The 144179-nt window shown below is 43.7% G+C and overlaps 4 protein-coding genes and 1 long non-coding RNA gene across 5 annotated transcripts; 4 read left to right on the top strand and 1 right to left on the bottom strand.

The window, feature by feature from the left end:
* The first annotated feature begins 15010 nt into the window (after positions 1 to 15010).
* On the top strand, positions 15011 to 16087 carry LOC124279693. Its single transcript, XM_046715526.1, has 2 exons — positions 15011 to 15622; positions 15844 to 16087. The coding sequence occupies exons 1-2, from the start codon at positions 15319 to 15321 to the stop codon at positions 15945 to 15947; spliced, it is 408 nt and encodes a 135-aa protein (XP_046571482.1). The 5' UTR covers positions 15011 to 15318; the 3' UTR covers positions 15948 to 16087.
* Positions 16088 to 32876: 16789 nt separating this feature from the next.
* On the top strand, positions 32877 to 55992 carry LOC124279692 (solute carrier family 12 member 9-like). The gene is given in 13 exon segments (XM_046715525.1): positions 32877 to 33460; positions 43684 to 43818; positions 44159 to 44293; positions 45479 to 45627; positions 47207 to 47272; positions 47275 to 47386; positions 47728 to 47835; positions 51185 to 51296; positions 51708 to 51865; positions 52289 to 52371; positions 53673 to 53797; positions 54519 to 55203; positions 55205 to 55992. Coding segments are annotated over 13 exon segments (2889 nt in total). The 5' UTR covers positions 32877 to 33102; the 3' UTR covers positions 55868 to 55992.
* Positions 55993 to 56670: 678 nt separating this feature from the next.
* On the top strand, positions 56671 to 60212 carry LOC124279694. The gene is made up of 2 exons (XR_006899451.1): positions 56671 to 58776; positions 58896 to 60212. It is a non-coding gene; the product is annotated as an uncharacterized LOC124279694 (long non-coding RNA).
* Positions 60213 to 62406: 2194 nt separating this feature from the next.
* On the bottom strand, positions 62407 to 135715 carry LOC124279723 (serine/threonine-protein kinase mTOR-like). The gene is given in 59 exon segments (XM_046715586.1): positions 62407 to 63364; positions 66741 to 66846; positions 67334 to 67411; positions 67564 to 67644; positions 68184 to 68246; positions 68342 to 68477; positions 70259 to 70406; positions 70827 to 70909; positions 71096 to 71218; positions 71485 to 71632; positions 79688 to 79823; positions 80038 to 80212; positions 80458 to 80592; positions 80715 to 80897; positions 81149 to 81271; positions 81364 to 81462; positions 82291 to 82387; positions 82517 to 82614; positions 87992 to 88052; positions 88054 to 88142; positions 89863 to 89980; positions 90530 to 90648; positions 90965 to 91102; positions 91567 to 91692; positions 92349 to 92456; positions 92644 to 92721; positions 94713 to 94828; positions 96887 to 96987; positions 97378 to 97448; positions 98743 to 98955; positions 99305 to 99467; positions 102902 to 103044; positions 103927 to 104070; positions 105170 to 105425; positions 105586 to 105698; positions 105844 to 106011; positions 106729 to 106815; positions 107393 to 107643; positions 111834 to 111969; positions 112406 to 112426; positions 112429 to 112542; positions 113269 to 113361; positions 115310 to 115393; positions 123402 to 123490; positions 123736 to 123832; positions 124434 to 124552; positions 124703 to 124786; positions 125179 to 125342; positions 125583 to 125711; positions 126057 to 126236; positions 126511 to 126623; positions 128188 to 128358; positions 128736 to 128798; positions 129523 to 129657; positions 129770 to 129868; positions 132009 to 132110; positions 133010 to 133245; positions 134090 to 134339; positions 135579 to 135715. Coding segments are annotated over 58 exon segments (7146 nt in total). The 5' UTR covers positions 134316 to 134339; positions 135579 to 135715; the 3' UTR covers positions 62407 to 63348.
* A 102-nt stretch (positions 135716 to 135817) lies between these two features.
* LOC124279691 (ubiA prenyltransferase domain-containing protein 1-like) lies at positions 135818 to 139393 on the top strand. Its single transcript, XM_046715524.1, has one exon. It carries the CDS (start codon positions 136109 to 136111, stop codon positions 137075 to 137077), a length of 969 nt encoding a protein of 322 aa, XP_046571480.1. The 5' UTR covers positions 135818 to 136108; the 3' UTR covers positions 137078 to 139393.
* The last annotated feature ends 4786 nt before the right edge of the window (positions 139394 to 144179 follow it).

Here is a 144179-nt window from a genome sequence, read left to right as displayed (position 1 = left end):
CCCTCGGTCTGGTATTTTATTTATTGTTCGGTATTATAGGGCACCCTGTAATCATAATCTGTTAATTGTTTCTGTTTGAGATAAATAGTTAGGAAATCAAAATGTTAGTCAGTTGGGTTTAGACTATCCAACTCAGGTTAGCTCTAGCCCTCAGCCCAGAGGCTTGTACTGACTCTCTGTGCCACCCAATGTTATTCTGTATTTGGTAATAAAATTGTAATTAGCCCTGACATGACTTGTGACCTAATCCCTTTGGAGTTGCACGCTTTGTTCTGGTGCCATCTCCTTTTACACCGACAAGCCCTGTCATGTTCTGGTGCCCACTTTTACATTACAGCATAGACCCTGTCATCTGCTCTTAGGAGCTTTACAGTTGCATAGCCCTGTCATGTTCTAGCTCACCCTTTTGTCCCTTTACAGTTGACATAGCCCTGTCATGTTCTGGTGCCCATCCCTTTACAGTTACATAGCCCTGTCATGTTCTGGTGCCCATCCCTTTACAGTTACATAGCCCTGTCATGTTCTGGTGCCCATCCCTTTTACAGTTACATAGCCCTGTCATGTTCTGGTGCCCATCCCTTTACAGTTGCATAGCCCTGTCATGTTCTGTGCCCATCCCTTTACAGTTACATAGCCCTGTCATGTTCTGGTGCCCATCCCTTTACAGTTACATAGCCCTGTCATGTTCTGGTGCCCATCCCTTTACAGTTGTACATAGCCCTGTCATGTTCTGGTGCCCATCCCTTTACAGTTACATAGCCCTGTCATGTTCTGGTGCCCATCCCTTTACAGTTACATAGCCCTGTCATGTTCTGGTGCCCATCCCTTTACAGTTACATAGCCCTGTCATGTTCTGGTGCCCATCCCTTTACAGTTACATAGCCCTGTCATGTTCTGGTGCCCATCCCTTTACAGTTGTATAGCCCTGTCATGTTCTGGTGCCCATCCCTTTACAGTTACATAGCCCTGTCATGTTCTGGTGCCCATCCCTTTACAGTAACATAGCCCTGTCATGTTCTGGTGCCCATCCCTTTACAGTAACATAGCCCTGTCATGTTCTGGTGCCCATCCCTTTACAGTTGTATAGCCCTGTCATGTTCTGGTGCCCATCCCTTTACAGTAACATAGCCCTGTCATGTTCTGGTGCCCATCCCTTTACAGTAACATAGCCCTGTCATGTTCTGGTGCCCATCCCTTTACAGTAACATAGCCCTGTCATGTTCTGGTGCCCATCCCTTTACAGTTACATAGCCCTGTCATGTTCTGGTGCCCATCCCTTTACAGTTACATAGCCCTGTCATGTTCTGGTGCCCATCCCTTTACAGTAACATAGCCCTGTCATGTTCTGGTGCCCATCCCTTTACAGTAACATAGCCCTGTCATGTTCTGGTGCCCATCCCTTTACAGTTACATAGCCCTGTCATGTTCTGGTGCCCATCCCTTTACAGTAAACATAGCCCTGTCATGTTCTGGTGCCCATCCCTTTACAGTAACATAGCCCTGTCATGTTCTGGTGCCCATCCCTTTACAGTTACATAGCCCCTGTCATGTTCTGGTGCCCATCCCTTTACAGTTACATAGCCCTGTCATGTTCTGGTGCCCATCCCTTTACAGTTACATAGCCCTGTCATGTTCTGGTGCCCATCCCTTTACAGTAACATAGCCCTGTCATGTTCTGGTGCCCATCCTTTACAGTAACATAGCCCTGTCATGTTCTGGTGCCCATCCCTTTACAGTTGCATAGCCCTGTCATGTTCTGGTGCCCATCCCTTTACAGTTGCATAGCCCTGTCATGTTCTGGTGCCCATCCCTTTACAGTTACATAGCCCTGTCATGTTCTGGTGCCCATCCCTTTACAGTTACATAGCTGTCATGTTCTGTCATGTTCTGGTGCCCATCCCTTTACAGTTGCATAGCCCTGTCATGTTCTGGTGCCCATCCCTTTACAGTTGCATAGCCCTGTCATGTTCTGGTGCCCATCCCTTTACAGTAACATAGCCCTGTCATGTTCTGGTGCCCATCCCTTTACAGTAACATAGCCCCTGTCATGTTCTGGTGCCCATCCCTTTACAGTTACATAGCCCTGTCATGTTCTGGTGCCCATCCCTTTACAGTTGCATAGCCCTGTCATGTTCTGGTGCCCATCCCTTTACAGTTACATAGCCCTGTCATGTTCTGGTGCCCATCCCTTTACAGTTGCATAGCCCTGTCATGTTCTGGTGCCCATCCCTTTACAGTTGTATAGCCCTGTCATGTTCTGGTGCCCATCCCTTTACAGTTGCATAGCCCTGTCATGTTCTGGTGCCCATCCCTTTACAGTAACATAGCCCTGTCATGTTCTGGTGCCCATCCCTTTACAGTAACATAGCCCTGTCATGTTCTGGTGCCCATCCCTTTACAGTTGCATAGCCCTGTCATGTTCTGGTGCCCATCCCTTTACAGTTGCATAGCCCTGTCATGTTCTGGTGCCCATCCTTTACAGTTGCATAGCCCTGTCATGTTCTGGTGCCCATCCCTTTACAGTAACATAGCCCTGTCATGTTCTGGTGCCCATCCCTTTACAGTTGTATAGCCCTGTCATGTTCTGGTGCCCATCCCTTTACAGTTGCATAGCCCTGTCATGTTCTGGTGCCCATCCCTTTACAGTTGTATAGCCCTGTCATGTTCTGGTGCCCATCCCTTTACAGTAACATAGCCCTGTCATGTTCTGGTGCCCATCCCTTTACAGTTGCATAGCCCTGTCATGTTCTGGTGCCCATCCCTTTACAGTTGCATAGCCCTGTCATGTTCTGGTGCCCATCCCTTTACAGTTGCATAGTCCCTGTCATGTTCTGGTGCCCATCCCTTTACAGTTGCATAGCCCTGTCATGTTCTGGTGCCCATCCCTTTACAGTAACATAGCCCTGTCATGTTCTGGTGCCCATCCCTTTACAGTTGTATAGCCCTGTCATGTTCTGGTGCCCATCCCTTTACAGTTGTATAGCCCTGTCATGTTCTGGTGCCCATCCCTTTACAGTTGCATAGCCCTGTCATGTTCTGGTGCCCATCCCTTTACAGTTGCATAGCCCTGTCATGTTCTGGTGCCCATCCCTTTACAGTTACATAGCCCTGTCATGTTCTGGTGCCCATCCCTTTACAGTTGCATAGCCCTGTCATGTTCTGGTGCCCATCCCTTTACAGTTACATAGCCCTGTCATGTTCTGGTGCCCATCCCTTTACAGTTGCATAGCCCTGTCATGTTCTGGTGCCCATCCTTTTACAGTTGCATAGCCCTGTCATGTTCTGGTGCCCATCCCTTTACAGTTACATAGCCCTGTCATGTTCTGGTGCCCATCCCTTTACAGTTGCATAGCCCTGTCATGTTCTGGTGCCCATCCCTTTACAGTTACATAGCCCTGTCATGTTCTGGTGCCCATCCCTTTACAGTTACATAGCCCTGTCATGTTCTGGTGCCCATCCCTTTACAGTTGCATAGCCCTGTCATGTTCTGGTGCCCATCCCTTTACAGTTGTATAGCCCTGTCATGTTCTGGTGCCCATCCCTTTACAGTTCCATAGCCCTGTCATGTTCTGGTGCCCATCCCTTTACAGTTGCATAGCCCTGTCATGTTCTGGTGCCCATCCCTTTACAGTTGCATAGCCCTGTCATGTTCTGGTGCCCATCCCTTTACAGTTGCATAGCCCTGTCATGTTCTGGTGCCCATCCCTTTACAGTTGCATAGCCCTGTCATGTTCTGGTGCCCATCCCTTTACAGTTGTATAGCCCTGTCATGTTCTGGTGCCCATCCCTTTACAGTTGCATAGCCCTGTCATGTTCTGGTGCCCATCCCTTTACAGTTGTATAGCCCTGTCATGTTCTGGTGCCCATCCCTTTACAGTTGCATAGCCCTGTCATGTTCTGGTGCCCATCCCTTTACAGTTGCATAGCCCTGTCATGTTCTGGTGCCCATCCCTTTACAGTTGCATAGCCCTGTCATGTTCTGGTGCCCATCCCTTTACAGTTGCATAGCCCTGTCATGTTCTGGTGCCCATCCCTTTACAGTTGCATAGCCCTGTCATGTTCTGGTGCCCATCCCTTTACAGTTGCATAGCCCTGTCATGTTCTGGTGCCCATCCCTTTACAGTTGCATAGCCCTGTCATGTTCTGGTGCCCATCCCTTTACAGTTACATAGCCCTGTCATGTTCTGGTGCCCATCCCTTTACAGTTGCATAGCCCTGTCATGTTCTGGTGCCCATCCCTTTACAGTTGCATAGCCCTGTCATGTTCTGGTGCCCATCCCTTTACAGTTGCATAGCCCTGTCATGTTCTGGTGCCCATCCCTTTACAGTTGCATAGCCCTGTCATGTTCTGGTGCCCATCCCTTTACAGTTACATAGCCCTGTCATGTTCTGTGTGTGCCCATCCCTTTACAGTTGCATAGCCCTGTCATGTTCTGGTGCCCATCCCTTTACAGTTACATAGCCCTGTCATGTTCTGGTGCCCATCCCTTTACAGTTACATAGCCCTGTCATGTTCTGGTGCCCATCCCTTTACAGTTGCATAGCCCTGTCATGTTCTGGTGCCCATCCCTTTACAGTTACATAGCCCTGTCATGTTCTGGTGCCCATCCCTTTACAGTTGCATAGCCCTGTCATGTTCTGGTGCCCATCCCTTTACAGTAACATAGCCCTGTCATGTTCTGGTGCCCATCCCTTTACAGTTGCATAGCCCTGTCATGTTCTGGTGCCCATCCCTTTACAGTTACATAGCCCTGTCATGTTCTGGTGCCCATCCCTTTACAGTTACATAGCCCTGTCATGTTCTGGTGCCCATCCCTTTACAGTTGCATAGCCCTGTCATGTTCTGGTGCCCATCCCTTTACAGTTACATAGCCCTGTCATGTTCTGGTGCCCATCCCTTTACAGTTACATAGCCCTGTCATGTTCTGGTGCCCATCCCTTTACAGTTGCATAGCCCTGTCATGTTCTGGTGCCCATCCCTTTACAGTTACATAGCCCTGTCATGTTCTGGTGCCCATCCCTTTACAGTTACATAGCCCTGTCATGTTCTGGTGCCCATCCCTTTACAGTTACATAGCCCTGTCATGTTCTGGTGCCCATCCCTTTACAGTTGTATAGCCCTGTCATGTTCTGGTGCCCATCCCTTTACAGTAACATAGCCCTGTCATGTTCTGGTGCCCATCCCTTTACAGTAACATAGCCCTGTCATGTTCTGGTGCCCATCCTTTACAGTTGCATAGCCCTGTCATGTTCTGGTGCCCATCCCTTTACAGTAACATAGCCCTGTCATGTTCTGGTGCCCATCCCTTTACAGTTGCATAGCCCTGTCATGTTCTGGTGCCCATCCCTTTACAGTTACATAGCCCTGTCATGTTCTGGTGCCCATCCCTTTACAGTTACATAGCCCTGTCATGTTCTGGTGCCCATCCCTTTACAGTTGCATAGCCCTGTCATGTTCTGGTGCCCATCCCTTTACAGTTACATAGCCCTGTCATGTTCTGGTGCCCATCCCTTTACAGTTACATAGCCCTGTCATGTTCTGGTGCCCATCCCTTTACAGTAACATAGCCCTGTCATGTTCTGGTGCCCATCCCTTTACAGTTACATAGCCCTGTCATGTTCTGGTGCCCATCCCTTTACAGTAACATAGCCCTGTCATGTTCTGGTGCCCATCCCTTTACAGTTACATAGCCCTGTCATGTTCTGGTGCCCATCCCTTTACAGTAACATAGCCCTGTCATGTTCTGGTGCCCATCCCTTTACAGTTACATAGCCCTGTCATGTTCTGGTGCCCATCCCTTTACAGTAACATAGCCCTGTCATGTTCTGGTGCCCATCCCTTTACAGTAACATAGCCCTGTCATGTTCTGGTGCCCATCCCTTTACAGTTGTATAGCCCTGTCATGTTCTGGTGCCCATCCCTTTACAGTTGTATAGCCCTGTCATGTTCTGGTGCCCATCCCTTTACAGTAACATAGCCCTGTCATGTTCTGGTGCCCATCCCTTTACAGTAACATAGCCCTGTCATGTTCTGGTGCCCATCCCTTTACAGTTTACATAGCCCTGTCATGTTCTGGTGCCCATCCCTTTACAGTTACATAGCCCTGTCATGTTCTGGTGCCCATCCCTTTACAGTTACATAGCCCTGTCATGTTCTGGTGCCCATCCCTTTACAGTTGTATAGCCCTGTCATGTTCTGGTGCCCATTCCTTTACAGATACATAGCCCTGTCATGTTCTTGAGCCCATTCCTTTACAGTAACATAGCCCTGTCATGTTCTGGTGCCCATCTCTTTACAGTTACATAGCCCTGTCATGTTCTGGTGCCCATCCCTTTACAGTTGGAGAGCCCTGTCATGTTCTGGTGCCCATCCCTTGACAATTACATAGCCCTGTCATGTTCTGGTGACCATCCCTTTACAGTTACATAGCCCTGTCATGTTCTGGTGCCCATCCGTTTACAATTACTCAGCCCGGTCATGTTCTGGTGCCCATCCCTTTACAGTTACATAGCCCTGTCATGTTCTTGTGCCCATCCCTTTACAGTTGCAGAGCCCTGTCATGTTCTGGTGCCGATCCCTTTACAGTAACATAGCCCTGTCATGTTCTGGTGCCCATCCCTTTACAGTAACATAGCCCTGTCATGTTCTGGTGCCAATCCCTTTACAGTAACATAGCCCTGTCATGTTCTGGTGCCCATTCCTTTACAAATACATAGCCCTGTCGTGTTCTGGTGCCCATCCCTTTACAGATACATAGCCCTGTCATGTTCTGGTGCCCATCCCTTTACAGATACATAGCCCTGCTATGTTCTGGTGCCCATCCCTTTACAGTTGTATACCCCTGTCATGTTCTGGTGCCCATTCCTTTACAGATACATACCCCTGTCATGTTCTGGTGCCCATCCCTTTACAGTAACATAGCCCTGTATGGGCGATAGCCCATCGCATTAAGTTGCACACACGCATGCGCGCGTGCACGCACGCACACACACAAATATACACACTTAAATGTGCGACCTTCAATGGGTACACATCGTCTCGGTTGACCACATCGTCACGTCAGTTAGCTGAGACTTGTCCATGGATACAAGTAAACCATCTAACTATTGGCCTGACCAGGCCTCTGATAACGACACTGTCTAATCTTATATACATACTTGATGAGTACAGCTTTCTGAAGGAGACTATTGATGAAGATTGCCCCGATCTGCACAGCTGCTGTTTTGAAAATGTACTTCAACTGTTTTGAGGGATATGTTACTATTGATTTCAGCAGCATTTAGTAACATACATCGAATTGATTTTTATATTGATTTTAATAGTTTTATTAACATAACCGGTCGAACAATGCAGCCTACTTGACAGTATGTGTTAGGTACATAGTGTAGGAGTCAGATTGTACAGTATACATTTGTAAGAAACATGTGTGAACTAAAATCCAACAGTTTAAAAACATTTTCAAACATTTCAAAAACATGAACCTCAAATCTCTCCCTTGTTATCAATCTTCGAATGTCGATAACTCTGAAAAGGACGAAGGGTCCGTTGTGCGCAGCTAAGGTCATCGTAACAGACTTACGACAGTTCGTAGCGGTGGAATCATTTTGAGAAACGGGGAGTTGTCAGTTTTCGCTAAGAACTTGAAGATGCTACCAATAAGGGGGTCAGCCATTTGAGTACGTCCGAGCGTGCGCGTTTTGGGTGCGTACGTGCGTGTATACACGTACAACGACACTCATACTATCGGTGGCAGGGTTCGTAAAACTAAACTAACTAACCCACTCACTCACTCACTCTAAAGGTGGGGTTAATTAGTTAAATGTTGGTACACAAATACATGAAGTAGAGCGTGGCACCACGCCGGCATAAACAGACTGAACAATGTCAGGATATCACATCCAATAAAGGATATTATAAACACAGGCACACTTTTTCAATACCGATATTGGTTTCATAATGTGTGAATACAAACATTGAATACAGTTAACAATGAAAGCACACTGTATTGAATCAGCGACCTCGGATGTGTGCATAACTGCTGGATATTGGACTGTGACTGATATATAATTGATTATTTCCCTTTGCTTGCAGTGTTCAAGGGTGCCTCCGGACGGTGGGGTAGTCCTGTGGTTAAAGCGTTTGCTCGTCAAGTCACTCATTCACTCAGGGGTGCCTCAGTCTTCAGAAGCCCCAATCGCTGTTCAGAGTTGCGTCCCTTGGACACACCTTTGAAAGTGGGTTCTTCCCGGTTCACCACGATTCTGTTTTATGGCAGCACCAAATCCGTGTTCACAGGTTTCATCAAAGTGGAACCGCCTATATGTACAAAATTGCTCAAACCCCCCGCCCCCACCCCCCAGTACATGTGTACAAATTACTGACCCCCATTTCTCCAGAACAAAATGGGTGACACCCCCCCACCCACCCCTAAAAATCATCATCACCAAACCCAACCAAACTACTACATGCGGATGACCTCAGGTCACATTATGACGGACTACTTTCCTGATTATTGATAGCTTACTGGCGCCTCGGTCTAACTCACTCCGATCTATGTCGGGACTTTATGGTTGTGAGTTAATAAATGTCCTTGGGTTTTATCTGACGTCTGTGTGTCTACAGGGCTACACTAAGGCTGAAGTGGTCGTTGTCGGCATGGGTACTACAGATGTGTTCCCCAGGTATACAGAAACGTACTCTAGACAATATCCAAATACAGAAGGGCGGTAGGATAGCCTAGTGGTTAAAGCGTTCGCCGTTACGCCGAAGACCCGGGTTTGATTCCTCACATGGGTACAATGTGTGAAGCCAATTTCGGATGTCCCCCGTCGTGATATTGCTGGAATATTGCTAAAAGCGGCTTAAAACCAAACTCACTCACTCCAAATACAGAAAACGTACCCTAGGACGAGTCCATTCCGCACCGTTTTGTTGATGGGAACTGTCATACAGTTATATGATATGTTTTCGATTGCATTATGTCAGAGGCGAACTACACACAATGACCAAAATCAAGCGAACGGGAGCTTTAAGATGAACCATCTTCGATTTGGGGTTGAGCAATATAATCTCGTCTGCCGTTCAGGGTACCGATTACGTTTCTGTATTTTGAGTTTGGTTAAGGTACATTTCTGTTTACAGTATCCGTGCTCACAACGACCCCTTCAGTCACACTAAGTTTGAGTATACGCAGCAGGTCGCATGACGTCACAAATGGCCGTGGTGTTAAGTGGTACTGTGATCATGGTAATAGACAAAATGTATGTCGATTCGGTGCCAAAGCTTCGTGATTTTAGGTTATGTAAGAAACAGATAATTGCACTCGTTGTTCGAAACGTATCAAACTCCCTTTCGTTCGTTACATGGGGTGGTGGGGTAGCCAAGAGGTTAAAGCGTTCGCTCGTCCCGCCAAAGACCCGAGTTCGATTCCCTACATTGGTACAATGTGTGAAGCCCATTTCAGGTGTCCGCCGCCGTGATATTGCTGGAATATTGCTAAAAGCGGCGAAAAACTAAACTCACTCACTCGTTCGTTACATACGTTTTAAAACACTCATTGTAAGAAAAATGGTACCCGACAAACACTTCATATAACTGATGTATCCTGATACAATTTCCTAGTTCAGGCTGACCCGACTTGCGCAATACCTTCACTGTTACCATGAAGACATTAAGATATTTGTCACACTGATCTGTATCACAACAGGTCGTCTATTTATGTTGATGATATTCTAAAATTACACTTATCATGAAGTTTAATTGTGAGGAAGGGACACAGATGACCTTGTCACCGCCATTGGCTCTGCTGTGTTGAGTCCATAAGGCGAGCATCATAGCTTAGCAGGGGCGGTGGCCTAGTGGTTAAAGCGTTCGCTCGTACGCCGAAGACCCGGGTTCGATTCCCCACATGGGTACAATGTGTGAAGCCCTTTTCTGGTGTCCCCAGTCGTGATATTGCCGGTATATTGCTAAAAGTGGCGTAAAACCAAACTCACTCAGTCATAGCTAATATTAATTAAGGTCGTTGGTTCGAATCCTAGATTCGCCTTGATTATGTTTCTACGTTTATAAGCACTATGCCCGTTCTCGTAGCTTTCATTAAAGTTATAGTGGTTAAACACCTGCGTTACCTCAAGTTTTCCTACAATATTAAGCTGACTCGCATTGACATATTTAAATACTCTTCAAAATATCGTTATATTCAACTCTCGCTTAAATGTCTTTGTGCAAACAACTCAAGAACTAAGGGAAATAAGAGACAGGTTGATAGTTTATCATGGCATTCCGACTGTACCCGGAAGGTGTCTGGTAGACTATACAGATACCTGCTAACAAGGACCTGTGGGTCTGGGTTGAAAATGTGACAGCCCCGAGGACTGTTCCCAAACACCATGTTTTACAGGAATCGTCAGAAATGCAATACAATATCAAGACGAATAAGAAACATCGGGATACTTATATATACTAAACAATTCAGTAGTCACCGTCTCCATGACGACTGGCGAGAGACAGACCACATGTTACATGCAGACAGTATACATGACACATAAGATTGAGCATGCTGTCATCACCTGCCCCAGTGTCTCCGTGGTGATACACCGGAATACAACTCAAAGGGAACGTTCATAATTTATGGCTAGGGGGTTGATGATGATTTTTATGGAGAATCATATACAATGTCAATGAGCCATCCCAACCCCGCCCTCCATAAGTTTAAGCATATTTTTTAAATATCAATATGTACAGAATTGCTGACCCGCCAACCTCCTCAGAACAAACATGGGTGCCCCCACCCCCCACCCTTCTTTTAAAAGCAATAACGTTTCCTCTTCCCTTTATGAACGGTCCCTAAACATGATATGTGAGGTTGTAAGTTCAATTCACGTCATGGTATTTTCGTGTGAAATGAATTGTGACGTGTAAATCAGTCAAAAACACAAGATCTTGCAATATAAATAAATAGATGAGAGTTAAAATGTAACGTGGAATTGGCAACATTTAATCTATAAACCGACAAGCAAACGGAAAACGTCTCAGCAGGTCTGCCTTGAAGTGATCGATTGATTGATTGACTGATTGATCCTTACCTCAGCAACATTCCAGCTATATGATATAGACAAGTCTGGACCAGACAATCCTGTGATCAACTGCATGAGCATCGATATACGAAACTGGGACACGATGACATGTGTCAACCAAGTCAGCGAGCCTGACCACCCGACCCCGTTAGTCGCCTCTTACGACAAGCATGGGTTACTGAAGACCAATTCTTACCCGGATATTCACTTGAAAGTAATACCTCTTATATGCATGGTTACTATTAGACAGCAAGGTACCTACAATACCATAGGCAGTAGATGGTAGATATTTTGAGCTGTAAAACTATCTCTGCATATGTGTATGGTCCCTGATGTTTTTGTCCGTGATCAAACTGAAACCGAAGATTAAAAATCACTTCAAAGTAAAAAAAAGAAACTGTCTAACATCACATTAAACTGACACATAAACTTATATCTAGGTTGATGAGTACACTGCCTAAACAGTTACAAAGGCCTTGATTGACAGGTCCGTGACAGCTATATGACGTGACGCGCTGAAGACGGCGTAAAACGCCGCCGGGTTCCTCCACTGGGAAGTGGGGGAGTGTAAAGTAACAGCCCCAGGCTTAATCACGATACAGCTAATGGAGTCGTCATAAATGTGTCATCACTTTTTTGTCATATCCTGATTTGGGGCTAGACATGTCGATTACTATCGTCGTATAGTGGATGATCAATAAGTTTTAACTGTTTTCCCTTTGCACGTCTAATCCGTCACTGGTGCACAGCTAAAACAGAGGCGTCTTCGTCTCGTCTTCAGTCGTTGACAGACAATGCGTGGATACGGTTCGTATTTCGAACAATGGTGATTACTAATATTTGAAAAGGCAATGCTGGTTTGGTTTACGTCCGAACATATAAAATCCAAGCACTTCAGCATTAGATAAAAGGTTCAGACTAAGAATCTATTTTCATCTATAAAACGACTTGTAAAAATACAGCCTGCGTCGTGAGTGACTTAATCTTCGTCGTTGACGTCGAAAATGAAGGAAGTATATAAGATCCCCCGCAACAACGTTTCTAAACACGTGCCTGATCTGGGACTGAGGAAAAAACAGGATTATTCCAGTTACATCAGCTTGGAGAATTTTATTCTGGATAATGAACGCAACGAAGACGACGACGACCTGCCGACTCCGCCGCACAAACGATTTCTACGCTGGATGAAAACTTTCTTCTGTGGAGCTTATGAGACGCTGTTAGACCCAAGGTCTAACAAGACCATATTCAAACAACGCGTTGGGACATTGTCTGGGGTGGTAGCACCTGTGGCGCTGGGACAGTTTGGTACCATGCTGTTTCTCAGAACAGGTAAGGTACTAAGCTTTATTCCAACATTCCAACGTGTTTTATACCGAATCAATATACATTACAATTGTGGCAGCGGCGAATCACTGCTATTTGTCCAATTGTTTATAGGTACGGGATTCTTTTTCAGCTATCGTGTTTGGATTTTCTGAGGCATATAAGTTTCCTTGACCAAGACATACAAAACATACAATACGCGTTGTACACTTAAAAGACGGAAAGATGCTGTCCAGAGTTGCGCCCCTTTGTGGAGCCATGATTCGCTGGATAAAAGCCTCATCCTGATAATGATCTGCGGTCTGTCAACAGACTGGTGGCTTGCACCAATATAGTAAACTTGTCTATTCTTTTCTGTTTTCCTCCAACAGCACGGCGTCACGTGATAAAACACACACATAGTCTTCCACTCGCTAACTGATGGGATGAAACTGTTTTCGTATCTAAACTTTCTACCACTGTACAACCCAGATGGAACTGTACATTAAGGATGGAGGCATATATACTACCCATCAAAAGTTTAGACTCACTTAAAGCACTCACTCTATGTTATGTATATATATGTGGTTACATCGAAGATGAATTTCTCCACTAACTGAGGGGAACCAACTGCAAACCTTATGCAGATGAATTGCACGAGGATCATGCATCAAATTGCTGAAAAGCATGTGCACTTATCGTGCATGTCAACAGCTGCGTTTTGGTGTAACGTTTTGTTAAGAATTCGCTAATTTTCACTGAGTTTCATCATTTATTGAACTTATGACAATAAACTTTTCAACATTACTAATTTGTTTTACAATACATCAGTTCATGTGTAAACAGTACCTTTAAACAGTATGGAATATTTTGCAAAATCTAGTTTAGAACAGTTGACTGAAGTAAGTTGCTACATTTACACTAGTGAGTCTAAACTTTTGATGGGTAGTATACAGGAAGAGTCTTCTTTTATAACATGTCAATACTAACACGTAGACACCGTATACTTTAAAAATGCACAGAGTTAATTTTATATTGAAATATCAGTTTAAAACACAGCAGTTAAATTTTAAAAAGCAGTTTTACCGTCAGTGCACCTTTTATATTAAATGTAGATCATGCTTGTATCTTTATAAGACCTTTTGAACCCTGTCAATATTTATTGAGAAAAATGTCACCTGGCTTGTGTGCTCTAAGACCAGAGCCCTAATACGAGCCCTCTAGTCATACACCGCAAACACGTGTTAGATTTGTGTGAACTTACATATGGAGTTATGTAGTGATAATTCTATTGCTACTCACACACACTTAAAGCACACATAAATCTTGCACCGACTACTCAACCAAGCCGTTTATTCCCCATTTATACTTGATACTTAAACTCAACTGAAATCAGTCCCCAAATAGTTCCGATGTGAAATGGGGGCGGTGGGGTATCCTTGTGGTGGTTAAAGCGTTCGCCCGTCACGCCGAAGACCCGGGCTCGATTCCCCAAATGGGTACAACGTGTGAAGCCCATTTCTGGTGTCCCCCGCCGTGATATTGCTGAACTATTGCTAAAAGCGGCGTAAAACCATACTCACTCACTCAGATGTGAAAAGACAACCGCAGCTTCAGCAGCGACACATACTTCGACACAAGTTGTGGGAAAGGTCATATATGTACAGTGTGGTCTACCAGACCGTTGCTCTCATCCCAGCATTTATCACTACATAAAACCAATGAATACCGACGTTGCATGGATATCTTGCAATGGGGTTACAGTGATAAAAGTACTGCAACCCACCCCGCCCCTACCCCCTCACCACCCCGTGACGTCTGTGAAGTTAACTGGGTGAGCTGTGCCGAAATGTATCTGTGTGAAAACCATGTCGGGCTCTAAGGGGTCTCTGTTCACCACAGTTGGCCTTAGCCGTTAAAATCGTGCTGCAAATAGAACCTTGATTTCATAACGAATGTCTTTTATTCGCGTCGTTGGTGTCGTTGGCTTGACGTCATCGTTACCGTGGTTGCCGTTTTAAGGAGAAATATCGCATGCAGTTTTAACTTGGTAATCGATGGATGACAACGAAATGGAAATGAATTATTATCGGCTCATAATTTGGAAACATAGATACGCAAACTAATTAATTTAATGATTCGCCCTAATTAAAACAAATAGATATATTCTACTAACATCACATCATTTAAACCATTTAATACCGTATCAATGAAAGTATCACAGAAATGAAAGTATCATCTTTCGAGCGTACACACCACGGATCCTTTATATAGATACACAGATAGATATCTTTGGGCCTCAATTGGTCATAATAGGAATCCATGGCCTCGTCCATGCGCTCATCAAACAAACGAATTCTGTCAATCGTTCGCCTTATAACTAGAGAATATTTACCCTCGGTATAACGTATTTGTTATAACGAAGTATGAATGGCGCAGAGGTCGTTGTACAATATACCGACGTGATGGGAGACCATACACCGGTATAGTGTCTCTTTCGTGATACTGTGTACTGTATACTAGGAAAAAATAAAAATGTAATCTTTTGAGGAAACAGTGAAATACCCTACTGAAGTTTCACAAACGATAATCCTCCATTAAATATGGTAAATCCCAGGCCTAAATCCAGGAACAGCTGTGTCTACTGCACGGCGCTGTACGCGAACAGCTGATGCTAGTAGAGACCGAGCGACAGCGCTAGTGCTATGATTCATGGGGCGGTCTTTCTATACAGCATATATGTACACACATACATGCTTCGGAGTAGCGCCGAAGTTCCACGAGCCAGTGTCGGACAGTTATACACAGGCTGCTGATAAGTAACTACACATTAGCACAGTGCCACGCTAGCTGTTGTTTAAGTTACCGCGACAGCTTGTCGGAGTTCTGCCTGTAACTACACATGAGAGCGTTGTCTGGCAACTGCAATCCTAAATGATGAGGAATGGATATGGTTCTGGAGGAACTCTTGGAGAGGATACCCCAAACAGGAACTTTATTCACTTGGAAAGTCTACAGATGAATGGGGTGCCGGCTGACGGGGGGAACGAAAACGCACCCCTGATACCCCCTAGACGCTGGTATAAACGAGTGTTTTCCACGCTGTTCGGCGTCTATGACGATGATTGCGAGGCCAAGTACAACATGTTTGGATTTCGACGGAACCTCAATACAATAGCCGGGGTGTTCGCTCCAGTGGCACTCGGCCAGTTTGCCAATAACGTCTTCCTGCGAACAGGTAAATATAGCCCGAATATGCAGGACTGTTATTGCTCTGTGAACCTATCCAGCTTGAATCGTAAGAGTAACTTTCAGTGTAAGCTGCCAGTTAATGTGCTGGAATGTAAACCAATCCTGTGCAATTGTAGTGTATTTAATTACATGTATATGTCAAGGGGAAATGTCAAGCGGAGGCCTGACATTTCGGGCTTTCTCTGAATGAAATACTGTCAATTATAGGTCCACAAGAAGGCTCTGCACTTTCGTCCTTCAAGCGTGACGTGCACTCAGACATATGTATACACCTCGGCATGTATGGAGGAATTTCACGTTGGTCTGATTAATCCTGAGCCCGTGTACCACGCGGTTGTTTGTGTATAGAAATGCAATATACAGAGACCCCGATCCCCAACTCTTCCTGCACACACACATTGTATGTTTACAGGAGCTAATCAGCCAGCGGAACGGGTTGATCTTGGTGAGAATTGTGAATATATGACTTGATTCTTTGTGAAGAAAGTTACCATAAAGCGTCTATTGATATATCCTTAAGCCTTATATACAACAGCACCACCGGTTCGGTTTAAGTCATGGGTCTGGCCGTATGTCGAGTTAAGACTTGGGTTTTAGTCTGATGTAAACTACAGTTGAACAATCCCGATAAAAGATGGATATTGCACGTGTGTTTCCGGGTTTCAGATAGTTTATGTATTTTGTTCAAAAGAGGTGTCCTGGAAGGTAAAGTTTCCGGTATGTAGAGGTTAAACTCATCAGACAGATGGCACAATTATCGTTCATACAGGGCCGATCACACTTTGGCCAAAACACTGACACACAGTCATGTAATTAACGTATAGACTGGCGTTTAGTCTCAGAAATATAGATATCGTATCTAAAATACTTACCTTATACATACCATAGTAAATTCAAAAGGACCAGACCAATGTTACGTTTCATGATGTAGCAATTTAGACTTGTCCAATCATTCTTGACTTGATGGTTTATTTTTGCCATTTGTTCTCTTGCTACTGGGAGAGACTTAGTCACTTCTCAAAACTGTTTGGTCACTGAACCCTGGATTTACACTCATCACTCATGTATGTTTTTAACGAATATGTTCATTCCTTGAGCAAAAAGAGTGTACAATGTACCCTTGAAAGGGCGATTTGTATATTTGGTCTTTCGTTTGGTACATTGTGAACAGCGATTCTGATATACACAGTATATAGTTATGTGTACTAGTTTAACCATTAGGCTGACAAGAAACCCGTCCGAAACAAAAACATAAAAAATGATGAAATGATGGTGAAGGTATAATAATGCTAAATGTCTGGGAAGGTACTTTGAGAATAACTATCTAATGTTTCCACCATCATGTTGGGCGATATATGCACGGCCCCTGCATAGCGTACTGTTCATTAACTTGCGTATGGCAGGTCTTGGTATTACCCGCCATTCTGTCTGAAGAACTGACCCAAACTGGACCAGGATGATGATGCTAGATCTCTGGCTTACGCTCCTCCCAGAAACATCCTACACATGTTCTGATGGGGACATGGAAGAGAACATAGGGAGCAAGCCCTATGGCTGTACGTCCAATTGTCGCAGATAATGGGTGACGACTTGGGTACATTTGGCATTGTCATCTTACAGTTCAAAATGTCTGCCGATGATTCCAGTGAATGGAACAACGACAGGGCGCAAAATGTCGTCAACATATCGCTGGCCTGCCACAATAACCAAATCAGTATTTTTGTATTGTCACGTGATCCGCCCCACGCCAAGAAACAACCGCCACCGTACCGAGCATGGTGAAGAATTGTTACCCTGGCATACCACTCTCCGCTACGTCGTCAATAATGATTTCTGCCATCTCTGAATCGGAGGCAAAACCAGGAGTTGTCTGTGAACATGGTGTGGAGAAACTGTCGCCCCAAGTGTTATCTTGCCACACCCAGGTCTCATTGCAATCCAACGACTGCACTTGCTCCACATTCGAGACATTACACGTTTTTATTTACCAAGCATTCGGACAACTTGGGACGTTGACTTTACCTTCTGAGTCCACCACGAGCTGATGTGAAATTTCACTGTGAACAGATGCAATATGATGTTATTGTAAACCTCATCGGTAGGTACATTCAAACCGTTACTTCGATAGAACGTGATATGACAATACGTGTTGTGGAACATACAGAATCTCTTGGGTATATATAATCGTTCTGACTGATAGGTGTCCGCTGTGATAAGTAGATTATGTCCTCTGTGGGCAGTATCCAGAATTAAGAGGGTTGGACTACGGAGGTTTTGCTATTTATCATGCTATAATTGAAAAAAATGGCACTAAGTGATTACGTGTCAGTTTACGTGATCCATTTTGAAACGCAGGATATGTTGTCCTCTTACCTTAGATATACTGATTCACTTACATATCCTGATTGGATATGGCGATCAGATAACTATCCTATCTCTCCATGCCATAATTCCATGATTAACAAACACTATCGTATTTCAAGTCAGAGATCTGTTCAACAATACAAATGTATGTATAGGATCGAGTCTACGTAGCTTATATTATCTTATATACACTGTTGGGGTGGTGGGGTAGCCTAGTGGTTAAAGCGTTCGCTCGTCATACCGAAGGCCCGGGTTTGATTCCCCACATGGGTACAATGTGTGAAGCCCATTGCTGAAATATTGCTAGAAGCGGCGTAAAACTAAACTCACTCACTCACTATATACACTGTTAATAGTCTACGCAACGATCCGAATACATGAATCTGAAATAGAATAATAACAAAGTTATGGATGATATATATTCTCTCAGTAATAATATATAACATGATATGACAGTTGCACCTGTTGTTTGGTAAATTATATTCATTTAAACATACAAGTGACTTCATCGATTATTCACGATGAAATAATAAATACATATGTTCCTGACGTGCACGTTAGATTTCCTGATCAGCAAAACATATAATGTATAAACCATCAAATATGTTCGGAAATTGATACTCTTTTTCAACACTGAAAACGGTAATATAAACGGTATGAGCACTATTGCAAATAACGGTGTATCGTTTACGTCATGGGGATGGCAGTGTTGCCGGCATTTAGATCTCGTGACTTTATGTGAGAATAACGCCACCTTCGAGATTGTTGACGTCATTCGATAGTTGTGGTATTTCAAATGATATAGACAGTTGTGCATTCGTATGTTACTCGTGAAGATCCGGGTTAGAATTGGTCCTCAGCAACCCATGCTTGTCGTAAGCGGCGACTAACGGGATCGGGTAGTCAGGCTTCCTGACTTGGTTGATACAGGTCATCGTATCCCAGTTGAGTAAATCGATGCTCATGTAGTCAATCACTGGGTTGAATGGTCCCGACTCGATTATTCAGATAAGTTATTCAGACCTATTTGTTCCTATGGGGATAGACCCGTGAAGATCCGGGTTAGAATTGGTCTTCAGCAACCCATGCTTGTCGTAAGAGGCGACTAACGGGATCGGGTGGTCTTTTTCTCGATGACTTGGTTGATACATGTCATTGTATCTGAGTTGTGTAGATCGATGTTCATGCTGTTGATCACTAGACCGGTGCCATATGGCTGGAATATTGGTAAGTGGGGGTTAGTACAACAAACTATTCGTATGTGTGTCATACTGATTTTACGAAACGTATAAGAATCCTTCATTTCCGTCGCTCTCGCAGTACAATAAGTCTGACACTCATTTCGTAAACTCTTCTGGATATAGGTGCTCGTATTATAATCCCCTTGTATACAATGATTAAAGTCACTAGCCAATTGAATGTTCATATACAATGATATATCTCTGCAGCTTATGGTATAGCGTGGTGGGATTTCAATATTCCCTTCATGTACCAGATGTTGTGCGAGGCAAACATTCCATCAAATTGGTGAATTTATGAAAGGCATTAATATATTCGGCAAATAGATAGTGTATATGAATATGTGCAATAAAAACACGCAATAATGTATTTAAAAAATATTTATTAATTCTGAAATATGTGCATTAGTCACTAGACGACACAAGTGAGGCTTTGCAACAGGACAACGGATTAACGAGTCACAGTATAAGTTATCGTGTAGTTACTATAGTAACTATGTTTATACCTGCAATATTTCTATAGTATTTGTACAGTTACGTACACAGTACTGTCGTTGTATGACGCCGCGTTCATTTTAAGAGTGAGTGAGTTTAGTTTTACGCCGCACTCAGCAATATTCCAGCATATGGCGGCGGTTTGTAAATAATCGAGTCTGGACCATACAATCCAGTAATCAACAGCATTAGCATCGATCTACGCAGTTTGGATACGATGACATGTGTGAACCAAGTCAGCGAGCCTAACCACCCGACCCCGTTAGTCGCCTCTTACGACAAGCATGGGTTACTGAAGATCAGTTCTAACCCGGATCTTCACTTCACAGGTCTCATTTTAAGAACCAGAACAAAAACATGAAAATGAAAAACAGAACTGATAACACATTTCAAATATCCTGTCGGACAGTTCAAATACACTGCCGGACAAAAGAAACTAAACACCCATGTTTGATCATAGTTATTAATGCAACAGACAAGCTAATATTTTTCTCAGTTTTCTGTAAGGGGGTGTATTTGATACTGGTACCACTTGTGTTTTGGACCTTACGTGTCCACCCTTACGGCGACTGTGTTCAGCCTAGTAACGTTTTGATAACGATTGTAACCTTTTGGTCCGATCCAGGTTGCAAGTGTTTACTTTCTTTTGGAAGACAGTAAAATCCATGCAGCGTGATTCATCACGTCACGACTAAATACTACATTTACCGGGCCATAGATCATGACCACATTGTTAAACCCAAAGGCACGACAGCGGACAGGCAGGCAAACTTTGGATTCGAACACATGATCGGTGGTTGTTGACTGGACTAAGGGACACAACTCTGTAACCCATTCATGACCCGATAACTAGAAACTCTTTTATCCGATATACAACATACTCGCGCTTAAAGTCCTATCATTGAGGAGAGAAGTCGATAGAATAATGTCGGGTTTGCTAAAGATTGTAAAATCATTTGAACTTTAATCGATAAGCAAAGATTATGTTGCCGATGTGTCCAATATTGTATTATTTATGATACATTTTGCAAAACAAAATCTATACTGACGTGATTTAAATGCACATCGAACTTACTGTCTGATACACAGTATTTCACGTGTTATTGATTATTGAGTGAGTTTAGTTTTACGCCGCTTTTAGCAATATTCCAGCAATATCACGACGGGGGACACCAGAAATGGGCTTCACACATTGTACCCATGTGGGGAATGACGAGCGAACGCTTTAACCACTAGGCTACCCCACCGCCCCTGTTATTGATTAAACTGTATAAGTAATCCGTAGATAAACTCAGCTCCTGACAACCGGAGGAAGTAACGGTACAAGAAATATTGCCGACAAGCTGTGTATTCATAGTTTGAAAGTCGCTTCATATAAATCATGAATCACTGGAGTCTTTGAGAGCAAGTCAATCCGTTCTAAGTAGATCATGAGACCTGGGGTTGTCTCAAAAAGGGAAGTAAACATAAATTATAAATACGTATTTGAGTTCAGCTCTTTTGATCATCGTTAATATTATCGCCTGCGACACAGAATCACATTATCTGTGAGTATACATACAATATAAGGTAAATTATATATAATTTACCTTTGCATGTAATGAGATTCTTATCGTCTGATAAGACTGCCACACATCGAAATTTGAGACAATCCCTCAATGTTTCCACAAAAGCAATTTAAACCGTCAATCAGCTGTCACTTGTCATGCACTCCACCTGAACCACCATGGCGACGCAATCTTGTCGATTTCAGGAAGGTTTAGTCATAGGCTCCACGTGAAAACAGTGCGTGCAAACAGTGGGTTGCTGTCACAGTCGGGCGTTAACTTTACACATAACATTTGTACAAACACATTCCGGGAAAAAATGAAATGTTGAACGTTACTTTCAGAACTATTTGACCTATGCATGTCTGTTCCTAGTTTACCAGTTTAGTCTATAGCTTCGTGACTTACATACATCGTACTTTGTCAAAGTCGGTATTATAGTGTGTGTGTAATAATTAGAGTCAGTGTGGTTTTACGCCGCTTTTAACAATATTCCAGCAATATCACGACGGGGGACACCAGAAATGGGCTTCACACATTATACCCATGTGGGGAATCGAACCCGGGTCTTCGTCGTGACGAGCGAACGCTTTAACCACTAGGCTAAAACCCCTCCCCTCCCCTCCTGTGTAATAACTATAGATAATTGAATAATTACATATTGTCTACAGATTTGTCTCCTTTGCTTGTAAGTCTGTGTTTCGTGGATGTGTTTTGTGTATATTTGAAGGTGTTGAAAAAAGTTTGTACCTTGTGGATTTTGCAATATATAGCATTCATTTTCCTTGTAGGGAAACTTACATAAATGATTGACGGAGAAGTATGTAAATCCTCACATGTCACACCCAACGTAGGAATCAATACCTTCACAAACGTTTAACATCTGTTTTTACTTATTTGAATTTACAACAAGTTTAGGTCCTGAAAGCTGTCACTCATAGTGGTTTGACGCTGACAGCTAGAATTAAGTGATAGTGACATGGCAGCTCAGGGATAGAAATTGTACTTAAGTATACATCGAAATGGCTCGGATGAAATATTTTCAGTGAGCCCTGACGTCACGCCTGTAGTTGTATGCATAATTCCCAACAAGATTAATTCAATGGAAAATACGATAAATATGGCCAACTGAAATTATTCAAAACCTATGTTTGCACCCCACCAAACTGTTTATCGGTGACACTCTCAATCTCACAGCTTAATTAACATTTGCGTGGCCATTTTGAATGGAAATCTCGTTTTGGATGGTAACATAGTTTTTGGGTTAGTCTATGGGTCCAGGACGAATTATTCTTTATAGTGTTTAGGAAATCCTTCTCTCAAATTTACATTTTTTAGTTGATTTATTGGACAATGAACTGAAATGACTAAATTATTTATTTAATTGGAACATCGAAGGGTATGTGCACACCTATTTTCGCAAAGGCACACCTAAATTATTTGTCTGGTGCCCTATGGCACCCTTCGAAACAATTGTATTTCAGTCCCTGCAGTTTGGGATGTCGTATCAGGCAGTGGGGTAGCCTAGTGGTTAAAGCGTTAGCTCGTCACGCAGAAGACTCGGGTTCGATTCCCCACATTGGTACAATGTGTGAAGCCAATTTCTGGTGTCCCCCCGCCGTGATATTGCTGGAATATTGCTAAAAGCGGCGTAAAACCATACTCACTCACTCACGGGCAAACTGTAGCGCAAATAGGGTTGCGCAACAGGAAGACTGGTCATTTTTCTCTCTGTTGCACAACCCTATTTGCGTTACAGTTTGCCTGTGTATCTGGTGATCTACAGTTCCATAGTGGTGTCTTGTCAAGCCAGTTCCATTCTGTCTGTCGCGACATTGATACTGAAAGGCACAGTGATCAGCGGAATCGGATAGCATATATATGTATTATTATGCCAGGTGTGGTCTGGCGTCAAATGTGGGCATCCAGTGAGAGAAGATAAGGTTTCCCAGCTGCCTGTTGAACCATTGGTTTCACACAGTTTATATCCCACTGTATATTTCCATCAATGTTATCAGATATAGACTCCGCTTATCTCTGAACATAGCTTAAATAACGTTGTCATTTGGGGAACTGTGCTGGAATTAGTTTCATACAATATCAACTATAACAGATCAAGTTCGATGATCATGCTAAGATCTTAGGATTAGGAATATTAGTCGTTCGCATCCGAGGTTTATATGTGTAAGTGAGTATGTAGCGTACGTGAGTCACTTGCCAGTACCTATACATGACTACACACTGTGGTGGGTTAATCAGCTTTAGTACATAAACAGCTGCTCCGGATAAAATGGTGAGAATTTGATATGGTATGGATGGTTGATTCACGCACTTGTCTTACTTAGGTGAATTAGTTTAATTATTTATATCTGTTGTATTCACTGGTGCATAGATGCATAACATATATTTGCATAAAATATTTTTATAAAAAATTTAATAGTCCTTATGTTTCGGTTAATATTAGGTATGTTATGTGATATATTTACGGCATTTATATCAAGACAGTAAGTGATATTTTAGGGTTTTTTACGGTGGTCATGCGTGGGCAAACATGACTCATGTATGGTGTCCTATAATTGCCATCGCGTGGCGCGTAAAAAAAGAACCACGTCGTGGGCGACGTCGCCCACGACGTCGCATAAAAAAGACGACGTCGCGCTTTGTAAAATATATTTTGGCTACAAAAATAACGGGCGACGTCGTGGGCGACGTCGTGAACGACGACGTCGCCTTCGACGTCGTGGACGACGTCGATTTTGTATTTTTGTCGTAGATTGTTCTTGTGTATTTCTGCACGACGTCGTGGACGACGTCTTACACGACGTCGTGGTCGACGTCGTCTTTTTTATGCGACGTCGTGAGCGACGTCGCCCACGACGTAGTTCTTTTTTTACGCGACACGCGATGGCAATTATAGGACACCATACTCATGACATTGTGACATTGCCCCGTGTATGTAGGCTAGCACCTTGCCATGCATGTCATGGCGTAACTGATCAATTAGACATGTGTTTTCATGCGCCGGGTAGATTGTGTATATGTATATTTTTCACACACATACATATACAATAATCCAATACGGTAAACTTCGTATCATCCGATAAATATGCAAATGGGGAACTACTTCAGGGCCCCATACATCAATGTGATGCTTCCTTTCTGGAGTACCTATTGACTGACGTTCCCTATATGATGCACAGACAGGACTTTCCCAATGACATGGAAATACCGTGCGGCATGACACTACAGTAGGAGAAACCGCGACATGTCAGTACATAGTACATGCACGACATGTATATATACAGCATGACATTACAGTAGGAGAAACCGCGACATGTCAGTACATAGTACATGCACGACATGTATATATACAGCATGACACTACGGTAGGAGAAATAACATGTCAGTACATAGTAGCATGCACGACATGCGTTGCCACCGTGTACAGTCTCCCTTGCCACTGTGTTCTGCCACCGTGTACAGTCTCCCGTGCCACTGTGTTCTGCCACCGTGTACAGCCTCCCTTGCCAATGTGTTCTGCCACTGTGTACAGTCTCCCTTGCCACCGTGTACAGTCTCCCTTGCCACCGTGTACAGTCTCCCTTGCCAATGTGTTCTGCCACCATGTAAAGTCTCCCTTGCCACTGTGTTCTGCCACCATGTACAGTCTCCCTTGCCACTGTGTTCTGCCACCGTGTACAGTCTCCCTTGCCACCGTGTACAGTCTCCCGTGCCAATGTGTTCTGCCACCGTGTACAGTCTCCCTTGCCACCGTGTTCTGCCACTGTGTACAGTCTCCCGTGCCACTGTGTTCTGTCACCGTGTACAGTCTCCATTGCCACCGTGTACAGTCTCCCGTGCCAATGTGTTCTGCCACCGTGTACAGTCTCCCGTGCCACTGTGTTCAGTCTCTGTGTATAGTCTCCCTTGCCACCGTGTACAGTCTCCCGTGCCAATGTGTTCTGCCACCGTGTACAGTCTCCCGTGCCAATGTGTTCTGCCACCGTGTACAGTCCCCCGTGCCAATGTGTTCTGCCACCGTGTACAGTCTCCCTTGCCACCGTGTACAGTCTCCCTTGCCACTGTGTTCAGTCTCTGTGTACAGTCTCCCGTGCCAATGTGTTCTGCCACCGTGTACAGTCTCCCGTGCCAATGTGTTCTGCCACCATGTACAGTCTCCCTTGCCACTGTGTTCTGCCACCATGTACAGTCTCCCGTGCCAATGTGTTCTGCCACCGTGTACAGCCTCCCTTGCCAATGTGTTCTGCCACCGTGTACAGTCTCCCTTGCCACTGTGTTCTGCCACCGTGTACAGCCTCCCGTGCCACTGTGTTCTGCCACCGTGTACAGCCTCCCGTGCCACTGTGTTCTGCCACCGTGTACAGCCTCCCTTGCCACTGTGTTCTGCCACCGTGTACAGCCTCCCTTGCCACTGTGTTCAGTCTCTGTGTATAGTCTCCCTTGCCACCGTGTACAGTCTACATGTTCAGTCTCCCTTGCCACCATGTACAATCTCCCTTGCCACCGTGTACAGTCACCGATCTGTGTAATCATCACAATTCATAATGTTGATTATATACCGGACACATTCACTCTGTGGATACATTTACATTGTTCTCCATAAATACATTCATTAGGACATATGATGTATACTTGACGGTATAAACATGATCAGTACCAGGTGATGCATGCTACTGAATACAAGTAGACATGATGTGAACCCATGGGTGTCCTGTAACATGTTTACAGTAGTCTACATCATGTGAACCCATGGGTGTCCTGTAACATGTTTACAGTAGTCTTCATCATGTGAACCCATGGGTGTCCTGTAACATGTTTACAGTAGTCTACATCATGTGAACCCATGGGTGTCCTGTAACATGTTTACAGTAGTCTACATCATGTGAACCCATGGGTGTCCTGTAACATGTTTACAGTAGTCTACATCATGTGAACCCATGGGTGTCCTGTAACATGTTTACAGTAGTCTACATCATGTGAACCCATGGGTGTCCTGTAACATGTTTACAGTAGTCTACATCATGTGAACCCATGGGTGTCCTGTAACATGTTTACAGTAGTCTACATCATGTGAACCCATGGGTGTCCTGTAACATGTTTACAGTAGTCTACATCATGTGAACCCATGGGTGTCCTGTAACATGTTTACAGTAGTCTACATCATGTGAACCCATGGGTGTCCTGTAACATGTTTACAGTAGTCTACATCATGTGAACCCATGGGTGTCCTGTAACATGTTTACAGTAGTCTACATCATGTGAACCCATGGGTGTCCTGTAACATGTTTACAGTAGTCTACATCATGTTAACATGTTTACAGTAGTCTACATCATGTGAACCCATGGGTGTCCTGTAACATGTTTACAGTAGTCTACATCATGTGAACCCATGGGTGTCCTGTAACATGTTTACAGTAGTCTACATCATGTGAACCCATGGGTGTCCTGTAACATGTTTACAGTAGTCTACATCATGTGAACCCATGGGTGTCCTGTAACATGTTTACAGTAGTCTACATCATGTGAACCCATGGGTGTCCTGTGACATGTTTACAGTAGTCTTCATCATGTGAACCCATGGGTGTCCTGTGACATGTTTACAGTAGTCTTCATCATGTGAACCCATGGGTGTCCTGTAACATGTTTACAGTAGTCTACATCATGTGAACCCATGGGTGTCCTGTAACATGTTTACAGTAGTCTACATCATGTGAACCCATGGGTGTCCTGTAACATGTTTACAGTAGTCTACATCATGTGAACCCATGGGTGTCCTGTAACATGTTTACAGTAGTCTACATCATGTGAACCCATGGGTGTCCTGTAACATGTTTACAGTAGTCTACATCATGTGAACCCATGGGTGTCCTGTAACATGTTTACAGTAGTCTACATCATGTGAACCCATGGGTGTCCTGTTACATGTTTACAGTAGTCTACATCATGTGAACCCATGGGTGTCCTGTAACATGTTTACAGTAGTCTACATCATGTGAACCCATGGGTGTCCTGTAACATGTTTACAGTAGTCTACATCATGTGAACCCATGGGTGTCCTGTAACATGTTTACAGTAGTCTACATCATGTGAACCCATGGGTGTCCTGTAACATGTTTACAGTAGTCTACATCATGTGAACCCATGGGTGTCCTGTAACATGTTTACAGTAGTCTACATCGTAAAGGTATTCAGAGTTGTTGGTTCTTTTGTACTGGTCATTTATCGTAAAACTGGCCAGTTTTCCTAACTGACACGCTATGTCCTACTATGTTGGTGACTTCATTCTCGAGACCTTTGTCATACTTTGATCATGTTGGACCAGACCCGAAAATCCAGTGATTGATATGATGAGACCCAAATTCACGGAATTCAGTAACATTAACAAGCTGACAATATTAGCATATACTACTCAAAAAAGAAGAAGAAGCAAACAGTTGGAATCAAGACATATGTTATGATCCATATGGTACTGGCAAATGGAAATGCTGTGATCTTATCTGCTGGGGAGTAGGTGTTCAGATCTAATGGGTCATACTGGTTGTTTTGATGAGATGGTGGCCCACTAGGTCGTTAAACAAGACGGCGCACAGAATGGAAATTTACATTTTTCAGCCAACGTCACTCAACGTGTTCTGGGTTGAACCACCCCTGTTTCCCAGACATCCACAAACTGAAGAGCTTCTGAAGAGTCGACCAATGTCATCTTGAGTCACGTTGTTTGGCTCATCATTGAGAGCAGCAATGAGTACACTGAGAATGGTGGGTGGATTTTGACGTTGACGGACACGTCTGTGAATGACGTCCCAGATCTGTTCAATAGGGACTGACCGCCTCCGTGGTGTAGTGGTTAGAGCGTCCGCCCGGAGAGCGGAAGATCGCGGGTTCGATCCCCGACCGCGTCATACCAAACGACGTTAACATATGGTACATGTTGGTCCCTGCCTGGCGCTCGGCATTAATGGGTACAACAAGGACTGGTCGGCTCGGAGTCAGTATAATGTGTCTGAGTGGGCTATTCATGCTTCACTGCGGCATGGTATCTCAGTGGGCTAGCATTATAAAACCAGCTTCAGTCTGGGCTAGTACAAGCAGCCGCACATACTCATCCATGCACGTCATCATATGATCGAAATATTCTCAAGCACGACGTAAAACCCAATTTCACCTCACCTCACCTTCAATAGGGACAGGACTGAGTTCTAATGATGGATGTGTTGCTGTTGCGGGAACTGCGTCACCGTCATGAGCATTATCGTCTTCCAAGATGATAAGCTTCCTACCATTGGTGCGAATGTGTTGAGTGTATATTGTACCGACCTGTGACTCTTATATGACAAACAGGGAACTCAGAGCGGCTACCCATTGTGATACCATCCCACTAAATGATGGACCTATCCCCCAAAACGATCACGCTTTGCGACGTAAACGTCAATACCACGCTCATTATGCTACATGCTTCATGCATGTACTGTGTGTTTCTGTCTTGTTTTCTTCGCGAATATGTGTTCTTACCACATCAATCACTTACTTCAACTTCCAGTCATGGGTATGTGTTCACGTAGTTTCAGCTCAAGACAATTTCCCCTTTTTATTCATAGTATATTTAACTGTCGTTTTTCAGGGATCAATTCATTCATTAGAAAGTATTAGAAACGTTGACAAGGTATTGATAATTGGAGAATTTGGGCAGCGTCAGTGCCAAACTGGACTGAATATACAAACATGGCTACCGGGCTGTCATCAAGTATCTCCAACGGAAAGGATCAACTACAATTCGTTTTATATATTACAAGTTCTTTGTTCAGGGGTATGTAACTGAGGTCACATCTTGACAAGAATGGACAAACTCCTACGGCTATCTAAATGAGTCACCTGTGGATGCTCTATGCTGTGCCACTGTTAACGACGTGGCCATGGGCAGCGCAGTTCATGAGATGAAGAGAGAACTTCGAAGATGATCCCAAATCCAAGACCTGTGCCATTCAGCTGCCACTGCTATAAAGGTCGCTTCATGCATGATATCACAGTGACTGATCGACGGCACCTAACCAATACAGCTGGCATCTCTCACGTGAGAGTTGAGAATATTCTGAAGAAAGAACAGTGCATATTTCAGCAGCTGGATTCGAAGGCATCTGACTTTGATAAAAACGCCACGTTCATCTCTTGTAAGAATTAACGTCCTTTGGAAGCAGACCTACTATAATTTCTTGCAATCGGTAACCATGGATTTACCATTTCTGTTAAACCTGTCTGTCTGATTTACCATTATCGACCAAAGAGTGATGGAAACACAGCGGAATCGTCTAATGTCTTCTCCGAGTGAGTGAATATGGTTTTACGCCGCTTTTAGCAATATTCCAGCAATATCACGAAGGGGACACCAGAAATGGGCTTAACACATTGTTCCCATGTGGGGAGTCGAACCCGGGTCTTCTGCTTGACTGTCTTGTCTGAAGAAACGGGCAAAGTCTATTCCATCAGCTGGCAACGTGGTTGATGGCTTCTGTTTTCTGGGTTTCGACACGAATCCTCCGTCGTCACTTTAGTCAAGGATAAATAAGCCATGACGTGCTTAACCGCTAAGTTTATATTGGCTGCAAACCCACTTTCAGTACACGGATTCCAGTTTCTATTTTGGGACACTCGGTACCACAACTATCTACACAATCCTTCTGCTGCTGTCGATGATCAGGATCCGTTTCCTAATTGACCATGTCATCGTTTTTGGTATGCAGAGCAATCATGAATGGCCATAAATAAATATTTACTGATTTAATGTAATCCAAAATATAGCATATGTTACATAGAGCAATAACACCGTGCGGTGCAAGGTCATTGACCCACGTTCATATACGTACGAACCGCCCATGTAAGGAGGTTTTAAATGGACTTTATTGATACCGCCTGGGATTAGGGGTTCTGCCCGCCCGGGGGCGTTTTGTTATAAGAGGGGAAACACCGAAGGTTTGCTGAATAAATTAAATAAAAAATATCGAATTGTTGTGTACTTTGCACGTATATTGGTAACTGATGATGATTTTAAAGGGTACTCATGTTCTGGGGAGGTGTGTAGTGGTGTGTGTGTGTGTGTGTGTGTGTGTGTGTGTCGTCACTTTGAACATACTTCTCCATAAAAATCATCCTCCCCCCTAGCCATACATTATGAATGGTACCTTAATGTACTCACGTCAAACATACAAACTACAGTTGTTTCAGCAACACTTGTTTATTCCTGTCCTATTTTGGGTGTCAATTACAAAAACTTCGTGCAGGAATGTTACATCCACCTTGTCTACACATCTATCTACATAGACATTGTACAGTGTGGCCATTTTATTATTAAATCATGTTGGGATTTATTGTACTGTATGTTAGAGCGATATTTTTTACAAATCTTGAAATATTTAGTTCGACTGTCTTGGTGTGTATAAGTTGTGGTATCCCAACCGCCATAAAGATGCTATATCTTTTTTCGAAAATGCTAATATTTGTTTGTCAGGTCATCGCCTAATCACACAGATGTCTGTAGGGGTGCCTCACAGAACAACATAATCGCCCGAGTATAGAACTGTCAGTAAATAATGTGTTAATATAGTATACATATTACTATTAATTTTTTAACTTAAAAACTATCCACATAAGTCCAGCAGTTAAGATGCTAATAAACCAACAATTAAGCACCATTATTAAGGCATTGTACGTAGAAAGTAGGAATGTCTCGATATACAAAGGTTGCTGAAATTCATCTCAGTTCATATTCCAGCAATATCACGTCGGGGGAAACCAGAAATGGGTTTCACACATTGAACCAATGTAGGGAATCGAATCCGGGTCTTCGGCGTGACGAGCGAACGCTTTAACCACTGGGCTACCCCACCGCCATGCACATAGTTTATCACTGGAGTGAGTGAGTGAGTTTAGTTTTATATTCCAGCTATATAGCGGCGGACTGTACAAAGTCTGGACCAGACGATCCAGTGATCAACAGCATGAGCATCGATCTACGCAATTCGGATACAATGATACGTGTCAATTACTAGTAAGTCAGCGAGCCTGACCACCCGATCCCGTTAGTCGCCTTTTACGACAGGCATGGGTTACTGAAGATCAATTCTAACCCGTGTTTGTCCAGCTCCAGAGGTTGCAGACTGAGTACTGGGGGCTGAGCTGTAACACCCAAGCAGTTTGCTCAGCTGTCTTATTTTCTACGTGGCTTTATTGCTCTGTCAGACTCAGACTAGTTTATTCAATACTACAGGCCTTAGGACCTAAGGTACAATTACAGCAGAATTTTGTCACGTGGATGTGATATAATAAACAAAACTTATAATTAAGAACGGCGTGCATTAAATAGATGCTTCAAATATAATGATAGTAATTTGATTGTTTGTGGATTTTGTGAAGAAATAAGTTTGATGAAGTACATTTGTTTGGCACAACAGAAGTTAACCAAGGTAAATATTTCATTAGAAGTGCAGAATATTTTGGACAGGAAAATAGTATGTGAACTTCATCTTCGATGTTGAGATCCATGCAATGTTCACAGCAGATGGTATAGTCGTACTGTTGTTTCTCCTTCCTGTATGCATTTACCTTCAGATTGTTCAATGCTATTCTGAATTTACAGAATGCACGTACCAAAGACTTGTCTTGGAGACAGGTAATATATGTTTCTGTGTTAAAATCAGTTTTATATTCAGAGTATAATGACAGATAACTTGAGGTAGACATAGACAAATGCCAATCCTGGATAAAGATATCCTGTAACCTTTGTCTGGAAGTGCTGATTAATAACTTCTCGTCACCAACTTGTTGTGATAACCAAGTCCATGCGAAACCTGTTGAAAAGAGCAGAGATCTAACCTCTGACACCCAGTTATGTCTTCCATTATCGTCTAAAGATTTGAGAAGAAGGGTGGTTCTGCCTTGGATATCTAGAGGAGTCCATTCGTAGTAGTTTCAACCAGTATTTGATTACTCTCATTCTGGTATACACAAACACACTTCAGCGACCTGTTTCACCCAATATTGCTTTGTTTGATGCAAATTTCCCAAAAGATATAAATCGTTTAAGGAAAGAGGTATGGACCTTTTCAATTGTTTCATTGTATAATGTTCCCCATCTCGGAGCCATAAAGAAGGATTGGTAAAATCTTGCAGTCGAAGATAGTCATTGCTGTAGAGAACGTCATTGCTTGGTTACGTTTAAATAGCTGGTATACTGGCCTTATTGCTCTGTCAGCATATATAGTGTCCACTGCTGAAATTGTACTGTTACCCTTTCTTAAGTCGGTCTTAGACCTGTAAAGTCAACCCTTGTCTATGCATAATTTGTTTTCTGTGCGTGAAACAACAAACTGCAGCTACAGAGATTCAGCCTCTTTGTGCATTATGTGTGTAATGAGCCATACACAGCAACAGGACTGGTATGTAGATCTCTGTTCCACACTTCCCGGAACCAGTTCATATTCCCTTCATGGAATCCATCCCATCCTGTGATGCAAAATCTCAAGCAAACATAGATTTTGCTCAGATTCTGGGATCTGAATTCTCTAATCTCACCGGGATCATTTCTTTCCATCAAAATGACATATTTTCAGAGACAAAACTTTAGTGCTGTAAAACTCCCTTGACGCTGGATGTTTGTAAACAAACGCACGTGGCTCAAATCCTTTTGCGCATCTTACTGCGCACAAATGTGACGTCATGTCATGTGCTTTCCGGTTCAGCTGACTGGCTGAAGTGAATCACGGTGAATATTACAAAACCGCTATCGCTTTTTGACCAAGAGTTGACCGATGAATAGGTCATGTGCTCCATTTAACGTCAACACAATGGAGGATGACAAGGACCCAATCTTGTCCAACTCGACGGGTAATGTCAGCTATGGAGCTTCTGCAAATGAAACGACTTCCGAAACGTCTGACAGCGTTGTTGAAGTTGCCGAAAATATTGAGACTGCGCCACAGTTAAGATCCCCGTTTTACTGGTCCCTGTCGCGAAGTTTGAGTAATGCCGGTGCCGCCTATGTCCAAAGTGGATCAACGAGGGAGAGGAGGGCGGCGGGCAATGCCAGACGAACACTGGGGACATTTGCTGGGGTGTTTTGTCCAATCGCCTTGTCCATGTTCAGTACACTGCTGTTTTTGAGAGGAGGTAGGTAGACTTGCCTGCAGCTGTCAATCCGCCACTCGGTCCAGTAGTCGTCATATTAGTCATGGATGAATGAACGCTGATGTTTTAAATCGATACCAATTTCTTTAGAAGTCGAGATGTCACATTTGTATGAATATTAAACGGGGTATTTAGCATGTTTAGAAATAATTAACATAATACTAAGTTTTGTTATTGCATAAAGGATTTTTAAACTTTTAAGTGTCGTGTCCTGTCCTATATATCATGATTGTGTGAGGAGGAAACAATAGATACTGTGGTCTTTATAATCAACAGTGTTGTATTACTTGTGTTACAGTTAACTGATTTATAAAGATAAGACCGTTGGTCAAAGCTGTTCTTTCTCAGTTGAATGTGTTTCTTGTTATTAAAAAATATCTGAAACACAAGGCGAGACACGAACCAAATATTTTTCAATACCAGTATTTAAGATCAATATCATGTCCTCCTTGCTTCATGAAATAGGGCCCGTAAGTACAGACTCGTGCCAAAAGTATTTGTCACTTTCGCGTTGACGTCATTTTGCATAATGCGTCGCACTTCATTAAACTGTATTATATTTTTCTCTCTCTCTCTATATATATATACATGTTAGGTTGATAAATGCTGAGACGGAACATATCTGAAGTTCATTTCATTACAAATGAAAACATTAATGTCGCACACTGCACTTTAAGTTTCACTGCCTATTATTTTTATTTGCCTTTTCGGAGCACCTTTAGAATACAGCACCACAACTCCTCGTGAGGACGATCTCTGCCGTAGGTCACATGTCATTAAGACAAGCAACCAGTTTGTGAGAACCTGTCGGACGCGAACCCGCGACCTTCGGATTGTTAGCTCGACAGCTAACCGACTGAGCTACGTCCACACTGTTGCACAATGTGCAAATTTATCGAGTCATTCCTGTGACGTCACGGAAATGAACGGAAAGAGTCGAATAAGTCACGGACAATTACGAATGCTACGGGTAGACTTGGTGTCGCGTGATTTTATTCTTCGGACACTTGCCGAATGGATCCGATGCCATTTGGCACACTCGTCCCATTCCGTAATCTGCAAGATAACGTGTGGCGATGGAATGAGCCGATATGCCTCAAACTGAAAAGGGTTGTTGGCGTCCAGGCGTCAGGCGTGGATTTCACGGTGCATGCATGAATGACGCGCTTTTATATAAATCGGTGATTTTGTGACAGAAAGGTGATGTAGGGAACACTGTAAGGATAATGTGGATCGCACTAAGGAACGAGGGAGACATGAGCATGTGTAGTGACGGCACGAGGGTGAGTTAGCCTTCGAATCATTACTGAACAAAATTTATTTTGCTTGTGAAAGAGGCTTGAGTGCAAATTCCAGGCTCAATTTCCATTAGCCCAAAATTTCTACATTAACCCATTTCATAATGTACTTTCGACGTTTTTGGTTTCCCCTTTTTGTGTGAAAAAAAAGTATTAAAATGCAAAAAAGAAAAACAACAAATGGTACTCACGTATTACACCGGACATGTACCTGCTATATTGGATTAAGTCCCTAACCCTAACCCTAACCCTAAACCCTAAACCCTAAACCCTAAACCCTCAGCCCTAACCCTAAACCCTAAACCCTCAGCCCTAACCCTAACCCTAACCCCTTGAAATAATCCTAATAAATAGAATGCATTGACCGAACCACCGGACAAGTACCTACTATATTGCATTAGGTCCCCAACCCTAACCCTAAGCCCTAACCCCTAGCCCTAACCCTAACCCTAACCCTAACCCCAATCCCTTGAATTAATCCTAATAAATAGAATGCATTGACCGAACCGGCACAAACACGACTGACTAGTGTAATGCATTATTACCGCTTCGAAAAATAAAATACTAATAAAACACTTTTCTATGTAATGGTGCAAATTACTGAATGACAAAAAATATATATGTAAATTTAAAAATTACAAAATACAAAATACACAAAACATAACACCTCAGCAGCCCGTAATACAAATAAATATGAGCGTATTAGTGAAAAAAGAAAAATATTTCAAACTGGTGCTTGCAAAATATTGAGCATCCGCCGGTATACAACTACTGGAAACTCTCAACATCGTTGGGCTTATGCAATGACATAGCTCGTAGAGATGAAACACCAGTGAGCGGAGCTTATACGCACTCGCTGAGCCAGACAACCGTGTTGCCATGCAGGCGTCATAGGGCATTGTATCGAGAACGTGCTTTCGAACAAAATCACATTACATTACGTAAAAGGGTATTATGACGTATTTTTAAAGTTTGTGGTGCTGTATTCTAAAGGTAGGCCGCCTTTTCTTGAAGCAGCAAGGAAAAAAGGCATCAGCCTTACAAATTGATCATTAAATTTTCACCCCTGTCTGACTCACTACCAAACACCCCCTGATAATATAATATCTGATATTATTTTCCCCTAATATCTACGTTGCCTCCTCCCAACAATTCATTCATGATTCATCAAGTTGATATGATTATGAATCACATCCCTTGACAGTTAATGGGTCTATACACAGATACCCCGCATAAATAGTATAAAATCAAACTTTATACACAGATACCGTTCATGAGTAGTATGAAATTGAATTTCGCACCTACCTCTCTATGTGTACAATTGTGCAAATGTACATACACAATATGTTACCGATAAATATTTTTTGTGGCTTGATGCTAATTGATTTCCTCAGACCCAGTATCAGGGATTGAAAACAGATTTTGTAGGTGGTATAAATATCTCGGACAATAGGATTACTTATCAGAGTGAAGTAACCTGCCGTTAGTCAAGAAGGGAATACTGACACAAAATTGTTCTTTAAGTTGAAAGCAAACTGGAATTTCTTCTCATCCTAAACCCAGTCTGGCGCTGGTTTTGGGAAGGTATAAATGTTAATACTATTGATATATTTTGACCAAATTGAGTTTGTATCTACTCAATAAATACGATCTCATTACCATACATAGTCTATTTATTGTATTATACAGGCATAGTTTAATAGTGTCAACAGTCAGTATGAAGTAAGGCGACATTATGGCTTAACCATGACTATAGGTTGCATTGCTTGCTATGTGTTTCCTTATTGACCAAGTTGAATAGGGCTCCCAAGTGTATTTGGTGTTCTCGAATTCAGGAAAACTAGAATCTGTTATTGACAACTCAAGTATTTATTAATGGTTGAGGGGTAACTATGATTCACTTTTTAGTGAAGGCATAATAAATGGAGATAATGAAAGATCTGTGAAGTTAGAATTAATCTCCAGCAACCCATGTTTGTTGTAAGAGGTGACTAACAGGATCAGGTGGTCAGGCTCTTTGACTTGCTTGATCTTGTCATTGTATCACTATTCTGTAGATCGATGCTTATGAGTCACTGGATTGTCTGATCCAGACTTGATTATTTACAGACTGCTGTTTCTGGAATGTTTCTCAGTATGGTGTTAATCAAACAAAGTGAAAGTTTAGATAATGAAAATAAAACACAGATGGGTTTACATATGTTCTGTTTAAGCCAAGTTCAGTATTATTTCCTTCTATTTTATTCTATTTTCCCATAAAAACGAAACATAATCGGGTCCACTTCCTTAGAGTATAGGACCTCTAAATGCTGCAGTGTTGACTGTTACATGTTGTTTCCGATGTGTATAATACATGTCAAGTGTCTGTGTCTAGTTGTTTTTATTGGCATTCTACATAGAAAACAGTCTATGTCTATGATTTAGAAGATTTAGGATTAGCAAGAATTAGATGATGGAGTGACATGTTGCACAGGGTCATTCTCACTTACCCACCACCCTAAAGTTATGATAAGGGATTAAAGAGGATTAGTGTACACGGGTTATTGATTACACTTTCTCACCGTGAAATTTGGTCCTGGTGGGTGACACTAATTAGTCTCATCCAGGTGAACGGTGTTCACCGTTCATGAACTGAGGTTATTGACTTGCTGTTGTTGCTGATTTTTAAATAAATTTAGTGAACACTCTTAACCATCACCCTCACTATATAATGATACATATGATCGGTTATGAAGTCAGTCACGATGGCTAACCAACAAGTGAATGTCAAGTTCATTCCCAATGGTAGGGGCGGTCAGTATTTGATTTTCCAGAATTATAGGTTCACAATTAAGAGAAGAAGAGGTACGTCCATCCATTGGAACTGTGCCAAGAAATCCTGCCATGCCACGGTTAACACCAGAAACGCAGTTTCTCATATAACTGGGTATTGAATAGTATGAAATGTATGAAATGTGTGAAATGGATGAAATGGATGAAATGGATGAAATGAATTGTATATTTGTGCAGCACTTAACACACAAATAAATTGATTTTCTACATGTATTTGTCACACCTTCTGAGAATCACAATGATGGAGGGGACCTTATTTCACGGGGAGCAATAATGGAGGGGACCTTATTTCACGGGGAGCAAAAACTAAGAGACATCTATTGTGTAGCAGCTTATTCTGCTTCAGTGATTTGCCCACCTAGAACAATAGGTGGTGGGTAAACGAGAAGACCCCGTTGCACATCTCCAGGATGTAGTAGTCACAGTATAGCTGCATGATCACACCTGATATGTCCTTGAAGAAAGCTTTAATGTTATCTCAATGTCACATGGTACACGAATTCTTATCCTGATAACCATTAGGAAAGGGAATGTGTGATGAAGTGTTAAAATAGAAACAGGTTATAAGGGTCTTTATTACACAGTTATGGATGAATGATTATCACTCAATGGGACTTCATAAATGGGTAGCTGAACAAAATGTTCTGAGATATCTCTTTCATACATAATGAAAAATATATGGAGTTAAAGCTAGGGACAAAGCAAAATTATTCCATTTGGGACATAAACTTCAAACTCATTTTGTATCCTATAAATTATCTTTGTCACAAATGGTAATGATACTTTAAGCCTGTCCTCTGGGATTTACTTGCATTGCAGAAATATTACTGTTTGTAAATGATGCGAATAGGGAGTAGGTAGAGCATGTTGTACTTTTTGTTAATCTGTACAAAATGATCTTGTTCGTCACAATCATGTGTTTACTGTTTGCCAGGCAGGGATCAAAATAGCGCTTAGTTTGTGTGCCATGGCACAGTAAATATTGAAATGACACGGTTGAAATATTTTCAATGTGTCCAGATAATACACATCATAATTCATTTAATGAAAATGCTATATATTAGTACATCTGAAATGATTCAAAACTTATACTTCACCATTTGCCAGGATGTTTGATAGAAACATGAATATTCCATTGAGAGTATGAAAGATCTAAGTTAAGAGTATCTGAGATTATGTTGAGTCATCATAATCTAATGACGTGTCACTCGTTATCGTGGTGGGGATCTTTTGCATTCCAGCACAATTACAGTAATTGGCCAGCTACTGGTCATAGGGTACAGTAATTAGCCAGTTACTGGTCATAGGGTACAGTAATTAGTAAGGACAAGGATGTATATCACCTGAGGATTGCATATGTAGATATGGAGACTGAGGGTGGAGTGCATATGTAGATACAGAGACTGAGGGTGGAGTGCATATGTAGATATGGAGACTGAGGGTGGAGTGCATATGTAGATATGGAGACTGAGGGTGGAGTGCATATGTAGATACAGAGACTGAGGGTGGAGTGCATATGTAGATATGGAGACTGAGGGTGGAGTCTAATGTAGATACGGAGACTGAGGGCGGAGTGCATATGTAGATACAGAGACTGAGGGTGGAGTGCATATGTAGATACAGAGACTGAGGGTGGAGTGCACAGGTAGATACAGAGACTGAGGGTAAAGTGCACAGGTAGATGCAGAGACTGAGGGTAAAGTGCACAGGTAGATACAGAGACTGAGGGTAGAGTGCATATTACATACAGAGACTGAAGGTAGAGTGCACTGATAGATACAGAGACTGAGGGTGAAGTGCACAGGTAGATGCAGAGACTGAAGGTAGAGTGCACAGGTAGATACAGAGACTGAGGGTAGAGTGTACTGGTAGATACAGAGACTGAGAGTGGAGTGCACAGGTAGATGCAGAGACTGAGGGTAGAGTGCACAGGTAGATACAGAGACTGAGGGTAGAGTGTACTGGTAGAGACTGAGAGTGGAGTGCACAGGTAGATGCAGAGACTGAGGGTAGAGTGCACAGGTAGATACAGAGACTGAGGGTGGAGTGTACTGGTAGATACAGAGACTGAGGGTAGAGTACAGAGGTAGATACAGAGACTGAGGGTAGAGTGCACAGGTAGATACAGAGACTGAGGGTCGAGTGCACTGGTAGATACAGAGACTGAGGTTGAGTGCAGTGGAAGATACAGGGACTGCGGGTGGAGTGCACAGGTAGATACAGAGACTGAGGGTGGAGTGCACTGTTAGATACAGCGTCTAAGGGTGGAGCACACAGGTAGGTACAGAGACTGAGGGTTGAGTGCACTGGAAGATACAGAGACTGAGGGTGGAGTACGCAGGTAGATACAGAGACTGAGGGTTGAGTGCAGTGGAAGATACAGGGACTGCGGGTGGAGAGCACAGGTAGATACAGAGACTGAGGGTGGAGTGCACTGTTAGATACAGCGTCTAAGGGTGGAGCACACAGGTAGATACAGAGACTGAGGGTGGAGTGCACTGGAAGATACAGAGACTGAGGGTGGAGTACGCAGGTAGATGCAGAGACTGAGGGTGGAGTGCACAGGTAGATGCAGAGACTAAGGGTGGAGTACACAGGTAGATACAGAGACTGAGGGTGGAGTGCACAGGTAGATGCAGAGACTGAGGGTGGAGTACACAGGTAGATACAGAGACTGAGGGTGCAGTGCACAGGTAGATACAGAAACTGAGGGTGGAGTGCACTGGTAGATACGGAGTCTTAGGGTGGAGTACATAGGTAGTTATAAGTATTTGTTTTCATTTTAAAGAGTAATTCAACCCATATGTAAATGTGAATCAATATGTAAGAGATAATTTCCTGTGGTGATTCCATTCAATCGGAGATATTCTGACATGATGTTCCTGTTTATCAATGGAGAACCGATGTACATAGCGTCAGCATAGTTTATCATGTATCTATACTCAGATCATCAACTCATCATGATCTAGTTAACACCACAAACACAACTGACAGAATTATAAAGACAGTTGGTGTACATTATCACAGGAGATAAAGCTATCAGAGGTTGATGACATTAATACACTGTAGTCATACCGCTGAGTTGAAGGTCAGGTTACAAGGTGCTGTTTAGTCATCAGCATGAAGATTAAGCCCTGACTGTCATGTGATGTGAGGAGTTTAATATCTTCCTTGTTGTAAACATCTATATTTTAGTTGGTTCATTGGTTGTAATGATTCCCATGATCACCAAAGAATCGTGGAATCAGTGCTTGTTACATTTATTGACCTTCTACATGTGAAGATAAGAAGTGTTGAATTAAGCATGATAACAACAATGCTAAAGAAAAGATTGGATAAAAAAGCCATGATTAACTGATAGTGGAGATATAATGTAAATAAAACCTGTTGACACTCAGACAAATGAAAGATAATGCTGTTGACAATTGGAGGTGAAATCGCTTATGTAACTGTTGAAAGTAACCTGTGTACACATGGACTCTGGATTATGTTAGTGTGATGACTATATACTCATTATGCTGTGCTGTTCACATATCATTAGGTGCAATACAACTCTATTGTAGGTTCTGTTTGTATCATCATCATCATCATCATGAAGACATACGAAGTGTAATCTGTCAGTGGTTTTAGCAATGAAGGAAGCATGTTAAGATCCAGACACAGTTGAGTTAGTTCGGCATATAGAACTGAAAGTACTTGTATATGAGTGACCCCTGAAGCCATTTAAGTGGTATATTCAACTTCTCCCAGTGTTTAGCCATGTAATACAGAGTCACATTGTCCTTGTGTAATTATATTTTGTTCAGTCCTTATCTACAGCATTTTGGTTTTTCATTTCCACAAGTTTAACTTTCACTGAATAACATGGATGTGTTTTCCTCAGCAAATCTTCAAAACTACCAGTTTGGTTTTCTTCAGGACACTCACAATGATCAGATTGTAAATTGGACACAATTTCAGTTAGCATGTGACATCCTCAAAAATCCTTGCAAAAAGGACAAATTCAAAGTTCTGAATCCCAATTCAGTGGTATGGTTTTGAAAGTTCAATGATTTCTCTGACAGATAAATTAGATGAGAAAACAAATTAGAGTGAAAGTACGACCTGACATGACTTAGTGTGGAAATGTTTGTCCCTGATATCCCATATGGTAGTTACCATGGTTACTGACTTTCAGATTTCATCAGATCAATCAGAATCTGACTCACAAATAGATGACTTTTCTTAAATATTTGCAGTGTGCAGGGTGTTACATTTTAATCAATGTGCACAATCATTATCTGTGACCACCAACTGATCATGTTGAAATAGGTCATTAAGTTTATATATCTTTATTTATATTTTAGTTTGTGTATATTTTAGTGTCCTTTTTCCACACTTACTTAGTTTCGTGTTTTGTGTATCTTGCAGTGTCTGGCTATTATAAATTGCTTTAACATGTTAGATGTAAGCAGCAGTTGTCACTGATGTGTTTGTCAGCAAGGATGAAGAACCTTTCTGTTACCATGGTAAATGCTATTGACTAGGTGTGTAATGCTTGATGGAACTGACTATGCATTGCATTTGTGCTTGTAGCACCACTGACATGCTAAAGAAAGTCAATAATTCAAATAGCCAACACAAATGTTGATGATAAGCTTTGTTTCCATACATGTTTGTCCAAATGAGCCCTGTGTGTTCAGAAGTCATTGATAACTTTGTATCAGTCTGCTCAACATAATGGTTGTCACGACAGACTACGGTAGGCAATCTAAGAATGGTGGATATTTGTAGGCTTTGGCATCTTGTCAAATAAAGTAGAGAATTTGGTTTTGTGGAATGACAGGACACACGTAAACAATCACCGTAGTGTCTTGTACATGTGAAAGTCTTGTCAACCATTTGTATTTTGTATTTCAGGTTTATGGAAGTTTAGATGTAACCCATTACCAAATTTGATTTTGATCTTTTGGACCCGTGAAAGATGGTCAATTGTCTGAAGTGAAACATCAATCCAAATTATATTTTTGAATAGTAATAATAATGAGAATATTTATAAAGTGCCTTTTCTAGGCTAGATATCCTGCTCAAAGCGCACAATCTGATCATTATTACCCCGGGTAACCTAAGCTGTCTGTGAGGTGTTAGAAGGTTCAGTCTACGTAAACTAAGGCTCATTATTATTTGTTACCTACTATACTGAGTTTAACAAACCCTTGAATTGACCAATCAGAACACAGCTTACCAAATCACGAAAGTTGATATGCCATTTTCCTCACGATGGCTTCTGAATGATACACACGGAGGACACCATTATTCCCAACAGTAAGTAAAACAGTCACTAAAAAAAAGTGAAATATAAGCTAATAGTAACCATGTTATCAGAAACCCCTAAGCGCATAGACTACAGGTCAAATATGTGTGCTTTATACAGATTTTCATTTGTTGAAAGATCAGTGTCAGCTACCGAGGAAGAGAAAATCCAAAAACCATTTTGTAAGTCCCGACGAACCCTAAATAGTAGCCGTTGTCTGATTGGTTAAATCCGTTAAGCCGTCTTGCGTTGGATTGGACGGTCTAGGGTTTGTTAACAGTATAGCAGTGTAACGAATAATACTGAGCCTAGGTTAACTTAGACTGTAGAAGGTTAATAGTCTCAAGACTTATTTCACCCGGGAACCCGATTTCTGCTGGGTGAACAAACAGAGGCAATTTTGAACAAACTCATTTGCGTAAGGTGAGACCACATGTATCACATGTACTTTGTTGTGGGGCAGGTCTGAAGTCCTAGAAACTCTCAGGAGTCCTGCTGTCACACACGGTCACTCGTCCATGGACTCACCATGCCCAATGTTGCTTAACTTCAACTGATTTGTGACCTGAGTGACCACACGCTACAATTATGATTTATGAAGAACTGCTCGTGTTGAAGTTAAGCTGTGTGGTTGACAAGCATTTGATTTTTCCTCCTGGACCATTGACAGATTTGAGTAGGTGTCATACCATGCCTTCTGCATGTACAGTGCTCATCAAATATGAGTATCTTGTGTACAGTGTGGTTATTCAATATGTTTATGCTGTTATTCCATGTTTCAGGTTTTGTGGTTGGTCAAGCGGGCATCCTTGAGACAGTCGCCCAACTGATCCTGGCCTACATGATCCTGGTGCTGACCGTACTGTCCATATGTGCTATCTCAACCAATGGTGCAGTGGAAGGGGGTGGAGCTTACTGTATCCTTTTTACTGATTGGTCACTTTGTTGTCCAACTGGAATCAGCTACGATTGATAATTCAGTTAACATTAGTCAAAAGTTAGATAATTTTACTGCCATGTCAGAATGTTGAGATGTAAAATGTTCACATGACCTTGATAAAATACTAGATATCCTCCTGGATCAGGAAAATGTTTGAGTCGGTACTGAGCACAAGTTAACCCTCAGCTCAATTGAAGTTGAACTTTGACTAGAAGAATTTTATGTGCATAGCTGTGATACTAGTGACTGGTACCAGAGAACCTGAGACTTGTGTACATGTGTGATATGGTTTTATACGAGCCTTAACCCTCTGCCAGACATGATAAGTCGTGCCCTTGGACCCGAGTTTGGCGGTAGTATTGGATTCCTGTTTTTCGTAGCTAATGTGATGGCATGTGCTCTCTACATCAGTGGTTTTGTGGAAGGAATACTCCAGAACTTTGGCCCAGGAGGTTAGTTCAAGTGTCCATCTGAAACTGAGAACATATGGGTACAAGCATCCTACCTCATTGCTTCATAACAATGACAATTGTTTGAGGACTATACCAGGAAGTTTTGAATGTACAGGATGTAGGTAAAGCTCAAGTGAAACTACAGTGTCATTCGTATCAGGAATGTTGTAATGAAGAATAAAGTCCAGTACAGGACTTCGAGTTTTTTACCATATACAGTCAAACCCCGATGAGTCGAATCGCTGGGGACCAAGTAATAAATTCGACTTATCCATGTATTCGAGACATAGGTATGTCTATGAGTGTAGAATAAAAAGATGATTGAATATTAAACAATTTTACCCAATCCACAAATAAAACAGACGTCATCCAAGCAGACTTCTTGTGACAGTATGAAGTCGGCAGAGATTTGACGTTCTTACAGCAACGTGGCTAGGGAAAGGTGTGAGCCACGCTGGTTTGTTAATTGGATCAGTTAGCTACACCAATTAACTTCTCATTGACTGACTTCGGCTTATTTATACAAGATTGCTGTTGTTTGAATCTCATGGGACCAAATTTCCTACTCGAGTCATCGTGTGTATTTATGAGACGAATTCGTGTAACTGGAAATCAAATGATGACAACTATAACAGGGAATGGTCGGGACCGACAGGTACTTCGAGTTATGCATAATATTCGAGACACCGGCATTCGACTCATTGGGATTTGACTGTATCACTGCTAAACAAAGATCTGAGGACAACTTGTCACAGCACCTGTCAAAACAACCTTTCATCTTTTCACATTATTTCATCGATCATTCAAAGTTCGCAAAAGTCATTCTGACATGATTTATAATCTAATGTTCCCAGATCCTTGTATAGCGGTGTGAGCACTGAGATTTTGATGATAATGAGTTATTTTCTTAATTTGTGGTGAAAGAAAAGATAATACTTGGTCCGAATTCATCTAAGAATTGTTAGGAAATATTCTCACCTTAGTTGTTTTTCATATTGAGGACTGTACTGGCACAGTTTCGGCAGTTAGAATATATTTAAAACAAAAGCTTGTGTACGTCATTTGCTGAGTGGAAGGAATCAGATGATTGCTTTGGTCATGTTCATACCATCAGGTATTGGTCTTTGTAACCTGATTGTACACACTTGTCCCACTGTGCTGTATATATACGTCCTGTGTGTACAGGGTCTCTGATAGGGAAGGATGGTACTGGGCTGCCGGATGATAACGACTGGTGGAAGTACCTATATGCCACCATCGTCTCCATCGTCTGTCTCCTCGTCTGCCTCGTTGGTGGTGCCATGTTTGCCAGGACTTCGGCTTTCATCCTGATGGTGAGTAGTTTGTCCGTTCTCTCTGCTATAAACAGTTTGAAACTATGGAGGAAAAATTGTACATCAGCAAAACTCTCTTATATCCTCTGTTGACTATTTTGGGATTGATAGTGTACTCAAACATGATTTTCATGTGATTTTGCTTCTTCCCAAGTCAGTGGAGTTAACAGTCTGTAAAAGTCCAGTTTCCAACCACGTTGAAAACGATTATGGAATTCCATGGACTGATAGTTGTGCCACAAGTGACCATTAATTAGTTATGCCTGTTATATATCAAACTTGCTGACCAATCAGATTCCACCTGTGACATCAGTACAGTTTGCTTCATACAAGGTTGTGGTGAGAACCCTCTGATCGATAATTACCGTATATTACCGTAGATAAGCCAAATTTGAGGACCAAAAAAATGCAGTCTGTAGAAGGGGGTCGGCTTATCTATGGGTTAAGCTTTCGTCAAACCTTTTTCAGTAAAGACGTCAATTTTGCAATTAAACATCACTAGACAAGGTTATTTACCTTTTAAGTTCTAAGTTGTTTTTGCTTGGCATTGTATTATTTGCAGGGATTAAGATTACTGTGTGTATATGAGCCTGAAATAGCAATCAGCTGTGCACATGTTTCCCGGCGAACAAGTTCAAACATGCACAATAATATAACGGGACGAATTCTGACGCAGTCATCAGTAAAATATAATACAAAGTACTATTATTTAACCCAAAGAAATATAACCTAGCCATATAGCCATTTAAATTCACACATTTTTACCGATGTTACTGTAAACTAGCAGTCCATGGAAAACGAGGCAGTAATCAGTTCGTGATTGTTGATAATATGATGTGAAATTGGCTATCGCGGTTGGAGCAAAAAACATACCCTCACGAACGTGGTAAGCGGAAGTTGTACGCACATGGAATGGGGTAAAATATGCAAGCCAGTTTGTTTACATGTGATCGTCCAGCTACAATAAGTATGATCTTTAGCGAAACAAAATATATGAATCATTTTCTGTCAACTACACTTCATTTCGATGCGTAAGTAAATGCAATATGATTGTGAGTTCTTTGAGTAATGTGGACCAAAGTTATAATTATCGACAACTGCCAGTTGTCTGTGGTCTGTGTTTGCCGCAATTAGGACCCCATCGCGGGGGATTGGCTTATGTACGAAACATACCATTCTGACACTGATTTTAAGGGTCCAGTTTAGGGGTCAGCTTATCTATGGGGTTGGCTTATCTACCTTAATATACGGTAGATCTCTATTGCATTAAAACAAGTGTTTTCTTTTGCTCACTTGAGCACCTTAACAACATTAAGATTTTGAAAATATCTATTGACACCCAGTAGACGGTACACATGACCTAGAAATGCTGCAAATGCTCTTCATTGAGTCAAGCTAGGTAGGGTAACCTAGTGGTTAAAGTGTTTGCTCATCACACCAATGACCTGCGCGCTAGAATCCCTGCTGTGATATGGCTGAAATATTGCTAAAAGCTTGTAAAACCTAACTCACTCACTCACTCACTCACTCACTCACTTTAATGTGTCCCCATATCTTCACATGATGCGTCTGTCATCAGATTGTGGTGATATGCCTACTGTCAGTCATCATCAGCATCTTCGCCATCAACCACAACATCGACGTCCGCGCATCCCTTTTACCAATAAAGTGGTGTACACCAACATGTCGGAGGACCAGGCCAACATCACAGGAAAGTACACAGGCCTGAATGCAGCAACATTCAGGGAAAACCTCTTTGGTGAGTTCAGTAATATAGAGTGATGTGACATCTACTGTCCCACTCATTTCAGAATATAGGATCTGACATTTTAGCCCTAGACCAAATAAATGTTATTTATTTATTTCTTGTTACTATATGTGACTATATATCTTAACTCACTCACTCGCCAAATGTACATATTCACGATCTGTAACACTGTGACATATTAGGTCCTTGACATCAGATGTTTAATGGAAGTTAAGCTCCAGAATGTTATTCCCTTATTTCTAGTTGTCCATGTGTACATATTCACGATCTGTAAGACTGACATCTAAGGAGGACAGGACAGTGGTTCAGCATAGACTCTGGTTGTTTTGCAGCCAACTACACTGTTGATTACAACACAGGAGATACCATGCAGTTTGCCACTGTGTTTGCCATCCTCTTCAGCAGCGTCACAGGCATCCTGAATGGGGCCAACATGTCGGGTGAGTCGGTCGTAACAAGCTTACACAATACAGACGTGTAAAACTAGCAAATTTTAGGATTTTCGTCAATTTCACGGCATTTGAATTGGTATATGAAATAAGATAAGAATTTTGCTTAAAATACGCTTTCAGAGCAAATGAATACATGGAAGGGCATCTTCCCCAATTTTGTTAAACATTTTTTTAATATTTGTTGATTCACACACTTCCAAAGAATGGCTGATTAGGGGATATTTGTTAATTCATTTATCACTGTTTCGGTTTTGTTTTTAACTGTCATAAACACAAGAGGATTTCATCTGCAAGGTAATTATATAGGAGGGACCTGTCAACTGTCACCTATGAATCATGTTAATTACCAACACCTGTGATACCTAACACTGTACTAACTTATGTCATAGCCACAATACAAGTAACAGGTTGCATTATGGATGACCAACAACAGATTACAACAAAATGAAACAGTTATACTGTTGTTTTCTGGTCACCATTGATGGTAAAAGTGTTATATTTACCATCCTTTTTCCTTAGCCGAAAGGGTATGCTGATGACTCAGTTGTCTCTGCAATTTATTGTCTAGAATTGCATCTGTTTCTACATCACGAAATAGTAGATTGTGGGTTCATCCTGATAATCTTTCTAGGATTCTTACCAGGAAAGCTGTAGATTTATCCAATGTACTTAACATCTGAGAAGACCTGCATCACATTATGTTTTAATAATGATAATAATATTAATAAGGGCAGTTATACCAGGCAATACTCCACACCACAAGGGGGCGTGCTCCCTTCTGAACCTGACATTCCCAGTCATCACTTAATCCCTACTTAAACTCCAACAAACTACCACAGTTAAGTCACAGATATCTTCTTGTAGATGAGTCATGTTTTTGAGTCAAGTATAAGAAGAACTGTTGCAAAGAAAACAAAGAGATGGCCATTCTTAATTCTCTTTTTACCACATGTATTTTTATATTAAACTGTGTCTTAATCTTTCCCTCCACAATCCCTGGTTGAAAGTGGTCCCCGCATACACCTGACACTAGCCTGGCTGTAGATGGCTGAGGTTGGGCGCTGCCTCTCTCTGTCCACTGCTTGCGTACAGTGACAGCTGTTGCCATGTGTCTCTGACTGGTCTGCTCCCAGTGTGGGGACTATTGATTGCAGCAGCTGGGTAAACAGGTTCATACCAGTGGAGGGAGTTGTCAATAAACCTGTCCCACTCCTTATTAACAGTGTTAGCTGTGTCAAAACGTTATTGTTAGGTGGGAGTCTATTGGCAGGTGGGCCCGTGATTAGTGCACAGGTGACAAATCACATGTAGAAATGTTGATCGAGGAGGGTAGTTGGAATGATGGAGTCCGACAGATTGACTCGTGAGGTTTTAGGGCTTCAGTCCTGTCCAAAACTAATGCACGTATAGTACATGTGGTGTTGCCTCAGTCAAGTGACTTTGCTCAACATATGCCTCTGTTCATTTAGCAGTGAACGTTGGTTGGTTGGTTGGTTGGTTGGTTGAATGTTTAATGCCACACTTGGCAATATTCCACTTCCAGCTATATGGCGGCAGTCTGTAAACAATCAAGTCTGGACCAGACAATCCTGTGATCAACATCATGAGCATCAATCTGTGCAATTGCGACACGATGACATGTGTCAACCAAGTCAGCGAGCCTGACGACCCGATCCTGTTTGTCGCCTCTTACGACAAGCATGGGTTACTGAAGATCAGTTCTAACCCAGATCTTCATGGGTTCGGCAGTGAACCCAAGCCAGTTTGGTTAACTGTGACACCCTACTCAGCAGTAAACGTGTGCCAAGTAGGGTGTCACTAAACGTGTGCCAAGTAGGGTGTCACTAAACGTGTGCCAAGTAGGGTGTCACTAAACGTGTGCCAAGTAGGGTGTCACTGAACGTGTTATATTTGGGAGAACACTTTCTTAGTAAAGTACAGATTTGTACTTTTTGGGTTGAATCCCATCCGGGATTCGAACCCACACACTCAGAGTCAGGCACCTAATCGCCAGCACACAGTCAGACGCCTAGACCGCTCCGCCACCGCGAATTCCACAAAAATGGAAGTCGGACAACTGGTAGTCTAGACTGCGGACTTTGTGTACCCCTCTGATAAGTGTTAATTGGCACGGCTCCCACGGACGAAAGCTATGAAAATACACAATGCCATTTTAGTAAGTGATCAAATGTAACATAGGTTATATTTGGGATTACACTTTCATAGTAAAGTACAGATTCTAGTACTTTTGGGGTTGAGTCCCATCCAGGATTCGAACCCACACCCTCAAAATCAGGCACCTAATCGCTCAGGCACCGCAACTTCCACAAAAATGGAAGGGTGTCACTGTTAACCGCACCGGCTGGGGTTGTATACTTCCTGGGGATGTCAGAATGAAATTGACTGTACAGTGATCCATGTCTGGAGGTATAATGTAGCACTTTGAGTGTGCTTAGTCTAGACAGGCTTCATTAGTAAAATGCTTATTAAGGGATTTTTGGACCATGCCCTTTTACATTCAGTGTTTACCATGTTTTTTTAGTAAGTACTTTGAAGTACATATGTATGAAATGTTTCAGTATTTTTTGTCTCACAGTTTCAGCCTTAACTGATATTTAAATCAGTGATGGTTTTCAATAATTCTTTGGCATATTAAAGTCAGTCCAACAAGAACTGTATGTTATTATGTGTTTGTTTTTGGTTTATCATGTGTTTATTGCTTTATTTATATTTTGTTGTTAATAGCTTGATAACAAAATTGGTCCCCAGAGAAAACAAATTACAGGTCCATCCTTTGTGTTCCCCATGTCTATAATGGTTTACATAAATCTTATTGAGAACTTGTCATAGTTAACAGTCTGTATCCCCTCATCTGTGGTGTCTATGAGATCCTGAAATTTGGGAAGTGTGTTTGATCCAAATTGGCATTTAGATAAACAATCTGTGTGTACTTTAGATGAGTCCTCACTAGTGGCAAACACTAGTACAAAGGTAGCTAGAGTTACCTCCCTTCCACCACTCATGGCCAACTAAGGCCTGATCTAATGTATGATACCTACTGATGGAGAGTGATTTATGTGGAAGTCCAATTTCATTCTTCATTCATCTGTTCATTCCGATATTTGGTGCAGCAACTTACTGTACCACAGTGTGAATTGGGAATATAGATAATTAAGCATGTGGCATACAAAGCATGGTACATTCAGTTGTTTTAGAATGCTTCGTTACTGATGTTGATGAAGGCCCTGATTGCAATCTAAGGATATTTCAGTGCAGGTTGATGTGGAATCAGACAGTGGTGACTACTGTGCTATACCTAATACCTTCCATACTTTAGGTGAGCTGAAGGACCCCAGTAAATCCATCCCGAAGGGGACTCTGTCCGCTGTGGGCTTCACCTTCTTTGCATACCTATTCCTCTCCATCCTCATCGGCGGATCCTGCTCCAGGTGAGTACCCCAAGGCAGTGTTAACACTACGTTCACTAACTTTCAGCTCACATTCAGTTCTAAAACTGTCTATTGACCTAAAGTCTTCACATTCAGTTCTAAAACTGTCAATTGACCTAAAGTCTTCACATTCAGTTCTAAAACTGCCAATTGACCTAAAGTCTTCACATTCAGTTCTAAAACTGCCTATTGATCTAAAGTCTTCACATTCAGTTCTAAAACTGTCTATTGACCTAAAGTCATCACATTCACTTCTAAAACTGTCTAGTGACCTAAAGTCCTTTTACAAGGAAATATCAGCAGTGATCGTTTTCAAATATCCATTGTCTCCCAAGTATTTCAGTGTTCCATGTATTATTGTTGACAGTTATACCAAGGAAGCAGTGTATTTGATTGCCAATATACTTCCAGGTTCCTTCTGAAAAATGACTATGTGTTCCTGCAACAAGTCAACGGATGGCCTCCGTTCGTGGTGATTGGTATTTTTGCTGCCACTCTGTCTGCAGCTCTAGGAAACCTTATAGGTGCTTCTCGTATATTGGAGGCTCTTGGCGTGGATCAGCTGTTTTGTAAGTTACACTTTAGGAACACATTGAATACTCCCCATGGAGTTGAGTTGGTTAAAAGAATGCCAGAAAAAAAGACATCTGTTGATCCAGGGAACACTCCAGCGCCTTGAGCATTTACTAGTTGCGTGGATATCTGTGCTATATAAATAAATTATAATTAAACAGATAATTTGGTGTATAAGAAGTAACACTACAGCCGCTATTGTATCAGGGATTTATTTTTGATTCCAAAGTGCCCTTGGCAGGAAAATTAGGAAACCTCGTTATTATCTTATAAATTTGTTCTTTTTGAAGTCAGTTTGTCTCAATTGTGCACTATGATATAAGGCACCATAAGTGTTTCTGAAGCTATCAGCACTGTCGAATTTAATAATACTGCTTCCATTATTGGTCAACCCTGAAAACAAATATCTATTTTTCCAGGGATTTTCCTGAAACCAGCAACAATCACCACAAGGGGAGGTAACCCTATCATGGCAGTCGTCATTACATGGGTTTTAGTGCAGGTATGTTCAGTTAACATATACAGACATAAGGTATAAATATTTTCATGGAATACGTTGATAAGTCCAATGTCATCTTGTTCCATGCATTTTAATATGGTGCTTGTTCCTTGTGTGCATAAGCAATGAAAGCTACCGTATATTACCGTCTATAAGACGACCCCATGGATAAGACGACCCCCAAACTTGACCCTTAAACTCAGTGTCAAAACTGTATGTTTCGTGCATAAGTCGATCCCCCGCGATGGGGTCCACGGCAAACAGAGACAACTGGCAGTTACCAATAATTATAACTTTGGTCCACATTATTCAAAGAATTCACAATCATATATATTGCGTCTACTCACGGATCGAAACGAAGTGTAGTTGACAGAAAATTGCATAATATATTTTGTTTCTCTAAATATCATATTTATTGTAGCAACAAACTGGCTTGCTTATTTAACCCCATTCAACAATCACGAACTGATTACCGCCTCGTTTTCCATTGACTGCTAGTTTACAGTAACATCGGTAAAATGTGTGAATTTAAATGGCTTCCGATATTTTACCCCATTCCATGTGCATTACAACTTCTGCTTACCACGTTCATGAGGGTCTGTATAACCTTAGTGTTGATTTTATATATTTTACATAAAACTGTATTTAAAATTACACAATGCTAGGTTATATTTCTTTGGGTTAAATAATGTACTTTGTATTATATTTTACTGACGACTCGTCAGAATTAGCCCCGCTATATTATTGTGCATGTTTGAACTTGTTCGGCTGCTGATTGCCATTTCCGTCTCAAATACACACGGTAATCTTAATCTTAATTAATTTATAGAGCAAAACTGTAATTAAAATTACACAATGCTAGGATATATTTCTTTGGGTTAAATAATAGTATTCTGTATTATATTTTACTGATGACTGCGTCAGAATTCGTCCCGTTATATTATTGTGCATGTTTGAACTTGTTCGCCGGGAAACGTGTGCACAGCTGATTGCTATTTCCGGCTCAGATACACACAGTAATCTTAATCCCTGCAAATAATACAATGTCCAGCAAAAACAACTTAGAACTTAAAAGGTAAATAATCTTGTCTAGTGATGTTTAATTGCAACAAAGTCGTCTTCTGTTGTTTGTTCACGCGAAGTGATATGATGTTGTTTTCTTACCCCTGGAAAAAAGTTTGATGAAAGCGTAACCCATGGATAAGACGACCACCTTCTACAGACTGCTTTTGTTGGTCCTCAAAATTCGGCTTATAGACGGTCATATACGGTAGTCTGAATAACATGGAATGGTCTTGTTTCAGTGCATCCTGTTGATCGGCTCCTTGAACGCTATCGCCCCGGTAACTTCAGTGTTCTTCTTGTTGTCGTACGCTGCTACCAATCTTGCCTGTCTGGCTCTTGAACTGGCGTCTGCCCCCAACTTCAGGTAGGAACTACTGACATCACCTGAATGTGATTCCTTGCAGGAGTCCTAGTTCGGAGAGGCAACAATGTTTTATGTGTTTTGAACATTATAGACAGTTGAGAATGACTTACATAAGGGGTTATGATACTCTAGTACATCTGCTGGACAGGTGCAGCATAGACTCGTGACAACCATTGTGTTTCCTGGCCTATAGGTCACTCAGCTGGAATATAGCTGTCTGCTGTGTAAATATAGAGGATACTAAACGACCTTCCAAGTAATACCATATTTATTAAATGGTTTAATGCTTTGGTATCAAACAAGTGAAAGCGGGTTTAATTCTAAATCTTTCACGAGTTCAATAAATACGGTATTTTATGGCAGCAAGTTTAGTATTCTGTTTATTACTCTCCAGCATAAGCTGATAGAAACTACCTACAGTGTGATGACTCTCAGCTCTCTGCGAGTCAAGCAAGGTCTAATACCATTGTGACGGAGGTATAAGCATTGTAACATCATAACTGTAAGCCATTATGACATCATACATCTAGCAGTATTAGTCTAGCGTAGTAATATCATAATAATATTACACTGCAGTATGTTCCACGGGTGAGTAATAAAGACATTTACTCACTCTTTCTTTCCTTTTCCACCCCATGTGCTGTTTGTCTAACATCAGTACAGAAGTTATACCGAATTGCCTGTGACTGCAGCCTTACATGTAGGTGTTCTTTGTCCACAGACCTACGTTCCGCTACTTCACGTGGTACACGTGTGGCCTGGGCCTGGTGGGCTGCATGGTGATGTGTTTCCTCATCAGCCCCATCTACACATCCATCGCTCTGGTCATCATGCTGTTGCTGGTCATCCTGCTGCACTTCCGCTCTCTGCCCACGTCGTGGGGCTCCATCAGCCAGGCTCTCATCTTCCACCAAGTCCGCAAGTACCTCCTCATGCTGGATTCGCGCAAGTCCCATGTCAAGTACTGGAGACCGCAGATTCTACTCATGGTGGCCAATCCAAGACAATGCTGTGAACTCATGGACTTCATCAACGACATTAAGAAGAGTGGGCTGTATGTCATCGGTCATGTAAAAGTTGGCCGACTCGAAGATTACCCCATGGACCCCATCCTTGACACACAGCCTCACTGGCTCAGTCTCATTGATCATCTCAAGATTAAGGCATTTGCAGAGCTCACCCTTGCAAACAGTGTTAGAGAAGGACTGCAGCATCTTATCCGAGTATCTGGACTTGGTGGAATGAAACCTAACACAGTGTGTCTCGGCTTCTATGATTCTTCTGAACCCCAAGATACATTACTAAAAACAAAAGTTCGTCGGAGAAGATTCTTCGGAAATGTGGAAGTTGAAAGTTTTTCTCAGATTGAGGGATACTTTGGTGGACCTCGCGACGGGACAAGTCCAAAAAAATATATTATCGGAGACAGAGTACGTCAACATGATTAAAGATTGCCTCAAACTGGGAAAGAACCTCTGTCTTTGCCGCCATTTTAACCTGCTGAATAAAACAGAAGTCCTTCAGTCTGACCTGGACTCCTATATTGATGTGTGGCCTGTGAATCTGTTCCGTCCCGAGACCGCGAGCTACTTCGACAACACCTGCCTCTTCCTCCTTCAGCTGGCCTGCATTCTTAACATGGTGCCCCGTTGGAAATCTAAAACCACTCTACGGGTGTTCCTCATGGTGAATGCGTAAACGGATAACACGATTCAGAAGGAACAAAAACTGGACATGTTCTTGCGTCAGCTTCGGATCATTGCCAAGATTCAGGTGATATCCTGGGACCATCTCCAGCCATACATGCGAAGCCCGTACATAGAAATGGACTATGACGGATTGCACATGCAGGATTATTATGAAGCACCAGATGATTTTGTGAAAGCAATGAATGAACTTATAATTGCCAATTCCAGTCGAACAGCTGCCAGTTTTCTGTATCTACCCAAACCACCAACGGATTCAGCTCTGTATGGGAAGTATTTATACCATCTGGACATGCTGACTGCCAATTTGAAACCAACAATTATGGTCCAAGGTCTACATCCTGTTACATCTACTACGCTATGATCAGTATGATGTTTGTTATTGAGATGTTTACAATGTCTGATAACATTATTACTAGTTCATCTGACGTTATGATGATATGTTCATTTTGTGGGTCATTATAGTTGGTTTGTGTCCATCCATGACTACAACTGGTGTTTGTCAGGAATGTAATTTTGGTTTGTGAAGATGGTCAGTTTACTGCCAATAATTGTGAAATGGGTGTCATTTATATTGAACCATTTGCTAAATGATTCTGTAATCATGTTAATCACATCAGCATCTTCTCAGAACGGGAGATCATGGGGACCTTACACTATTACAGATAACTGTGTTGCCATGGAAACACAGAAGAACGAAGCACCTAGTGGTGCTTGAGAATATAGTGGTGAGACTACAGTATTAGATTGATCATGTAGGGGAGCCCAGTATTGTCCCGTGTTTGAGGGGTATATATACTAGTCTTTCTGTGCACCATCTTGAGAGTGAGACTGCTGGTCAGTGATAACCTGAACCTAGCAGCAGCTTCTTGTTCCATGGCAGACTCCTCTTCAGTAGTCACAAATATCCTGATATTTCATGAATGTAAGAGATGAAAGCTTCTAATAATACTGGTGTGATATCGAGGCGAACCAGTAGTAAAGTATGACTGCCAGCGATGTTGGAGATTGGAAATTTCAAAGTTGATGTTTTGGGAATGGGTGTGGCAATGCATAATACTGCCACAGATTGTTGAACAGGCATTCACTCAATGGGGCATTCTGTGTGTGGGTCACCCAATGGGGCATCATGTGTGTGGGTCGCCCAATGGGGCATTCTGTGTGTGGGTCACCCAATGGGGCATTCTGTGTGTGGGTCACCCAATGGCCAGCTCAGGAAAACTGTCACTCTTGTCTTGTCATTCCTGGCCAAGCTGTGATTGTGACCAATGTTGACACAGGTATCTCCTTGTCATGTCCCTGTTAATAGGGGAAAGATCTAGGCTGATTGCTGCCATGTTATTCTGTGACTGTTATACTGCCTTGATGGTGAGCACAGCCTTGATGGTGAGCACAGCCGTTGTTGTCCAAGATGTCGACCCATGAGAAGACCGTGTGTCTGTATGTTGACACCATCAATTGGCTACCTTCAGAGCAGTTTACTCTCTTATCAATGAGCAATATCAAACTATACACCATTAATGGATAACTATCGCAGTGTTTTAACATCAATCCTTATCTTAGCCTTTAAGCATTATTAACATGATTAATGAGGAAAATACAAAATTAAGGGCTTGGCATTGACAGCATGTGTTCACATATAATTTGTAGTCCCTCTTAGCTCGGTTATTCTCTGTTAAAGATGCAAGTAGGAGTTGAACAGGGGAGACAATAATGACAATTATGATCAAAAGAGAACAGACATAATCAGTTTGTGGATGAGATTGATATTTTCACTTTTTTGACACTCATTTTGATGTCAGAATATCTTGTGATATGTTATCAGGAAAAAAGGTTCTTTTCTCCCCTCGATGTGCAATACGTACAGTTGTTTTAAGGGCACTTCTAAGAAGTTGATGGATGTCGAAGAAGACACAATTCATGGATACCAACTTCTTCAATATCATCTTCTAGTGTACTTTTGTAACAATGTTTTGATACAGATGCCACGGTGACAATTTATTGAAGAATTTGTTGTCAGTTTTGACAGTATTGTCAGCTAATCCCATATTTGTAGGCTGGGTAAGTATGGAGGGGTGGGGTGGGGTGGGGACAATATAGGACAATCAGTTTTCTACTTTGCTTGTGAGCTGTTGGTGTGAGCTGATGTCCATGTGTCAAGCAGTTGGCCACCATGGGGCATACGTTCCCACTAATCAGAACATGAAAGTTTTTTGTAAATGTTCCTGTGTCGTCATTTTGTATGAAATTACAATTGAAATTGATATTTTAAATACCTCAGGTTAATCATGATCATAAAAGGTTGAGTGCAGATAGTTAATTGATCAGTACAATTTCAAAATTCTTGTTTGCCATAAATGTCTTTTTCTCAGTAACTGACCGACCATAATGTGCTGAAATTTGATATGAATGTTGTCTCCATATATTTATTTTAGCATTGTTAAACAGTTTGTACAAAGTTGTATTTGTTGTTTCTTAAAATGCCCAAAGGATACAGTCAGCTAATTCATAAAACTAATATTCTGTTTAATTGTTCTTAGGGTAACCTTTTGAAAATCTCACAGAACACCTGATATCTGGTAATAACAGCCTTTATGACGATTTTATATGACTAGTCTCTGTAACCAACAGCAAGCAGAACATTAGGCAGGCATGATCTTAGTAATCTGTAATGCAGTGGCCCCTTTGTCAACTTCAGTTTCTTTCAAACAGGCACAGGGGCGGTGGGGTAGCCTAGTGGTTTAAGCGTTCGCTCGTCAGGCCGAAGACCCCGGTTCGATTCCCCACATGGGTACAATGTGTGAAGCTCATTTCTGGTATTCCCCGCTGTGATGTTGCTAAAAGTGGCGTTAAACTGAACTCAATCAGTCAAACAGGCACAGATAAACAAGCAGAGGTTCCCGTTCCTGACTATAGCTACCTCAAAACCATATTTGGCAGCCACTCCGTGGCCCTGACCTTTTTACATCGATATTAACCACAATGGCTTGAAAAACTCTTGGCCCATAATTGAGTTTCTGTGAACTGTTGTTGAGATATGTCAGTGTTGTCACCTTCCTGCCACGACTGACTGATGAAATAGGTGCTGGGTAGCTAGCTTATTTTGATGACATAATCTGGGTTTTGTACAAGGCTTGTATTTTTGTAATGAAGCAAAGAACTAAGTTAATATTGACATTGCAGGTTCTTCCCCGTTGTCAGCCTTGTCCATTGTGTGTGATGCACAAAGTTATACCTCTCTGGGATCATTGTCCTTGGTGTGTGACGTACAAGGTTATGTCCCTTTGTGATGGTTCTTCAGTGTTGGACCGACAGGGTTATGTCCCTTTGTCATCATCGTGTTGGGATGGAGGTGTAGCGGGGATAATTTTCCTTGGTGTGTGATGTGCAAGGTTACATCCCTTTGTGATGGTTCTTCAGTGTTGGACTGACAGGGTTATACTCCTTTGTGATCATCGTCCTTGTGTTGGGATGCTAGGTGTAGCAAATGCTACTTTGGTCAAATGTAAATGTGCAAGATATTGTTATATTTTTTCAAGCATGGGAATTCCAAGATTATTATTAGTGAGATGTGCCATGTGATAATGTGGGCAAACAATATATGCTATCATATAGTTTTGTATCTAGTTTGCCTGCTTGTGGAAGTATGGAGATTAACAGAGCATGTTCGTTATTTGTAACAAATACTTTATAAGTGTCCCAAAATCAAAGCTGTTAAGTACCTTAGATGTTGATTGTCTTATGTCTTCTCACAAATTCTTGTATAAAGTGCTATTTCTGTGTTGTGTAATGACTAAATATTGCTTACATCTTCCAAATATATCTTTGCTAAGCACTATGTTATTTCAATCACTACTTAATATGAATCATTGTGAATCAAATCTGATGAAGAAGCATACTTGTAAAACTATAATTTGTATATTTGAAGTAGCAGTAGTATAACTAACCTAATAAAATCAACCAGGAGATTGTGTAGATCAATGCTCATGTTGATTACTGGATCGTCTGGTCCAGACTTGATTATTTACAGACTGCTGCCGTATTGCTGAGAGTGGCGTAAAACTAAACTCACTCACTCTCATAAAATCATTGTTCAAAGCAAATTTCTTGAAGGAAAGTCATTCTGGCAAGATGTTGAACCTCTGTGTGAGAGCATGCTCCAGCCCATTATGTCCAGCTCTCTATGATGGCAAACCCTGGACAGTTGTTATTGGTTATAAATTATGTTGATGGTGACATATATTTGTTAAGCTTGTGTCCTGAGATGATATCTGCAATAGACAAAAGTGTCCTCCAACTGAATCTCAAACCTGAGGTAAAGAACCTTGCTTGTTTGGCGATTACAGGTCCCTCCCAACTAAACCTTATTGTGAAAATGATGAATGGTTGTGCTACAAATATCTTGTAAGGTTATGACTCGCTGTTGCCTGCAAAGTCTGTGTGTAAGTGTTTAGAAACTGACCTGTGTAAGTGGGTCCTCCTTCTTGTCTGCTACTGTCACGGGACCAGCCACTTGTATGGGTACAGTTGTTTTAGTTGTTACTTTGTCACACATACAGTTTGTTAAACCACACTATTTATGTATAACTTATTTCACCTTATCCTTATTTCAAGTTTATTTGTATATAAATTGTATTATTTGTTTTCTGCAATAGTGGTCACACACAAATCTTTGAACATAAGCTGATGAATAAATGAGTATCGTATAATCTTGTGTTTTTATTACAGTTGGCCATGTTGGTCAACAGGGAAAGAAATCTTTCAAAATTGACCACAGGACCAAGTGGACAATAATTACAGTTCAAATGATAATGATGAAATATTAAATAACTCAAAATAGGGATAATGCACAAAACATGATCCTGAACCCTCTGTACACAACAGGATCTGAAATCTGACGTTTTATGATCGATCATCACGGAAAAAGTTGTTTAAGAAACTATCATGTAATATTGTCCGTTTTTCTCACTTCACACCAAGGGGTGACAAACGGCTGGTGGAACAGCACTGGTTGTTTCCTGACAAGTATGGGGCTGTGCTGAGTTCCACCTGAAGTGCATGCGTGGGGTTGTGACAGTAATGCTCCACTAAAGTTTAATGTTTTATTTTTCTCTCAACAAGGATTACAGTCTCTGACTGTTACATCAACATAACAGAAGCCTGTGATACATTTGTCTGTCACCAAGTCAGTGTTCATATTATTCCAACTTGAATGGCATTTTACATAATGTCACAGATCTTTGTGAGATACAGTGTTAACTTGTAAATCATGATTCTGATTTTGGCACCTGGTTTGAAATTACCATTTCAAAATACCACATTTGATTTCTTGGAAATCTGATCACGTCTGTGTGATGGAATTCTTAAAACTTACTTTCTTAATATGAAAAGTAGAGTTACTTGCACATTTAGCTGGAAGGCCATCAGTTGCATTAATTCATTTCTAGTGAGCTGCAAATATGCCTATTCATTTTACCTTTCTTTTCTAATTCAGAAACCTTTCTGCAAAATATAAAATGTGACTAGTGACATTTACCAAGATGAAAGACTTAATAAGCAATGAACAGGTTGTTGATACTGGGACACATGACACTATGTATAAAACAAAGTTTCGTTTATAACTGAATGGCTTCTAAAATCACCTTACAATCATTGCTGGACACAGTAGAGCCAATAGCAGTATTTTGACCTGATATACTCAACTATTAATTGATTGCATGATAAACAAAAACAGACTCCATTAAGTGACAAAATATTTGAGGGCTTGTACACATATTAAGGGAGACGCATTCAAATGTGACCAAGCCTTTGTCAGTGCATGATTCATTATTATTTCATTTATCAACAAGTTACATCAACAAATCAACATGAAAACATAGAATTTCATGATTTAGCAATTGTGTAATTAAAGACAATTTCATTCTGAGAAGAATAATGGCCAATGACCCTATAAGACTTTTCGATATATACTACTCACACTTTACTTCAACGTAGATTCATAATTTGAAATTGTATCCATTTAAAACTGGATCAATATGGTAACCCCTCTCTAGGCAAACAGTCACATTAATCTAACCTTATGCACTTGATACATGAGTAACCATAAAATTGGTGTTCATGGCACCAATCAAACATTTTGAAATCATGGAACGAGTCATTGACAAGTACACAACACCTGCCAATAGCAGGTATGGGATCCACAAAATTAAAATGACACACTGAAACCAAGGATCCATGCTTACAATAAGCTTAGACATTTAAATCCAATTTGACCCCACATCATAGTTTTCTGTTGAATCCATGATTTGATCCTTACCAAAGTGTGAATAGTATATGTCCCAAACTAACAAGATAGTCCTGATGTCGAGGTCAAAAGTAGTCCAGTTACAGGAATGTTTTTCTTTCATTTTTCAAGAAAATGAGGGCCCATTTAAGGAAGTTGCACCCTGGTCCCCAAAAATGATCCAACTTGAAACAGACTGGTCTGCTGCCACAAATGTAATTACTGTTGCTGTAAACCATAATAGGAACATATCTATCATCTCTAGTACCATCATCTCTAGTACCATCATCTCTAGTACCATCGTCTCTAGTACCATCGTCTCTAGTACCATCATCTCTAGTACCATCATCTCTAGTACCATCGCCTCTAGTACCATCGTCTCTAGTACCATCATCTCTAGTACCATCGTCTCTAGTACCATCGTCTCTAGTACCATCATCTCTAGTACCATCATCTCTAGTACCATCATCTCTAGTACCATCATCAAGCACAGGGAAGCATGACACAAGGGTGTTCAATGACTGAAGTTGTCAAACATTTGTGGATGGCTAACCCTTACAAGTTTACATAATAATAAGAGTTCATTTTTCAAAAACATGTTGCAATGGAAAGACAAATCATCCTGACAAACATTTATTATGTACTTCATACTGTTGCAAAATGCACTAATTCATTATCTCAAGGACTTGATCTAGACAGTGCAATTATAGCTGGGTCAAAAGACACAACCATAAGATACATTTCATATAGGAAATTCAACCATGTACTTCATTAAAGCTCCACAATGCCCTTTGTTAACTTTTTGCTACCTTGGTAAACAGCTGTCTTTATGGCACTTTCCTTGGTTTAAATACTGAGTAATATTTCCCAACCATAATTACACAACACAAACACAAACAGGAATCTGAATACCATGGAAACCTGATCCAGCCATTTCCTGACTTATCAGATTTTCACCACACAGGAGCAACTAAAAGTAGTTCTGAGTTTCAAGCATTCTTGTATATTCCTAAATTATTGGAATTAGCCAGTCTTGTTTGAAGCCGGGACTAAAATAGGAAACAAGTGTTCACTCAAGATTAAGGATAATCTCTATAGGCCCCTTAGCTGCCGGAGGGACACTTGCAGATGTCGTTGTGATGACAACAGAGCAAACCATACCTCCCTTTCTCATGCATTTGCTTGTTTGTAATGTATTGCGTTATCAATGCACAGGATATTTTGTAAGAAATAAATGTCAACAAAACTGTTTTTGGAGTCCAAATGAAACTCTTCCCGTGTTGTTTAGAGAGTCACACACCACAGTGCCAGGGTCATGTGAAACAAATGATTTGGTTGACTAAATGTGTGAAATGAATCGTTTGCCAATACAGCATGATAATGTGAGTGTTGCAAGAAGGGAACTACTTGGCCACTGGACATCCTATTGTTATTCAAACTGCAACTCAGTTTCACAATGTAGCAAGTCTTATATACATGGTCGCTGTAGTTCTCTCTCTTCAACATTATTTACATATAAATAATGTACATCTTCATAACTTGATTAAAGTGGTCCCTCCAGATCACCAGAATGGACACCTGAAAAATACCCCGAATTTGATAAATAGCATACACAGAGGGGATGAAATGATACAGCAGAGTAATGATACATGTGATACATTGGTCATGATATGATACGTATCACAAAACATGGGTCATGATACAATATGTATCACAATACATGGGTCATGATACGATATGTATCACAATACATGGGTCATGATACGATATGTATCACAATACATGGGTCATGATACGATATGTATCACAATACATGGGACATGATAAGATACGTATCACAATACTTGGGTCACAATACAATATGTATCACAATACATGGGTCATGATATGATATGTATCACAATACATGGGTCACGATACGATATGTATCAAAATACATGGGTCATGATACGATATGTATCACAATACATGGGTCATGAAACGATATGTATCACAATACATGGGACATGATACGATATGTATCACAATACATGGGTCACGATACGATATGTATCACAATACATGGGTCATGATACGATATGTATCACAATACATGGGTCACAATATGATATGTATCACAATACATGGGTCATGATATATGTATCACAATACATGGGTCATGATATGATATGTATCACAATACATGGGTCATGATATGATATGTATCACAATACATGGGTCATGATATGATATGTATCACAATACATGGGTCACGATACGATATGTATCACAATACATGGGTCATGATATGATATGTATCACAATACATGGGTCATGATATGATATGTATCACAATGCATGGGTCACAATATGATTTGTATCACTATGCATGGGTCATGATATGATTTGTATCACTATGCATGGGTCATGATATGATATGTATCACAATGCATGGGTCACGATATGATTTGTATCACTATGCATGGGTCATGATATGATATGTATCACAATACATGGGTAACGATATGATTTGTATCACAATACATGGGTCATGATATGATATGTATCACAATACATGGGTCATGATACGATATGTATCACAATACATGGGTCATCATACGATATGTATCACAATACATGGGACATGATACGATACGTATCACAATACATGGGTCATGATACGATATGTATCAAAATACTTGGGTCACGATACGATATGTATCACAATACATGGGTCACGATACGATATGTATCAAAATACATGGGTCATGATACGATATGTATCACAATACATGGGTCATGAAACAATATGTATCACAATACATGGGACATGATACGATATGTATCACAATACATGGGTCACGATACGATATGTATCACAATACATGGGTCATGATACGATATGTATCACAATACATGGGTCACAATATGATATGTATCACAATACATGGGTCATGATATATGTATCACAATACATGGGTCATGATATGATATGTATATCATGGGTCAATACATGGGTCATGATATGATATGTATCACAATACATGGGTCATGATATGATATGTATCACAATACATACATGGAGTCACGATATGATATGTATCACAATACATGGGTCATGATATGATATGTATCACAATACATGGGTCATGATATGATATGTATCACAATGCATGGGTCACGATATGATTTGTATCACTATGCATGGGTCATGATATGATTTGTATCACTATGCATGGGTCATGATATGATATGTATGACAATGCATGGGTCACGATATGATTTGTATCACTATGCATGGGTCATGATATGATATGTATCACAATACATGGGTCATGATACGATATGTATCACAATACATGGGTCATGATACGATATGTATCACAATACATGGGACATGATATGATACGTATCACAATACATGGGTCATGATATGATATGTATCACAATACATGGGTCATGATATGATATGTATCACAATACATGGGTCACGATACGATATGTATCACAATACATGGGTCATGATATGATATGTATCACAATACATGGGTCATGATATGATATGTATCACAATGCATGGGTCACGATATGATTTGTATCACTATGCATGGGTCATGATATGATTTGTATCACTATGCATGGGTCATGATATGATATGTATCACAATGCATGGGTCACGATATGATTTGTATCACTATGCATGGGTCATGATATGATATGTATCACAATACATGGGTCATGATACGATATGTATCACAATACATGGGTCATGATACGATATGTATCACAATACATGGGTCATGATATGATATGTATCACAAAACATGGGTAACAATATGTTTTGTATCACAATACATGGGTAACGATATGATTTGTATCACAATACATGAGTCATGATATGATGTGTATCACAATACATGGGTCATGATATGATATGTATCACAATACATGGGTCATGATACGATATGTATCAAAATACTTGGGTCACGATACGATATGTATCACAATACATGGGTCATGATATGATGTGTATCACAATACATGGGTCATGATATGATATGTATCACAATACATGGGTCATGATACGATATGTATCAAAATACTTGGGTCACGATACGATATGTATCACAATACATGGGTAACGATATGATTTGTATCACAATACATGGGTCATGATATGATATGTATCACAATACATGGGTCATGATATGATTTGTATCACAATACATGGGTCATGATATGATATGTATCACAATACATGGGTCACGATATGATTTGTATCACAATACATGGGTCACGATGTGATTTGTATCACAATACATGGGTCATGATACGGTAAGTATCACAATACATGGGTCATGATATGATATATATCACAATACAGCATAGAAAGGATACAATACATATTGATACATTGGTCATGATACCACACGTATGACAACAGCATAGTAACGATAGAATACAATCTACTGTATTTACTTCAAATGTGTGGAAATGTCTTGACTAAATATTTCAACACGTTCAGAAAGAAATACTAGCTCTAGAATCATGTTTTCAATGGGTATTTTTAGTAGTCAACATGAAACACTAATTACAACACATCTTTCAATATTTGATTGAAAAGAATCAGAGTACCAATTTATCATTTCAGCCCTAATATGGGGCCAACCGACATCTCAGATAAACATAAGTTACTCCAGAACAAGAATGGATACAGTGGAGCAAAAGCAAAAAGCAGAGATTGCATATGGCATAAATTCTAAAAGGAGTTCCTCATTCCAAAGGATTTTGTGTTATTTGTATCTACTGCAAGCATCCTATATGATTCCAAACATTCCACTGTTCCTGTTGTTTCCATAAATATCTTATTATATTGTTTAGTTGTTAAAAATAATTTTAAGTGTGATGTTTCAGTTCACCAATAGTCAGTCTCTGCAGAGTTACCTCCCTGTATTGTCCAAGGGAGACTACTCACCAGCCTATGTAGCACTGACAGAGATTCTCGTGCGATGTAGCCTGGTGTATCAGCAGCTCCACCTGCTTCCTCACATCAATGGCATCCTCTGTGCTGAAGTCACGACCTGAAATATGAATATGTTCCTTCATCTGCATCAAGCAAACTAGAGAGAATCATATTTGGCCACAAATATTCCAACCATCCATTTGATCATGTTTGTGATTATAAAAATCACAAAATTTGAAAGAACAAACAATCTGACAGTTACTTAAAGTCCAACATGTAGAGAGAATTTCTGTTTAAGAAAGAGTAGTCACTGAACTATTAAAACAACATGGAATTGGGATTTGCAGCTTTCAAAAATCCCTTATAGCAAATGACAGCAGTTGATTACCTAGTCTTTGTGTGTGCAGATTCATGAAAGAATACTTATTACTTCTAGAAACAGACAGATGAGGTGTTGACTATATGCTGGGAGGATAATAATAGCTCAAAATCTATAGACATGTAATGCTAAAGATGGACATTTTCATATTTTTATACAAATGATGTGAGAGAGGTGAGAAGATTTATAAAAAATATGTCAATACAAGTATTATAGTCTTAGGTACCTGTAAGTTTGTCCCGAACTCGGTTGACAATGGAGATTGCCTTCTTGTTCAACACTTCCGACGGCACGTTGTCATCTCCTGTTACGGCACAAAACAGACAGGTGGGAAAGTGACACCATTTACAGAATGACCTTGTACAAGTAGTTAGCCTACTCTAAACTTGTAAATGTACAGAACAAACTTGAATGTCCTACCTACCGGACATCTTACACTGAGATCTATGTACCTACCTGACCCCCCTGAAACACTACTCTCTGGTCCGATCTTCTTGCTGGACGACTGATTCAGCTCAACACTCTCTAACAGGTCACCTGATCGGAAAGAAACAATAGTGAGCCTTGTTCCATGACAGTTACACCATGCCACTCCTAGCTAGTTAAATGCAGAAACAGACAAAATGTATTCCTTATTCTCAACTTTAGTCTACTTCACAAACTCAGAAGGAGGAAAAAAATATCTCGAACTGGTAATCAGCTAAAGAAAAAAAAGAAAAATACATATCACCATGGCAAAATACATATAATCCATGTTAGAAACATTATTTGCATTAGAATGGTATTTCTTGCAATGAAGGTTATTTTGATCCCAATACAACCATGAACATTGTAGGCTATAGCTCCTGTCTCTGTCTGCTGTGTCTCCTGTGTGAGTGAGTGAGTGAGTGAGTGAGTGAGTATGGTTTTATGCCGCTTTTAGCAATATTCCAGCAATATCACGGCGGGGGAAACCAGAAATGGGCTTCACATATTGCACCCATGTGGAGAATCGAACCCAGATCTTCAGTGTGATGATCTGACACTTTAACCATTAGGCTACCCCACTGCCCCTCTCCTGTGTGGATCACATGTACCTTGTTCTTGACTTCCGGTGTAGGAGTCTGATCTGTTGGTTTTCGTCTTTGTCTTGGTTGTTGCTGAAAACAATAACAATATATAAATCAGGACATATTGTTGAAACAATCAGTGTTGTACAACTCATGGAAAGACAGAACTACTTGAGTTCCCTCACCATCAACCAGCCTCCAGTTGAGCAGTGGATCGTAGACGAAGGCTTCCAGTACAGCCATCAGACTGTCCTTGTGGTCCCTCAGTACATGCATCACGCTCTCACACGTCATGCGGTAGTTGCCGTCGATACCCGTCACCTGCAAATATATGTGGTGCTGTCACAGGGACTGAAGTCAGCAAGCTAATATACTAATATTCCTAGATGACAAACAGTGACCAAAGTGACTTGACTAGCACAGCTTTGACAGTCTATCACAACATGGCCAGTAATGCCCTTATCCCTTCTGCATGACACCATCCCAGTAATGCCTTTCACATTACTGCATGACACCATCCCAGAATGCATTTCCCCCTATTACATGACACCATACCAGTAATGCCTTTCCCCCTATTACATGACACCATACCAGTAATACCTTTTCCCCTATTACATGACACCATCCCAGTAATGCCTTTCCCCCTATTACATGACACCATACCAGTAATGCCTTTTCCCCTATTACATGACACCATCCCAGTAATGCCTTTCCATCTACTGCATGACACCATCCCAGTAATGCCTTTTCCCCTATTACATGACACCATCCCAGTAATGCCTTTCCCCCATTACATGACACCATCCCAGTAATGCCAGTAATGCCTTTTCCCCTATTACATGACACCATCCCAGTAATGCCTTTCCCCTATTACATGACACCATCCCAGTAATGCCTTTCCCCTATTACATGACACCATCCCAGTAATTGCCTTTCCCCTATTACATGACACCATCCCAGTAATGCCTTTCCATCTACTGCATGACACCATCCCAGTAATGCCTTTTCCCCTATTACATGACAACATCCCAGTAATGCCTTTTCCCTTTCCCACTACTGCATGACACCATCCCAGTAATGCCTTTCCTGTTCTACATGACACCATCCCAGTAATGCTTTTTCCCATGACACCATCCAAGTAATGCATGACACCATCCCAGGAATTGCCTTTATCCGATGCCTTTACTGCAATGACACCATCCCAGTAATGCCTTTCCCTCTATTGCATGACACCATCCCAGTAATGCCTTTCCCTCTATTGCATGACACCATCACGGGAATGCCTTTCCCATTATTGCATGACACCATCACGGGAATGCCTTTACCGATATTGCATGACACCATCACGGGAATGCCTTTACCGATATTGCAAGACACCATCACAGGAATGCCTTTACCGATATTGCAAGACACCATCACGGTAATGCATTTACCGATATTGCAAGACACCATCACGGGAATGCCTTTACCGATATTGCATGACACCATCACGGGAATGCCTTTACCGATATTGCATGACACCATCACGGGAATGCCTTTACCGATATTGCAAGACACCATCACGAGAATGCCTTTACCGATATTGCATACACCATCACAGGAATGCCTTTGCCGATATTGCATGACACCATCACGGGAATGCCTTTGCCGATATTGCATGACACCATCACGGGAATGCCTTTACCGATATTGCATGACACCATCACGGGAATGCCTTTACCGATATTGCAAGACACCATCACGGGAATGCCTTTACCGATATTGCATACACCATCACAGGAATGCCTTTGCCGATATTGCAAAACACCATCACGGGAATGCCTTTACCGATATTGCATGACACCATCACGGAAATGCCTTTACCGATATTGCAAGACACCATCACGGGAATGCCTTTACCGATATTGCAAGACACCATCACAGGAATGCCTTTGCCGATATTGCATGACACTATCACGGGAATGCCTTTACCGATATTGCATGACACCATCACGGGAATGCCTTTACCAATATTGCAAGACACTCTGCTTGACATGTCTTTCCCATTACTGTATGACAACTGCTGAGCAATGCTATGTTAGTTTACACAGTGTCTGGCTCACCTCCATGGCATTCATCAACATTCTGGTCAGTCGGAAGGGAATCTTCTCTGGGAACTTCTCCCTCACCATGGCTACCTCGAAGCAGTCACCAAAGTCAATGTGGATGATTTTGCCGCTCATACGATCTAACATCAGATTTGAAGGGTGCCTGGAAGAGAGACAGATCCAACATCAGATTGGAGAAGTGATCACTTGTCAGTCATTCTTGTCTAGATCTTGCAAACCGTCTCCGTGGTGTAGTGGTTAGAGCGTCCGCCCCGGAGAGTGGAAGGTCGCGGGTTCGATCCCCGACCGCGTCATACCAACAAGGACTGGTCGGCTCGGAGTCAGTATACAGTCAGTATAATGTGTCTGAGTGGGGTATTCATGCTTCACTGCGGCATGGTATCTCAGTGGGCTAGCCTATAAAACCAGCTTCAGTCTGGGCTGGTACAAGCAGCCGCACATACACATATACACGCATGCACGTCGTCATATGAGCAAAATATTCTCAAGCACGACATTAAACCCAATTTCACCTCACCTCACCTAGATCTTGCAGTAGACATAAAAGACAGTTGTTGCTCACCTGTCCCCAAGTCCCAGGACATACCCCACCATAGACATCACGGCCAGCGAGCGGGTGTAGTTGGTCCGACGATCAAACCATACCTGTACAAACAAGATACATATACTGTAGTGAGAAGACAGAGATAATGAATAAGAAGAATCAAGACATGTGTTCTTCATTTAGAGAACATCCCAGATTTACTGGACTTTTCCAACATCTCTCCTTCCAGCACAGGAAAATGTGATTAGTCAGTTCAGCAACACAGAACACCTACATCAGCAACTCACCTCGGAGCTTGGACTCTTGTACCACAGTATCTTGGCCAGGTCATCGCCCTGTGTGTGTTCCAGGGCATGTTCGAACACCTCCACCTTCTGCATCAGGGCCAGGTGGTCATAGTCCGGGGCCATCTGGGGGAGGAGTAAGTGGAATATATCTACTCTGCAGGTAGTGGCATAAAGGAAATACTTGCTACAGGCCAAGAAAACTAATGATACAGAGAATGTTAAACAACAGGCAGTGTGGAGATATACAAACTTGTGATGGCAGATACTTCTAAATGGAGAAACTGAAATGATTATGTTCACTGAAAAACTAACAAGAGATATAGAAGGAGCTAATGCTGATGTTTCAGTGTTTGGACAGCTGCCAAACTGCCCCATGGTCAATCCCTCACCCGCAGCATGAGCCTGTGTTCGATGTTGAGCAGGATCTTCTTCTTCTCACGGTAGTCTCGGATCAAGGAATGTAGAGTATCACAGTGCGGCACCCATCCAATCAGTCCCGAGTTGGTCGACAGAGGGATGGCCGAGAAACGTGTGATTCTGACAAAAGGAAACTCCACATGATGTATACAACATCATCTCAGTTCATTCATTCCCAGTCAGTTTCACTATATTTCTACCATTAAATAGCATGCCAGAAATACCTTCTTTACAAGTTAATATTTATCTATCATATTATGGACTTGATGTTTCAGTGTAAATAACACCACAATCAATCAAGTGAATTTTCAATATTTCATTAACATGACTATACAGACTAAACCATGAGCCAGATTGAAGAGACCTATGTTGTAGCCAGCCCATACCACTGTCTAATAACCAGAACCAGGCTGTGTCTGGTACTGGCACTTCTTGACAGGTACTTAACCAAACCTGAAGAGGTTTTCAATTCTTCGAAGAGAGTTGTCCTTGGGGTACATATTATGCATTTTCCACGCTGAAAATGTCCTGTGACAGTTGTATCAATGTTTTTGAATAAAAAGATTGTACAATAAATATGTAATTTTTTATTTATTATACGGCCCCCCCCACCTCGTGGAGTTACTCTCCGTTGTGCATGCGCACCAACTGGGTAATCACATAGGCCCGTATCATCATTCCTTCTGCTGAATCAATCAGTGAACAGAATTGCGGGAAAGTGGGAGGCCCTACCCCAAGGATCGACTCTCTTCGAAGAATTGAAAACCTCTTCAGGTTTGGTTAATTCTTCTTCATAGAGATCGCCCTTGGGGTACATATTATGCATAAACACAGACTCCCAAAGACCGGAGGCCTGGGAGGAGGGAATTCTGTCCAAGCACATACAAATAGCTATCGTTCATTGAATAATGTAACAGACGCCATAACACTCACCTGTCACATGTCCCAGTTTTCGCCTCGAGAGGCATTATGGGAGGGGAACTGACAGGGAGGATTTGTACTCTCGAAGAGCGACCTGAAAGGTTCGCGATAGTAATTCGCACATGGTGCGAAATGTAAACAAATCCCCACCCACCTTGTGTCGATTAGTGAGCACCTCAGGGGTGAATGTCAAAACGCTCACAATCGACCAAATACTCCGTAGAGGAACGAAATGAGGTTAGTTAGCTCCTATTAGCGGATATGTCAATAAAACTCAGTATTGAACAGCAGCGTCAACAAAACCAATGAACCAAGACTCACTCGGTCAGGGTGGCAGGACACTGTCCACTGGAGAGAACAGAACGGCCAGAGCTCGCACGATTACGGGATTGCGTATCGAGCTGATAATGCCGAATAAACGTGCTAGGCCGGCTCCAAATAGCGGCAGAGCAGATCTCTTCAATGGGGAGTGCCGATGCAAAAGCTTTTGATGCGGCTACTGCCCTGACCGAGTGAGCCTTCAACCCCTCAGGGGGAGGCTTGCCCTTAGCCTGATAAGCAGCACAAATACACGAAACTAGCCAGCGAGACAAAGTCTGCTTGCTCGCTTGCTCGCTTGCTCGCTGGCACACCAGCCTTCCCGCCACCGTAACAACAGAACAGCTGGGTACCAGTACGGATTCCCTGCATTCGTTTGATATAGACTTTGAGGGTCTTACGGACATCCAACGGGTGAGTGCTGCGTTGCAGAGGTCCCGATGTGGAAGGCTGGGTAAGAGTGGGAAGTTCGATAGGAGCTGTCACATGGAAAGCGTGATCGACCTCTTCGGGCGTGTAAGTATCCGGGAGGCTTAATACTGACACGATCAGTGTGAAACACAGTCAGCGCCGGTCGGACGACATAGCATGTAAATCGCCCGACCCTACGCCCAGATGTTACCGCCACCAGAAAAACAGCCTTCCAAGTTAACAACTGAATGGAAATAGCCGATAGGTGTGAGAAAGTGGGACCGGACAGCCAATCGAGCACAATTGACAAATCCCAAGGTGGACTGGTTCGCCTGACAGCAGGTCGAACCCGATCCGCGCCAGCTAAAAAGCGCTGTACGAGAGGGTGCTGCCCCAGAAGAGCACCATCGACAGGGGTGTGAAAAGTGGAAATAGCGGTGGAGTAGCAACGAATGGTCGAAGCGCCAGGCCTTCTTCCAAACGGGCTTGCAAAACTCCAATACTCGGACTAAATCCGCAGAAAAGGGATCTGCAATCCCCTATCTGAACACCACCAGCGCCGCATAGCGGGACCACCTATCCTCATACTGAACGCTTGTCTAAATCCACCGAAGCCAGAATTGTGTCTGCAACTGCTGCAGGAATTCCAGCGTGCCTCGAGGCTAGACCTGACAGAGGCCAAGCCACCCAGTGAATCCTTGGATTGGGGTGGGGCTCCGTTCTGAGTGAGAATGTCTGGTCGTAAGGTAATAGAACAGGAGGCTATACCAGAAACCTGAGAATTACCAGAAACCAGCTCTGTGGACGGCCAAAGCGGTGCCAGTAGCACAAGCAGCCGAGCTGGCTGGGTGGACAGCTGTGAAAGGACATGGGGAATGAGTGGTAACGGGCGGGACGCGCCCAGAGCACTTTGCCCGCCCAATCCAGCAGGAAGGCGCGGCAGCCAACACCCTCAGGTCCGTTATTTGAGAGCAGAACACGGGTGTCTGATGCATCCCGCCCGGACGCAAACAGATCCACCTCGAACGCAACCGCATAACTGGGAGATTACTGTGAATATCTGCCTGTCGAAAGCATCCACTCGCGGGGCCAGGATCCGCGAGAGAGAGCGTCTGCTCGCGACTTTCTCCAGCCCCGGAGATAAACAGGGAGTACCTGACAACGCGCACCGGTCGCACCAGAGGAGAAAGTCCCATGTCTCCCGGAGGAGCGCTGGGGACACCGTGCCGCCTTTGCTTCAGGATGTACAACATGGCCGCCTGGTTGTCCAACTGAAGACGAACCACCTGGCCCTGACATGCTCTTGGAAGCCGAAAACCAACCGCACAGCTCTCAGTTCCAACACGTTGATGTGAAGGTGGGCTTCGGCTTCGACCAGAGTCCGGACACCGACAGACTGCCCAGAACACCCCCAGCCCGTGAGGGACGATCGGTCTGAACTGTAAGAGCTGGCGCCGGATTTCCAAGGGGATCCCCTGGTGAGATTCCCGACATTGGTCCACCACTGAAGGTGAGGTGTCAACCACTCGGGACTGTGAGACTCGGCCCCGGTCCTCCGAAAGTGAGCCCACAGACTTCGCCAAAGCTTGCTGTATAGGGCGATCCTCAACCGCGCCCGCCACACTACAGAGATCGTCGCCGCCATATGGCCCAGTAGACGGAGCCAAGTCCGTGCTGGTGCCTGGGGCTGGGAGAGGAACGAAGACACCATCTCCCGAACTCTGGTGACCCGGTCGGGCGACAAGGAAACGAGATCCTTGTGTGTTTGGAACCTCGCCCCGAGAAAAACCAAGTCCTGGGTGGGTACCAGGTCGGATTTCTTGAGGTTGATGATCCACCCCAGTCAAACTAGAATGTCTATCACCGTGTGAGTAGAATCTAGGCTCGCTGGCTGTGTCAGTGCACCGAGCAACCAGTCGCCGAGGTAAGGGTAACAACGCCTTCCTTTTGCGGCCAGTGAGGGTAGCCGGGACTAACATGAGCTTGGTGAACACCCTTGGGGCAGTGGATATGCCAAAGGGGAGCACCGTGAATTGGTAACACATCCCGTCGTAAGAGAACCGAAGGTACTGCTTGAACGATGGATGTATGGGCACATGCAGATACGCATCCTTGAGGTCGATTGACGTGAGCCAATCGCCGGGCTGAACAGAGGAGATCACCGAGCGCAGTGTCTCCATCTTGAAGGATGGTACTTCGAGCATGCGATTCAACCCCTTGAGGTTGAGAATGGGACGGAACCCGCCGTCTTTCTTCGGGACGAGGAAGTACGTGGAGTAAAATCCCGCCTGTTCCTCTCCCGGTGGTATGCGCTCGATTGCGGACTTGTCCAGCAAAGCCTGGACTTCGTCGCGCAATATGTCCGCCCTTGCCTGACATGACGGCACCGGAGTGCGGCGTATGCCGGTGAAGTCGGGCGGACCTCGCTTCCACAGTGGTAAATGGCCGACACTGACGGTGGACAGCACCCAAGTGTTGTTTGTAGCCTTCTCCCACTCCGGCAACTGGGATGTTGGGTAAGAGCGCGTGCGTTGTCCCGAGTAGCGGAGCTGACTGGGAGTGACACACGGCTGGGTCTACAGCCTGATGGGTTAACGGGAGGTCGGGGCAGACCTCCCGCGCCCGCGAAAAGGCTGGGAGCTAGTCGAAGAGGACTGCTCTTTGCCCTTACCCTTGGCGGACCGGTTCCTCCGCCTACCCCTGCCAAGCGGCCAAAGCCAGCCAGCGGACTCGGGTGTAGGCTGCACCCCGGCGGAGGAAGGTGGAACGGGAGCGCGGGGGCGAGAAGCCCGCGGGTGCTCCAACAAGGTCCTTAGAGTCCTTGAAGGAGGTAGCTGCAGCGCAGCCTCCCGTATGACCTGCTGGGCCCCAGGAAACAGCGTGCCGCTCCCAGACGGTAGGGAAGGGCCAGCAAGGTCTGCTGTGTAGCTGCCGAGTACCGAGACGCCGACAGCCACAGCTGCGCGATCCCCATGACTCACGCACATCACCGTCGACGCAGCTGACCGCAAGGAGTCATGCCGCGAGGTGTGCCTGAACTTCGGATAACTGACGGAGTAGCATGACATGCGGAGAAACGCCTCCAGCATGCCCCCCTCCGACCTCTGGATCGAGGAGAGGTAGGCCTCATGGGACCACGACCCGCACCTGCTGCATAGCGTTCCGTAGACCTCCTCGTAGGTCCGATCGCACGCGATGCTGCAGGGGGGCTCCCGCAAGGCAAACGGGGATGTTAACCGCCCTTGCCGAGCAGCCGGAGCTGCTCCGGAGGAAGCCGAGCCTCCCCCCAAGGCGACCGAAGTAAACACGCACTCATCCACCATCGGAACAGCAAACAGGGAATCCTCCCCCAGCTGGTACCTCCGGACAAGCTCAGGCAAGTCGAAACGGAGGCGAGACCCAGACAGGAGGGGGATAAACCACGTCCTGGACCAACGACGGAAGAATACGGAGCAGCGTCTGCGTAGGCTGCCGAGGGGCAAACGCCTCGCCTGGCAGGCGGAACTCAGCCGAGTCCGAGCGGCTGGCAGGCACCGCGGCCTGGGGTAGGAACTCGGCAATGCGTTGCCGGACCTCCCGCAAAGCCGACAAAAAATGGAAGGCACCCTCCTGCTCCTCAACCTCCCCAGTATCCATGGACTTGGCGCCGAGCCCGAGTCTGAGGCTGGGTCTCCTCGCGAAGAGGACCCGAACCCCGACCCGGTGGGCGGCCTAGCACCAGGCACAGAAGAGAGGGAGGAGCAGACAGAGCGCCCCGCGTCAGCACCTGCCAACTCGCACAGACCCCGGTCCCGAGACGCTGGAGGCAGACCAGGCAGAACAGACGGCGCAGGGACCGGAACCCAAGGAATCCTCAACGGACCCTGCGCCAACTCCGAGAGGGGGTTGCCAGACGCAACGGATCTACAGACGCCTCAAGGCCAAGGGCTTGGCGATCCCACCCCCAGACTCTCCGCCCCCCGCGCAGAGTGGGCGAGGAACTCCTGCCGGAGCCCTCCAACCGACTCATGAACGAGGGACTTCATCGAGTCCACGTGCTGCTGGAACAACTGAGTTATTAACGACATATCAAAACCGCTACTAGGAGCGGGAGAAGGCGACTGGCTACGCGACTTTCGGCCCTTACTGCGAGGCTTTTTCGCTTTGGACGGGGGGACCTGGGTCAGTTCCCCACCCGCCTCACGCATTTCTGTGTAAAAGAGAAAATCCGCCGCCCTTCTCTTCTGGGCCCGGGGGGAAAAGCCCATGCAAATCTCACAGGTTTCTGAGACATGATCCGTTTTCTCTAAACACACGATGCATTTATCGTGGCGGTCGGCCCTGGGGATGCTTTGCCCACAGACCGAACAGGAGGAAAACGCCTAAAAGCAAACACGTAAGCATGTAGCTAACAGCGGACCAGCAGCAAAGATACACGTAGAAAACATTGAAAAATACGTGAAGGCTACCACGGGAAGCAATAATTGGTTCAATACGCAATATTACAACACACCGTGGCACACTAAACTTCCGCCATGGCACAGCAACATGTGCGTAAAACCACGGAAAGTGAGCGTAAAAGAATTAATACAAAGTCACAATTATGAAACAACCGATCCGCGTGAAGCTTTACTGTTCCTTTCAAGGACAGAAAATAAAGACCATACATACAGGTGGTGTCTCAGACATATCTCTTTCAAGTTCTCTTGGAGAGTACAGCGCTGCTCTACACATGTAACACGTCTTACACATGTGAGTGACAGCAGAAGGAATGATGATACGGGCCTAGGTGATTACCCAGTTGGTGCGCATGCGTAACGGGAGGTAAAACCACGAGGTGGGGGCCGTATAATAAATAAAAAAGTTTATTTATTGTACAATCTTTTTATTCAAAAACATTGATACAACTGTCACAGGACATTTTCAGCGTGGAAAATGCATAATATGTACCCCAAGGACGATCTCTATGAAGAAGAATGGCACGTCTTGAGGTCACTGGCATTTCTTGAAGTGATTGTCGGGTACTGCCACGTCTTGAAGTCACTGGTGCTTCTTGAAGTCAATGTCAGGTACTGGCACGTCTCGAAGTCACTGGCACTTCTTGAAGTCATTGTCAGGTACTGGCACGTCTTGAAGTCACTGGCACTTCTTGAAGTCATTGTTGGGTACTGGCACGTCTTGAAGTCACTGGCACTTCTTGAAGTCATTGTTGGGTACTGGCACGTCTTGAAGTCACTGGCACGTCTTGAAGTCACTGGCACTTCTTGAAGTCATTTTCGGGTACTGGCACATTTTGAAGTCATTGTTGGGTACTGGCACGTCTTGAAGTCACTGGCACGTCTTGAAGTCATTGTTGGGTACTGGCACGTCTTGAAGTAACTGGCACATCTTGAAGTCATTGTTGGGTACTGGCACGTCTTGAAGTCACTGTCCTTCTTGAAGTCATTGTCGGGTACTGGCATGTCTTGAAGTCACTGGCACTTCTTGAAGTCATTGTCGGGTACTGGCATGTCTTGAAGTCACTGGCACTTCTTGAAGTCATTGTCGAGTACTGGCATGTCTTGAAGTCACTGGCACTTCTTGAAGTCATTGTTGGGTACTGGCACGTCTTGAAGTCACTGGCACTTCTTGAAGACTCTTGAAGTCACTGTCGGCTACTGGCATGTCTTAAAGTCATTGTCGGGTACTGGCACTTCTTGAAGTCATTGTCAGATACTGGTGCTTCTTGAAGTCATTGTCAGATACTGGCACTTCCTGAAGTCATTGTCAGGTACTGTTGCTTCTTGACGTCACTGTCAGCTACTGGCACTTCTTGAAGTCATTGTCGGGTACTGGCAATTCTTGAAGTCACTGTCAGGTCCTAGCACTTCTTGAAGTCACTGTCAGGTCCTAGCACTTCTTGAAGTCATTGTCAGGTATTGGCACTTCTTGAAGTCACTGTCAGGTAATGGCACTTCCTGAAGTCATTGTCAGGTGAGGTGAGGTGAAATTGGGTTTAACGTCGTGCTTGAGAATATTTCGCTCATATGGCGACGTGCATGCGTGTGTATGTGTATGTGCGGCTGCTTGTACTAGCTCAGACTTAAGCTGGTTTTATAGTGCTAGCCCACTGAGATACCATGCCGCAGTGAAACATGAATATCCCACTCAGACACAGTATACTGACTCCGAGCCGACCAGTCCTTGTTGTACCCATAAATGCCGAGAGCCAGGCAGGGACCAACCATTGTCAGGTACTGGCACTACTTGAAGTCATTGTTAGGTACTGGCACTTCCTGAAGTCATTGTCAGGTACTGGCACTTCTTTAAGTCATTGTCAGGCCCTGTCACTTCTTGGGGTGACTTTTGTTTTCCACAACAACTGTGTCCGCGGACTGCCAGTGGAGCTTCTCAGCCTCCAAACAATAGCCATAGCCATATGTTTTGGTACTTCTGTGTGTCATTTGTTTACTAACATGTGGCTTGGCTAAAGACCAGTAAGTGTAATGTCAGTGGAGCTAGTCTGCCACCTTGATGTGTATGAGATAAGCATGTTACAATGCTTACGTGAGGTTTCTGCGGAAAGTGTCTGGGTTATTCCTGAGGAGTGAGTTGACAAGACCAAACAGCTGCATGACCCGCTCATCTTGACGCAAGTCTTCATGGCCCTTCAGCAGGAACTGATAGTCCTTACCATCACTACCTGGAGGACACAACACAGTCGTTATATACACAGGTACCAGCACTTCACTTAAAACATACAATTCCCGTCTATCACTTATCAAAATAATGGCTAAATATAGTTCAGAGATATTAATAACAGAGAAGAAACTGACAGCCATGATTACTGCTATCGTAGTTCATTTTCCAAAACAAAATCTTGTAAGTTACAAACAGCTTGCTGTGTAACGACATACCATATATGGTAAGTTTGCGTGGCCTCTGTTTGGAGGTGATGACCTGTAGGGAGCTGGCAACTCGCTTGATGCGGACGACGGGCTGGTTGGGCTCGTAGGATCCTGGCACGGCCAGCTCCTGGTCCTCACACTTGAGGAGTTTGGGGGACACATACTGCAGCTCCAGGGACGTCAGCTGGGGTCACACAAATACATATAGCAGTGGACAATGGTTACACTTATGGAGTCTGGGGGAAACGTACTGATGTTACATTTTGAGAATAGGCAACTTTGGCAAAATTGTATGAATGAACCACCAACACCGCCATATACTTCTTTTAAGTATGTTGTTAACAGTAACTTGATCTGCTTTCAAATAACCCATTTTGAGTCTGAGAGAGGAGGATGTACCCGTGGAGCAGACTGAACTGTCTGGGTTACCTGTGGAAGCTGCTTGGAGATCCTTCTGAACACATGGTAGTACAGGTCCCAGGCCTGGGTCAGATCCTTCACGTTCCCCGACCGCTGATACTTCCGACACCAGTCCTGAGCCTCCATCAGGTCCCGGCCATATGCCTGAACAAGAACACAAACATGGTCAAACTCATATGTTACTGCATCAGACTGAATCGTCAATAAAATCACTTTCTTTCACATGTTTTACTTGTCACACGACAACAGACAATACGAGCACTGACCTGATTAAATGATGTCTCCTTGAGAGTCTGTGGGCCTCGTTCTATCATGGCATGTAGAGGTTCAAGGGTTGCGAACATGCCCTTGACGTTCCTCTCCCCGAAGTAGAGCCGCGATGCCTCCTCCAGACCCTCATGCCACAGCTCATGCCACAAGATGGCAACTCGGATCAGCTCCTCTGAAACCTACAGGAAACAGATGGGCTGTCTAAGACCCCTGCACTAGTCATTCAGACATCTATGGTCTAACATATATTACTAATTGACAACATCAAAATGATCAGAAAGAAAATGTCAACCCATTAAGAATGCTCATTGATGGTAGCCTATTGGCAAGATGACGTAAACAGTTTGTGATGACATCAACAATGGATGGCGATGTATCATATCTGACACCACATATATCTACTTGGCCAGCATGACACACACATACTGACCAGCATAGCTTGCTGTACCAGGTTGTTGCTTCTCTCACACATGTTCTGCAGGATCTTGTTGGCAGCTGTCTGGCGGGCCACTACATTAGACTTGGCTGCCACTGTCAGCGGGTAGATGAGAGCCTGCAACAGTAACAACACAGTACACATCTCCATCACCCCATCTTCAGTATATCTTAACACAGTCATGTACAGGTACCTGGGTTCCAGCTCACCTGAGGATGATGTTTGCCAATGTCGATGAGCAGCTGATGGATGAGCCGGCCAACCAGGTTCCGGGGAGTGTCAATCCTGGCAATCAGCTGGGGAATCACCTGCAACACAGAACTTGGCATAGCATCATCTCCTCATCAGCTCCTTCACATGTACGTAAACAGCACGTAATTATGCAAACCATATACATGAAAACGTTTTGTCAGGGTATGAACATAAAATCCCCATTTACTGACAACTTCATCGGGGGGCAGTTTGACTGAAACCTTAGCCTCAATGTCCTGTTCAGCTGCTGGCATCATGTTTACATAACTAGTGTTTGAAGAGCATAGGATTGAATTTGATATTGCTCTTGAATAAAGAGATTATCACAACTTAGTTGTCAGGGAAAGAACATATCGCCCCCATTTACTGACAATGTTATCAGGGACAATTTCACTGAAACCTTCTCCTCAGTTTCCTGTTAATGCATGGTTTAGCTTACACACTGAAGTAGCTGGCATGGTTTAGCTTACACACTGAAGTAGCTGGCATGGTTTAGCTTACACACTGAAGTAGCTGGCATGGTGGTTACAGGATCCTGGTTTACAAAGGGGACAGCATTTGATATTGCTCTTGAATAAAGAGATTATCACAACAGAGTAAGTGACACTTCTGTCATAGTCTCCTCCTCTGTGTCAACAAGGATCAACCCGTGAAGATCTGGGTTAGAATTGGTGTTATACAACCCATGCTTGTCGTAAGAGGCGACTAACGGGATCGGGTGGTCAGCCTCGCTGACTTGGTTGACACATTGTATCCCCAATTGCATATATCGATATTCATTGTCTGGTCCAGACTCTGCTATTTCCAGTCTGCCTCCATATAGCTGGAATATTGCTGAGTGCGCCATTAAACAACAAACAATCAACAAGGATCTGTTGCACTACCTGTAGCCAGTTGTCGATCTGGATGGTCTTAATGCCCTCCACCAGCGCCTCATGCACCTCCGGCCACTGCCCGAAGTCAAACCACACCGTCAGCAACCTGAAACACAACATATTAAATTTGGAGGGTATGACATCACTTGAACTGGTAACTCTGTATGAATTTCACAGTCTAAACAAACATTTCATAAACCTTACGAGATGTGTGTGGAGCTCCTGTCAGTCTCACCTGAGAGTATCCTGGAGGCTGTTCTGGGAGTCGAGGGCTATAGACCGGAAGAAGCCTTGTACTGCTGGTACACAGTACTTGTGGATCTTGGCGGAATTCTGAGGGGTACAATTTTCAGCAAATGATCAAAACTTGTCAAACAGATAAGAATTATCTGAAGTTTCTGCTAGATGTTATCAGATTATGCAAATACTAGTAGGTTATGACTACTAGTCTCATCCATTGGTTCATTGCCTAAAGCTGCAGTCAGCTATATTCCAGCTACTTGACAGTATCGAGTCTGGACCAGGCAATCCAGTGATAGATATCATGAGCAATTGCCCACACCACCAGGGTAGGAAGACACCAATCAACCGGTCACTAAGCCCGACCAACTCCCTTGTATGACAAACTTGTATGATACAACTCCCCACACCAACAGGGTAGGCAGACACCAATTAACCGGTCACTAAGCCTGACCAACCCCCTTGTATGACAAACTTGTATGATACAACTCCCCACACCACCAGGGTAGGCAGACACCAATCAACCCGTCACTAAGCCCGACCAACTCCCTTGTATGACAAACTTGTATGATACAACTCCCCACACCAACAGGGTAGGCAGACACCAATCAACCCGTCACTAAGCCCGACCAACTCCCTTGTATGACAAACTTGTATGATACAACTCCCCACACCAACAGGGTAGGAGACACCAATCAACCGGTCACTAAGCCCGACCAACCCCCTTGTATGACAAACTTGTATGATACAACTCCCCACACCAACAGGGTAGGAGACACCAATCAACCGGTCACTAAGCCCGACCAACCCCCTTGTATGACAAACTTGTATGATACAACTCCCCACACCACCAGGGTAGGCAGACACCAATCAACCCGTCACTAAGCCCGACCAACCCCCTTGTATGACAAACTTGTATGATACAACTTCCCCACACCACCAGGGAAGGAGGACACCAATCAACCCGTCACTAAGCCCGACCAACCCCCTTGTATGACAAACTTAACCAAACCTGCAGAGGTTTTCAATTCTTTGAAGAGAGTCGTCCTTGGGGTACATATTATGCATTTTCCGGCTGAAAAATGTCCTGTGACAGTTGTATCAATGTTTTTTGAATAAAAAGATTGTACAATAAATAAACTCTTTTATTTATTATACGGACCCTACCTCACGGAGTTACCTCCCTTAGCGCATGCGCACCAACTGGGTAGGCTCCTAGACCCGTATCATCATTCCTTCTGCTGAATTCTTATCAGTGAACAGAATTGCGGGGAGGTGGGAGGCCCTACCCCAAGGACGACTCTCTTCAAAGAATTGAAAACCTCTGCAGGTTTGGTTAATTCTTTTTCAGAGAGATCGTCCTTGGGGTACATATTATGCATAAACACAGACTCCCAAAGACCGGAGGCCAGGGAGGAGGGAATTCTGTCCAAGCACACTCAAAATATAGCGATCGTGATCATGGAAAAAATTGAACAGACGCCATAACACTCACCTGTCACTGACCCAGTTTCGCTCGCGAGAGGCATTATGGGAGGGGAACTGACAGGGAGGATTTGTGCTCAAAGATCTACCTCTAGCATAATGAGACATTGCACGTAGTGCTAATATCAACGAAAAGTTTCGACCCACTAAGTGGCTTCTTTCATGAGAGCACCGTGAGGGGAAACAAAAATACCACTCACTAACGATACAGTAACTCCAGAGAGAATCGAAAAGGGGTACAGGTTCTCTGAGTGAGCTCACATTAGCAGACATGTCAATAATGGAATCTTATTGTACAGTAGCGCCAAAACAAACCAATAAACCAAGACTCACTCGGTCAGGGTGGCAGGACACTGTCCACTGGAGAGAACAGTACTGACCAAAGTTTGCACGACACGGAATGCGACGAGCTGATAATGGCGATAAACGCGTTTGGCCGGCTCCAAATAGCGGCGAGCAGATCTCTTCAATGGGGAGTGCCGATGCAAAGCTGTTGATGCGGCTACTGCCCTGACCGAGTGAGCCTTCAACCCTCAGGGGAGGCTTGCCCTTAGCCTGATAAGCGGCACAAATACACGATACTAGCCAGCGCAGACAAAGTCTGCTTGCTCGCTGGCAGACCAGCCTTCCCGCCACCAGAATAACAGAACAGCTGGGTACCCGTGACGATCCCCTGCGCTCGCTTGAGATAGACTTTGAGCGCCTTCACGGACATCCAACGGGTGAGTGTCAGAGGAGTGGTCCCCGATGTGGAAGGCTGGGTAAGAGTAGGAAGTTCGATAGAGCTGTCACATGGAGCGTGGATCGACCTTCGGTCGGTAAGTATCTGGGAGGCGAATACTGACACGATCCGCAGTGAAACACAGTCAGCCGGGTCGGACGACATAGCATGTAAATCGCCGACCCTTCGACCAGATGTTACCGCCACCAGAAAACAGCTTTCCAGGTCAACAACTGAATGGAAATAGCCGATAGGTGTGAGAAAGTGGGACCGACAGCCAATCGAGCACGATCGACAAATCCTAAGGTGGACTGGTTAAGCCTGAGAGCAGGTCGAACCGCCGCGCCAGCCAGCGAAAGCGCCAGACGAGAGGGTGCTGCCCCAGAAGAGCACCATCGACAGGGTGTGAAAAGTGGAAATAGCGGTGGAGTAGCCGCGAATGGTCGGCCGCCAGGCCTTCTTCCAAACGAGCTTGCAAAACTCCAATACGGACTAAATCCGCAGAAAAGGGATCTGCAATCCCCTTATCTGAACACCAGCCGCATAGCGGGACCACCTATCCTCGCACTCGAACGCTTGTCTAATCCCACCGAAGCCAGAATTGTGTCTGCAACTGCTGCAGGAATTCAGCGTGCCTCGAGGTTAGACCTGACAGAGGCCAAGCCACCCACTGAACTGCGGATTTGGGTGGGCCCGCTCTGAGTGAGAATGTCCGGTCGCCAAGGTAATAGAACAGGAGGCTGAGCCAGAAACCTGAGAATTACCGAAACCAGCTCTGTGACGCCAAAGCGGTGCCAGTAGCACAAGTAGCCGAGCTGGCTGGGTGGACAGCTGTGAAAGGACACGGGGAATGAGTGGTAATGGCGGAACGCCCAGAGCACTTTGCCCGCCCAATCCAGCAGGAAGGCGCCGGCAGCCAACGCTTCTGGGTCCGTATCCGAGAGCAGAACACGGGTGTCTGATGCGTCCCGCCGGACGCAAACAGATCCACCTCGAATCCACCCGCATAACTGGGAGATTACTGTGAATATCTGCCTGTCGAGCATCCACTGCGGCGGGCCAGGATCCGCGAGAGAGCGCATCTGCTCGCGACGCTCTCCAGCCCCGGAGATAAACAGGGAGTACCTGACAATCGCACTGGTCGCCCAGAGGAGAAAGTCCCACGCCCGGAGGAGCGCTGGGGACACCGTGCCTCCCTGCTTCAGGATGTACCGACATGGCCGTCTGGTTGTCTAACTGAAGACGGACTACCTGGCCACGGACATGCTCTCTGAAGCGCTCGAATACCAACCGCACAGCTCTCAGTTCCAACACGTTGATGTGAAGGTGAGCTTCGGCTTCGGACCAGAGTCCGGAAGCCGACAGACTGCCCAGAACGCCCCCCCAGCCCGTGAGGGACGCATCTGTCTGAACTGTGAGAGCTGGCGTCCGGATTTCCAAGGGGAACCCCCTGGTGAGATTCCCGACATTTGTCCACCACTGAAGGTGAGGTGTCAACCACTCGGGGACCAGACAAGAGGGGATCGACCACGTCCGAGACCAACGATGGCAGAATGCGGAGCTGCGTCTGTGAGGGTTGCCTAGGGGCAAACGCCTCGCCAGGCAAGCGGAACTCAGTCGAGTCCACGCAACCAGCAGGCACCGCGGCCTGGGGTAGGCCCTCGGCAATTCTCTGCCGGACCTCCCGCAAGGCCGAAGCAAAACGGAAGCCGCCGTCATGCTCCTCGACCTCCCCAAGCTCCATTGCCTCGGCGTCCGAGCCCGAGTCAGAGGCTGGGTCTCCTCCGTAAGAGGACCCTAACCCCGACCCGGTGGACTGCCTAACGCTAGGAACCACAGGAAGGGAAGAACAGACAGACTGCTCCACGCCGCCAGCGCCGTCTCCGAGACGCTGGAGGCAGGCCAGGCAGAACTGGTGCCTCCGCTCATGGGGGGGTGCGCAAGGACCGAATACCAGGAATACTCAACGGCCCTCGCTAGCCCAGCCGAGAGGGGACTGGGAGCACCTCCTCTCCGAGCAGCCGAAGCGCCCGGATCCGGCCAGAGGCAACGGATCTACAGACGCCTCAAGGCTGAGGGATCGAGCCGAGCCCGGCGATCCCACCTCGACTCTCCGCCTTCGGCCCGAGTGGGTGAGGAACTCCTGCCGGAGACCTCCAACCGACTACACTAACGAAGGACTTCATCGAGTCCATCTGCTGCTGAAACATAGACTCCATCAGTGACATGTCAAAACCACCGGGTGGCAGGAGAGGGGAAGGGCCACGGGATTTTTTCTTTTTTTGACACACGCTTGGACTTAGACGGGGAACCCGCGCCAGGTCCCCTCCCGCCCACGATTTCTCAAGCGATAGAACAAGGTGTCGGCAGCCCCCTCTTCTGGGCCCGGGGAAAAGGCCAGACAAATAGGGCAGGAGTCAGCCTCATGGCCTGTCTTCTCCAGACAGGCCACGAATAGGTATGACTGTCGGCCCGGGATACTCCCTCACAGACCGAACAGCATGAAAAGGCCTGAAACAAACACGCAAACATGTTAGTTAACGCGCCAGCAGCATATAAACACGAGAAAACATTGAAAAACTACGTGAAGGTTACCACGGAAAGTAATAGTTGGTTTTAATACGCAATATTACGACCACATGGCACGCTAAACTTCCCGCCATGGCAGAGCAACACGGCGTAACCACGGAAAGTTCAAGCGATTTTGTATTAATACAAAGTCACAATTATGAAACAACCAACTGTAAAGCTTTACTGTTCTTGTTTTAGACAAATAAAGACCATACATACAGGTGGTGTCTCAGACATAGTCTCTTTTAACAGCGCCGTACGGCTCATGAATGGGTTATTTCAAAACACGTCTGTTCACGGCCGTGACAGCAGAAGGAATGATGATACGGGTCTAGGAGCCTACCCAGTTGGTGCGCATGCGCTAAGGGAGGTAACTCCGTGAGGTAGGGTCCGTATAATAAATAAAAGAGTTTATTTATTGTACAATCTTTTTATTCAAAAAACATTGATACAACTGTCACAGGACATTTTTCAGCCGGAAAATGCATAATATGTACCCCAAGGACGATCTCTCTGAAAAAGAATTGTATGATACAACTCCCCACACCACCAGGGTAGGAGGACACCAATCAACCGGTCACTAAGCCCGACCAACCCCCTTGTATGACAAACTTGTATGATACAACTCCCCACACTATCCGAGTAGGTAGATACCAATCAATCCCTCGTATGACAAGCTTGTATGATACATACTGATTCTGGTTTCGGTGAGATGACTAGTTCCATAACCGGGCCTGGCTATGGCTCCCTTATCCCCAGAGGGTGTGGTGCTGGAGGAATTCTGCTCCTTCTGCTTGTAGAACAACACAGCCTCGTAGTTCATCAGTGCCCACGCATGCCAGGCCTGGAACACACACACTCCAATAAACATCTGCAGACACTGTTACAGGAGGTTACCAACTCCAGTAAACATCTGCAGACACTGTTAGAGGGGGTTACCTACTCCAGTAAACATCTGCAGACACTGTTACAGGAGGTTACCTACTCCATTACACATCTGCAGACACTGTTAGAGGAGGCTACCTACTCCATTACACATCTGCAGACACTGTTACAGGAGGTTACAAACTCCAGTAAACATCTGAAGACACTGTTAGAGGAAGTTACTTACTCCATTACACATCTGCAGACACTGTTACAGGAGGTTACCAACTCCATTACACATCTGCAGACACTGTTAGAGGAAGTTACCTACTCCATTACACATCTGCAGACACTGTTAGAGGAAGTTACCTACTCCATTACACATCTGCAGACACTGTTAGAGGAAGTTACCTACTCCAGTAAACATCTGCAGACACTGTTACAGGAGGTTACCTACTCCATTACACATCTGCAGACACTGTTAGAGGAGGTTACCTACTCCATTACACATCTGCAGACACTGTTACAGGAGGTTACCAACTCCAGTAAACATCTGCAGACACTGTTAGAGGAGGTTACCAACTCCAGTAAACATCTGCAGACACTGTTAGAGGAGGTTACCTACTCCATTACACATCTGCAGACACTGTTAGAGGAAGTTACCTACTCCATTACACATCTGCAGACACTGTTACAGGAGGTTACCAACTCCATTACACATCTGCAGACACTGTTAGAGGAAGTTACCTACTCCATTACACATCTGCAGACACTGTTACAGGAGGTTACCAACTCCAGTAAACATCTGCAGACACTGTTAGAGGAGGTTACCTACTCCATTACACATCTGCAGACACTGTTAGAGGAAGTTACCAACTCCAGTAAACATCTTCAGACACTGTTAGAGGAAGTTACCAACTCCAGTAAACATCTGCAGACACTGTTAGAGGAAGTTACCAACTCCAGTAAACATCTGCAGACACTGTTACAGGAGGTTACCAACTCCAGTAAACATCTGCAGACACTGTTAGAGGAAGTTACCTACTCCATTCATGTTACTGGTTCTTGTCCAAGTTAAACTGCCTGTGTTGGGCTTTACAATTTTCTAGATCTTTAATAGTGAAGGAGGTATGGTGTTATGCCGTTTTCAGCAATATTCCAGCAATATCATGGTGGGGAACACCAGAAATGGGCTTCACACATTGTACCCATGTAGGGAATCGAACCTGGGTCTTTGGTGTGATGAGCAAATGCTTTAACCACCGGGCTACCCTGCCACTCCTAGATCGTTAACAAAGCTCAGTATACCAGTAACCTCTTTTACAAAAGAGAAAGTTCAAACTACACACGACATGTAATGCCTCTCATTTCTATGCAGGCTTTGTGTGGTGGGGAGATTACAACGCCTTTTACTCTTGTCCAAAGCATTTTGAAAAATACATGTTAATAAGATGATCTCTCTAATGACTTGCAGTTGGTAGATGTACAAATGGGCTTGTCAAAATCAAAAACCAAAATGGTAAAAAGGTCATTTATGTCATTCTAAAAAAACACATGTAACATAGATAATCTTGTTCTATTATTGCTTCAACACCATCATGTACAATTACAGACTTACATTCTATAAATGTCATAAAATTGGCAAAGATTTCCAAAAGATTTGATGAGACGCACCACAGTGTATTTCAAACAACACGTACCCTGTACCAGTTCTTGTCATGCTGAGTAGCCAGACTGTAATACTCCAACACTTGGGGGATAGAATCCTCCGATATACCGTTCAACTCCTCCGCCCAGCCTCCCAGACAACGATAACATCTGTACACAGAAACACAGGGTAACTCACACAGGACAATGTGTCGGGTGAGGGACGTCATCAGGATTTACGAGGAATTGTCACCTTCACTTGATGCATTGACGTATGTGAATATATATATGCAAAGTCTCACAAAAATACAAACACATCCAGTTCTTCTAAGTTCCCAAATTTTAATACCCCATCATGAATTTCAAGTCAGAAAACATTACTTCAAGACATCCTCTTTAACTGCAACAGAACTGTAAATGTGCAACACTAACTAACAATGAACAATACAACCATATTTCACAAGAACCCTAAAATGACCTTGGCCTTTTTCAGACATACCAACATTTCAGGTTTGTTAGATGCGTTTTTTATGTCTGGAGAGGTAGCCATATATCAGACACCATGTTCTAGAAAACCCTACAAGTTGACCTTGACCTTTGAGTAATCTTGAGCAAAAGGTTTCTTTAGTATAAATACATTCTAACAAAGGGTAAATCCAATCAATTAGTAGATCAGTATGTTCAGCGTAACTTATGGAACTGAGTGAACACAATGTGTACCTGGCCAGCAGCTTGTTGAGCTCCAGTCTCTGTGGAGCATCCTCTGGAGCCATGAGTTGGAGTGACTTGGTCTGGAGCGACTGACGTACAAAGTACTGCAACATGCTGAAGGCATTTTCCTGCAAAACACACCAGCATTTGAGTGCCTTCCTCAACAAGAAGAGTAAGCCCTGCTCCACAAAGTAATCTTACCTCTACGACAATCATAGGTCTAGTGAGGAACATCCCACTGGGACATGTATCAATACTGACAATACAGTCATGGTGGGATCTGCTCAAGAAGCGTCCAACCCCTTGGCTATCATCTTCTACAATCGAGACTACTGTAACAGGCTAACAGTGTGCAAACATAACAGAAGTGGTTTTTGAATCTTGGCTGCACTGATAATTTAAAGGTAAAGATTGAGTTTGGTGATTTTCCGGATGGAATCTGACCTTCTGATTGCTGCCCGTCTGCCACATATGTTTGAGGTAGGCGAAGGTGACCTGTGGATGCGTGGTAGGGATGTGCTTATCCTTGTTCTTTTCAGGGTCCATCCCCAGTAGAGTGACCAGAGTCTTGTGAGACAGGGCCTGCAACACAAACATCATGATTCATTAACAATGGCAGAAGTCATGTATCATGTGGTGGGATGAGTGTCCAGTCAGGTGAAGTTATCTGTGGATGGTAGTGGTTGTGTTTGACAGCTTCATCCCTTTCAAAGGTTTACAGACCTTTGTCCAAGCCCACACTGAAGCTATTGTAGCACCTGTGGTTTCAACTTAGACAAGTGGAACTTCAGCATGTCTGGCAATAGGCTTTTTCATCTCTGACTAGTCTCTTAACTCAATTTTATGAAGTTATCAATGCTCATGCTGTTGATCACTGAACTGTCTGGTCCAGACTCGATTATTTACAGACCGCCGCCATATAGCTGGTATATTGCTGAGTGTGGCGTACAACTAAACTCACTCACTCACTCACTCACTATTTTATGAAGCATAGTTGTTCTTTTCTGTCTGTAAAACAGTTCCATGACAGATTTTAATGTACTTACCAGCCGCTCACTCTTGCGACACAGGCTGGCGTACTTGAGCCAGGTCTTCATGTCATCCGCAGGGGAGATAACCAGGGACCTCACTTGCAGGATCCGCTGCCAGTCTTCCACCACCCGCTGACAGCCCTGCAACATGGCAACATGACAACATGGCAACATAGATTTACTACTTGGCTACAAATGAACCTCAGTCTTATTAAAACCTGGCTTCATTGTGAATAAGTGTGAGCGAACCATCTAAACAAGCAAACCGGAGCTTTGTATCTCGAGGTTATCTGCCCTGACTGTATTCTTAATTATTTTTCCCTAAGGTTTGTTTGTTGTTTGACATCTCAGTCAGCCATATCACAGCTATATGATGGTTACCTGTAACTAATCCAATCTGAGCCTGACAAAGAAGTGGTACTGTTGCAATGTGACCACCCTGCCTGACTGCCAAATGCTATTGACCCCTGAAGATCCAGCAACCCATGTTTGTTGTATGAGGTGACTAACGGGATAGAGTGGTCAGGCTTGCTGACTTGGTTAAAACATATCACCATACCCCTCATACATCCATGTTCAACATATTGATCACTGGCTTGTCTGGTCCACACTTGATCATTTACAGACCGCAGCCAAATAGCTGGAATATTGCTGAGTGTGGTGTTCAACATCAAACAAAAACCAAATGCAATTAGTAGTACTTGTCTGTAATGATAAGGAGATCAGACTGTTATGTGTGATTGAAACAAACTGATGCGGCATTGATAAGTCACAGGACGGAGGTGGAAGGTGCCTACCTTGAGTCTGTCCCACCACATGGTCTTGATGGCGTCCTGTCTCTCGGGAATCAGCTTGTACTTAATGATCTCCTCCAGCTCGGACAACATCTGGACATTGACCATCGCCTGGGGGACAGAACGAAGTCTTCAGAGTGTGCGCATGTTAGCAATCACACACACTGCTGATGTTTTATACAAGGACCATGCCCCTAACAGTGTTGAGAAAATATAAAACAGCTGAAAAAGTATCAAACTTATCTCGTCTGGGTAAAGTCAGGACATAAATACTTATATTATTAAATTGTTTCCTCACCCCATAGGCTCTGTTGTAACTCTCCCCAGCCATAGCTGTCAGGTCTGTGTCCAGGATGTCCCGGGCCTTGTCGATACACTGAAACATGTGGCATTACACTAAAACATGTGGCATTACACTGAAACATGTGGCATTATACTGAAACATGTGGCATTACACTGAAACATGTGGCATTACACTGAAACATGTGGCATTACACTGAAACATGTGGCATTACACTGAAACATGAGACATTACACTGAAACATGTGGCCTTACACTGAAACATGTGGCATTACACTGAAACATGTGGCCTTATACTGAAACATGTGGCATTACACTGAAACATGTGGCATTACACTGAAACATGTGGCATTACACTGAAACATGTGGCATTACACTGAAACATGTGGCATTACACTGAAACATGTGGCATTATACTGAAACATGTGGCATTATACTGACTAAAACACATGTGGCATTACACTGAAACATGTGGCATTACACTGAAACATGTGGCATTATACTGAAACATGTGGCATTACACTGAAACATGTGGCATTACACTGAAACATGTGGCATTATACTGAAACATGTGGCATTACACTGAAACATGTGGCATTATACTGAAACATGTGGCCTTATACTGAAACATGTGGCATTACACTGAAACATGTGGCATTACACTGAAACATGTGGCATTATACTGAAACATGTGGCATTACACTGAAACATGTGGCATTACACTGAAACATGTGGCCTTACACTGAAACATGTGGCATTACACTGAAACATGTGGCATTACACTGAAACATGTGGCATTATACTGAAACATGTGGCAACTGAAACATGTGGCATTTACACTGAAACACATGTGGCATTACACTGAAACATGTGGCATTACACTGAAACATGTGGCATTACACTGAAACATGTGGCATGTGGCATTATACTGAAACATGTGGCCTTACACTGAAACATGTGGCATTACACTGAAACATGTGGCATTACACTGAAACATGTGGCATTACACTGAAACATGTGGCATTATACTGAAACATGTGGCATTACACTGAAACATGTGGCCTTACACTGAAACATGTGGCATTACACTGAAACATGTGGCATTACACTGAAACATGTGGCATTACACTGAAACATGTGGCATTACACTGAAACATGTGGCATTATACTGAAACATGTGGCATTACACTGAAACATGTGGCATTACACTGGAAACATGTGGCATTACACTGAAACATGTGGCATTACACTGAAACATGTGGCATTACACTGAAACATGTGGCATTATACTGAAACATGTGGCATTACACTGAAACATATGGCATTACACTGAAACATGTGGCATTACACTGAAACATGTGGCATTATGATGAAACATGTGGCATTATACTGAAACATGTGGCATTACACTGAAACACATGGCATTATACTGAAACATGTGGCATTACACTGAAATATGTGGCATTATGATGAAACATGTGGCATTATACTGAAACATGTGGCATTACACTGAAACACATGGCATTATACTGAAACATGTGGCATTATACTGAAACATATGGCGTTATACTGAAACATGTGGCATTATGCTTAAAGCAAACAGGACACTTTGCAGGATGAGAAGCCATAACAAGGAGGCAGGACACTAGTACTTAATGAAAAGCCATATAACACAGCAGGCTGGAGAGAAGTACTTGGTGAGAAGTCAAACTGAAAGCCAGACAGGAAACCAGTACTTGATGGGAAGCCACACAAGAAGGAAGACAGGAAACAAGATCTAGGTCAGAAGCTACAATGGAATGCTTACAGAAACGGAATACATGATGAGATGCCACACAGGAGACAAGTACATAATGAGAAGCCACACAAGAAGCCTGGCAGAAGACAAGTACTTGAGGAGAAACCAGGCAAAAAGACAAGTACTCGATAAGAAGCCAAACAGGAGACAAGTACTTTATGAGAAGCCACAAGACAAGGCGAACTGTAACTAAATTGTCAAAGTAAACTTACCACACCATAGACCCTAGGTGGCAAGAACTCATGCACTATGTTTTCACACATTCTCACCTGTTGGGCCAGCTGGAAGTTCTCCGAGTGAAGAGCAAAGATGGCTCTGTAGAAAGCTCCATCGTAGCTGGTGCGTGGGATGAGACACATGTACTCCTCCATACTCTCCCACTGGCCTGCAAACACAGAACACCATCAACAAACTCTCACCTAGCACAATGCACAGATAGATAATACTGAAACCTGTCCCGAGTATTCTTTTGGTGATATCTGTTTATCTTGCCTCACACATAAATGTCGTTTTCTGATTGGCTGAGCTCTCTTCTATTATTTTCAGTGTACAGCGGGTGGCCATATTATTACGTACAAACATGGCGGGCCGATTGTTGACAACAAATTTACGCGGGAGTTCAAAGTGTCATAACTCGTTAAATATAAACAGTCTTACCTCAATATTTTGTGATGTGTCCCTTGTTCCTTATTATTTTCAACATCCGCCTTGGAATCGATGAATAAAGATTTCTGATGAAATCGAGGGGATTATTTTCCCAGATGTCCCGCACTTCGCATTCCAAGTCGGCAGTCGACTGAATGTTTCGATGGCATCCCTGAAGTCTATTCTTCAGGTAGAGCCAAGAGTTCTCAATAATATTTGTGTCTGGACTCTGTGCAGGCAACAACATTCCAGTAATGTCATTTTGTCGCTTGTAATCCTGAACGACACGGGCCCGATGTACAGGGGCGTTGTCATCTTGGAAGATGTACCGGTTTCCCGGAAAATGTCTGGCTATAACAGGCCAAAGCATATCATCGAGGATTTCTGTGTATTTCTGAGCATTTATGTTGCCATTAACAACACAAATGGTACCAACACCATGCCAGGTGTTACAACCCCACACCATCAAACTGACGCATGGCTGTCGTCCCGGACAAAGACATTGCGGGAGGTATTCTTCACCGGGCTGTCGCCAAACAAAAACATGATTGTGTTCCCCAATGATAATTTTACATTCGTCAGAGAAGATTACTGGATTCCAGTAATTATTCACTGTACGATATCGTTGCCCCCTTGCCCAGGCCAAACGACTTCTGACATTATAATCACGAATTCGGATTTTCTTTCTACCAAAACGTCTATGAAATTTATTTCATATAATCGTCTCCTTACAGTCCTCACCGATACACGTGTAGCCCTATTGTTGTTCAAATTCTCAGTTATTTCACCCAAAGGTGAAATCCTATTGTCTCTGACCAGCCTCAAAAGTTGTTGATTGTCCCGAGGAGTCTCGACTGATCCATGCTGATTAAACCGCTTTACCACCCAATATACGCTGCTTCGAGGCATTCCAAAGAATCTTGCAATATTTCGCCACTTTGAAACTTTTTTTACAATTAAGTTCTTAAGTGGCTCAGCCAATTTCCCCATTGTTGCCATAAATAGCCAGAATACAGAGCAGACGACAAATAGATTAAAAATAGAGTCACGTGACAGACACGTGACATCATGGTCGATCATGTGACAAAATATCACAATGATACGAGGTGTCGTTTTTGAGTAGCAGTATTTTAAAAACAGACATCGCTATACACGATATCAACGTCATTACAATTGTACGTAATGATATGGCCACGCGCTGTACCCCGCTTACAAGCAAGTAACATTTTCTATGTACCCCGCTGGGAATGCCGAAGTCATTTGGTACTTCGTAGTAGAAATTCTTTATCTCAAATAACATCTAATCACGTATGATGTACGGAAATTACCGATGTTTTGCGAATGCAAATTGATGGAAGGGCGATAACTCTAAATTTGTTTCTCTTGTCGTCTTGTTCTCCATATTATGATCCTATACCCGTGCTTCAAACAGTTCAGAATTACCATCGAGGTGATTGGTAGGATAAATACGATGTTTACTGGTCCCTTGGGGCCCATGGGTTGATGTACCCTTCGGGCTCAGGGAACATAAACAAACATCGAGGGTACATCATCTCATGTCCCCCTTGAGATCAGTGAACAACTGATAATATATTGTGAGTACATTGATATATGCCCACATTTGTTAATCATGAAGTCTGCTAAACTGGATGAAGTCACTGGAAATGGTAACAAGCAGATCACTAGTTTCACTGTATTACTTTAGCCTTTCTGTTACATAAACAGGAATGTTCATACCCACCAAGTCTATTAAGAAAATAATCAGGATCTGTACAAAAATGTAGAAGTTTTATCTTACCTAGACCCCATGCGGCAGCTGAAGCCATTCTCGCCATCTTGGTTCGAACGTCATCACTGGCTGTTGGCCACTTGTCACAAGCCAGGGCATGTAGCTGACCCCTAGGTGGCACCATAGATTTGGTTCATTAAATATGTGCAAGATAAATGGCAACCTGTCACACTAAAGCAATCGCTAAAGGGTTGCAGCACTCAGCAATATTCCAGCTATATGGCGGCAGTCAGTAAATATTCGAGTCTGGACTAGACAATCCGGTGATTAACAGCATGAGCATCGATCTATGCAATTGGGATGCGACAACACGTGTCAATCAAATCAGTGAGCCTGACCACCCTATCCCGTTAGTTACAAGCATGGGTTGCTGAAGACCATTCTAACCCGGATCTTCACAGGTTTTTGCCATCCTCTATATAGTACTTAAGGTGTGTGTATTGGGTAGAGAGCCTGAGTCAAGGAGGCCAGTTGCCCGTGTGATGCAACCAGGTCCTGGCAGGGCATGAAGTGCTTTGTCCCATTCATGAAGTTTTTCATACCAAGTTTCTCCTGGATTTTCCTGGATTTTCTGGAGACAAAGTAAACCATATCCTCAGTTGCTTTTTTAGCTAAAAAACAAAGCTGCAAAGCCCAATTACGAACATAAAAATATATGTTTTCATCTCTGACATTTTGAAAACTATCTCCATTAATGTTTGTCAAAGACGTGGCAATGTGTAGGATGTGATTCTGGCAATGAGTAGGATGTGAGCTTGGCAGTGTGTAGGATGTGAAAGTGCCAGTGTGTAGGATGTGAGTCTGGCAATGTGTAGGATGTGAGCTTGGCATTGTGTAGGATGTGAAAGTGCCAGTGTGTAGGATGTGAGTCTGGCAATGTGTAGGATGTGAGCTTGGCAGTGTGTAGGATGTGAAAGTGCCAGTGTGTAGGATGTGAGTCTGGCAATGTGTAGGATGTGAGCTTGGCAGTGTGTAGGATGTGAAAGTGCCAGTGCATAGGATGTGAGTCTGGCAATGTGTAGGATGTGAGCTTGGCAGTGTGTAGTGATGTGAAGGATGTGCCAGTGAGCTTGGCAATGTAGGATGTGAGGAGTGTGTAGGAAAGAAAGTGCCAGTGTGTAGGATGTGAGTCTGGCAATGTGTAGGATGTGAGCTTGGCAGTGTGTAGGAAGTGAAAGTGCCAGTGTGTAGGATGTAGGATGGCAGTGTGTAGGAGTCTGGCAATGTGTAGGATGTGAGCTTGGCAGTGTGTAGGATGTGAAAGTGCCAGTGTGTAGGATGTGAGTCTGGCAATGTGTAGGATGTGAGCTTGGCAGTGTGTAGGAAGTGAAAGTGCCAAGGATGTGAGTCTGGCAATGTGTAGGATGTGAGCTTGGCTGAAAGTGCAGGATGTGAGTCTGGCAAGTGTAGGCTGTGAGCTTGGCAGTGTGTAGGAAGTGAAAGTGCCAGTGCATAGGATGTGAGTCTGGCAATGTGTAGGATGTGAGCTTGGCAGTGTGTAGGAAGTGAAAGTGCCAGTGTGTAGGATGTGAGTCTGGCAATGTGTAGGATGTGAGCTTGGCAGTGTGTAGGATGTGAAAGTGCCAGTGTGTAGGATGTGAGTCTGGCAATGTGTAGGATGTGAGCTTGGCAGTGTGTAGGATGTGAAAGTGCCAGTGTGTAGGATGTGAGTCTGGCAATGTGTAGGATGTGAGCTTGGCAGTGTGTAGGATGTGAAAGTGCCAGTGTGTAGGATGTGAGTCTGGCAATGTGTAGGATGTGAGCTTGGCAGTGTGTAGGATGTGAAAGTGCCAGTGTGTAGGATGTGAGCTTGGCAGTGTGTAGGATGTGAAAGTGCCAGTGTGTAGGATGTGAACTAGTCTAACCAGATCTGCCCGATGATGCTTCATGGCGTAGTCCAGGACACCAGCTGCTGCCTCAGGTTGTTGCAGCTTGTTGTTGATGCTGATGAGTGCCTCCAGAGTGTCGGTTGTGGGGCCTCGGTGGAACTCCTCTTCCTTGTAGTGGAGTGCCTTGGCATAAGCCTGGCACCTCATAGCCCTCTGACCTAGGATGTTACTAGCAAGAGGCAGGGGACCCTACAGAAATAACAAAGAACATTGATCAACACTTACCAGCACTTTTGCAGCAGAAAGAGACATATAAGTCTTGCAAGTGCTGAATGACAGTAGGACAACTGAATGCAGTACAAAGCGGGGTCTCTTTACCAGAAATCGAGTCAAATAGCAAGGTTTCATTTCCTCTTAAGACCAAACACTTCATACAAATGATGCCCTGGGCTTAAATATGGAAAATATGCAAAATAAACTCCACTCCATTTCATTCAATTTTATGGAATGAACTAATTTGAAATTAAAAAATACACTAAAACACTAAAGCTCCTGAGCCCTCTAATTATCCAGTTTCCGTTGGTCCGTGTTACCTCACCTTGTCACAGTGCTCCATGAACTCGGCCAGGTTGAGCAGGGTCTGGGTGATCTCGGGGATCTCCTGGGATGTGAGGGCCTGCTCCAGACTGTGGATCAACTCATCCTGCTGGGTCTCTGTCAGCTCCGTCCAGCACGACACAAACACAGCATTGAACAAGTCCCTGGATACAAAAGTAGTGATTGTCAGAATACACACAGGACTGAGTCCCAAGACAAAACAATGGGTTGTGTGTGATATACTCACCTGGCCAGGGGGTTGTATGTCAGCTATCTACTGATCTGAGCTTGGGGGTTTGTGCTATGTGATCTACTCACCTGAGCTAGTGGGGTTGTATCTCAGTGATCTACTCACCTGGCCAGGTGGTTGTGTTATGCAATCTATTCAGCTGGATAGGGGGCTGTGTTATGCAATCTACTCACCTGGCCAGGGGGTTGTGTTATGCAATCTACTCGCCTGGCCAGGGGTGTTGCATTATGCAATTATGCAATGGCTATTCAGCAATCCACTCTCACCTGGCCAGGTGGTTGTGTTATGCAATCTACTCACCTGGCCAGGGGGTTGTGTTATGCAATCTACTCACCTGGCCAGGGGGTTGTGTTATGCAATCTACTCACCTGGCCAGGGGTGTTGCATTATGCAATCTATTCAGCTGGCTAGGGGCTGTGTTATGCAATCTACTCACCTGGCCAGGTGGCTGTGTTATTCAATCTACTCACCTGGCCAGGGGTGTTGCATTATGCAATCTATTCAGCTGGCTAGGGGGCTGTGTTATGCAATCTACTCACCTGGCCAGGGGGTTGTGTTATGCAATCTACTAACCTGGCCCGGTGGTTGTGTTATGCAATCTACTCACCTGGCCAGGGGTGTTGCATTATGCAATCTACTCACCTGGCCAGGGGTGTTGCATTATGCAATCTATTCAGCTGGCTAGGGGGCTGTGTTATGCAATCTACTCACCTGGCCAGGTGGTTGTGTTATGTAATCTACTCACCTGGCCAGGGGTGTTGCATTATGCAATCTATTCAGCTGGCTAGGGGGCTGTGTTATGCAATCTACTCACCTGGCCAGGGGGTTGTGTTATGTAATCTACTCACCTGGCCAGGGGTGTTGCATTATGCAATTTATTCACCTGGCTAGGTGGTTGTGTTATGCAATCTACTCACCTGGCCCGGTGGTTGTGTTATGCAATCTACTCACCTGGCCAGGGGTGTTGCATTATGCAATCTACTCACCTGGCCAGGGGTGTTGCATTATGCAATCTATTCAGCTGGCTAGGGGGCTGTGTTATGCAATCTACTCACCTGGCCAGGTGGTTGTGTTATGCAATCTACTCACCTGGCCAGGGGTGTTGCATTATGCAATCTATTCAGCTGGCTAGGGGGCTGTGTTATGCAATCTACTCACCTGGCCAGGTGGTTGTGTTATGTAATCTACTCACCTGGCCAGGGGTGTTGCATTATGCAATTTATTCAGCTGGCTAGGTGGTTGTGTTATGCAATCTACTCACCTGGCCAGGTGGTTGTGTTATGCAATCTACTCACCTGGCCAGGGGTGTTGCATTATGCAATCTATTCAGCTGGCTAGGGGGCTGTGTTATGCAATCTACTCACCTGGTCAGGTGGTTGTGCTATGCAATCTACTCACCTGGCCAGGGGTGTTGCATTATGCAATGTATTCACCTGGCCAGGGGCTTGTGTGATGTGATCTACTCACCTGGCCAGGGGGCTGTATGATGTGATCTACTCACCTGGCCAGGGGGCTGTGTGATGTGATCTACTTCACCTGGCCAGGGGGCTGTGTGATGTGATCTACTCACCTGGCCAGGGGGCTGTGTGATGTGATCTACTCACCTGGCCAGGGGGTTGTGTGATGTGATCTACTCACCTGGCCAGGGGGCTGTGTGATGTGATCTACTCACCTGGCCAGGGGGTTGTGTGATGTCATCTACTCACCTGGCCAGGGGGCTGTGTGATGTGATCTACTCACCTGGCCAGGGGGTTGTATGTCTGGGCCAGGGTCCAGCAGGACCGCAGTGCTGGGGAGGGGGTCGTGTGATGTGATCTACTCACCTGGCCAGGGGGTCGTGTGATGTGATCTACTCACCTGGGCAGGGGGTTGTGTGATGTGATCTACTCACCTGGCCAGGGGGCTGTGTGATGTGATCTACTCACCTGGCCAGGGGGTTGTGTGATGTGATCTACTCACCTGGCCAGGGGGTTGTGTGATGTGATCTACTCACCTGGCCAGGGGGCTGTGTGATGTGATCTACCTCACCTGGCCAGGGGCTGTGTGATGTGATCTACTCACCTGGCCAGGGGGCTGTGTGATGTGATCTACTCACCTGGCCAGGGGGCTGTGTGATGTGATCTACTCACCTGGCCAGGGGGTTGTATGTCTGGGCCAGGGTCCAGCAGGACCCCAGTGCTTGGGAGGGGTTATGTGATCTACTCACCTGGCCAGGGGCTGTGTGATGTGATCTCACCACCTGGCCAGGGGATGTGATGTGATCTACTCACCTGGCCAGGGGCTGTGTGATGTGATCTACTCACCTGGCCAGGGGTTGTGTGATGTGATCTACTCACCTGGCCAGGGGGTTGTGTGATGTGATCTACTCACCTGGCCAGGGGGCTGTGTGATGTGATCTACTCACCTGGCCAGGGGGTTGTATGTCTGGGCCAGGGTCCAGCAGGACCGCAGTGCTGGGGAGGTGGCTGTGTGATGTGATCTACTCACCTGGCCAGGGGGTTGTATGTCTGGGCCAGGGTCCAGCAGGCCTGCAGTGCTGGGGAGGGGGTCGTGTGATGTGATCTACTCACCTGGCCAGGGGATTGTGTGATGTGATCTACTCACCTGGCCAGGGGGCTGTGTAATGTGATCTACTCACCTGGCCAGGGGGCTATGTGATGTGATCTACTCACCTGGCCAGGGGTTGTGTGATGTCATCTACTCACCTGGCCAGGGGTTGTGTGATGTCATCTACTCACCACCTGGCCAGGGGTTGTATGTCTGGGCCAGGGTCTAGCAGGACCAGGAAGTGCTGGGGAGGTGATGTGATGTGATCACCTGGCCAGGGGCTTGTGATGTGATCTACTCACCTGGCCTGGGCCAGGGGCCAGGGGGTTGTGTGATGTGATCTACTCACCTGGCAGTGCTGGGCCAGGGAGGGGCAGTGCGTGTGATGTGATCTACTCACCTGGCCAGGGGGCGTGTGATGTGATCTACTCACCTGGCCAGGGGTTGTGTGATGGGCAGGGGGCTGTATGATGTGATCTGATCACCTGGCTCACTGGGCCAGGGCCAGGACGCAGGCTGGGGGAGGGTCGTGTGATGTGATCTACTCACCTGGCCAGGGGGTTGTGTGATGTGATCTACTCACCTGGCCAGGGGTTGTGTGATGTGATCTACTCACCTGGCCAGGGGGTTGTATGTCTGGGCCAGGGTCCCGCAGGACCGCAGTGCTGGGGAGGGGGTCGTGTGATGTGATCTACTCACCTGGCCAGGGGGTCGTGTGATGTGATCTACTCACCTGGCCAGGGGGTTGTGTGATGTCATCTACTTACCTGGCGAGGGGACTGTATGATGTGATCTACTCACCTGGCCAGGGGGTTGTATGTCTGGGCCAAGGTCCAGCAGGACCGCAGTGCTGGGGAGGGGGATTCCTTCAGCAGCTCAATACTCAGCTTCCGCAGCCACTCCATCCAGTCTTCTTTGGACACTCGCCTCCCTGCCCCCAGCGCCTGTACAAACATTTACACCCACAGTAGTGGTGAGCTGCAGCCGACTTAGGCACAAGCAAGGTGCCAACTGTCCAAGCATAAATAAGTGAGGTGAGACTGAGAGTCAGAAGCTCACAAAGAGATGGGAAATTGACAGTCAAATGCTGAATGGCTACAAAACCATGCTAACCCATTCTTATGACAAGGGAACCTACAGCAGCTGGTGTAGGAATCATACATCAATAGACTAACACAGTAGCTGCTCCTTACAAACTTTATTGTGCAATATTGGGGGTAGTGTAGTGGTAGAAGCATTCCTTCATTAAGTTCAATTCCCCACATGGCTACAAGGTATGATGCCCACTTCTCGTGTCTCCTGCCATGTTATTGCTGGAATATTGTTAAAAGCGATGTAAAACCAGAGTCACTCTGGGGAATATTGTATATATATATATATACTACCCATCATAAGTTTCGACTCACCAGTGTAAATGTAGCCACTTACTTCAGTCAACTGTCCTAAACTAGATTTTGCAAAATATTCCACACTGCTTGAAGGTGCTTGTTTACACATGAACTGATGTATTGTAAAACGAATTAGTAACGTTGAAAAAATTATTGTCATGAGTTCAATAAATGATGACACTGGCGAATTCTTAACAAAACTTTACACCAAAATGCAGCTGTTCACATGCACGATAATCACACATGCTTTTCAGCAATTTGATGCATGATACTCGTGCAGCTCACCAGCATAAATTTTTCAGATGGTTCCACCAAGGTAGTGGAGAAATTCATCTTCGATGTAACCATATATATATTCATAACATATAGGGAGTGCTTTCAGTGAGTCTAAACTTTTGATGGGTAGTATATATGAACTTCAAAATACAGAACACTTACTCTCTGCATGTGGTTAAAGTTGACATGTAACTTCTTGATGGTGGCTGTTTCTGTTGTTTGATCTGAAGACTGTGGCGCCTTGAGCCTATTCTTCTTGTGTTTGATTAAGACGGGGTCATCCTCTTCTTCAGCTATGGTAGTGCCCTGGAACAGAACAACACAAGCTGATGCCCTGTCTGAACAGTACAACACGAACGGATGGCCTGTCTGAACAGTACAACACAAACGGATGGCCTGTCTGAACAGTACAACACAAACTGATGGCCTGTCTGAACAGTACAACACAAACTGATGCCCTGTCTGAACAGTACAACACAAACGGATGGCCTGTCTGAACAGTACAACACAAACTGATGGCCTGTCTGAACAGTACAACACAAACTGATGCCCTGTCTGAACAGTACAACACAAACGGATGGCCTGTCTGAACAGTACAACACAAACGGATGGCCTGTCTGAACAGTACAACACAAACTGATGCCCTGTCTGAACAGTACAACACAAGCTGATGCCCTGTCTGAACAGTACAACACAAACTGATGGCCTGTCTGAACAGTACACCTCAAGCTGTTGGCCTGTCTGAACAGTACAACACAAACTGATGCCCTGTCTGAACAGTACAACACAAACACAAACTGATGCCCTGTCTGAACAGTACAACACGAACGGATGGCCTGTCTGAACAGTACAACACAAACTGATGGCCTGTCTGAACAGTACAACACAAACGGATGGCCTGTCTGAACAGTACAACACAAACTGATGGCCTGTCTGCACAGTACAACACAAACGGATGCCCTGTCTGAACAGTACAACACAAACGGATGGCCTGTCTGAACAGTACAACACAAACGGATGGCCTGTCTGAACAGTACAACACAAACGGATGGCCTGTCTGAACAGTACAACACAAACGGATGCCCTGTCTGAACAGTACAACACAAACGGATGCCCTGTCTGAACAGTACAACACAAACGGATGGCCTGTCTGAACAGTACAACACACGCTGATGCCCTGTCTGAACAGTACAACACAAACTGTGCCTGAACAGACAGAACAAAACAAACAGCTCATACTTGAGTTGCAGAACGCCATCCTAAGAATCCGACACAGCAGTCAACATGTCACAATAGTATAAATACAGAACAATTCACATCTCACATTTTTACATATTTTCATAAAAGTATGGAGAGATATTCTTGAAGAAGTTGCAGCCATCATGACTGATTCCTGTGACTCTACCTTAAGTAGCCTGCACATAAGGATGTTGTAGAGCTGATGTGTGATCCTGTTCTTGGTCATCACCTTGTTGACCATGGAGACGAAGATGGTGAACTTGTGTCCAAGTTGCAGCACCAAGGCACAGAGCGTGTCCATGACGGTGGTTTGCAGCATGGAGCAGGTATCCAGTGTTCTCACCAGTGGGTGGATGATCCGGGACGCATAGTCTGTCAGGTCCAGACTATCGGTCAACCGGTCAATAGTCTCCAGGGCCATTCTGTCAGAAAAGAGAGGAATAAGTGACATGACTAACAGTGCATGGGAGACAATAGGTCTAAGTACTGTCACACCCATGACAAGGCAGGGAACACAGGTATAGTAAAGCGGAGGCAGGAAGCTAGACATATGTACTGGTGTGGTTACAGGAGAGGACTTACTTTCTGACAGGGATAGGAATATCAGCAGAGTCAAACAGTTTCACGACTGGTGGCAGGAGGAGGTGGAGATAGTCATCAAGGTTGGCACCAAACAGCTGGAGTGCATTCAGGAGCTAGAACGACAGAGCCTCATCATTATCAACAGATACACAGAGATGGTGTCCAACTATTCTCAACTTGAAGCACACCATAACAAAATCTCATATCAGGATGGAGAATTGTACCATGGAACTAGATCTAGAGTTGTGGTGACCCTACCTTGGCTGTGACGACTCGGTCCTGGCTGGTGTCATGCATGAACACTCGTAGTATTTGGGGCACAATCTGGGGCAGGTACACCTTGAACTCCGTGCCCAGAGCATTGACGATCTGCTCGATGAGCAGGATGATGGTGCTCTGCATGGAGCTGTTGGGCGTCCAGAATTCCTGCAGGAAGATGTGGTACACACAATAAAGTAAGTCACAGATACACAGCAGAATAACCTCTTGCATTATCAGGCTTCAGTAACACAACACAATAGTTTAGAGCAATGATCCACTCCATCAAGGTATTAAAACACACTTTCAACCTGATCACAAACTGAAACCTCTAGATGATGACTAATGTGCTCCACAGACAAGCTTGGGTGCTTGGGTAAATAACATTTCTGCCAGAGGTGAGGTGAAATTGGGTTTTAAGTGGTGCTTGAGAATATTTCGCTCATATGACGACGTGCATGCGTGTGTATGTGTATCTGCTTGTACTAGCCCAGTCTTAAGCTGGTTTTATAGTGCTAGCCCACTGAGATACCATGCCGCAGTGAAGCATGAATACCCCACTCAGACACATTATACTGACTCCGAGCCGACCAGTCCTTGTTGTACTCATTAATGCCGAGAGCCAGGCAGGGACCAACAAGTACCATATTTTAACGTCTTTTGGTATGACGGAGTCAGGGATCAAACCCGCGACCTTCCGCTCTCCAGGCGTGCCTTTCACAAGCCACAGGGAAAGAAAGCCAACTCTTCCATAGTGTTCATATGGAAGATAACAACAGAAGTGAGTGAGTACCAATTTTTTTTAGTTTCATTTCAGTAATTTGGAAGTACAATATTGAAATAAAAGAAGTTGTTCTCCATAAAGTTTGTCCATATTGTACCGACCTTGATGAGACAGAAGATGTCCTCCAGGTAGTTCTTGATGTGCTGCTTGACAATGGCAATGATGACACCCAGTTGTTGAAACAGGAACTAGTTCAGAGTGAGAAAGAGATTAAAGAATCATTTAATGAATGCTTTAACTATCAAATAACATTCTCCTCATAAAACTACATCTACTGAAACATATGTTCAGCTTAATGAAACTATTAACAGATTTAAATGAGTAAGATATGGTCATGCATTTCGGTTCAAGAATTTGGTTCAAACCATTGCTATGAAACATGAAACAGCATTCAGTTTATGTCATAAGTTACAGTGTAGCAGTTTATGCCTCCCACATCCTCTGAGTCATGAAAGAATACAGTTGCCAGCTGACTACAATACAATACTCCTTTGCCAGCCCTAAACTGTGGAACTCTCTTCTAAATGAAATCAGGAACACTTCATCGAAAGAAACTTTTAAATGTCTGCCAAAGGCCCATCTATTCACTGCTGCCTTTCTGTAAAGTTATATGAACTATTTCCTTCCCCAATATTGTCACAGCGCCACTGAGCATCTCTATGGTGGATATTAGGCGCGCTTTATAAATACATTATTATTATTATTATTAATCCTCAAACAGAGCCATATCTCAGCACAATGACTCTGATGAACAAGCCAACTCACCTCCCTGAAGTTGGGATCAGCAGACCTGATGACTGTGAGGTATGCCGGTATGACCTGCTGAATGTACGGGACACACTTGATACCCAGACTCTTGAAGATGAACGTGATGGCCTGAACCACCATTGTGTGGTGCTGAGACAGCGACGGGTCTCGGATAATCTTCATTAGTGTTGCTATGGCGATGGCTGGATAGAACTCTTCCAGAGTTGTGGTGGCACTCATGTTAGCCAGCATTTCACTGGTGTTAAGTTCTGTGCAGGCAAGAAACAATACCATGTCATGCATCAGATAAAACATTTGTTTATGAACACTTCTTGACACAAACTGTGCAAGGCAGCCCCTGACCAACCTGGAGCAAGGAAACCCCTGACCAACCTGGAGCAAGGAAACCCCTGACCCACCTGGAGCAAGGAAACCCCTGACCCACCTGTAGCACGGAAAACCCTGACCCACCTGTAGCACGGAAAACCCTGACCCACCTGTAGCACGGAAAACCCTGACCCATCTGAGGCAAGGAAACCCTGAGCCACCTGGAGTAAGGAAATCCCTGACCAACCTGGAGTAAGGAAATCCCTGACCAACCTGCAGCAAGGCAGCCCCTGATTCACCTGTAGCAAGAAACTCCTGACCGATATGTAGCAAGGAATCCCTTGACCCACCTGGAGCGAAGAACCCCAGACCAACCTGGAGCAAGGAAATCACTGACCCATCTGGAGCAAGGAAATCCCTGACTCACCTGGAGTATGGAAACCCCTGACCCACATGGAGCAAAGAAATCCCTGACCCATCTGGAGCAAAGAATCTCTGACCCACATGGAGCAAAGAAATTCCTGACCCATCTGGAGTATGGAAACCCCTGACCCATCTGGAGTATGGAAACCCCTGACCCACATGGAACAAGGAAATCCCTGACCCACATGGAGCAAGGAAATCCCTGACCCATCTGGACTATGGAAACCCCTGACGCACATGGAGCAAGGAAATCCCTGACCCATCTGGAGAATGGAAACCCCTGACCCATCTGGAGCAAGGAAATCCCTGACCCATCTGGGGCAAAGAAACCCCTGAACCATCTGGAGCAAGGAAATCCCTGACCCATCTGGAGTATGGAATCCCCTGACACACCTGGAGCAAGGCAACCCCTGACCCACATGGAGCAAGGAAACCCCTGACCCATCTGGAGTAAGGAACCCCTGACACATCTGGAGTAAGGAAACCCCTGACCCATCTGGAGTAAGGCACCCCTGACACATCTGGAGTAAGGAAACCCCTGACCCACATGGAGCAAAGAAATCCCTGACCCATCTGGAGCAAAGAATCTCTGACCCACATGGAGCAAAGAAATTCCTGACCCATCTGGAGTATGGAAACCCCTGACCCATCTGGAGTATGGAAACCCCTGACCCAAATGGAACAAGGAAATCCCTGACCCACATGGAGCAAGGAAATCCCTGACCCATCTGGACTATGGAAACCCCTGACGCACATGGAGCAAGGAAATCCCTGACCCATCTGGAGAATGGAAACCCCTGACCCATCTGGAGCAAGGAAATCCCTGACCCATCTGGGGCAAAGAAACCCCTGAACCATCTGGAGCAAGGAAATCCCTCACCCATCTGGAGTATGGAATCCCCTGACACAGCTGGAGCAAGGCAACCCCTGACCCACATGGAGCAAGGAAACCCCTGACCCATCTGGAGTAAGGAACCCCTGACACATCTGGAGTAAGGAAACCCCTGACCCATCTGGAGTAAGGAACCCCTGACACATCTGGAGTAAGGAAACCCCTGACCCACATGGAGCAAGGAAATCCCTGACCCATCTGGAGAATGGAAACCCCTGACCCACATGGAACAAGGAAATCCCTGACCCATCTGGAGCAAAGAAACCCCTGAACCATCTGGAGCAAGGAAATCCCTGACCCATCTGGAGTATGGAAACCCCTGACCCACATGGAGCAAAGAAATCCCTGACCCATCTGGAGTATGGAAACCCCTGACCCATCTGGAGTATGGAAACCCCTGACCCACATGGAACAAGGAAATCCCTGACCCACATGGAGCAAGGAAATCCCTGACCCATCTGGACTATGGAAACCCCTGACTTACATGGAGCAAGGAAATCCCTGACCCATCTGGAGAATTGAAACCCCTGACCCATCTGGAGCAAGGAAATCCCTGACCCATCTGGAGCAAAGAAACCCCTGAACCATCTGGAGCAAGGAAATCCCTGACCCATCTGGAGTATGGAATCCCCTGACACACCTGGAGCAAGGAAACCCCTGACCCACATGGAGCAAGGAAACCCCTGACCCATCTGGAGTAAGGAACCCCTGACACATCTGGAGTAAGGAAACCCCTGACCCATCTGGAGTAAGGAACCCCTGACACATCTGGAGTAAGGAAACCCCTGACCCATCTGGAGAATGGAAACCCCTGACCCACATGGAACAAGGAAATCCCTGACCCATCTGGAGTATGGAATCCCCTGACACACCTGGAGCAAGGAAACCCCTGACCCACATGGAGCTAGGAAACCCCTGACCCATCTGGAGCAAGGAAACCCCTGACCAACCTGGAGCAAGGAAACTCCTTACCGACATGTAGCAAGGAAACCCCTGACCAACCTGGAGCAAGGAAACCCCTGATCTACCTGGAGGCAAGAAACCCCTGAACCACCTGGAGTAAGGAAGTCCCTGACCCATCTGGAGTATGGAAACCCCTGACCCACATGTAGCAAGGAAACCCCTGACCCATTTGGAGCAAGGAAACCCCTGACCCATCTGGAGCAAGGAAACCCCTGACCCATCTGGAGCAAGGAAACCGCCGACTCACCTGGAGTAAGGAAACCCCTGACCCATCTGGAGTAAGGAACCCCTGACACATCTGGAGCAAGGAAACCCCTGACCCACATGGGGCAAGGAAATCCCTGATTCACCTGGAGTATGGAAACCCCTGACCAATCTGGAGTTAGGAACCCCTGACACATCTGGAGCAAGGAAGCCCCTGACCCACATTGAGTAAGGAAATCCCTGATTCACCTGGAGCAAGGAAACCCCTGACCCATCTGGAGTAAGGAACCCCTGACACATCTGGAGTAAGGAAACCCCTGACCCACATGGAGTAAGGAAATCCCTGACTCACCTGGAGTATGGAAACCCCTGACCCATCTGGACCAAGGAAACCTCTGACAGATCTGGATCAAGGAAACCCCTGACCTATCTGGAGCAAGGAAACCCCTGACCCACCTGGAGCAATGAAACCCCTGACTCACCTGGAGTATGGAAACCCCTGACCCATCTGGACCAAGGAAACCTCTGACAGATCTGGATCAAGGAAACCCCTGACCCATCTGGAGCAAGGAAACCCCTGACCCATCTGGAGCAAGGAAACCCCTGACTCACCTGGAGTATGGAAACCCCTGACCCATCTGGAGTCAGGAAACCCTGACACATCTGGAGCAAGGAAACCCCTGACCCACATGGAGCAAGGAAATCCCTGATTCACCTGGAGTATGGAACCCCTGACCCATCTGGAGTAAGGAACCCCTGACACATCTGGAGCAAGGAAACCCCTGACCCACATGGAGTAAGGAAATCCCTGACTCACCTGGAGTATGGAAACCCCTGACCCATCTGGAGTAAGGAACCCCTGACACATCTGGAGTAAGGAAACCCCTGACCCACCTGGAGCAAAGAAGCCCCTTACCCACCTGGAGTAAAGAAACCCCTGACCCATCTGGATCAAAGAAACCCCTGACCAACCTGGAGCAAAGAAGCCCCTGACCCATCTGGAGCAAGGAAACCCCTGACCCACCTGTAGCAAGGAAGCCCCTGACCCACCTGGAGTAAGGAAACCCCTGACCGACATGTAGCAAGGAAGCCCCTGACCCACCTGGAGTAAGGAAACCCCTGACCGTCATGTAGCAAGGAAGCCCCTGACCCACCTGGAGTAAGGAAACCCCTGACCGTCATGTAGCAAGGAAGCCCCTGACCCACCTGGAGTATGGAAACCCCTGACCCATCTGGAGCAAAGAAACCCCAGACCCATCTGGAGCAAAACCCCTGAACCACCTGGAGTAGGGAAGCCCCTGACCCACCTGGAGCAAAGAAACCCCTGACCCACCTGGAGTAAGGAAGCCCCTGACCCACCTGGAGCAAAGAAACCCTTGACCCACCTGGAGTAAGGAAGCCCCTGACCCACCTGGAGCAAAGAAACCTCTAACCCACCTGGAGTAAGGAAGCCCCTGACCCACCTGGAGCAAAGAAACCTCTAACCCACCTGGAGTAAGGAAACCCCTGACCCACCTGGAGCAAAGAAACCTCTAACCCACCTGGAGTAAGGAAGCCCCTGACCCACCTGGAGCAAAGAAACCTCTAACCCACCTGGAGTAAGGAAACCCCTGACCCACCTGGAGCAAGGAAACCCCTGACCCAACCTACCTGTGTTGCTGGCATCCTTCTCGGCTTTGGTGTGGTCTGACTTGCTGACTGCAGCCTCACTCTCCGAGATTAGACCCAGGTTTAGCTTGTGCTTGTGGGGGTCCAGAGCTCCAAGCAGTCCCAGGACTCGAATCACCTATGGACAGATTTGACTGGTACAGTGTGAGCCTGTCAGTGATGGCAACCAGGTGATCACCATACAGGAGAGAAGTGCAGGACATGCTTACTAAACACTAAGAATCTTTGATTGTTATATGATGTGTACATATGGAAAACGATTGACTGAATTCCAACATATTTTGTTCTTGATGATTTGTTGTGTTCTTTTGCAAACTCTGATATTATAAAGCTAATAGGGACATTATATGTTCCACAATTTTTTGAAATTGGCAGCAATATTGAGAAACAGAATAATACACAATATATGTTTGCTAAAAACATACTGCAATGCTTATCAGCATGATCATAATATGGTAAAATGTTTGGTAATACAGCACCAAGTTCAATTAAATATTGAATATAACAGAGAGCAAGGGAGCAGATATCACAGTGTAGAAATGAAGCAGGCTTACCTCTCTCCGGATGCCTGGCGCGCCTGTTCTGTTTTGAGGAAGTTGAGGAGAACCTCCAGGAGAGTGGGGTACTTCTTGTAGGGTTCCACCACGGACCCTGTGCTCTCCACTATCTGACCCAGGGTCCACAGAGCCACCTACAATACACCACCATACAGTGTCACAACTTTGTACGACCCGTGAAGATCCGGGTTAGAATTGATCTTCAGTAACCCATGCTTGTTGTAAGAGGTAACAAACAGGATTGGGTGGTCACACTCACTGACTTGGATGACACATGTCATCGTATCCCAATTGCATAGATTGATGATGATGCTGTTGATCACTGGATTGTCATATACAGACTGCCGCCATATAGATGGATTATTGCTGAGTGCTGCGTAAAACTAAATTCACAACTTTTGGCCAAGGCTATTGCTTCCATAAAATGGAACATTACAAGATGTACATAATTCATAAACACATGTTCATGTGACAAAATATATGTAGGTGTTGTCTTGAACAATAGTACCCATGAAGATCCGGGTTAGAATGAATCTTCAGTAACCCATGCTTGTCGTAAGAGGCGACTAACGGGATCGGGTGGTCAGGCTCGCTGACTTGGTTGACACATGTCATCGGTTCCCAATTGTGAAGATCGATGCTTATACTGTTGATCACTGGATTGTCTGGTCCAGACTTGATTATTTGAAGACTGCTGCCATATAGCTGGAATATTGCTGAGTGCGGCGTAAAAGTAAACTCACTCACTCACTTGAACAATAGGTCTTGACATGACATATTTTAAGTCCTGGCAACAAAAGGAAGAAAGGCAATTACTGACTGACATGTGCTAACATGTATAGCACTGATGATCAACTGACCTCTCTCTTCTGCAGGGATGACGAGTCCTGCAGCATGTCCAGAATGATGGGGAGCAACTCATCCATCCACTTCTTCATCTCAGTGCCGCTCACCTGAGAGAAGACAGACAACAATGTCATCTTACTAGAGCTGGAGCCTTCATAACACACCCCAAGCTGACATCATAAAAACATACCCATGCTGATATCTTCACAACATACCCATGCTGATATCTTCATAACATACCCAAGCTGACATCATCATAACATACCCAAGCTGATGTCATCACAACATACCCATGCTGAGATCTTCATAACATACCCAAGCTGATATCATCACAACATACCCATGCTGATATCTTCACAACATACCCAAGCTGATATCCTCATAACATACCCAAGCTGATATCATCACAACATACCCATGCTGATATCATCACAACATACCCAAGCTGATATCTTCATAACATACCCAAGCTGATATCTTTACAACATACCCAAGCTGATATCTTCATAACATACCAAAGCTGATATCTTCACAACATACCCAAGCTGACATCATCACAACATACCCAAGCTGACATCATCACAACATACCCAAGCTGACATCATCACAACATACCCAAGCTGATATCTTCACAACATACCCAAGCTGATATCTTCATAACATACCCAAGCTGATATCTTCATAACATATCCAAGCTGATATCCTCACAACATACCCAAGCTGATATCTTCACAACATACCAATGCTGATATCTTCACAACATACCCAAGCTGATATCATCACAACATACCCAAGCTGACATCATCACAACATACCCAAGCTGACATCATCACAACATACCCAAGCTGACATCATCACAACATACCCAAGCTGATATCTTCACAACATACCAATGCTGATATCTTCACAACATACCCAAGCTGATATCATCACAACATACCCAAGCTGATATCTTCACAACATACCCAAGCTGACATCTTCACAACATACCCAAGCTGATATCCTCATAACATACCCAAGCTGATATCATCACAACATACCCATGCTGATATCTTCACAACATACCCAAGCTGATATCTTCATAACATACCAAAGCTGATATCTTCACAACATACCCAAGCTGACATCATCACAACATACCCAAGCTGACATCATCACAACATACCCAAGCTGACATCATCACAACATACCCAAGCTGATATCTTCACAACATACCCAAGCTGATATCTTCATAACATATCCAAGCTGATATCCTCACAACATACCCAAGCTGATATCTTCACAACATACCCATGCTGATATCTTCACAACATACCCAAGCTGACATCATCACAACATACCCAAGCTGACATCATCACAACATACCCAAGCTGACATCATCATAACATACCCAAGCTGATATCTTCACAACATACCCAAGCTGATATCTTCACAACATACCCAAGCTGATATCTTCATAACATATCCAAGCTGATATCCTCATAACATACCCAAGCTGACATCATCACAACATACCCAAGCTGATATCTTCACAACATACCAATGCTGATATCTTCACAACATACCCAAGCTGATATCTTCATAACATCCAAGCTGATATCCTCATAACATACCCAAGCTGACATCATCACAACATACCCAAGCTGATATCTTCACCACATACCCAAGCTGATATCTTCATAACATACCCAAGCTGATATCGTCATAACATACCCAAGCTGATATCCTCATAACATACCCAAGCTGACATCATCACAAAATACCCAAGCTGATATCATCAAAACATACCCAAGCTGATATCTTCACCACATACCCAAGCTGATATCACAACATACCCAAGCTGATATCTTCATAACATACCCAAGCTGATATCATCATAACATACCCAAGCTGATATCTTCACAACATACCCAAGCTGATATCTGACACAAGGCTTGTTTAACCATGCCTACTAATGGCTAGTAAGACTGTTCCATGTACAGTGGTTTATGTACACAGGGTTTGTATATTGTTGTCTGTCATGGTTTACTTGTATGAAGAATGCCCAGTATTTACCTGTGCCTGTTCTCCAATGGCAGCCAGCACACTGATGGTCACACTTGGATTGGGGTCAGTTTCCTTCAGTTTGGGGATGAGTACCTAGCAAACAAAATACATCATACTTTAAACAGCAATAGCATTTTCTTATCACATTATCCAGTTAATACTTGCAACAAGATCAACACTGATGACGGTTGGTTTATTTTAACACCGCCATCAGCAGTATTTCAGCTATATGGCAGCAGTCTGTAAATAATCGAGTCTGGACCAGACAATCCAGTGATCAACAGCATCAGCATCGACCTGTGTAATTGGGATATGATGACATGTGTCAACCAAGTCTGCGAGCCTGACCACCTGATCCCGTTAGTTGCTTCTTATGACTAGCATGGGTTACTGAAGATCAATATTCTACCCCGGATCTTCACAGGTCCCCACACCAATGAAGTAGGGCATATTTTCAATACTCTGACAACAGAAACCAGTAACTGTGGGTTCAGATTCTGGTTTGTCCTGGTCACCTTTCCAGGTTTGTTAATAGATGTACAATACCATTGGTCACTGATATCAACAAAATGGTAAACATAGATATCATTTCGGGCATTCTGGTAAATGTTAGGCCAGGATGAGAAAATAGCCTTGTTTCTCATAATTCTGTACAAATCAGTCTGGGTTAGGAGCATCTTATTTGTATTTCAAAAGTGAACATGATTCCAGTGTACCACATGGACTCATTCCGCAGCTGCTTAGAGTGTGGGGAGACAGCTCCAAGGCCAGGACTAAGTTCTGTGAAGATAATTGATTGAATGAGTTTGGTTTTATGCCGCTTTTAGCAATATTCCAGCAATATTAAGGCAGGTGACACCAGAAATGGGCTTCACGCATTGTATCCATGTGGGGAATCGAACCCTGGGTCTTCGGTGTGATGAGCAAACGCTTTAACCATTGGGCTACCCCTCAGTGAATATGTGAAACTGTGGATGGCATAGTATGTATGAGTTGGAGTTTGACTATAAATGGCCTGTTTTTTTAAACCATTGTAAAAGGTCTGTACCAAAAATATATCTAAAGGAGCAGGGAGGTTTTTGGTTTAACAGATCATAGCAGACAAGACAAGCATTGTAAAACTCCTGGAAGAACTTGACAGTGCAAGAACACTGACTCTGGGGAGTCAACCACTAAACTTGAAAATTTTAACTATAAATTGTATATTTATATACTTATCCTATCTCACGACTTGCACCTCTCTCTCTTCATTCGACCATGAGTGGAAACGAATTAAAACTTTGCTCCAAGGCCTACCTTGCCCCTCTCTCCCGCTGTGCGTGCCTTCTGTCAGTCGTGGCTCACTAGTCCATGACAGCACGAGGCATGCGCAGTCCTCACCCACGTGATCACTTCACATACTCATTCTCGATCTTGGAGCCATAAAAGGACAAAACCGAACGGTGGTAATCTATGTAGTGGGGAGGTAGGGAGGGATTTTATCGCTGAGATAGGATAAGTATATAAATATACAATTTATAGTTAAAATTTTCAAATTTTTAAACTTATCCTATCTCACGACTTGCACTTATCCCACGGTAGGAAGGTGGGTCATAGATTACCCAAATTCAAGCGATAACAGCTAAGTGTTATGCCCAAACAACCGTGAGGGAAGCAACTACAAGGTAGGCCAATAACTACCAAGTTACTACGCATGCAGGGTTAGTTCGAACCCATTGACTTATTTAAGCACAATTGCTCCCAGGACCGGATTCCCGAAAGCAATGTGGTGTTCAGTCACTACCTTCACAAAGTGAAAGGACGAGCTTAACGAAAGTGTAATCAGTCGCATCGCCACGATTTCCAAGGTACCCTCGTAATAAAAGTCTAACGACTAGTATCGGGCCAGCCCCTGCTTCAAACAACCCCACAGACACCGGCCCCGAGGAGGGTGAAAGAGAAATTGAATCGGTAAAACTCACAATTTTAACGCTCAGTACCACAACATCATCTTATGACTTCCATTACTTACCACAATAAGATCACATAGATGTGTATAGGCACTTAGGAGCATGAACGCCACGGCGTAACACGGGAAGGACTCACTTCACTGACTTAATTACTCCGCGGAGCAGAGGACAGTAAGTGAGGTGGCGATTCTCTGTAGTCTCAAACAAATGAGAGGAGAAATCTAAATCCCGAAGACGAAATCAGAAAAAGTATTTCAGATTTATTCAGACTGTACACAAGCAGAAACGATCGCGACTTGGGATCAACTGCACAGTGGGATCCATATAGCATCGGAGCACAAGGAAGTTCATTATCTGCTATGTTGTGCCGCTGATAACTGCTGGGCAAGGACTTAATGGTCCAAACTGATGAAGGCCTTGAATATCCCGCCACCGACACATCTCTGAGGTAATGAGACGAAAATACTGTGTCAGATCGCCAAAACAACCCTCCATTATGGCAGTTAACGAGCAGTTGCTATGCAACGCCATAGTAGAAGCCAATGCCCTGGTTTCATGAGGGTTGACTGTCGAGGTGGTGGCAAACCGCAAAAGTGTAGGCTCAGAGTATTGTAGCTCAGAGCCAATATGAGAGTGTTAGCAGCAGAGACTTCCGCCTTGGAAGCAGTAGACAAGGGTATAAACAGTCTCTTACGCAGACGGGCGGCGCCTTTGGCGATGCTTTGTTGTAACGCCACGGGCGTAACACTTCGAATGACTCACTTTACTGACGAATAAACTGCGGAGCAGAGGACAGTAAGTGAGGTGGCGACCCTCCAGCCGCCTCAAAAGCCAGACCTGCAATGGTCAGTTCGAACTCCATTGACTTACTAAACACAAGTGCTCCAGGGACCGGATTCCCGAAAGCAATGTGGTGTTCAGTCACTACCTTCATGAAAGTGAAAGGACGAGCTTAGCGAAAGTGTAAACAGTCGATTACCACGATTTCCAAGGTCTGACGACCAGTATCGGGCCAGCCCCTGCTTCGATTAACAACCCCCACAGACACCGGCCCCGCGGAGAGTGAAAGGGTAATTGAATCGAAACTCACAAGTCCCAGAAGAATCGAAGACACAAATCAGAAACAAAATTCAGAATTTTATTCAGATTGTACACAAAGCAGAAACGATCGCGAACTGGTGATCATCTGCGCTGAAGCTGATGGTTGTCCCAAGCGCCTAACAGGCTTATAATGACAATGCTGAATGCCAATTGCTAGATGAAGGGCCCTTTCTCCTGATGACCACTGCTAGGCCACTTGATGGAGAAAGTGAGCTTCCAGCTTGCAAGATGTGCCAACTAATAGGTGTTGAGTCGGTATGAAGGGCACCCTAGAGACTCCAACACAAACATTCCACTTGTTGAGCCACCAACTAAAGACTGAATGTAGTTGTGCGGAAGATCTAATCAACTCCCTGGGGTTGTCGCCCCGATGTATGGGCACAGAACCATCTGAAGAGGGCAAGCTGCAGCTGGCCCCTGTCAGTCAGCACTTGTGCCGACGCCAACCACCCTAGTAACTTCTGCCACTGGCTTAAAAGGTGTGGGTTGGACCAACACTAGTGGTGCGCTGCACTGAATCTTGTCCCACCTCCTAGGGCACAAACATCATGACCTGGCGGTTGAATATTGTCCCAATAAGAAGAAACAGCTGGTCGGTGTTACCCCTGATTGTTCAATTTAGCAGCCATCCTAATTGCGCGGAGCAACTTGATGATGAACTGTCTGTGGAAAGGAAGGACGACTGATCCTGCTGGGCTTGAACACAGTCGCCGATATTGTTGTCAATTGTCACGCTCGACAATGCAGGTAGCTGGTTAACAGAATGGCTATCTGAGTAAAACCCACGGGCGCGATATGCCCATACAGCAGGATCCTCCATTGGTATCAAGGACGCTTCCATAAAGTAAATCGAAGATACTTCCAATAGTCTGGATGTATCCGATGTGAAGGTAGGCGCCTCACAGGTCGAGGGACTGACTGACTGACTGAGTTTAGTTTTACACCGCCTTTAGCAATAATCCAGCAAAATCACGGGCGGGGCACCAGAAATGGGCTGAACACATTGTGCCCATGTGGGGATCGAACCGGGTCTTGGGCTGACGAGTCAACGCTTTAACCACTAGGCTACCCCACGGCCATCGCAGAGGTCGAGGGAAATGAGAGGTCTAACCACTCTTGCCTCTGACAAAAGATATCTCCTGATATAAGAACGCTCAATAAGTCGAACAACTACGCCAGTTCTGACGGAGTGCTCAATGTAGTATGTTCGGGCGATGGAGATTGTCAGTCAATCTACAGGAACGCTCACATTATAAACAAATTGTAGAAATTGTGAGGATCGGTGACCTCAGGAACGCTTTCTTTGGCCAACAAATAATTGTGCGCCAGGTGGAGTGATATAGGTAGTAGATCGCTGCCTGGTGACAATCCTTGCATAATGCAGTGACCTCTGAACTCGGTGCTTGACTAGGCAAACCGCTCACGGGTGTTTCTGTCCGCCACCCTCAATAAGCAGTCTCTCTCGACTGGCTGTCAAAACTCCGACACAGTCACTCTTATCGGAATGGCAGCGCTCGTTGTTACTTGCATTTATAGGCTGGACTTGGTATCCGATTCGTGGGACCAAGAGAATTCTGCAAGGGCACTTCATAGTCACTCTAATCATCAAAATTCGTAAACAAACAGTAGTCCGCCATTTGCAAACGCTACACACGAAAGTGACAAAAATAATGGACAACCTGGTCTTTGGTTAACCGGGCGAAGTCGCAACCCATAAATTCGGCTGAGCTATGCTGGCTATTTGACAAAACAGTGCCGGTACCATGCGCAAGAACTTCATCCATTTGTGATCTGTCCAGAAACTTGCTTAACATGTAAAACAAAGGGAGCTGAAGATGACGAGCCGCCTGCAACAATTGCACCAAGGATACACAAACACGCTGTTACGAAAGTAGTCTGTAGTAACAAGACTCATCGGAGCGTCAGAGAGTATTCCTGGCTCGCAAGTTTATCTAGTTATGCCATATCGGTGGTTGCAGAACTGATATCTACACCGGAAGGGTAGAATCGCTGAACCGAATCATTCATCAAAAGTGAAGATCGGATGGTAGATTAAATCTGAATGAGATGAGCTCCGTCACGGAGGACTCTTGAGAACTGGGATCGCCAGGCCGCCTGGCGCCGAAGCGTGATATCTCTAGATGACTGGCGCTACTAACAACACATGTAAATCAAATCGGCATGGTGAAGCACATAGCTACTACCTCTGTACATTGATCTTGAACGCCAGGTGAACTGGTTCGACGATAGGGAGCTTTCGACCTGGTGAAACGATACGAGCCGGCTGGTAAATCAGTTCAGGGTGGTGAGCCGGAAAGTTGACGGATCTGAATCAGTCCGATGTGATCTGAATCGCGGACTGATCTGGATCGGTTCGGTAATCCGAACCGGTTAAATGATCTCAGCTGATGGAGAGATCTAGAACGCCAGATGAACCAGTGAGGCGAGGTGAAATGTTCCGCCGAGGTGAATCGCTTCGCTGCTGTGAATTGAATCGATGATGTGAACTGTTTCGCGATAAGAAACAGTCTTAATATTATGGCAAACTGAGTCAATGTCGATTCACATACGGCGCATTAAACGGTTCGGTCTGGTGAATCCATTTCGTATGGCTTAACCGATTCGGTGTGGTTAATCGGTTCGGTCTGGTGAATCCATTTGGTATGGCTTAACCGATTCGGCGTGGTGAACCGGTTTGGCAATTTGATGGTACGGGTCTGGTGAAACCATTCGGTATGGCGAGCCGATTGGTGGTGTGGTGAATCCATTCGTATGGCTTAACCGATTGGGTGTGGTGAATCCCTTCGTATGGCTTAACCGATTGGGTGTGGTGAATCCATTCGGTATGGCTAAACGGTCGGTCTGGTGAATCCATTCGATTCGGTGTGGCTTAATCGATTCGGACGATTTGAGTAGATCGATGTGTGAGTCAACTGGCAACACAGAGCGCTTTGATGAGGCGGAACCACGAGAAGACATCTAATGATGCTTCCATAAAATTATCACCGCTCGACATGGGAAACTGCGGACGACGAAAGCAGTTAATACCGGGTCGCTAAAAACGGGGTTTGTCGGGTGATCAACTGTTGAAGTGTAACGAGCTCTGTCTGCCAGCCATCGGGAGCAAGTATGTCTACATGCTCTAAAAACGCCCTTAATAAGGGAGCACATTCCCGACAACGCTTGCTCCAGGAACATGACGATTGGGGATCCGAGGAAGTAAATATTGTTACAGTGTGCGCAAAATTACGCTTACTGAGTCTAGACTGACAAGACGGATATCCTGATTCACCTAAAGTGAATGAGACCGACTTCGAGAATCACTCTGACGAAAACACACCTTACGGCTAGGTGAACCGGATCGAAATGGCCAACCACCTCGACCAGGCGTAGACTGAACGACTCACGGAATCAAAACGCTGATGGTGTGTCGAACTGAAACCTATGTTGAGGTGAACTGAGTCGGAATGTGAACCCGCTCGTCCTGGTGAACCCTTCGAAAGTAACGCGGAATCAGTTCGGTCAGGTGAACCCATTTGATTACTTGAATCAGTTCGGTCAGGTGAACCCATTCAAGATGTATTGGTGAGCCGCTCGGCCGCGGTGAGCCGGTTCGGCTGTGTGAGCCGCTCGCCATGTGAGCCGGTTCGCTGTGTGAGCCGGCTCGGCCGCGGTGAGCCGGTTCGGGCTGTGTGAATCAAAACGCTGTGGTGAGTCGAACGGAAACACCTGTTGAGGTGAATTGAGTCGGAATGTGAAGCGGTTCGTCCTGGTGAACCTATTTGAGTACGCGGAAACAGTACGCCAGAGGAACCCATTCGACTACGTGAATCAGTTCGATCAACTGAACTCATTCGAGGATGTTCTGGTGAGCCGTCAGCCGCCGCGGTGAGCCGGCTCGGCGATGTGAGTCGGTTCGGCAGGGTGAGCCGGTTCGGTAAGGTGAGCCGGTTCGGCTATGTGAGTCGGCTCGGCTGTGTGAGCCGGCTCGGCGATGTGAGTCGGTTCGGCAAGGTGAGCCGGTTCGGCTATGTGAGTCGGTTCGGCTGAGTGTCGCTGTGAGCCGGCTCGGCGATGTGAGTCGGTTCGGCAGGCTCGGCGGGTGAGCCGCTCGAAAGTGAACGAGACCTAGAACGACTCTTGCCAGCCGTGGAAGAACGATTCAACCTTTCGCACCAGATGGTGATTCAACTCGCGGTGGGTGAATTGTTCCGTTAGATGAAACCGTGGAATTAGGAGAACGGGTACGATCCAACCGCTACCGATCCCCGCTTTGACGATGAATGCTTAGAAGTTCTCAAGTCTGTGATCGCTTCAAGAAACAGACCTACGAGATAATGTAGATCGCAGGTCTGGCGAGAAGAAATATCGGTCATTACCACCCTGGTACGCTTCCTGAGAACGTGAACTGGGTGAGGGAACCCTCCCCTAAAAGCCGCCTCACGCTCTCAGATAAATAGGAATCTGACGAAGGCCCATAAAATCTTCGCCAGGCGAGACGGCCGATTGAGAACGGTGAGCAGTGAGGGTGGGGTGATCTAAGCATTGTTTCTTAGCGGAGATGGACCAGACCCCGCAGAAATAGTCCTAGCCCTATCTGCCAAACGCCTGGCACAAGCACGCTTGTAAGATTTAAACGCTTCATTAGACAGACCTGAACACTTAGGACAGCTGCGGTGTCCCAGTCACAAACACCACACAATCAACACACGATGTGTGAGGGTCCCATGCTGAAAATACTTTATTACAACGGACGAAAACTTCCGCTTACTGGCCTTAACAGGCTTAACCATTTTGAGCAATTCTCAGATCTAAAATTTTTCACGCCCACCAGTGGAGCCGACAAGAAAGAGAATGAGTATGTGAGGTGATCACGGGTGAGGACTGCGCGATGCCTCGCGGCTGTCATGGACTAGTGAGCACGACTGACAGAAGGCACGCACAGCACGGGAGAGGGCAAGGTAGGCCTTGGAGCAAAGTTTTAATTCGCTTCCACTCATGGTCGAATGAAGAGAGAGAGGTGCAAGTCGTGAGATAGGATAAGTTTAAAAATTCAGTGCACTAAGATTCTCGGCCTGTGCTAGATGGGGGTCAAACCTCTCGTCCAGGGCAGCCAGAACACAGTACCGGATGTCGGCATCTACGTAAGTAATTTAAAATGGATTTATTAGGTTTTATGTATGGATAACAGTTGCTAACATGTGGAAATACTGTACAATCAGCATGTTCCAGCTGGAATTCTATCTTAAATCAAGGAAATGTTGTTTATGTGTCTTGAATCTTGCATGTTTATGAGATGTAACTCTGGCCCAGTCCTCATAGTTCCCTCTAGCCCTCGTGGTCAGATTCCATTGTATGTCAGTTGTTCTGTGTGTGAACACTTACCTGAGTCTGTGATGCCCACCACCAGTAACTTGTTGAGGACATAGGCTACGGTTGTCATGGCAGACATGCTGATCTGACCCTGGCTGGTGGCCAGGAGCTGAAACATCACACGACAGGAGAACAATACAACATTCAATGAGTCACAACACAGCCTGACAGAGTGTAGTTGCAGGAACATGCAAAGCATGACATTATTGATAGAAAGAGTATGTAGGTAATGTGATATAGAGTAACTACAGGTAGAGTAATTACAGGCTACTGACACATGGCATTACTGATAGGGGCAATATACAGGATGGTAGAGCCCTGATATAGAGTAATTACAGGTTATTGACACACATGGTATTACTGATAGGGGCGATATACAGTGAGTGAGTATGATTTTACATCGCTTTAAGCAATATTCCAGCAATATCACGGCGGGGGACACCAGAAATAGGCTTCACACATTGTGCCCATGTGGGGATTTCGAACCCGGGTCTTTGGCGGGACGAGCGGACGCTTTAACCACTACGCTACCCCACCGGCCCGGCGATATACAGGATGGTAGAGCCCTGATATACAGTAATTACAGCATACCGACACACATGGCATTACTGATGGGTAATAGGCACAATGGTAGAGCCCTGATATATAGTAAATACAGGCTACTGACACATTTATGACAACTGGCATTATGAGTGAGGTACACTACTCACCGTGAGTAGAGGTGACAGAAGCCGGGCACAGGTCTGTACTGCCTCCATGCGGATCTCCTTGTGTTCGCTGTTCAGGTAGTGGTCAGCACAGTGCTGGACAAACTGGGTCAAGGAGTGACCTGTACACACAGACAGGTAAGCAACACTTTATTCCATAATATTCACAATCACACATACTTTGCAGAACATCATATTCATCCTCCTTTTCCAGTAATGTTCACAATTCACGTTTACAAGATTTTCTTCATGAACTTATGGATATTCCTTACCTTCAAAGTCAAAGCTGCCCAGTGTCCGCAGTGCCAATGTGATGCTTGTAGCATCGTGGGACTCGGGCAAGTTGGCCACAGATGCTGAAACAGCCATGTGTTATTGTATCTGATGACTTGTTCAGTTATCATAATCAACCAGTGGAGGGACATTCGGCCAGACAGTCTTACTATTCACACATTAACAGTGAGAGAATTTACTTTTACGCTGCTTTTTGCAATATTCTTGCAATATCACAGTGGGGACACCAGAAATAGGTTTCACACAAAGTACCCATGTGGGGGGATTGATGTCGGGTCTTTGGCATGACAAATGAATGCTTTAACCACTAGGCTACCCCACCCCACCTGTACTACAACAACTGGACTCTGCTAACACTACAAACACCTCTACTCCAGACATGTACAAGATCTTCCCCACTGTCCAACTGACTAATGTTATCACTGGAAATGGCAAATGTGCTGCGTTTAGTTACCTGATGGAGGAAGAGCGGATGAGGGACTCTTTGGTGCTCCTGGGTGTTTCAGGGGCCGTCCCATCAGGATTAGAGAGAGATTTTTGAGGAGGCCATCTTGAATGTCTTTCTTGAGCTGTGGGATCTGTGTGGCTAGGTCCCTCAGTGCAGCAGTCAGAGCAGGACTGCAGCAACAGATTGGCACCATGGTTACAAGATGACAGTTATACCATGCTCATATAACTTAGATGGGTTTTACAATAGGGTGGGAAGCATCATATCTAGTCAAACATTGTTATCCACAAATTAACTTTATCATTTTTGTTTTTAAAATCCAAAGAACATCTGCTTTTATTAGTTTCAACAGACAAGACTTTAACTCTATTTACTCAACTGTAACCTTGCTAAGATTTATCTCCCCGTACCTCAAGCCCGTGGCCAGCATGGAGTCGAGTAGTTCTCGGATGTCGCGGGTCATCTGTGGGCCCATGGCCTTGGCCAGCATGCTGATACAGGTAAACACAGCTGGGTCCACCGCGAAGTTACGATGTTTCCTGACATGTGTAACAACAAATATAACAGCTGATTCTTTATGGTCTTTGAATGGCGCATAGAAGCGATAAACATACATTGTCCCTCTTAGTGTCTTTCTGAATTTTCAGAACTACAAGGAAGTCTTGGTTTCAAATGTCCAATGCCATAAATGGTTATGGGAGAGGGTTTTTCTCTTCAGAGAATAAATTTAACTAAACCTGAAGACATGAATTATCCTGTTTTGTGTTTAAAGAAAGGATGACCTGTCATGACTATGTTTCACATGGCGATATGCACGTCTGAAATATGTTCAAAGTTTATTGTCAGTTATAGTCTGCTGGGAAGAGACATATAGATGAACTTACTTAGCAGAGTAGTCTTTAGGTGGGAGAGATGCTCTAATGACCTCCATGATGCGAGGCAGGTGTTGACTAATCTCCCCTTGAACGGAGATAGCAAGAAGCCCAACCGCCTGGAAGGCCTGCGTACGGTCTCGCTCACGCTTCAACGTCCCCAGCAGGAAGTTGATGGTGTCATGCAAATATCTGATAAACAGCCCTTAGGATTAATTAAAGTTCTCTTAAATATACAGAAACAAAAATTTTAATGAGTTCAAACTTACTAATGTTTCATCATGTTCTGACACTATGTATAAAATCATAAGGTTTTTATAGTTTTCACTTGTATAATGCAAGTTGATATAATTTTCCAATGATAACATTTTTGTGTGTTTGCTAAGCAGGCCTAAATTTTATCTATGTAGATTCTTGCGATGAGCAGGCTGCAGTTTTAGATAGTGCCTAGAACACCTGTACTCACGTTTTAGAGAAGAACTGTGAGTTGAATGCTGCCAGTCGTGGCAGGACCATGAGAAGGGACTGTTGCACATAGACGCTGCGACTTGTCCGGTGCTTCAGAATGAGGTGACATACCTGCCATAGAAATGGTCATATTGTTACTGCCCATGGATAACGTATGACAAGTTTTCTATCCAGGACACATATTTGAAGAAAATAGGATTCTGATCAACTAATCATGACTTTTGGTGGGAAATATCTCCTGGGAAGGAGAAATTACTTAATCTCACTCTAGTGATATATCAAAGGAAGAAGAGATTACTTAATCTCACCAAATTGATATCTCCCAGGAAGGAGAGATTACATATCTCCTGCAAGAAGGAGATTACATAATCTCACCAAATTGATATCTCCCAAAAAGGAGAGATTACTTAATCTCACCAAATTGATATCTCCCAGGAAGGAGAGATTACTTAATCTCACCAAATTGATATCTCCCAGGAAGGAGAGAATGCTTAATCTCACCAAATTGATATCTCCCAGGAAGGAGAGATTACATAATCTCACCAAATTGATATCTCCCAAAAAGGAGAGATTACTTAATCTCACCCAATTGATATCTCCCAGGAAGGAGAGATTGCTTAATCTCACCCAAGGGATATCTCCCAGGAAGGAGAGATTACTTAATCTCATCCAATTGATATCTCCCAGGAAGGAGAGATTACTTAATCTCACCCAAGTGATATCTCCCCAGGAAGAGGACATTGCTTAATCTCACCCAAATGATATCTCCCAGGAAGACAAGATTGCTTAATCTCACCCAAGGGATATCTCCCAGGAAGAAGAGATTGCTTATTCTCACCCAACTGATATCTTCCAGGAAGGAGAGAGTGCTTCATCTCACCCAAGTGATATCTCCCAGGAAGGAGAGATTGCTTAATCTCACCCAAGGGATATCTCCCCGGAAGGAGAGATTGCTTCATCTTATCTAAGTAATATCTCCCAGGAAGGAGAGAGTGCTTCATCTCACCCAAGTGATATCTCCCAGGAAGGAGAGATTGCTAAATCTCACCCAATTGATATCTCCCCGGAAGGAGAGATTGCTTCATCTTATCTAAGTAATATCTCCCAGGAAGGAGAGATTGCTTCATCTTATCTAAGTGATATCCCCAGGAGAAGACAATGCATGGGGATAAAATTATATTACAATTTGTAACCAACCAACACACAGTTCAGGAGAGTGGCCTTTCCTTCTGATGGTGCTTCACGTGGTCACACAAACCTGAATACTGTTTGTTGTTTAATGCCACACTCAACAATATTCCAGCTATATGGTGGCATTCTGTAAATAAGCTGAATCTGGACCATGCTATCCAGTGATCAACATCATGAGCATCAATCTATGCAATTGGGATACAATGGCATATGACATCCACATCAGTGAGTACGACCACTCGATCGTGTTAGTTGCCTCTTATGACAAGCAGAACACCAATTTAGGTTGCAGAAGACCAATTCTAATCCAGATCTTCATGGGAAGCACCATTTAAAATTTAACTCCAGTACACTAGAGCTGACAATGGCAACCACAGAGCATCCAAGCCAGTGAGAATGCTGTTGTACAGACACAACAAACCTGTAAGACAAAAGAATCAATACGAAAAAACAACAGAATCAAGGAATGATTGAGTTTACTCACATTGTCAAAGTTGGCCGACATCAACTCTTTACATGTATGACTCTCAAAGAATGTCGGCTTCTGCTGTGCTGGACGGCCGCCAAGGCCAAATATCATCAGAGGCGACATCTTCTGCTGCAACTGCTGCAGCGCGGAGATACTGCCCTGGGGTTTGGACTTGGACGACAACTCCTAGTCATAGATAGTAATAAGCAAAGTAAGTCCAAAAGGTACAAACAAAATAGAACAGATGACTGCTACAAAACCTCCATAATTAACCTTGTTCAAATAACTGCATGGCTTGACTCAATGATCAAAACAATTTCCGCAAACAACTACCGCAAAACTAAATACCAGACAAAAGTTCAGTGAGCAGTTATGGTTTTATGCTTTAAGTGATATTCCTCCAGCAATATTATCACACTGCAACCATTTCGGGAATTGAACTCAGGACTTCAGAGTGCCAAATTAAATTAATACTCTGACCACTAATCTAACATTTCATATAACCTTTAGCTAACAATATTGACAAATTAATTCTACCAGTCATTTTGGTAGATGTGTTCTACCTTCACAGTTTTGTCATGGAGGTTCTGCTGAGCTGTGATTTCCTCCATTTCCATTCTCTGTCTCTGGAAAGTTACAAGAGTAACATTACATATAGAATAACAAACAGCTTTTCAAATGATCATAAACTCCTGTGGGTATAAAACGTAGGTATATAGGAATCTCCATGAGATATTGGCAGATTTCACCTTGACCTGTGTTTTCATATATAATGTCTAGAAACTGAATTGGTTCTAAATCCATCCTTTCTTGTTTAAGTTGTCAACTTGAAATCAATTTCTTCAACACTGACGACATTGATACAGACAAGTGCCATTCTGTCATGATTCAAGTGATTGAATGTTAAAAGTATAATAAGTGAGGTGAACTTGGGTTTAACGTCGTGCTCGAGAATATTTCGCTCATATGACGACGTGCATGCGTGTGTACGTGAATGTGCCACTGCTTGTACTAGCCCAGACGTAAGCTGGTTTTACAGTGCTAGCCCACTGAGATACCATGCCGCAGTAAAGCATGAATACCCCACTCAGACACATTATACTGACTCCGAGCCGACCAGTCCTTGTTGTACCCATTAATGCCGAGCACCAGGCAGGGACCAACAAGTACCATATTTTAACGTCTTTTGGTATGAAGCGGTCGAGAATCGAACCCGCGACCTTCCGCTCTCCGGGCGGACGCTCTAACCACTACACCACGGAGGTGTAGTAGAATGGTATCCAATACTTCAAACATAGGAATATTACAGAGGACAAACACAACATTTCAACTAGTATCATGGAGAAGTACCTCTCCCTCCACGTTGCTGCATCTCAGTAGCTCATTGATGATGAGCAGCGAGCCGTGTGTCCAGTCCTCTCGTGTCATCTTCTTCTCCCGCATCTGGCTCTCGTCAAATGGCTTCTGGGTCTCGTCAAAACATTGCTGAAACAGCAGGTTGATGATGTTATACATCTTCTAACTTGCGTAGGTGTATATCTCAAATTATCGGATTACATAAAAAAAAAACATAAATTCTGAAGAAGGGAAAACTCACCCTGTACCACTGTGACCTTTGAGAGTCCTTGGTCTCCCTCTGAGAGGTCACGGTCAAGGCTGCTCTCAGTGCTGCCACAGCACCTTCTCTTATCGATGGCTACAAAATTACACATGGTGACTATAATAGTGATACAAGCAGAAGTAGATCAAACAAGAGGTCAAATATATTTACAAACAAGAAGACAAAGTCATCAATATCCCCCGCAATGGCAAAATACTCGTCATGATTATGTCTGCGAGTTATGATTATGTCAAATATTTAGGTTTGTATATAGAAAAGTGGAAGGAGAGTATTGAAAGGTTTTTAAAGTTCTGCTCCAGAAAGGAGCACTATCATCACTTTCAGTCTAAGTCGATCTTTTCGCCATTGAAACGCCAAAAATATTTTATTCAGAATTCCAAAACTACCAAAAGGCACCAGTACACCACCAGATCTATCTATGTGACAAGTTTGGTAAAGAAATATTGAACGGTTTTAGAGTTCTACTCCGGAAAAGAGCACAACCACCAATTTCAGTCTAAGTCGAACTTGTTGCCATGGAAACGCCAAAAATATTTGATTCAGAATTCCAAAACTACCAAAAGGCACCAGTACACCACCAGATCTATCTATGTGCCAAGTGAAGACATATTTAACGGTCTTAGAATTCTGCTCCAGAAAAGAGCACTTCAACTAATTTCAGTCAAAGTCGAACTTGTTGCCATGGAAACGCCAAATATATTTAATTCAGAATTCCAAAACTACCAAAAGGCACCAGTACACCACCAGATCTATCTATGTGACAAGTTTGGTAAAGAAATATTGAAAGGTTTTAGAGTTCTGCTCCGGAAAAGAGCACAACCACCAATTTCAGTCTATGTCGAACTTGTTGCCATGGAAACACCAAAAATATTTGATTCAGAATTCCAAAACTACCAAAAGGCACCAGTACACCACCAGATCTATCTATGTGCCAAGTTTGGTAAAGCAATATTGAACGGTTTTAGAGTTCTGCTCCGGAAAAGAGCACAACCACCAATTTCAGTCTATGTCGAACTTGTTGCCATGGAAACGCCAAAAATATTTGATTCAGAATTCCAAAACTACCAAAAGGCACCAGTACACCACCAGATCTATCTATGTGCCAAGTTTGGTGAAGAAATATTGAACGGTTTTAGAGTTCTGCTCCGGAAAAGAGCACTACCATTAATTTCAGTCAAAGTCGAACTTGTTTCCATGGAAACGCCAAACATATTTTATTCAGAATTCCAAAACTACCAAAAGGCACCAGTACACCACCAGATCTATCTATGTGCCAAGTTTGGTAAAGAAATATTGAAAGGTTTTAGAGTTCTGCTCCGGAAAAGAGCACAACCACCAATTTCAGTCTATGTCGAACTTGTTGCCATGGAAACGCCAAAAATATTTGATTCAGAATTCCAAAACTACCAAAAGGCACCAGTACACCACCAGATCTATCTATGTGCCAAGTTTGGTGAAGAAATATTGAACGGTTTTAGAGTTCTGCTCCGGAAAAGAGCACTACCATTAATTTCAGTCAAAGTCGAACTTGTTTCCATGGAAACGCCAAACATATTTTATTCAGAATTCCAAAACTACCAAAAGGCACCAGTACACCACCAGATCTATCTATGTGCCAAGTTTGGTAAAGAAATATTGAAAGGTTTTAGAGTTCTGCTCCGGAAAAGAGCACAACCACCAATTTCAGTCTATGTCGAACTTGTTGCCATGGAAACGCCAAAAATATTTGATTCAGAATTCCAAAACTACCAAAAGGCACCAGTACACCACCAGATCTATCTATGTGCCAAGTTTGGTAAAGAAATATTGAACGGTTTTAGAGTTCTGCTCCGGAAAAGACAAATGTGCACGGACGGACGGACGGACGCATGCACGCACGCACGACGGACGGAGTCCATTTTAATACCCCCCGAAAAACGCGTTGCGGGGGATAATAAGCATATCATCCCTTAACATCAACATGTCTTGAGATTTGTTGTATAACAATTTATCAAATGATCACTCAGTGAATGGGAACCTGGTTGGATGAAATATTGACATGAATGTAAAAACACTATAACACCATAAATGCAAAATTGGGTTGTATACCACCCAGGAAGCTGAGAATGCCATTTGAGAGCTACCCCAAAACCCTCCAATATGTCCTTATTTTATGTCATCTTGATGAATGTCAACATGAGGACCTGGTTGAGGGTGTAGAGAATCCCCAGCATACCTTTACGTCTCTGATAGCATTGAAAACTGAGTCAAAGAACTGCTGAACTTGTTGGAAGAAAAATGTGGGAGTGTTATCGGCAAGCTCTTTCAGCACAAGAACCTGAAATACAAGTTGGAAAATCTCGTTTCAACAGATTGAGAAAGTCAACACATCATATAATACTAGATGATTCATTCACTACAGGAATTGACAACCAGTAATTTGAAATGTAAGAAACTACTCATAAGAAATGGCCACCAGTTTCTCTCTTCTAAAACACATAAATCTTGGTTGGATAGCCTGTGAGACATTATGTTACTCTCCCCAGTCAGCTTGTATACACTCCTTGAGACTCCATCACATGGTGGTACACCCCTAGTCATCTTGTATACACCCCTTGACTCTCCATCACATGGTGGTACACCCCTAGTCATCTTGTATACAGACTCCCCTTGACTCTCCATCACATCACATGGTGGTAAACCCCTAGTCATCTTGTATACACTCCTTGAGACTCCATCACATGGTGGTACACCCCAGTCATCTTGTATACACCCCTTGACTCTCCATCACATGGTGGTACACCCCTAGTCATCTTGTATACACTCCTTGAGACTCCATCACATGGTGGTACACCCCCAGTCATCTTGTATACACCCCTTGACTCTCCATCACATGGTGGTACACCCCCAGTCATCTTGTATACACCCCTTGACTCTCCATCACATGGTGGTACACCCCCAGTCAGCTTGTATAATCCAAAGCACCACACAAGTGGCATCTGACTCACAGTGCATATATCAGAGTATTGAGGCAGTGGTCCCAAACTGTGTCAGGGTGGGATCAAACTAGTCTTTGCCATGATGTGTGAATGCCGTAGCCACTAGGCTTGCTCAATGTGACTAACAGTTCATATAATCAAGACTGTAATTCACTGTCACCAATTTACGTCCACTCAACATATAATAGTATATGATCACATTTGTTACATCTGAACACACTGTCCAGTGTCCACCTACCGCAGCTTGCCTCCTCCCTTCAATCCTGTCTCCAGTCAGCCATTCCAGTGCTCGCTTCACCTCGAACTCGACATACTCCGCAGCATACGTGCCTGATGCAAGAGCCAGGATCCCAACAGCCTTCGCCGCCATTTCCATCACCACAACATCATTTGATGGCAGAAGATTGCGCAGATAGCTTGCAAATCTACTCATTCTTGTTGATGTATTGCCAACATCTACACCAATCAAACTCACTGAAACAAATAACACTGACAATGAGCATACAGATGGAGCCTTCGGTTTAATTATTATTGTTATTCCTGTCGGGCTGATCCGATCTGTCAGAACTTGTTTGCCTACATGCATCTGGAAATTTATCTTTTCCCTATCAACATGGTGACAGAATGAATTGCTTCGAGAGTGTACCAAGGATGCAACTCTACAAAACAAATAGCGTCAACTTTGTTGACTGAACCCCCATGTTCCCAATTTCAACATGCACAATCAAGATATGCCAATAGGCTGGGTAAAAATATCCCCTACATGGTCACTATTAGCAACATACATCATAAACATGCATTCTAATTATGGTAGATATTAATCAAACATACTGAAATATATCTTGACTTTACATTGACAATCATTGACACCCTTAAACTGAACCATTGATTCTCTACTGACAATCATTGACACCCTTAAACTGAACCATTGATTCTCTACTGACAATCATTGACACCCTTAAACTGAACCATTGATTCTCTACTGACAATCATTGTCATCCTTAAACTGAACCATTGATTCTCTACTGAACCATTGATTCTCTACTGACACTCATTGACACCCTTAAACTGAACCATTGATTCTCTACTGACAATCATTGACACCCTTAAACTGAACCATTGATTCTCTTCTGACAATCATTGACACCTTTAAACTGAACCATTGATTCTCTTCTGACAATCATTGACTCATTGCAAGCACTTTTGTCGGGACGATTTTCCTCAAAATTATTTACACATTTGTGACCTTTAATTTCCATAAATGGCTATACAGAAATCACAGATGTCTGAACCGCCAGATGTCCTGTTGATCACGAACCTATAGCTAAGATTCCGCCCTTCCTGTCATTCAGATCTGTGCTAGACACCATCTCGAAGATATGATGGTTGAACTCATCCATGAAGGTTGTGTGTTCTTCCACCGGCATTTCACGTAGCTCAGTGCTGACAAAATGGTGGAGGTCATTGGCTGTCTTGATGCGGACCTCTTCATTTCGATTCTTCAAGCCAGATATGAACTGGCGCATGACAATTCCAGTTGACATGGTTGAAGCAAGGTTCAGATTATCCTGTAAGTGATAAAGGAACCATACACCATGATACACATGACAATAAGGATTTACTTGTTTGTTTGGAAGACGTTTCAATGTAAAATACAAATGTGACAATGAAGCTTATCTTATAGGACATAATACTTTCAACATTAATAAAATGTGCAATATCTATTTATTCACCAAACCTTGATCATAATACATTAATATTATGAATAAACCTAAAAAAATGAATAGTAAAGTGTAAGGTCTTCAGGCCCACATAACATTCAACACAGATATACAAACACAAGACGTTTACTGGACAAAGACAAAGACGAAACTGATTACAATCGAGATACAATCACGCATCACAGCTGATGATTCCACGTGCAGGCGCACGCTATTGTTGATGATGGTTGCGTATGTGCGATGCTGTCCAATACCGGGAACAACCTCACAAAAGCATGGCACAGTTTTTTTACTCTTTTAGAAGAGGGCATGTTTTCAGAGATCTTTTTCAGCAATTGGTGTAGAAGTCAAGTGATTGTGGAGATGGTATATGGTCAACAAACAATTGCTATTGGATTCGAGACCTTTAATTGCTGATACTCTTGTATGCATGGATCTGCCTTGCAAATCAAACAAGGGCATGATCCAAATTGCAACACTTATAGCAATGCTATATCCTTGGCCTCGACTTTTTTACTTGTCTTCTTCTTGACCTAAACAGTTCTGTCATGTGCAGAGAGATCATACAGGGTGAACAAAACATACTGTTTGGCATACTGATAACTTGTAGTTAGAATATCTTATTCTAGATATTTGCTGTTTGTGATTCCTAACGTCTAGCTATAGGTTAGTTCTCCAGCATCCCACACAACTTGATGGATCTTGAGGTCAGGCTCGGCAACTTCAGGCATGTCATCGTACGAAATAAGCATAGGAAGATGTTCATAAATGTAATGAATTTAATGTTGGCTAGTCAAGACTCCTGCCATTGACATATTTTCAGGCCATCGTCACAAAGCATTTTGGAGCGTGACGTTAAACAACAAACATTGATTAATCATTGTGAATGTTGGAAGTCAATGGTCTGTTAGTTTTGGCCTTGTGTCAGATTTTTTTGGTGACTATTTACCCTAGATTAATGCCCCGCCCAATGTCCATGACAAAATTATTCAACTCTAATCATTGGAAAACTGCTATTTCATATGTTTATAGGGGAGATTTTTCGATTATGCATGGCATGTATAGAGCATAAATCTGTTGTTTTACCTCCTGAACTTAGAAATAATTCATTGTATGATGAATTATAAGGTTACGAGGTCTTGTCACTAGAACAGATGAGGCAATCAGAGCACTTGCTCTCATCGCCATGTTGATTTGACTGGCTCCTGTCTATAAAAAACTGGACTAGCAGCGCGTGTTTACACTGTGACCAGTTTGTTAATAAACTGGTTTCATTCTTAGTTCGCGCAGCAATCTTACCGATTTACTTGTTACGTAGACAGGACCCCAGTCAATTATGGTCAGGCGTTACCGGATAAATCAGAGACGTGATATTTCCATAGAAATGGTGTTTTCAGAGGATTATTGCATATATATGCCGAATACACTGATAAACTAAATCCCATTACTAATGCATTGTTCATATTGACACATATATATAACATTTACGCACTTCCGGTGAATACGCAACATGGCCGGTTGTTGCAGATGCGAAATGTGTTTTGTTTCACGATCAACCCCATATTTGCGTTTATTGCGAGACTGATATGTAATTCGCTGAGACTACACCAGGTAAAATGACAAAGAAGGGCGTTAATGGCGTTCATACGCCCATAGTAAAGAATGGGAGGATAAATATTCCACAAAGTTTCCAAAGCCAGCTGTCTCAGTACTTCGCTGCCCTTCGCCCCTGGTCTTTTACCGCATCCTTCACCCCGGTGGCACTGGGTTCTACGCTGGCATTCAAGACATCGGGCACCTACGATCTGACTATATTTCTTGTAACATGTCTTACTGCGCTGTCTGTTCACGCAGCTGGTAATCTTGTCAACACTTACTTTGATTACACAAGAGGAATTGACAGTAAGAAAAGTGACGATCGAACATTGGTTGACCGTTTGCTGTCCCCAGCAGACGTTGCCTTTCTGGGAGGAGTATTTTATGTGATGGGATGTGTGGGGTTTTTGTTGCTTGCATTCCTGTCACCAGCCAAGATGGAACACATAGCCCTGATATACTTTGGTGGCTTGTCAAGTAGTTTTCTGTACACTGGAGGAATGGGACTGAAATATTTTGCCATGGGTGATTTAGTGATTTTTCTCACCTTTGGACCTTTGACAGTGATGTTTTCATTTTTATGCCAGGCAGGACAGTTATCCCTCAGTCCATTTTTATATGCGATCCCTCTAGCTTTGAACACTGTTGGAATTCTACATAGCAACAACACAAGGGATATGGAATTGGACAAGTCAGCAGGTATAATGACAATGGCAATTTTGCTTGGACGCACTGGATCCTATCTACTATTTGCAGCTCTGTTATTTGTGCCTTACATCGTCTTCATAATGATGAGCTTGCATTGTACAAAATGGATGCTCCTGCCAGTACTTTCAGTATTTCTTGCTTTTAGATATGAAAGAGAATTCAGAAGTGGAAATCTTCATGGGATGCCTAAAAAGATGGCTTTGTTGAATCTGTTTATGGGAGTGATGTATGTTTGTGCTTGCTACCTGGCTGACAAATCAACTTTACCGAATCTCTTATAGCATGTTCATTTTGTAAGGTTACGTTCAGAGTTGAGAATAAGAAAAAGGACTATCAAGAAAAAACTAGTCTTGACCACTTTATATGTTGCCAGCCAGGCCCATCAAGTGTTTGAGCTCACATGGCTCAAACAGATGAGACTGACTGCCATCGCGCTTCTGTTGCACTGGAACAGAGTTATGTGAATGTTTAAGCATGCAGAGACCTTGAAAGATAATTGGTTGGCCACTCTTCAACCAGAGTACAGTGACTTGAAACACTCAACATATAATGGGCTTATTAGTGATGAAAAACACTCCAGCTGAACAAATCTGTAATGAATTATGAAACTTTATCTGGACATGTCGAAGTTGCAGCCAGTCTTGGGATAAATAATTGTTCATTATCTGTATCCATTTGTCATAAAATCAACCTTCTGGAAGAGAGCACATTTCCAGACAGTTCACAAGTTGTGTCAAACTCACACTTAAGATGGTGTCTTTTTTATTACAATCTCATGCTGACATGATCATTCAGAACATCCAAGTTGTAACTATTACTGTACTGTTTACAACTGGTTTTCATTCATCATCAATGTACATGAGTAACTTATGTTATGGATATGTTTTTGAAAGAAATTGTAGGTTGGAGTTTTATATTGTTAGCATGGCTTGTGATATGTCTGACTACGTCAGTGAATGTTTGTATTGTCAGTAATGTGAAAGAAAAAAATACAAATATTGTTGTTTAAGATTATTTATTTTTTTCATGTTTAGTGAATTGATAGTTGTGTCCTGTGTACACATTTGACAATAGTTTCATGGTGAAACCAGGTGCTAGGGAGCAGTAGTCTCTGGATGGGAGACCACAAGAGAAGGTGCATTTGCTGCCTTCCCTCCTCCATTCATCCTCAGAACCTTGAACATCTGGGTTAGAATTGGTCTTCAGCAACCCATGTTTGTCGTAAGAAGCGGCTAATGGGATTGAGTGGTCAGGCTCGCTGACTTGGTAGACATGTGTCATCATATCCCAATTGAGTAGATCAATGCTTATGATGTTGATCACTGGATCGTCTGGTCCAGCCTCGTCTACTATATGACTGTCGCCGTATAGCTGTAATATTGCTGAGTGCAGTGTTAAGCAACCAACTATTCATCCTCTCATCTTTGCTGTACATTCTACACATATACAGACCTTTTGAACTGATTGTTATGCAGCTCTAGAAGTGACATGAAAGAGAGCTCACTATAAAGAAAGACTGGATGAGGAAGCTGCAACTACCTTGTGACTATCAAGTTGTGGCATGTGCTGCGTGCATCAGTTGGATGGTTGTACAATTTCTGAATGACTTCAGTAGATTTTAGTGTAGCTGTCTGATCGATTATTGATTTATTTCTGTTCTAAAAGCTTACTAAAGCAGTGAACATTCAGGTTACTTTTGTTACCATGGTAACATGGCTGACTTTTGCTCTGAGAACTAAAGGAAACATTAGCTTAATTTATATGTTTGTTGCTAAGCATTTTGTTTAGGATACAAGTCACAATGCATTCTAGTCATATGTTTTTAACATATTAAAAGGCTTGTCAGCATGATCAAATTTAATATTATAGTTTTGAACAAAATAGACTGAAGATGCAAAAGTTTATTGTTGGAAATGGGATCTTTTCTTTTATCAACAGCATGGGACTAGAAAAAATGCAGCAATTCCATTAGTCATTATCAATAGAAGATATCATGTACTATCATCATCACCTAGACATTTATACAAGATCCCAGGCATGTCTTGATTCCATGCACAAGAAATATTTGGCTCTATACAATGCTTTTTCTGAAAAGAACATTGTTCTTTCTTTGATGTTTTAACAAACCATGATACAGGTGACCATAAAATTGCATCAGTTAAATTGCATGAATGGCATCATATGGTCATGTAACCATGGTTACCATTCATGACTTATAGAATATTTGTCTGTCATAAGCACAAAACAAACTTGATGTAAAACAGGTGCTGATTCTGGCAGGCAAATATTTAACCTCTGGGCTAATTTTTGTTGTTATTGTGTTATTTTAATATCATGATAACAGGCAGTCTTGGGCATGATAACCTACAACAGGACCCGAGTGTGCAGTGATGGACAACTGGTGTGATATTTAGGTTGTTGAGTGAAGCCAAGTGCCCCTCACCCCGGCTATCGTGGGTGTGTAGCATGCTGCGAGTGACTATACCACTAGGATATGAATGTTGTATTGTGGCATTGTGTGTATGTTTTCTTCATGTGCAGTGACATGATATTGTGCCAATTTAAGTTATTCTGTCTAATAAAATCTGAAGAACCTATTTCTATTGTTGTCCAATTCACATAAACATTGTCATAAACATTTCAAAGAAAAGAATAAGCTGTGGCAATTCTTCAATTATCTTCTTTTCTGAAACTACACGGCCTCAGTATCTGACTCACATTGTTCCTGATCTGTGGTGAAAGGCAACTGAAGGATCAGGTTTGATCAGGTTGATGAAATGCTTGTTTATGTCATCGTATCTCAACTGTGTTGATAGATGTTCATAATGTCAATCACTGGATTGTCTGCTGCTGACTCAATTACGTGAATATTGCCATGAAACTGCCAAATAGCTTGAATATTGCCGAGTGTGGCAGTTAGAGACCGTTCATAATTTATGGCTAGGGGGTTGATGATGATTATTATGGAGAAGCATGTACAATGTGAATGACCCCCCATAAAATTTATGTACAAAATAAGTGACCCCCCCTGCATGTCATGTACAAAATCAATGCCCCAATTTTCTAAGCATAATTTTAAACATATTTTTATGTACAAAATATTGATGACCCCAAGCACGTGTGAACAAAATTGATGACCCCAGCTCCCCAGAACAAAATGGGTGAACCCCAGCCATAAATTATATGAACGGTCCCTTAACAAACAATCAACAATGAAATGACAAGTTGGTTGGTTTGTTGTTTAATGCTGCTCTCAGCAATATTCCAGCTACTAGTATATGGTGGCTGTCTGTAAATAATCAAGTCTGAACCAGACAGTCCAGTGATAAACAGCATGAGCACTGATCTACACAATTGGGATACGATGACGTGTCAGCGAGCCTGACCACCCGATCCCGTCAGTTGCCTCTTAGGACAAGCATGGGCTGCTGAAGATCAATTCTAACCAGATCATCACGGGTTAAAATGACAAGCTGTGACAAGCTACAACAGTAGCAAGGCCGTTGGTGACGTACTAATCTCAGTTCCTCCTTTCAGGGGTCCAACAGTGAAATCCTTATGAAAGTTAAAACAGTAACAAAACTTCAGAAAAAAAGAGTTTATTTCCAAGCAATGGGCACTTCATTTGAAAGCACTGTCCACAGTGTGGAGACATTTATCTGTCAATACAAGCTTCGGCAGATAAGGTTAGTGCGTAGAATATCCTGTCAAATGACTGGACAAAATTGACATTTCCAGAAGTGGAACAGCCATGAGTGGGAACTACAACTGTACCAGGTGACAAGACAAGATAAAAATGTTATATATCAACAAAAGCTGCTATTTTATGTTGTATTTGCTCACATTTACATTGATTTCAAGCAGTGACAGTTGATTTCATGAAAATGTATTTTTCTAATCACTAAAACATAAATCATGATATTTACTATGAGAATGATTAAATATTTCACCATAAATATAAAGAATTTCTAATTCTATCAGTGAATTTATATTTTTTTATTGTTTCTTCACATAGCACCAGCAATGGGGATTCCTAAAAACTATTAAATGATTGGTATCTCTTTGAGCGCTTCTTCATCAGGATGTGTTCAATAGCTTTGTGTTTTACATGGAGATGAGCTGAGATTAAAATGCAGTGTGACCCACTAATTCCATGCTTATATTCATGTGACTAGATGATTCTATCATGCAACTCCCAGGAACTGACAAGACCACATATAGAACATTGATTCTACTGAAGATATATTGTCAATGTTCATTATGCTATATATTGTCCTGGCTGAACAACTGATGCATCTACGCATTGCATAATATCAGTAGAGAATATATTTGAACAAAAACCAGAACCATTTCTATAAGAATTATGATCATGTTTAAACAAGAGTTATGTTCCTTGGACTACTGTGAGCGATTTGGGAAGGTATTCCATTATAACACAGCGTGTCACCTAATACAGGAAGAAAGTCCGAAGTGATGCAGGTTTCAGATGTTTACCATTTTGGTGTGACAGAACTCTGGAAAGTAAATTTAGCACCCTAGACGACTGGGCACAGAATGATATCAAAGACAATGTCATACATATATACCCCACCATGGTAGAAACACCAGATCTACATGCCCCAAAATATTTTATCGGACATTTATCATCATTACACCTCAAACATAATCAGTTGTCTCTTTTCCGTTGGTAGTTTATGTTGTTTGAGACAAAGATGAAACAAGATATTACTCAAATTCAAAACATGAGATTGCAAAACATGTACCATAATCTTATTGAAGAAGAAACATTTCATTCAAAATGACCAGTGACATCTGAAGAGGACATAGACCATGAGTATTTCATTACTTACAACCTAAGATGCATCAGTTATTCAAAAAGAAGCTCTTTGGCTACAGAAAAATGAAGGGTTTATCATGTATGGAAATGTGAGACAAGCAATGTCAGCTACTTCACACACTGCTCTCAATGGCCCTGTACCCTATGATGTGCCTTGTTGAGAATACACAACTCGCCATCAGCATCCCTTCACTGAATCAATCAGTCATTTGGTGCTGGAAAACATGGATTCATGTACTATGCAGGGGTGGATCCAGAGTAGGGTGCAGGTGTGCCCCAATTTCCCTGAGGAGCATCTCCCTCTAACCTTTGGACTTCATGATAAATGTGTACCCCCACTTCTCCAAAATCCTGGATCCACCCCTTCTATGTATTTCAGTTGTGGTAACTGATATTCCCTGTTATCTTACCTCCACATCAGAATGTTGAGATCTGATTGTTTCCAATGATCTAAATTAAATACTATGAGAGGGAAATCACTTTCTGTGTCAGACAATATATCCATTTTACCCTGCCATGAAGAAAACAGATAACACATTGGCCTCTAAGTGGGCACAATAAATCACTTGCACCCAGCTACGAAGCAAAAAGCTGCATGTTATTTTACATGTCACTGAAAGTCATGTGACACAACACAAATCTATCATGTTTCAGTTGGATTTAAGTCACTTACAATATCAGACTGAAACAAGTCAGGAAGATACATTTCTGGGTATATTCTAAGCCTCTCGTGCTTGGTTTTATACAATGAGCTGTAAGAGAGTGACATAAAACCTATTGAAGGACATATAAAGCCACATATACTAGGGCTGGGACAGGTACAAATTTTCTACCAGGGTACCCCACCCCCTATTCCCCTACCCCACCCGGATACCCATTATATTAAGTCCTGACATCAAATTTGTAAGAAATGGCAATATATTCTTCAGCTCGAAGGCTAAAATTTCGAGTTTTGCAATATCTTAACCATGTATTATATTCAAAACAGGTGACTGTAAATTATGACTAAATCTTCAAAGAAAATACAACTTTTTAATCATGAAGGAATAACATATCACATTGTTTCATCTATTAGTCACATGATCATAACAGGTCTGGGTATTGAGATGGGTACCCGGGTCCAACTGCTTACTCACCTGTACTGGGTATCCGAGTTACCCGTCCCAGCCCTAACATATACCCCTCATGATACTGCTATAATTTTCCACAGACGCCATGACTTGTGATCTAGAACACAGACGAGATGTGTTCATCCTACGATGTGATAATACTGAATGTCTCTAACTCCTAACTAGTATCTCACTGGGCCAGATTTCACTGCAGAAACCATTCACCCAATTTCATTCAAGACATGGCTACACATTATGTACAAAAGCCAATATATCCTACTGCTCAAAAGAAATTAAGGTCAGGACTTCCTTCATATTACCTATACTTTATCTGTCATGTCATGTTAATATGAAAGAATTCAGTGGTCCTTAACTTGTTTTGAGTAGTATATGCATAAAAGAGGCAACAATTTTATTGGTTTGCCTGTACAAACAATATACATGATATACACTGATATACACACTCATCTAAGTTCAACTGTTTATTTCCCATCCCATCCCATCCCATCCCACCTCAACAATCCATCTTTGATTAAATTTGTTAAAAACTTATTTACACCTGTAAAACAAAAATAAAAGTCACTAAGTAAGCTTTTTGAAGAGAATTTATCATCTACATTCTTGGGTCCCTCCAAACCTCTTATCACAAGATTACAAGATCTGAGCATTCTCTAAGGGTAAGAAATGGAAATGCTAAAATATAAATATAATTGTAATATACTTTCATTTATTGACATGTACAAAACAGACTGACAAAAACTATGTTAAAAACATTATATTAAACATTTGACAATGCAAATGTATTTCTGTTTTCATTTCAACTCAGACCAAAATTTGTAACCATAAAGAATACAGCGTGCAACCATTTTTCTATACATACACAAGCGAAGCACTAGGCCATGATAGGGCTCGCTACAGTACAACCACAATGACAGCGTTGCCAGATCCAGTCAGTGACAGACATGATGTAGATTATAGTGATAAAACAGACTGCACCAGTGCAACTCAAAGTACATAGAAATACATGACTCACATTTTATCAAAATAAAAAGTCTATCAAATTAAAATCAGATGTTATATTCTAGCACAAACTGTCACTGTGAGAAAATCTGATGGAAGACACGTTCATAGATAGTCACAACATGTGAACCCTGAGTGACCTCTAACTCCCCAAACATGTGGTTTCATCAGCCAATGAGATGCCACCTTCCAGAATGATTCAGCTGCATATATTTACACTGCCTTGATTCTGATACTACTGGCACATTGCTGACAGACTCTCTTCGACACTTTCTCCTCACAACATTTGATTCTCAAGCAGTCTACCCTTCAAATTTCGCTCTCTTGATGAATTAGCTCCTCCACAACCAAGGGATGCAACTCTGTACAGCTATACCCTGTAGTTTAATGAGCCATATGGCACTCCATTATGATAAT

The sequence above is a fragment of the Haliotis rubra genome, unplaced genomic scaffold (genome assembly GCF_003918875.1).
Source record: "Haliotis rubra isolate DU_JTF1 unplaced genomic scaffold, ASM391887v1 Scf255, whole genome shotgun sequence".
Lineage (NCBI taxonomy): Eukaryota > Metazoa > Mollusca > Gastropoda > Lepetellida > Haliotidae > Haliotis > Haliotis rubra.
This window is presented reverse-complemented; position numbering and strand designations above follow the sequence as displayed.

Bases quoted from the DNA above. Each gene is read 5' to 3' on its own strand.
- LOC124279691 (XM_046715524.1), top strand. From the start codon at position 136,109: ATGACAAAGAAGGGCGTTAATGGCGTTCATACGCCCATAGTAAAGAAT.
- LOC124279693 (XM_046715526.1), top strand. From the start codon at position 15,319: ATGATGAGGAATGGATATGGTTCTGGAGGAACTCTTGGAGAGGATACC. The intron at 15,623-15,843 runs GTAAATATAGCC...TGTCAATTATAG, and splicing joins TAACGTCTTCCTGCGAACAG to GTCCACAAGAAGGCTCTGCA.